Source organism: Aulonocara stuartgranti (assembly GCF_965226115.1).
Source record: "Aulonocara stuartgranti genome assembly, chromosome: 3".
Lineage (NCBI taxonomy): Eukaryota > Metazoa > Chordata > Actinopteri > Cichliformes > Cichlidae > Aulonocara > Aulonocara stuartgranti.
The window spans coordinates 56696564-56837592 of NC_138941.1; the positions used below are offsets into that span (position 1 = coordinate 56696564).

The 141029-nt window shown below is 41.3% G+C and overlaps 12 protein-coding genes and 1 long non-coding RNA gene across 40 annotated transcripts in view; 4 read left to right on the forward strand and 9 right to left on the reverse strand.

Moving 5' to 3' along the window:
• The first annotated feature begins 6611 nt into the window (after positions 1 to 6611).
• On the forward strand, positions 6612 to 10595 carry LOC309701683 (butyrophilin subfamily 1 member A1-like). Its single transcript, XM_082525836.1, has 7 exons — positions 6612 to 6673; positions 7364 to 7537; positions 7660 to 7759; positions 8094 to 8432; positions 8670 to 8951; positions 9066 to 9179; positions 9533 to 10595. The coding sequence occupies exons 3-7, from the start codon at positions 7669 to 7671 to the stop codon at positions 9751 to 9753; spliced, it is 1047 nt and encodes a 348-aa protein (XP_082381962.1). The 5' UTR covers positions 6612 to 6673; positions 7364 to 7537; positions 7660 to 7668; the 3' UTR covers positions 9754 to 10595.
• Positions 10596 to 10822: 227 nt separating this feature from the next.
• LOC309703431 (butyrophilin subfamily 1 member A1-like) lies at positions 10823 to 17677 on the forward strand. Of its 6 annotated transcripts, none has more exons than XM_082528235.1 (6): positions 10823 to 11237; positions 13050 to 13115; positions 13547 to 13639; positions 14923 to 15204; positions 15320 to 15433; positions 16293 to 17677. In XM_082528235.1, the coding sequence occupies exons 3-6, from the start codon at positions 13561 to 13563 to the stop codon at positions 16517 to 16519; spliced, it is 702 nt and encodes a 233-aa protein (XP_082384361.1). In that variant the 5' UTR covers positions 10823 to 11237; positions 13050 to 13115; positions 13547 to 13560; the 3' UTR covers positions 16520 to 17677. The 6 variants fall into 6 exon arrangements, with proteins under 6 accessions (XP_082384361.1, XP_082384365.1, XP_082384362.1 ...); XM_082528239.1 differs by having other exon boundaries at positions 13547 to 13611; XM_082528236.1 differs by having other exon boundaries at positions 13053 to 13115.
• Positions 17678 to 20121: 2444 nt separating this feature from the next.
• Positions 20122 to 24399, reverse strand: LOC309704037 (myelin-oligodendrocyte glycoprotein-like). Of its 3 annotated transcripts, XR_014276124.1 has the most exons (6): positions 24220 to 24399; positions 22559 to 22936; positions 22385 to 22477; positions 22195 to 22287; positions 21875 to 22112; positions 20122 to 21218 (listed from the first exon to the last, which is right to left on the reverse strand). XR_014276124.1 is itself a non-coding variant. In XM_082528990.1 (5 exons), coding segments are annotated over exons 1-5 (663 nt in total). In that variant the 5' UTR covers positions 24320 to 24399; the 3' UTR covers positions 20122 to 22110. The 3 variants fall into 3 exon arrangements, 2 of the variants coding, with proteins under 2 accessions (XP_082385116.1, XP_082385115.1); XM_082528990.1 differs by having other exon boundaries at positions 20122 to 22112; positions 22195 to 22284; XM_082528989.1 differs by having other exon boundaries at positions 20122 to 22112.
• Positions 24400 to 25542: 1143 nt separating this feature from the next.
• On the reverse strand, positions 25543 to 33455 carry LOC309701832 (uncharacterized protein). Of its 2 annotated transcripts, none has more exons than XM_082526105.1 (6): positions 32661 to 33455; positions 31446 to 31805; positions 27263 to 27640; positions 27045 to 27128; positions 26845 to 26951; positions 25543 to 26766 (listed from the first exon to the last, which is right to left on the reverse strand). In XM_082526105.1, the coding sequence occupies exons 1-6, from the start codon at positions 32821 to 32823 to the stop codon at positions 26728 to 26730; spliced, it is 1131 nt and encodes a 376-aa protein (XP_082382231.1). In that variant the 5' UTR covers positions 32824 to 33455; the 3' UTR covers positions 25543 to 26727. The 2 variants fall into 2 exon arrangements, with proteins under 2 accessions (XP_082382231.1, XP_082382232.1); XM_082526106.1 differs by having other exon boundaries at positions 26845 to 26954; positions 32661 to 32755.
• A 13810-nt stretch (positions 33456 to 47265) lies between these two features.
• LOC309701866 (myelin-oligodendrocyte glycoprotein-like) lies at positions 47266 to 54593 on the reverse strand. 2 transcript variants are annotated; one of them, XM_082526180.1, is made up of 5 exons: positions 54363 to 54593; positions 50181 to 50558; positions 49963 to 50046; positions 49762 to 49868; positions 47266 to 49683 (listed from the first exon to the last, which is right to left on the reverse strand). In XM_082526180.1, exons 1-5 carry the CDS (start codon positions 54451 to 54453, stop codon positions 49645 to 49647), a joined length of 699 nt encoding a protein of 232 aa, XP_082382306.1. In that variant the 5' UTR covers positions 54454 to 54593; the 3' UTR covers positions 47266 to 49644. The 2 variants fall into 2 exon arrangements, with proteins under 2 accessions (XP_082382306.1, XP_082382305.1); XM_082526179.1 differs by having other exon boundaries at positions 49762 to 49871.
• A 697-nt stretch (positions 54594 to 55290) lies between these two features.
• On the reverse strand, positions 55291 to 90612 carry LOC309701845 (myelin-oligodendrocyte glycoprotein-like). 8 transcript variants are annotated; one of them, XM_082526138.1, is made up of 5 exons: positions 89845 to 90585; positions 56304 to 56681; positions 56120 to 56212; positions 55919 to 56019; positions 55291 to 55844 (listed from the first exon to the last, which is right to left on the reverse strand). In XM_082526138.1, exons 1-5 carry the CDS (start codon positions 89939 to 89941, stop codon positions 55806 to 55808), a joined length of 708 nt encoding a protein of 235 aa, XP_082382264.1. In that variant the 5' UTR covers positions 89942 to 90585; the 3' UTR covers positions 55291 to 55805. The 8 variants fall into 8 exon arrangements, with proteins under 8 accessions (XP_082382264.1, XP_082382259.1, XP_082382261.1 ...); XM_082526139.1 differs by lacking the exons at positions 55291 to 55844; positions 55919 to 56019; positions 56120 to 56212; positions 56304 to 56681; positions 89845 to 90585 and adding exons at positions 82469 to 82486; positions 82633 to 82730; positions 82821 to 82898; positions 83010 to 83387; positions 85361 to 85589; XM_082526137.1 differs by lacking the exons at positions 55291 to 55844; positions 55919 to 56019; positions 56120 to 56212; positions 56304 to 56681 and adding exons at positions 87127 to 87992; positions 88071 to 88180; positions 88271 to 88348; positions 88460 to 88837 and having other exon boundaries at positions 89845 to 90612.
• On the reverse strand, positions 77723 to 82598 carry LOC309701851 (uncharacterized protein). Of its 2 annotated transcripts, none has more exons than XM_082526152.1 (6): positions 81067 to 82598; positions 79673 to 79741; positions 78424 to 78801; positions 78240 to 78332; positions 78049 to 78147; positions 77723 to 77970 (listed from the first exon to the last, which is right to left on the reverse strand). In XM_082526152.1, the coding sequence occupies exons 1-6, from the start codon at positions 81191 to 81193 to the stop codon at positions 77936 to 77938; spliced, it is 801 nt and encodes a 266-aa protein (XP_082382278.1). In that variant the 5' UTR covers positions 81194 to 82598; the 3' UTR covers positions 77723 to 77935. The 2 variants fall into 2 exon arrangements, with proteins under 2 accessions (XP_082382278.1, XP_082382277.1); XM_082526151.1 differs by having other exon boundaries at positions 78049 to 78150.
• A 13389-nt stretch (positions 90613 to 104001) lies between the features above and the next one.
• The window catches only part of LOC309701865 (uncharacterized protein), a 51930-nt gene continuing 14902 nt past the window's right edge, over positions 104002 to 141029 (reverse strand). Inside the window, exons 1-8 of one of the 9 annotated variants that reach the window (XR_014275271.1) lie at positions 108645 to 108756; positions 107563 to 107673; positions 107264 to 107394; positions 106250 to 106609; positions 105561 to 105638; positions 105370 to 105473; positions 105024 to 105173; positions 104002 to 104886 (exon numbers count right to left, since the gene is read on the reverse strand). Coding sequence is in view for 1 of the 9 variants with exons in the window: in XM_082526178.1 (XP_082382304.1) it covers positions 105246 to 105293; positions 105370 to 105473; positions 105561 to 105638; positions 106250 to 106609; positions 107264 to 107330 (657 nt within the window). In the remaining 8 variants the exon portion in view is untranslated. The other 8 variants (XR_014275272.1, XR_014275273.1, XR_014275274.1 and 5 more) reach the window with 8 other exon arrangements.
• Positions 111235 to 113286, forward strand: LOC309703310 (uncharacterized protein). The gene is made up of 4 exons (XM_082528095.1): positions 111235 to 111792; positions 111934 to 112185; positions 112754 to 112843; positions 113016 to 113286. Exons 1-4 carry the CDS (start codon positions 111663 to 111665, stop codon positions 113273 to 113275), a joined length of 732 nt encoding a protein of 243 aa, XP_082384221.1. The 5' UTR covers positions 111235 to 111662; the 3' UTR covers positions 113276 to 113286.
• LOC309703309 (uncharacterized protein) lies at positions 114099 to 116590 on the reverse strand (the record flags this gene model as incomplete). Its single annotated transcript, XM_082528094.1, has 2 exons — positions 116070 to 116590; positions 114099 to 114996 (listed from the first exon to the last, which is right to left on the reverse strand). The coding sequence occupies exons 1-2, from the start codon at positions 116429 to 116431 to the stop codon at positions 114099 to 114101; spliced, it is 1260 nt and encodes a 419-aa protein (XP_082384220.1). The 5' UTR covers positions 116432 to 116590.
• Positions 120410 to 125327, reverse strand: LOC309698899 (myelin-oligodendrocyte glycoprotein-like). Its single transcript, XM_082521649.1, has 5 exons — positions 124947 to 125327; positions 122148 to 122525; positions 121955 to 122032; positions 121764 to 121867; positions 120410 to 121673 (listed from the first exon to the last, which is right to left on the reverse strand). The coding sequence occupies exons 1-5, from the start codon at positions 125041 to 125043 to the stop codon at positions 121626 to 121628; spliced, it is 705 nt and encodes a 234-aa protein (XP_082377775.1). The 5' UTR covers positions 125044 to 125327; the 3' UTR covers positions 120410 to 121625.
• The window catches only part of LOC309701858 (myelin-oligodendrocyte glycoprotein-like), a 15403-nt gene continuing 8349 nt past the window's right edge, over positions 133976 to 141029 (reverse strand). Inside the window, exons 1-5 of one of the 3 annotated variants that reach the window (XM_082526169.1) lie at positions 138502 to 138962; positions 135709 to 136086; positions 135518 to 135595; positions 135327 to 135430; positions 133976 to 135236 (exon numbers count right to left, since the gene is read on the reverse strand). In XM_082526169.1, coding sequence (XP_082382295.1) covers positions 135189 to 135236; positions 135327 to 135430; positions 135518 to 135595; positions 135709 to 136086; positions 138502 to 138598 — 705 coding nt within the window. In that variant the 5' untranslated portion in view covers positions 138599 to 138962 and the 3' untranslated portion in view covers positions 133976 to 135188. Of the gene's footprint in view, positions 135237 to 135326; positions 135431 to 135517; positions 135596 to 135708; positions 136087 to 138501; positions 138963 to 141029 lie in introns of those variants that run through there. The other 2 variants (XM_082526168.1, XM_082526167.1) reach the window with 2 other exon arrangements.
• The window catches only part of LOC309701900, a 19528-nt gene continuing 12481 nt past the window's right edge, over positions 133983 to 141029 (forward strand). Inside the window, exon 1 of the long non-coding RNA XR_014275294.1 lies at positions 133983 to 134390. This is a non-coding gene — a long non-coding RNA (uncharacterized lncRNA). The remainder of the gene's footprint in view (positions 134391 to 141029) is intronic.

The following is a 141029-nucleotide window of genomic DNA, read 5'->3' on the forward strand; positions in this document are numbered from 1 at the left end:
AAGCCTGCCGCGACTGGAGAGGTGGAGGCCCGAATGAGGCCGGCAGCCAGGGATTCCGTGATGTACTTGTCCATAGCGTCTCGTTCTGGAAGTGAGATGCTATATAGCCGACTGGTGGGTAAAGGAGCTCCCGGGAGCAGTTCGATAGCACAGTCATAGGGTCTATGCGGAGGGAGTGACTGGGCGCAGGCCTTTTGAAACACCTCAGCTAGGTCGTGATAAACAGAGGGCACATTAGTTAAATCAGCTGATTCCAATAGCCCAGAAGAGGGCGTTTCAACGCTTGGAGGCGAGGCTGCTTTAAGGCAGGTCATGTGGCAGTCCTCCCCCCACCCAGTGACACGCCCCTTCAGCCAATCTATGTGAGGGTCGTGCTGTTGTAGCCAAGGATGGCCGAGAACTAGTGGAGTGCGAGTTGCTTTAAACACCAAAAAACAGATTTCTTCAGAATGATTGCCAGAGAGGGTGAGCTCGACAGGCTCCGTCACCAGAGTGATGTCTGGAAGGCGTTGACCTGACAATGCCGTAACACGTAATGCATGAGGCAGGGGCTCCAATAGTAACCCAAGTTGCCGGGCTAACTGACAGTCAATAAAGTTTTGTTCCGCCCCAGAGTCGATTAACACCGATAGGGAGCGGCTCTTAGAGTGAATGGAAAGCGTGGCCGGTAGTGTTAAACGGGGAGGAGCTTCTTCCTGGCTCAGCTCGCCCACCAGTACTCCTACCATCACTGGCGGGCGCGCCCTTTTGCCCGCGAAGGGCAGGTAGCCACAACATGTCCCCTGTGACCACAATAGAGGCACTCACCGGCGGTAATCCGGCGCTGACGCTCCGCCGCGGTGAGATGGGAGCCGCCCAGCTGCATGGGTTCCTCTCCGTCCCCGCTCTCGTGAGTCCGGGAGGGGCCGGCATCCGCCATGGCGCCGGTGCCAGAGATTCCCGCAGCCTCATGGAAGTTGTAGTTCCGCTGCGACCGGCGAGCCCGTAACCGCTCATCCACCTTAATGCACAGGGACATTAGCTCATTAAAGGAGGCAGGGAGATCACGCATGATTAGCTCGTCCCTTAATTCTTCTCTGACATTGTTCAGCAACGTGCTCCGTAGCGCCTCCTGATTCCACCCTGCCTCTTCTGCCAGAATCCAGAAGTCGATAGCGTAATCAGACATGCTTCTCCTACCTTGTTTGAAGTTGAGGAGACGGAGAGCAGCGGCCTCTGCCCCGGTGCCTGGGTTAAACACATTCTTAAACTTGGAGAGAAAGTCAGCGTAGGTGATGACAGGATCAGAGTTTAACACAACCTGGGCCCACTTTAGTGCACGGCCCCTCAGAAGTTGAACGAAATAAGTGATCTTCGCCCCATCGTTGCCATGAAAACGCTGCAGCTCGCGAAACGTCAGAGACACCTGAGCCAAAAATCCGGCGCATTTGTCAGACTCACCCGAGAATGGTTCCGGTGTGGGTAAAGGTCCGTCAGACGGCGTACCGACCCGCGGTGAGCTACCTGACGCTACGGCGGGCGGTGCCGCCTGGGGTGCCGGGCTGGGCGGCTGGGGATTCCCTGGTTGCGCATTTCTCTCCAGCGGTATTAACTGCGCCACTGCCAGGGTCAATGCGGCGACATCCTGCCGTAGCTGCCCGAGCATTTGTTCATGGCGGGCCAGCGCGGCTTCCTGGGCGGCCAGAGCCCGGCCCACGGGGTCCTGTCCTGCTGAGTCCATAATGGCTGGATCGTTCTGTTAGGGGTTCCGAAAGAGACTCAGGCGCAGGCCAGGGTTTCCCTTTAAGCGAAGAACAGTGCGTTTATTCACAGTGAACACAATCACCAAGTGGCTATGTACAATGTGCAGGGGAAACGGGTCCGGGTCGCCAGGGTCCGTGGGAAACAGGGTTAGGGGAAAAGGTGCTCCACACTTTCTGTACAAAAGCTCCTCCTCAGTCACTCCTCTCAGAATCCGGTTCCAAAAACGATGCTGATAGTTCAACGATCCAGCGAAGACTAGTGCAGACTCGCCATCTAAGTAGTGTAGTAATCAGCTGGGATCAGCGGCCGGTGTGGTGATGAGCAGGTGTGTGGGCCAGCAGCGGGAGCCCGCAGTGAGCATCGCCGTGGCGAGAGAGAGAGAGAGTGAGAGAGAGAGGGCGAGAGAGCAAACAAACCACAAACATATTGCCCAATAGAGGATTGACCAGCAGGGCACAGAGCCAGAGGAAATGAAAGACCCTAAAGTGAACACGATGTGTTTCAGTCTGTGGAACAAAGTTAAAAATGATCTAGAAATGTGTCACACACTTCAGAAATGTAGAAGTTTGTATGTGATGAGCCTGTTAACATCCACCAGGACACCAGTGAAATACAGGTACAACTGTGTTTTAGCCACATGTTAAACCAGCAGATGCCTCTGAGCCAGATGTGTGCGTCTGTAATTAAAAGTGTGTATTCTATTTTGTGTGTGTGTGTATATATTTATATGTACAGTATGTTAATACTTTACATTTGCAACAGTAGGCACTGTGTGCTGTATCACAATTTTTTTTTTTTAAATGTTGTTTTATTGTAAACACATTTATTGTATTTTTATTCTAATATGCTGGTTTGGTGCTTCCATGGTGTGGTGGATGATGCGATGCTCTGACACTTTAGAGTTTGATGAATTTGGCCGAAACCGAGTTGTCACTTTAAGAATAATCAATTTCATGTAATAAAATTACAAGAAGCGTTATTTCCTTGTTTTACGTTTACGTCCTCGTTTGTTGTTTTAGAATAGCTACATTCATCCGTGCTTTTTTAAAAGGCATATTTTGATTCATAATTAAAAATTGGTCATTCATTCATGTAATCCCACCAATTAATTCCATGTTGTGTTTTTGAGTTATGTAGTTAATGCTGAAGTCCGCTGTCTAAATTTCGCATTGTTATTTGACTCATATTTACTTTAACACCTTCTGCCATGTTTTGAAATGAACGACATCCTTAAAAAGAAATATTCAAACTACTTTGGGTAAGTATGAGTGTGTGAAAACTAGAATGTTGTTAACGTGTAGGGATCACCCCCAAGACCCTTACTGTCTAACCTGCAGATAAAATTGAGGGGCAGGTAGCAGTAATGGGGTGAATGAGGCTACTGCAGCAGCCACACCCACCAGCCTCTGACTCCAGTTCACCTCCAAAGGCCTTCAGGGCCCTGTTTGTGTGGTGATATGTTGTGAACCTAATGACTAGAGTGTAATTAAAAAAAGAGGAAGCGTGTGAGACATGTTGACATCCTCGTCTCATCAAACAGTCCAAAATGTAAATCTCAGAAGTGAAAATGACACAAAATACGTGGACTGGGCACCATTTAAGAACTTTAAAACATCAGAATCAGAAAGACTTTATTTATCCCCAAGAGGCAATTAACATACAACAGAGCAGATAACCTTGAAGATAAGAACAATAATTCAATTCAATTCAATTTTATTTATATAGCGTCAAATCACAACAAAAGTCGCCTCAAGGCGCTTCATAGATACAGAGAAAAACCCAACAATCATATGACCCCCTATGAGCAAGCACTTTGGCGACAGTGGGAAGGAAAAACTCCCTTTTAACAGGAAGAAACCTCCGGCAGAACCAGGCTCAGGGAGGGGCGGCCATCTGCTGCGACCAGTTGGGGTGAGAGAAGGAAGACAGGATAAAAGACATGCTGTGGAAGAGAGACAGAGGTTAATAACAAATATGATTCAATGCAGAGAGGTCTATTAATACATAGTGAGTGAGAAAGGTGACTGGAAAGGAAAAACTCAATGCATCATGGGAATCCCCCGGCAGCCTACATCTATTGCAGCATAACTAAGGGAGGATTCAGGGTCACCTGGTCCAGCCCTAACTATATGCTTTAGCAAAAAGGAAAGTTTTAAGCCTAATCTTAAAAGTAGAGATAGTGTCTGTCTCCCGAATCCAAACTGGAAGCTGGTTCCACAGAAGAGGGGTCGGAAAACTGAAGGCTCTCCCTCCCATTCTACTTTTAAATACTCTAGGAACAACAAGTAGGCCTGCAGAGCGAGAGCGAAGTGCTCTAATAGGGTGATATGGTACTACAAGGTCATTAAGATAAGATGGGGCCTGATTATTTAAGACCTTGTATGTTAGGAGCAGGATTTTGAATTCAATTCTGGATTTAACAGGAAGCCAATGAAGGGAAGCCAAAACAGGAGAAATATGCTCTCTCTTTCTAGTCCCTGTCAGCACTCTTGCTGCAGCATTTTGGATCAGCTGAAGGCTTTTCAGCGAGTTTTTAGAACATCCTGATAATAATGAATTGCAGTAGTCCAGCCTGGAAGTAATAAAAGCATGAACTAGTTTTTCAGCATCACTCTGAGACAGGATATTTCTAATTTTAGAGATATTGCGCAAATGGAAGAAAGCAGTCTTACATATTTGTTTAATATGTGCGTTGAAGGACATATCCTGGTCAAAAATGACTCCAAGGTTCCTCACAGCGTTACTGGAGGTAACATAAAGGTAATGCCATCCAGAGTAAGAATCTGCTTAGATACCATATTTCTAAGCTTTTCAGGGCCGAGTACAATAAGCTCAGTTTTATCTGAATTAAGAAGCAGAAAGTTAGCGGCCATCCAGGTCTTTATGTTTTTAAGACATTCCTGCAGTTTAACTAATTGGTGTGTGTTATCTGGCTTCATGGACAGATAGAGCTGGGTGTCATCTGCATAGCAGTGAAAATGTCTTCTAATGATACTGCCTAAGGGAAGCATGTATAATGTAAACAGAATTGGTCCTAGCACTGAACCCTGTGGAACTCCATAATTAACCTCAGTGTGTGAAGAGGACTCTCCAGCAATAAGAACAGAATACACAGTTTTAAAATTACAGTTTAAAATTAAAGTGACTGAAAGGTGAATACATAACTGTAAGTAACTAAGAGTGAATAAATTGTCGGTAGTATAAGAAGAGTGTAGAGTAGTTTTTGTTTCTGGTGTGGGAAATGGTCTTATCGGCTGGAGTTAAAAAGCAGAGTGGCCTTGGGGACAAAGGTGGCTCTCCTCCTCTCAGTCCTGCAGGAAATGCAGCAGAAGCGTCACACAGAGGGCAGCCATTGAAACGCGGGGTGAAGAATGTGAGAGGGGTCATAGATGATTTTGGCTGCCTGTCAGCCCGTTGGCTGAAAACCTGTGCCAGAGTTCTGACAGGCAGGCCAATGATATTAGAGCACACTGATGCAGTGTGCTGCAGTCTGTTCCTGTTCTGTAGGCTGAGGGAGTGGAACCAGCAGGTGATGGAGAAGGTCATGATGCTTTCCGGGAAGGCATTGTAAAAAGTCATCATGATGGGTGTGCTGACTCCAAAGGAGTTGAGTTTCCTAAGGAGGTGTAGCCGTTGGTGGCACCTCCTGAGAATCTCCTCTGTGTTGGCAGAGAATTTCAGGAGGTTGTCAAAGATGGTTCCCAGGTATTTGTACTCCTCAACTACCTCCACTGGCTTCCCGTGGATGGTGGTGGTGACTGAATCAGCCAGATCCCTCTGCCTACTGGAGAAGGTCACCACCATCTCTTACCACCATCTCAAACCTGGTGTAGAAAGCGTTGAGGTCGTCAGGGAGGGAGGAGGGGTTCCTGCCCTCCACCTGGATGGTTCTGGGGGTGATGACCACAGTATTCACAGAGGCCATGGTTTTGAGAAACTGCCAGGCTGAGTGGAGGTCCCTTGTGGTGAATTTTTTTTCAACTGTGTTTTTCTAATGTAGTTTAGCAGTTTTTATGGCTCTCTTGAGCTCCTGGTTGACCTCCTTTTTGTCCAGAGCAGAGCCGGTAACATGAGAAAAGCACAAGAAAAAAGCTGAAGTCAGAAAAGGTTAAAAGGTGAAATATTTGACCACTTGTAGTCTTAATCATGTTGAACTGGTCTCTGTAGTGCAATACATAACTATACTACTGCACACTGTGCAACCTAAACTTTACACCTGTTATATTAAAGTTTTCCACACTTCCTAAAAGACACTTCTTGAAGTCTTCTGCCCTTTTGCCTAAACTTTAAACACAAATACTCTACAAAAAAACAAACAAACAACAACCACACAAAAACATTCAAAACTGGTTAAACTCAGAATCACACAGTATCACTCTGACTCTGTTACTTCTGACCTTTAATAACCTATTTATGCCACTGTTACAGGGCGTAAACTCACTTGTCAGTAGTGCACAGATCTTATCTGCAGTCTGGAATTCTGGTCTTATCAGAGCAGCAATAAAGAGTTCATAACATTTCTGAAATTTGCAATATGTGTGTGTGTGTGTCTGTGTGTCTGTGTGTGTGTGTACCACGGCTAAATACTCAAAATGCGGTTTTAGTGTCAGGGTTAGAGTTATCGTTATGGTTATAGTAAGCAGCTAGGGAAAGCATTATGTCAATTAGATGTCCACACAAAAATATGAAAACACAACTTTCTCTGTGTGTGGCTATGCGTGTGTGTTAAATACAATGATATAAAAAGAGAACAAATCTGAGTGCATAACTTTGTAATGATTAATGATTCAGGAACCTTTGTACAAATGTATGAGTCAATCCAGGCTTGAGCAGCAAAACCTATAATTGTTCAAAGTCCAACAACAATACTTAGAAGAAGCAGGAGACACAGAGGCTGCTATTCCAGTGCTTTGAAAAACATTTGTTCGAGGTAGGATTTCTTATTTTCTGTATCATCACATCCCTGCCACAGACCAACAATATAATCGGCTTTTCCTTCTTGGAAGTTTTATCAGAGAATCAGTTTCAGTGTGACAGAAAGTGGTTTGAGCATTTCGCTCAAGATCACATTCATGAATTTCCACTGTTGTCTAATGCCACTTAGCTTGCGTGAGTAAACACCCACCACTAGAGTTGTATGAAGACTACGGGTGAAGTCAGTGAGTGTTTGGAGAGAGACTCCAGTTTTTACCAGGTTTTGAATTTCGCACCATTTTGTAGAATTGACCTCAATGGATTAGTCTGTACCATTTTGTGTCCACATTGTTAGACTTTGTTGAAGAGTTGTTGACTCTCCTTCTGAGAAACTGCAGTGAGAGACAGTTGTTGCTCAGTATTGCTCTGTTAGACCCAAACAGACAAAAGAAAATCTGAAAAGCATAAAAACTTACAAAAATCTGAACAATCTCATTTAACCAAATGAGTGTAAATAAGCCAATCCTCAAATCCAATCAGCCATGAAAACCCAGAAGTACACGTAGAGGCGTAGGAGCTGTCACCTGTACTTTCTGATATTTTAAAGGGTTTAGAAAAAGCTACGTTACAAAACACATTGTTGTCTTGGTTTCTTTGACAGAGAAAATAGTAACAGGAAGCTTGCTTTTCTTTTTAATTTTCACAGTAATGAGCAATGCTCTTCAGGAGCTCAGTTTGATCTTCACACACACCCTCAGCTTTCTCTGCTGCTGTGGGAACAGGAAGCAGGTGAAGAAGAGCACCAGAGAGAAAATCTGTAGAGAAAGTCTTTGAACAAAGAAGAAATTATTTCCAGTGTCTCCAAAAGTGTTTCTTTGAGGTATTTTTTTTTTCTAATTTGAGCTTTCATATTTAAGACTGTAATGTTTAATGTTTCAGAGGATTGTGCTGGTGCTTCCTGTAAGACAGAGATAAAGAGCATTTGTTTTTGTTAATTTTCAGAGGTGAATCATGGCTCTTTATCAGATTTCTGGACTTTTTACACTTCGACTCTCATCCTTCATTAATGCTGCCCTGTCTCTAACTCTTCTCTTCTGCAGAGGTAAGTTTAGAGGCATAACACACCATTACAGGCTGAAAACACATGTTCATCTTCAGATTATGAAAGAGTCGAGCCCTGGTCATGTACACAGAGAGACTCTTTACACAATAAAAAACACAGAAAAATGGGACCAAATTACTAACATAATGGTACAAATGTAATTTATTTGCATTGTTGTTGCTCTTTGTGTCATTTACTCTCTGAGTTTAAATAAAGAACAGACTCTTTTAGACTTCATCTGTGCAGAGATCCACCCATGTCTGAGGTGTTGCTTCAATCAGCCTTTCATCTGAATCCTACAGGAGTAAATCAAATCTGATGTGTTTCTTTGCAGGTTATTCTCAGGAAGCTCCAACAAAGCAAATAGTGGCTCTGCTGGGTGATGATGTTGTTTTACCCTGTTTCCTGACAACTCCTGTGGATGTATCACAGCTGCAGCTGGAGTGGGCAAGAACTGACCTGACACCAGGATTTATCTACATGTGGGACAAAAATAAAGAAAATGTGGAGTTGAAAGAGCCGTCGTACGCTGGAAGAACCTCACTGTCTTTTGATAAACTGAAGCATGGAGACGTCTCACTGACTCTCTCCAAAGTACAGCTGTCTGATGAAGGACCGTACAGATGTTTCATTCCACAACTGGGTCAAATGTCATATGTTCATCTTATTGTTGGTAAGATTATTTTATTTAACTTTATTATGACTAATTCCTACTGTCAAAGTTTATTAGCACAAAATAATCTTTTAAAAGTTTTCTGGAATATGTGACATTATTTGTCTTTTCCAGTGTAAATAAATAATTCAAAGTTACGATATTGATAATCTCACACACAGTTAGTAGATATCCAAATGTTCTCTTGTAAATTGAGTGCAGCAGATTACTGTGATTTCTCTCGTCTCCCTTCCTCAGGGTCAGCATCTACACCCGTCATGAAGGTGATGTCAAATGTCAGCAGCAGGGTGGTGTTACAGTGTGAGTCTGCAGGCTGGTATCCAGAGCCTGAGCTGCTGTGGTTGGACGGTGATGGAAACCTCCTCTCTGCTGGACCTACAGAGACCCTCAGAGGTCCTGATGACCTCTATACTGTCAGCAGCAGAGTGACTGTGGAGAAGAGACACAGCAACAACATCACCTGCAGAGTCCAACAGAGGAACACTAACCAGAGCAGAGAGACACACATACATGTTCCAGGTAATAATGACTCACAGTCAGAAACTATGTCATTATTTCACCCTCATCATGTGCAGTTTGAACCAAATCAGAGCTAGTTTTACAAAAATAACTTTTATTTCTTTATGTTTTAAGGCTCTGCTGTCAGGAAGGAACCATCGGCCACTTTCATCATCGTGATCGTTGGCCTGCTGTGGATTTGTACCATTGTCACTGTTGTGTGGAATTTCATACCATCAAAAAAACCTGGTGCGTCACACGTTTGTTTCCCCTCTCATTAATAATCAGACAATGTTTTTTGACACTGTGGATTTATGATACTCAGCTGAAATAACTAAGCAGAGCGTCACCTTTGTTCCACTCTATAAAAGTCTTTGATAACAACCAAACACATTCAATTCAATTTTATTTATACAGCACCAAATTACAACAACAGTCACCTCAAGGTGCTTTATATTGTAAAGTAGACCCTACAATAATACATACAGAGAAAAACACAACAGTCATATGACCCCTATGAGCAAATGCTTTGGTGACAGTGGGGAGGAAAAACTCCCCTTTAATAGGAAGAATCCTCCTTATTTTGTCATTTCTGTGTGCAGACCCCAAAGAGATTGAAACTGAGAAGAAAACAACAAAACAAAAATGCACCAGAGCTCCTGCTGACAACACCGAGATCATAGCAATAAAAGCAGTGCCGCCATCAGAACAGCTGGAAGACGACACATCTGCTGCTGAGGAGATCAAAGAAGACGAGAAGGAAAAGAAACAGAAGAAACAGAAGTACAGAATAAGTGGTTCAAAGAAAAAAGCTCAAATTTGATGACCGTTTGTCTTAAAAACAGAACTTTAGCTCTCATGCTGCATCCAATGTTTCGAGGAGCTGACGCCATAACGTGCATGACGTGAGACACAGAAGACTCCAAACATGTTTGACACTCTGTTTCTGTGCTCACCGTCACTTCATCATCACATGACGGAAAACATCAAACTTGTGATGTGTTCAGGAGTTTTCATCTATGAGGGAACTGCAGTGACGTCACAGAAAAAACTAAAAACCCTGCAGTTTGTTTCGCAGCACTTCCAGACTCACACACTGCATCGTGTGGTAAAGGCTTTACCCACTGGAGGGAACCACAGATCTGACTGTTGTGATAAAGCAGAGTGCACGTCAGCCTGTGGGTCACTTTTAAAGAGGAAGTTCAGAAATGTAAAATGAGTCATGTGACCTTCCTTATGCGTTTGCTTCTTTGAGTCTGTCAGCTACCTCCGCATTATCTGGAGGATGTTAGGAAGTTAATGATTGTTGCGACTCAACAGACGGACGTGCTTTCAGCTTTTCTAGTGTGTTATTTTCCTCATGTGTGTCATTGCCTTCAGTTTACATCCATGTTTATCGACCATCCAGTTTCATGTTGTGCTTTGTGCTGCACAACTGATGAAGTTCAGAATCACATTTATTTAAGTTTGTGCACAAACCAGTGTCACAGCTTATAACCGAGGTGTGAGGGGTCGGCAGCAAGCTTCCACTTTCCACTGCAGAAAGACTTCAGATTGTTTGGAAGTGACCTTACAACCTTTCTCAGAGTGAAGAGCAACAGCCTGGCTTTGATTAGATTCATGTAGTGTCTTTGAAAAGTGTACAACATAATGAAATGAAGTTTAGCATCTAATCCAAAGTGTAAACTATGTGTGTAGATGTATTTGTATATACAATATACACACACACACACACACCAATTACAAGATGTACAGTATTTGCATGCAATATTAAAATACGCGGTGTGTATGATGTCCATGTGTACAGGGCTTTAGTTTTGCAGTTTTACTTTCAGTTCAGCAGAATGTTCAGCTGGATCTAAAACTCTGGTGTGATTACAGCGAGGGCGATCAGAGTGTGACGCACGCTGGGTCACTCTCACAGGTAACAGACTCACAGTGTAAGACAGAGACGGCGATCACTGGATTTGATGGTTTTATTATCAGACACAAAACACACTGATCAGTAAGTGTGTCATCTGTGAGATTTGTGACCTGCAGCAGTCTCTGTTAGTAACGCTTCACAGTTTGTGTAATCTGAAGCCAGACTGTGCAGTTAAGACAAGTAAAAACTTGTTTCATTCAGAATCTGATGCCAACTTACCAGAGCATCCAGTTTGACCACAGCAGAGCCCAAAGACGATGACGTGCTGCCTTTCTGCTGGTTTTTTATCTCTGCTGAGCTCCAGCAAACTCTCATAACGACTTTATAACGACCGATTTACTGTAAAACTCAGGACAACAGGAGTTACAGTCTGCACCACTGCGGTAAGCCTTTTTTAATATATAATAATGTGTCTGTGTGTCTCTGTTTCGCTGTAGAGTTCCTGGTGAGTGTGATGGTGCACGTCCAGCTTTAGCAGACCGATGAACAGGTGAACACAGCGGACATGTTTCAGCATTAGCAGCATCATAAACAAACATGTTCTAAAAACGATATTTAAATATGAATTATGGTCTTAACAACAAATTTTGTCTTATGAAGTCAGACTTTCTGTCCGCATTACTTTGATTTTTACTAGAAGTAATTTGTCAAAAAGACACAAAACACAGAACTGTTTCTTTTTCCAGATATTTTTCTTTTATTAGCGTTCTGAATAACACACAAACCCACCCTATAAAACCACCCTGTTGCTTTACAGAGCGTCCTGGGGTGGAGTCAGATTCCCACGCTTACGTTGTTATTTTTGCTCGTCTTGGTTCAAATTGTTTCCACTGATTGAAGGTGGATCAGGTTTGTTTATTTGACCTAAAATCATGCAAAGAAATCACATTATACAGAGTACACACTTGCCTGTGTCGGACTGTGACGTCATTGTTAACACGAGCCACGATCCATGATCCGAGCTCATGAGGTCGTCATTAAATTAAAAGCAACTCTAACTATGCACATCTTACATTTACATTTGTTAAAGTTACACTTACACTCTGTGGTCTCGCTTCATGTTGTGTCAGTGTGATATTGTGGTAACACCTAAGTGGACATTAAATGTTTCCATATGTAGGCTTACTGATACAAGATGCAAACCGGTGTCCCTCTGTGCTCACGTGCAATATGAGCACAGACTGTTTTACATTTGTTTGTTTTTTATTATCATTATTAATGTGAGATTAATCAGCTCTGTCTGTTTGATAGTCCACCGTTCACAGGTTTCAAGATGCGTTATCTTCAAACTTTGCCACAATAAACTAGGCCTTCAGGGTCATGAGTAGCTAGGCTGGCTAAACATTTAAACCTTGACCTTTATTGTTCTTGCACCCAAAGTCAAAGTTAACCTTGGAAAATTATTTCAAGAAACCATCTTGAGTAATATATCATATGAAAAGGCGTGGAGAGAGCCATACGACACACTTTTTAGTTTTTTCAATTTGATGCCCTACAACATCCCAGTGACACCATAACAGGCTGATGTCTGCCTTTCACTCTCTGGGTGGAGGTCTGTGATGAAAACAGAAGCATTAGGGCAAGTGGTGAAAGACAGATGCTAATGTGTTCTATGGCAAAGAATAAAAGCATGAAAGATGTGTGTCTAAGTTAATTTGATCCATTTATTAATTAATTTAAGCAGTCACCTCAACGCACTTTATATTGTGAGGTATAGACTCTACAATAATACAGAGAAACCCCGGCGAGCCACTATGAGCAAGCACTTGGTGACAGGGAGAAGAAGAAAACCTGTTGTAGAAGCAGACTCAGGGAGGGACGACCAATCATATATGACATATTTTAGTCATATTTCGATGACTAAAGAAAGACATAAAATATGTTCTCATCAGTCCATGTTGAACTTTATTTTGAACTTATATTCATATGAAGATAAGTTCATATTGAATCAAAAATAAAACAGGGTTTGTGCATCATGTAACCTCTGAGACTGTGGGGTTTCAGGCCCAGTGTTGATGTCTAAGCGAGGGTCTGAAACCTTTCCATTGCTGGAAACATGTCACAGTTCTGATTATAATATTTACAGACAGTTTCAGCCTCCGTTCTGCGGCAGATTGCAGTTAAGTGTTGAGAGAGAGGAATGAAAATTAACACCTAAGTGGACAAGTTCAAGTATCTCAACGTTCTATTTATAGCAGTGCAGTGAGAGTGGATCGACAGACTGGTGCAGCGTCTGCAGAGATGTGGCCTGAGAGAAAACTGTAAGCTGTTGGTTTACTGGTCGGTCAACATTCCTAACCTCACCCAGGAGTGACATTTCAGAAACAAACAACTTTAAAATGTGTTTGAGCGCTCACTTAGAGAAAGTTCAGACACGTGTTGTTGTGTTTACTTCAATCATTTTGTTTGAACTGACAAAAAAATTTCCCAAATCTCTGATGAATAATTTTGATCATATCTTTTCATTAAATGCAGTAATGATGATCTTTTGAATGACCTTTATTTTGTTTTGTTTTTTATAAAGACTGAACATCACTCATTAAAAAATAGAAAACAAATTTAGAATGGACGTAAAAGGGAAGTTTTTTTTTCTAGAAATAACTATATTACCGAATCAGTTTCACAATATCAGACCGTTAGCATGCTTCACTGAGAGCTGAAGAGAGTAAAAGCCTTTTGTTTTGACTTTCAGATAAGAAGCGAAGGATGTCTCTTCAGGAGATCTTCTGGAGACCGTCAGCTGTCACTTCTGTTTTGGTGCTTCTAACACTTCTCTTCTGCAGAGGTAAACCTCTGATGTTCCTGTACACTATCTCAGACACTTGGTTGTGCTCATTCCCAGCTTGTACCTTACCTCATGTTGCTATGTGTCAGATAGTCTCTGGGACACCTTGGGGCAGCCTGTAGCTCTGGTCCTGTTGGCTGTGGTAGAGTCTTAGCTCTATGGATCTGATCTTAGGGCCTCTTCTTGTGCTGCCATGATCAGAGCCTCTGTACAGTCCTGTAAGGTGGTCTTTTCCAACCACTGGTAGGATTTCTTGATACCAGCCATTTCCTCAATCGGTCGATGGTACATCCCATGCAGGTGTTTGGTCGTCCATGACAGTTTCTGTCCTGTTCCTCCTCATTGTCCTCTTCAGCTAGCTGATGGAGTCTTGAAGCAGCTGATCTCAGGGGGGCTTTTTCCTGATGTATTCATGGATTGTTCGTGTTTAATCCTGGATTGTGGTTCTGCCACATGAATTCTCACCATTTCTCTGTTGCTCATAGAGCATCAGGATGCTGGACTTTGGGTGGAATCCTGCACGCATAATAATCTGTATCTGTCTTTACATCAGTCACACATATCTTCTCATGTGATGATTTTGTTACTGCAACTGAGTATCTTATGACTGTTATGAAATAGTATGTATAAAACATGTCAGGTCCTGATGCTGTCCAGCTCTTCATTCTGGAGACTCATTGTTAGTTGTCTGCATTTCTGATGTTGACTGACTCTCTGTGGTCTACTCTTAGGTCCACCACCCACTTGCTGTTAGTGTTGTGTGATGTGCCCTTCTCCCAGATGTTCTTGCAGACCTTGTTCTAGTCTTCTCTTGAAGCTGAGAGTACACCTTGGACTAATATTTGGAGAGCAGCCTATTTACTCTCCAGGCCTCTGCTTCTCTGGCATATCTCTTCAGCCTCAAACGAGTGAACAGACCTGTGAGCAGTTGTTTGGCACTTTTTAGAATCTCAGTCATGAACATCTTGCTCTTCATCATATCATCCAGGACCCGTCTTATAAAGCTCTACGGAGTGGAGAAGTTTCAATGTGTGAGACAAAAACTGGCTTTTTTTGCATATGAACCCTAAAAGATCAATTCTGCTGGAGGCGTAACACAAGGTAACAATGGTAATATTTTTATTTTAAAAAATTTATTTTACTAATTATAGAAGCATCTAGAGACATCAAACTCTTTTTTACTGTGAAGAATGAGGTGAAATTAAAGAAAAAGCTTTGAAAAAGGTCTATCCAATTACCCTGCATGCAATGGCTCAGTGGTTTCTCTCGTCTCCCTTCCTCAGGGTCAGTCTCTACACCCGTCATAAAGGTGATGTCAAATGTCAGCAGCAGGGTGGTGTTACAGTGTGAGTCTGCAGGCCGGTATCCAGAGCCTGAGCTGCTGTGGTTGGACGGTGATGGAAACCTCCTCTCTGCTGGACCTACAGAGACCCTCAGAGGTCCTGATGACCTCTATACTGTCAGCAGCAGAGTGACTGTGGAGAAGAGACACAGCAACAACATCACCTGCAGAGTCCAACAGAGGAACACCAACCAGAGCAGAGAGACACACATACATGTTCCAGGTATGACTCACATTCAGAAACAAACTATTTTATTATTTCACCCTCATCATGTGCAGTTTGAACCAAATCAGAGCTAATTTTACAGGAATATTCTTCTATTTCTTTATGTTTTAAGGCTCTGCTGTCAGGAAGGAACCATCGGCCACTTTCATCATCGTGATCATTGGCCTGCTGTACGTTGGCACTGCTATCGCTTTCGTTTGGAATTTCATGCTATCAAAAAAACCTGGTGCGTCACACGTTTGTTTCCCTTCTCTATATTTTCTGGAGTATGAAAGGCTGAATTTCTGAGACTAAATTGAGCACAGTGTCAGCTTTGTTTCCCTTTATAGGAGTCTGAATATGTTCGTTCATGGACAGTAATGCTGCTCTGGACTTTGGAAATTAACAAGTGATCATTTCAGCATTATCTTACCTGAATGAATATTTTATTCTCACACTGCTCAGTTTCCAGTTTATGATTGCTCAGTATTTTTACACTGTGGTTCAGGGATGAATGTAACATTACAGGATCTTGCAAAGAAAAGCGTCTGGACTTCTTTAAGGCCCCACCTTGCATGATAAGGTGGGGCCAGGTTTCACAATGAACTCACCCAAAACTCTGGCTGATTGGAGCCCACACCCAGTTTCACACCTTGGCTCAGGCGATTAGAGGATCATCAGGGGGTCCTTTTGTCCCTCTGTGGGGGGAAACTCCCACTAGGTTTATATCTGGGACTCTCCACCATTTGACCTTAGAACTGAAGAAGCTTCTCGGATGAGAGGTGAAACGTCTTCAAGTAACTTAAAGAAGTCCAGACGCTTTTCTTTGCAAGCTCCTTTGACTACGATGACCTGGATGACTGAGAACCTTCACAGACATTACAGGATCTTAACCAGCAGGAGGGACCAGAGGGAGTGTCAGTGGGGTTAAACAGGAATATAAATCAACAAACGCATGATAATTGCTCTCACTAATGCGTATTTTTATTTTAATGTTCCCACACAGTTACAGGTATTTTATGGTCACATAAAAATTACAATAGGAAAGCTGTATTCAAACACACAAACACATGTATATGTATGACACTTTTCCTTTCTGTGTTTAGACACCAAGGTGAATGAAACTGAGCTGAAAACAATGAAACAAAAACGCAGCAGAGCTCGTGGTGACGACACCGAGAACAAAGAAATAAAAGAAGAGCCGCCATCAGAACAGCTGGAAGACGACACATCTGCTGTTGACATGAGTGAGGTGATCAAAGAGGGCGAGGAAAACCAGGAAACAGAGACTCAGAGTACGGCACAGTCAGCCTTAACCAGCAGTGAAAACTAAAGAACAAGAAGCTCTCTGAGAGCACAAACCTCAGGCAGCTCGCTGTTTGTGCAGTGCTTACTTTTAAGCAAGAATAGTGTATTTTTATATAACATTACACTGGAGTAGGATAATAAGTATGTGAAAATAAATGGACATTAATGACTTGAACTTATTATGTAATATTGTACTGCATTATATTTATAACTAACTCATTCATTCTCCTGACAATACTTTAAAGATTTAACACATTTTGGGGTCAACGTGAAAGAAAGACAGATGGGAAATGTAAAAGTGAGGTCAGAGGTCAAAACTGACATCCTATTTTAAATGTACTTTCTATATGTTAACGATACACACATACACACCACACTTGTAAGAATCATAAAGTTTAACTCTTTTTTGTTAGTTTTCCATCAGTAAACCATCAAACATGACCCCACTCTGAATCCCTGAAAGTTTTATCAGAAGTCATTCAAACTTTTCCAGCTCTGGTGTTTACAGATGCAATGACCCACAGAGACGATCAGATGATAGAAAAGTCCAAACTCATGATGTTTTTAATTGCGTTTCACTTTCAGTTACTTTTTTGTTTTTGATTATCTGCTGACAATTCATTTCACTTTTCTTTATGCAGCATCAAATCACATCAGCAGTTAACTTCCAGGTTAACACATTACATTGTGTGTTCCCACTAGAGGGAGCTACATAGCAATCTGCTGCTATGACACCAGGATAAAGCAGGTTGTGTTTACAGCACAGCAAAGAGCCAGAGGACATGAAAAGATGTTCAGAAATATAAAATGTGGAACTTCCTGTTGATGTGACCTTCCTCTTGTGCATTTGGTTTTGTGGTTCTTCTTTGGGCGTCGACTGTATCTCTGTCAAAGCTGCTGGATGGTTAGAGGGTCGTGATTGTTGATTTGTTGATGCCAACACAATCAGATGATCCCAAAGACACCAGTGTGTGTTTTTAAATGAGTCAGTGTGGAGTAAAGTTCCTTTACTGTTTAATGGTACAGTGTGCCACACATGTTTTCATCTGTTTTTTCTAATGTGTGTCATTGCCTCCTGTTTAAAGCCACATTTATGGGCCATCCAGGCACTATGTGTTTGTTTTTGTGTTGTTTCTCTTGGTTTTGTAAATGATTTCTGTTTTTGTAAATAAAGTTTCTAAGTTACTCCCTTATCCTGCCTCCACAGTCGAGCTGTGACAGTATTTATGTCTGACTAAATACACCCACTGAACAGAGAGTACATACGCTGTCCATTCTGAGGGTTACATAACAGGACATACAAAAAATAAAAAAGCTCTTAAATTTTTTTTATATAAAACCTCAAATAAACAAAAGCACATATTATGCCCTGTTGTTGTTTACTTAATAGAAAATAAGTCAAACTACAGAAGCAGTCCTGCAAAAAACTGAGCACAGACTCTTATTCAGTACCACACATAGCAGGATTAACTTGATGTAATAGTTTTGGTATGACTTTATGGGTCATCTTTACATCCTGACATGCAAGTATTTGTTCATGCACAGCTCTCTGAAGGTCCCACAACAGTATTTGAGTCAGGCTGAGGTTTGGACTGACCGGCTCATTGCTGCACTTTGGTTCTTTTCACTTTCAGTGGTGTAGATTTGCTGCTGTGCTTGGGATCACTTTCCCTGATGATCCAGTTTCAGCCAAGCTTTAATATAATACTTTGGTGTACAGAGAAGTTGATGTTGAACTCAATAGCTGTGAGGTGCCTGAATCATCACGCCTCCAACACCGGGCTGTCAGCTGTGACGAAGCATGAAGTGAGCTTTGTAAATGTTGTCCTGGTACGTTTATGGGCTCAGTCTCATTTAAGGTCAAACTAAATGAAACATGGAGTCAGTTTCTAAAGCCCTAAAGAACAGGGTCAGAGATTAAATTTGATCCACTGTGACAGAAAGTTTTGTATTTATAGCAACCCATGAAAACATCACAGGCTGTGTCTCACACTAAACACAGTCTTTAATGAATACACACTGCAGAATCAGGTTGCATGGGAAAAGCACCACTCTCTGGGTAATGATAGTTTATAGCAGATATAAGCTGTAATTCTTAGTAATCATACAAGGTTTTTCTACAGAGGCCTGTGGGAAGAGACATTTGCTGCAAGCAAGGAAGCAGAATCGACTCCACATGGAAGCAGTTGCTACAGTACTGTTCAAAAGTTCTGAGTCACCCTTCATTTTTTTATATTTTGGAGAAAAGTAAGAAATTTGGGCCACTTTTATTTCCTTTAAGTGGTTTCACGAATTGTTCTCCGGGCTTTTTGAAGAATATTTTCCTTGGGGGAGGCCAATCCATGACTCATATTCAATTGTCAGCACCAGTCAGATGATTTCCAGGTGGTCTAACATTGTGGATCCAAATCTGATGGTACTTCTCTGTCTCCAACACCACCGGCTGAAATGCAGTTTCAAACCATGGCAGAGCCTCCACCGTGTTTCACAGATAACTGCAGACACTCCATGCATATTGACAATGATTTAAACCAAACATTTCAAGTTTGGTGTCATCACTCCACAAGATGTATTGAATCTGTTTTTGTCCAGTTCTTGTGTCATTTGTCATGCTTCAGCCTGTTTCCCTACCTAATGGCTTCTTGACAGCCACCTTTCCACTGAGACCATATCTGATGAGGGCTTCAGGAAACAGTAGCTGGATCAACAGACAGTTGCGTCTCAGGTCCTATTTCAGCTCAGTCTGCTGTAGATATTTTTTTAGGCCTGTCACTACTTCTTTCATCCTCCACTTGGCCAGTTTCTTCCAACTCGGCTGGGTGTGGAGTGTTTCCTTTTTAGGCATAAACTGCACAACCCACCTACACATGTCAAGTTTTAGGCTAATAGTCCCTTTGAGACTCACCCTGTTTGTACAAAAATATTATTTTATGTCTGTCAAACTGACTAATTGAGGTTTTGTAATGAAAGAAAACATTAGTTTAGAACAGAAACAACACAGACATGTTGTCTCTTGACTCTGGGGAGGACATGGGAGGAGTGGAGGCTGCTGGTCCTTTCAGACTTTCTGACTTGGCTCTGTGATGCTCTTTTTTTTTTTTCCTTATTTTCTCTTTCCCTTCCCTTAGCCTTGATCTCCTCCTTGCTTTGTGCGGACCTGTGTGGTACAGTCCTGGGGTCCTGCCTTCGAGTCCACTCCCCTGTCCCTTTGCCTGGCTCTCTGGTGCTCAGGTGAACACCATGATTGTCATGTGCCAACGGGGGTGTGCTGTGGCACACAAGTCTGGTGTCCCTCTTGGGTTTCAGGTCTGCTTGTCCCTCAGCTTGTGCAGTTGCTATGGGCCCCTCTCTTTGGGTGCCCGTGGAGTATCGGTGTTTAAGCTCTGCTGATTCAGGTGATATTGATGGGAGTGGAGAGGTCCTCACAGCACAGTTTATCACTCTGAGTGCTCTTGTTTTTGCTGGATAAATGTTTGGTTCCTCAGTCTCGTCATGCTGCATTTTTCTAGTCTTTTAGGGTTGTGGGCATTATCAATGTCATGTATGAAAGATACACAACAGAACAGAAATACAAAGAACACAAACAACTTTAATTTGGAACAACAGCAGAAAGAGTCAGCTCTGAGATTAAACAGGAACATTCTTTGAAATAAATTAAACAGCACAAACGTGGCAATAATTAAATAATAATATAATACTTTTTTTTGCCTAAGTTTCACAGAAGGCAGCAGAAATAAACAGCACAAACAACAAACAGCATAAATATGGAGCTGCACTGTCTACATGTTGGCGGATCCAGAACGTCAAATGAATATCTGCAGTTTCAAGTTTCAGTTCATGGCCGTTCACACCCTAAAGGGTGGGTCTGAGGGTAACCATGAATAAAAGGAGTAGTGAGACCAAGTTTGATTTAGATCCATGATCACTGAGCTATTTTTAATTAAAATTTTAATTCCAATGTATAATCTATTAATAGAGTCTCCATAAATTATGTTTTTGGTACTTCAGAGGTCTTTGGTGTCCTTCCAGTCTTCAATGTCTCCAACATGTTTTTCGACTCAGTTTCTACTTCAGTCCTTCCACATGATGTGTGACTGAACTGTTCCCACTGAAAATGTCTTTCCAAGGCTGTGGGTTGGAAATATCCAGTAAACTGTGACCAATAAACCAGCATGTTCATTTCAGTTCAACACAGTGAAAACCATGAAGGACTTTCCCACTTAACCTCCTAAGACCCGAACTCTTCCACGGCATGCATTTTTAATTTCTCTTTGATATTTGGGCTGATTGGGACCCGATGAATGTAAAAACAAAGAATTACCAGATTTTTTCTTTACCTGATTTTTGTTTCTAAGAAAAATGAGAGCCACATACGAGCATATTTATTTAAAATTTCAATAGAACAGTAGCAGTATAATGTCCTCATAAGTGAATATCAGGCCCTTGTAAAGAAAAATTGAGTATTTTGTTCAAAATAACCCAAAATGTGATGTTCACATATGTGGACGCCAGGTCCTAGATTAAATTTGTCCACTGGAGGTCATTCAGAAGCTTACTGAAAGATTCAAGGTGACCTTGACCAGCAAGATGTACAATTTAAATAAATGAGAACATTAAACCTGACAGTAATAAATAATGCTCTTTATCCTGCTAAGTGTTGATCTCCAGACTGAACTTCAGGTCTCTAATGAAGTCCAAGCAGTCCTCCAGTGTTTGACAGAGAGCTACAAGTGAAAAAAGAAAGTACAAAGAGGGTGAAAGAGATGGACCAAAGAACAAAACTGCAACGACACGATAGAGTCACATTCAAACTAGCCTCTAGTATCTCATCCAGATCACCACACCCTGAACCCACTGCTCCACCCCTCCCCTGCAGCTGAGCCACAAACCACACCACAACTACAAAGAGGCGAAGCTTGGACATCTCTGCTGGCACATCCTCCTTTGAGCCTTTGAACTCAAAAGTTAAAAGTTGCAATAAATATTCAACTAGTGTACAATTATAGAGGATGAACACATCCATAGAAATTGAAACTGTTTTTGTAGCTGGCTATGAAGACGTGGATTTCTGCTGGCTTTTAACATGACAGTCTGTGAGGGCTGACTTGAGTAGATGAACTGCAGTTTGGGGCATTTTCACCCCTGCTTGGCATTAGCTCAGTGTACATGTTGGTTTTTAAACAATCATTAGGGTTAGATCGAAATAATGTTTCTGACAAGGAATGGAAAATAATTTAACCATTGGTTTTAGACTGGCTACTTCACTGCATCTGAATCCAATTTAAAGAATAACTACATGTGGCTTGTTTCATATATTTACTGTTTAGATATCCAGATTTTGCACGCTGTGTTTTTTCTGATACAACACTTGAGTCTTCACCTGAGGTCGAAGTTTAAATCAGACTCCATTTATAGAAGTGACCTTATGATGGGTCTCAGTGCTGCTGGGCCAAGTGTCTTCCTGTGGCTGCTGGTTTGAACCTCCAACCTGACTATCAGGATCCAGCAGAGCCAGAAAAGGTAAATCTCCAATGCTCTCAGGTCCATTAACACCAACCCTCCTTTGAACTCCTGGAATTGTTATGGTTGGTTTGGGTCACTTTGTCGCCTTGATGCTTCTGTTGAAAGAAGTTGAATAATAAGTCAGTCTGATGGCAGAAGAAGCAACAACATGTTTGTGTTTGTTTGTTTCTGATATACATTTTATTTGACGGCGAGAGAAATACGCAGTCACAGCCACAACCGACACAAAGGCAGTAACTACGACAGCCAGAAAGACCCTGGACCGACCTGCTGATATATAAAAAAGAAAAAAAATGAACAAGGTCACCACACAAAACATCTCACCCAAACAAAAACAATGCAGAGAAAATGTGGGTTGTTATCTCACTATTTCTTGGAGACATCTCACGAGGATCTGGAGTTTGGAAGTTTCTAGGATACACGGGACTCTCTGTCATAGAGGTCTTAGCGTACTTTGGATCTAAAATATAGTCATGATCTGTTCACATGAAGGTTTGGAAATGAGTTGAAAACAAAAACGTACCAAAACAAATCTTCTCACCGACTACAAGTTCAACAACAGCAGCTTTCACTCTGCTCTGCAGCTTGGGGATGAAACATCTGTATCTGCCGTTGTCTTCCTCCGACACGTTCAGGATCTTCAGTGAAATGTTCCCATGTTTCATGTCGTCCATGAACAGCTCCGTCCTCCTGAAGTACGAGGCCATCTTCATGTCGGGGACCTCCTGCCTGTCCCTGTACAGGTGAACGTACTCCACTCGGCTCAGCCGGTCCGACGGGTCGGGCTTCAGGTCGGGTTTGGACCACTCCACCGTCAGACCCTGGACATCGAACATGGGCTCCAGGTGACACGGCAGGATGACATCATCACCCGGAGCGGCGATGATTGGAAGATTTGAACCGATCACCAGAACCTCACCTGGAAATATGGAAAATTTAACGTCTTGAACTCCACAGACCCCTGTAGAGTTACACACTGACGATATAAACGCTAACAACAGTTGGCTCTGCCACTTTATACTGTAAAGTGAAAACTCTACAGTGATCCGGAGAAATCAAAAGAACCTCTAAGAAAAAGCACTTGGTAATAAAAAAAAAGAACTTTATTTTAACAGGAAGATGCCTCTGACAGAACCAGGCTCAGGGAGGTGCAGCCTCATAAAGAGCATAAAGATGTCTACTGAATTATGTTTAACTGTGTCATGGTCACCTTTTTGTTTTTACTGCTGAACAACTCATGTTAGCATCCTGACATTAGCGAGTCTCACCACTGGACTGCCTTCGTTAATGTGTGATTTTAACCTCAGCAAATAACCTGTTATTATAGGAGTCTGTGCAGTAAATACAGACACTCTGTGATGTTGCTCATTCATTTAACTCTTTTAAATAACAGCTGTCAACTGTGACTGAAGACACAGTGTCAGCTGTTAAATGACTGTGTAGAAAAGTAGTTTGCGGTTCCAGCCTCGTAAACTTTTATTTTAAACTGATGACAGTTGCTGCCTCTGGGAGAAATATAAACTTCACACTTAAACTGTTGAGTCATGTGGAGCCTAAATGATGTGACACTGAAATATTGAAGAAAATAAGTCACACACATCTCTGAGACCAGCCAACAAACTGAACGAGTATCTCTGAGCAGCTACAGATTCATCTGAGATGAGACACGTGCACATTCATCTTAGTCAGTATTTTTTGAAGCTTTTAGCTCTGCTTGAATGTGTGAGGGAGTTTTCTTGGTTTCTTCAGATTCAATACTTGGAGTCCTTTATAATACATAAATGCACATGTTCTAAAGCTAAACTTTCTTTCTAAAAAGACAATTACTTACTTTTGTGCTTTTATGACTTTTGTATGTTTTAAATGTTGCTATTAAGTTGGAAAGAAGGTCTCTATCACAGATAGCTGTAAATTCCTTAGATATCAGGACACAAAGACACGACACATTTTCAGATGATCATCGGTTTTTAATCTTTGATTGTTTGAAGTTTATTGACATTAAACCTCCATAAAAGTACCAAACTTGACAGAAAAACTTTGCTCATCATGAATGCAGAAGTTACCTGTCATCACCTTCAGTGACGCCACAGTAAGAAGTAGTGGCTCTACTGAATCTGGCAATCTGGCCCAAACAGCTATTATGTTATGACATCTTTCTTAAAGTTATTTGTTGTGCAACGTTTAATTAAGATCATTATTTACCTTGAACAGGAGTCCTGACGATGAAAGCCGAGCACAGGATTAAAGTCCAGAGTGGAAAAGGGAAAAAAGAGTCCTCAAAGTGCGATTTGTAGACACACATGATGAGAGCAAGCTCAGACAGTCTGTGGCTGAGAGAAGCAAATCTTCTTCTTCTTCTTCTTCTGTACAGCTGCAGTCAGGTCTGCCTCCTACTAATAAACGATGCAGCCCCTCCTTACCGCTCATGTGAACATCCAGGCTGTGAATGGGGAGGTTTCAATCACAGTGTTCATGCCGTAAATCTTTTAGCTGTCACAGTCTGACTCTTCCTCATTTTATAACTCGAGTGGCTTTTAATTAGTCTCGTGTTTCTAAAACCGCGTGTTTAGTTGGGTTTGATTTTTCTTTGGGATTAAAAGAATCTTCAGCTTCTTACTGATTGAATAATTAGAAACCTTCAGATATATCAAGGAATGTTCAGGGCCAGCTGTAGACACGAAAACTGGCGCCTGATATCCGTCATGGCCACCTCGTAGCTCAGGGCCTGCAAAACAAGCTTCGCCCCACAAGATTTAACTGGATAGAAAGATGAACATTCTCATATAAAACTCTGTGAAGTGCCAGGAGGCTTACTCTCTTTTGGGAAGCCGACCACAGCTCCAGGCTAGATCCAAGCTAAATTTGAGGTTGAATTTATGAAAGTAAATTCTTACTGTTCCATTTGAACTAATATATGAGTCACATTATGACTGAGGGAGATGAGTGTAAAACACTGAGTTCATTATTTTCTCAGTTCAGTTCAGTTCAATGTTTTTTATATAGCACCAAATCACAACAACACTCGCCTGAAGGTGCTAAACATTATCAGCTAAAGATCTTAAAATAATGAGTCATGTGGAATAAAAACCCACGTGAAACAAGAAACTATTCTTCCCAGACTGTCTCGCCCAAGCATTAATCCTCCCTCGCACATTTTCTCATCCATTATTCTGTAATGTTGCCTAAAGTTTAGTAAAATTATAATGCATGGGAAAAACAGGAGTTGTGTCACTCTTGTGAGCAATCATATTTTACTGTAAGTCTTATTAGTAATATGAGTGTTTTCCCCATAGAGGCTGTGAGGGAAGCAGGGAGGGTCACAGATTGTCTTTAAACTGCATGCAAAGCGAGGAAAACTAGCTCGCCACAGAGCGAGAAACTGTACAGGACATGTAAATACCAAAAAACAAAGCTTCAGATGATGGTTCTGCTTCAAATGGTGTAAAAAAGCACGTGTGAGACCAATGATTTTAAAATAGATATTCACAGAGAATTGAATATGAGTACACACACACAGTCACTGTATTCATATAAAAAATAACTTTATTTAAATCCATCCGAGAATGAACTTTATATAAAATCTTCAAAACTGTGAACAGTCCCAGTATCCATCTGTACACAACAGAACAGATGCACAAAGAACACAAAGACACACAACTTTAATCACAACATGTCTGCTCTACTCTTCTATAAGCGCTGATATTTTGTTGCATTTCCATGAGAAACAAGGAGAATGGGAGCTAGCTGTGTCGTTTACCAGAGGTAGATCAAATGTACATGACGAAATTATCACTGATAACTGCAACAAAAATTTAAATCAGAATCTGTTTGTATCTTTATTTTGTAACTTAAAATGAAAAAATATAGACACTTCTAGTTTTCCTTACATAAACCGGAGCTCTGTATCAGCTTAAGAAATGCATTGACTCTGTCGTAGAGATCTGCCCACCAGCCAATTTCAAGCTAAATTTAATAAATTAGTTTAAAAACAAAGTCTTGTGTGAAAATCAGTTACATGATGTCATCCAGGACAGCCTTTGTAAGTAAACACTTTCTCCACATCAGTGTCACGATAACCGACCTGTTTTGATTCAGACTTGCATTAAACTGATTTGGTAAACATGAAGAAACAAAAAGTCCTGAATGTGGTTTCCAAACTTTATGGTTACATCAAATCCTGTTGATGTTTTTACAATCTTCTGCATCTCCAAGATCCACACTGATAGAAAAATCTTTTTCCAACACACTGAGCTGGAAATGTCCAATAAAACTTTCTAAATAAAGCAGCAAATCGATTTCAGGGAGGACTTCCTCTTTTAATTTGTCCATCACTAGTAGCTTTTAGGAAGAATTACTTTGTCCTTAACTAGTAAGGTGTAAAACTTTAATAAGTTAGAATTTTAAGTCTTCAAGTTAATACAAATCCATAAAAATAAATATGATCTTCATCCTTCTACATCTTGAGCAGAGGAGGTTTTCTTCAGTCTTGCATTAAAGGGACTAGAAAGTCCTTAAATGTTCTTTTTCTTTGAAAATGAGCTCGATAAATAAAATCCACTGCCTTTATGATGACCTCAGTGCTGCTTGGCCCGAGTGTCTGCCAGTGGCTGCTGGTTTAAATTTCCCACTTGACTGTGAAGATCCAGGAAAGATAAATCTCAAATGGTCTCGGCTCCATTAACACCAACGTTCGCAAGGCACCTGGAATAGTTATACTTGGCTTTGGGTCGTTTTGCCTTCTGAAAGCTTCTGTTGAAAGAAATTGAATAATGAGTCAGTCTAACAGGAAGCAACAACATGTTTGTGTTTTATTTGTTTCTTACTTACATTTAATTTCTGATGAAGGCAGCGAGAGAAACACGCAGAAAAAGCGACGACAACCAGAACCGACATGAAGGTGATGACAACGGCGACCACAGAGACCCTGGATCGACCTGCTGACGTAGACGAGAAATAAACAAGGTTACCACAAATGGACAAAAAAATGTCACCCAAACACAAGTGACAGAGAAAATTTGACTTCTCACCGTTTGCTGGAGTCGCGTCCTGAGGATCTGGAGTTTGGAAGTGCAATGGCGTCTCCGTCGTGGAGGTTTTAGCAAAATTTGGATCTAAAAAGACCATAAACACTAGAGTTATAATAAGCTGATAAAATGAGACTGAAAGTTTGGAAATGAGTTAAAATAATACACAAAGCATGATTCCAAGTCTGAAAGTTCAGTTTGGATTGAACAAATCTTCTGACCGACTACAAGTTCAACAACAGCAGCTTTCAATCTGCTCCGCAGCTTGGGGATGAAACATCTGTATCTGCCGTTGTCTTCCTCCGACACGTTCAGGATCTTCAGTGAAATGTTCCCGTGTTTCATGTCGTCCATGAACAGCTCCGTCCTCCTGAAGTACGAGGCCATCTTCATGTCGGGAACCTCCTGCCTGTCCCTGTACAGGTGAACATACTCCACTCGGCTCAGACGGTCCGACGGGTTGGGCTTCAGGTCGGGTTTGGACCACTCCACCGTCATACCCTGGACATCGAACATGGGCTCCAGGTGACACGGCAGGATGACATCATCACCCGGAGCAGCGATGATTGGAAGATTTGACCCAATCACCAGAACCTCACCTGGAAATATGGAAAATTAAACCTCCCGAATTCCCACAGACCCCTGTAGAGTTACACCGTGAAGACCTGAAGATCATTAACAGCCCCATGAGTCTTTGTGCTGTTACCGCAGAAGTGTTTCTGGGACCAAATTAAACGAAACAACTACTCCTCAGTATATTTGGTAAAAAGAACTGTTTAATCCTTCAGTTTAAATGAAGTAGTGACATATCTGTGAAGGTTTTCAGCCATCCAGATTATCGTAGTCTCAAGCCCTTGCGTTAAAGGCTGCCAGAATTATTTTTCCCGTTTTATGTTCATGCAGATGCTTTAACTCTTATTTGAAACACCTGGAACATCCTGGTCACACTGTGGCACTTTGGCTCTTAATAAACCATGTTGGTAGGGTGGAGAAGACCTCTTCGAAGAACCAAAACCATTCCTACTGTCTTCAACTCAAGCGTTTATGTAAGGAACGTTTGGATTCGGGGAATAAACAAAGTCATGTTATTTTTGTTATGTAACATGCAATTTGGTTTTTTTTTTAAATATGTGATTTTTTTTTTTATAAAGAGAGAATGCTGATTTCTGTTGGACTGAAATATCTCATCGTCTTGGTTGGATTACCATCTAATATTTATGTCCCACCCCCAAGGATGAACTGTTGCCTGTAACTTTGTAATGAGATTAAATCTGCCTTTTAAACAGTAAATATTTTAATTTCATTAATGTATCACTTTCATTGGATTATACTTGGATTGAGCTTTATTTAAATGTTCATTATGTCTGTGTAAGTTGTCAGTCATCCATGTTCACATATTGGACAGAGAGGACAGATGGTTTGAAAGAGGAGTGAAAGACGCCATCTATGTCCACTGTGAGCGACTGTCTTTGAACAGAGGCGGTGGTTTACGACACCAACTGTCTGCCATCTATAATCCAGTTTTGAGATCCTCCCCAGACACCTTAACGCCCACTCACATCTTGCACCAGTCGATTTCAATGGATCACATGATAGGATGAGGCAAGGTCTCACAGCGGTTTCACCCGAAACATCTGGTGATAATTGTTTTGAAGGAAGGAGGGTTCAGGGCTTAAGCAATCAGCATCATGGGCTCATCCGGTTAGAATAAGAATAAGCAGCCATCTAATTCAGAATTATTCTCAGGGTTCTCCTTTTATTCTCAAATAAATAAGGCAAAGAAGGAAGGAAACAAAGACACACATGGACTGCCACAGCTCAGCTGCCGCCCCGTGTGGAAGTGAAGAAAGAGTGAGCCAAAAGTGAATGCAGTCCTTATATAATGTGTGACATATAATGTGTGACAGGTGAGTGCAATCGAGGACAAGCACCACACCCAATCAAAGGTGAGAGAACTAAACAAGGTGCATCTGGTGAAGTGAGTGGGTGTGCTGGGATTTGCCAAAGGGTGGGTCTCTACAACAGCCGCCCCCATATTTTCTAGAGAGAAATATGTTGATATGGTCAGGATCGATCTTCGTCAGGAAGCGGGGGCAGGGGGATCAGACAGGAGACAGGGCGGATATAGGTTTTATCCTGTACTAAGACCTCCACAGTTCTGATGCGGTCATCTGAGCTTTTCAGCAAGCGTGTCACTCTCCCTACAGGCCAAAGGGCACGTGGAAGGTGTGAATCCATAATCATGACAACAGAGTTCTATGTGAGATCTGGGTTCTCCTTCTGCCATTTGGGTCTTCTTTGGAGGGATAGTAGATAGTCTTTTATGAAGTGCCGCCAGAAGTGATCTGCCAATATTTGTGCATGTCGCCATCGTCGTCGACCTAGGAGGTCAGAATCAGAATAGGATACTAAGGGAAGTGACGAATCATGTCGGCCCATAAGGAGAAGGTTTGGGGTTATGGGGTCAATATCCGCAATGTCTGAGGATACATAGCCTAGGGGTTTTGAGTTAAGAATGCCTTCAACCTCAATTAGGACTGTTCTTAAGACCTCTTCAGTGAACATTTGGGCACCAATGGTTCTCTTCAGAGCATTCTTCACAGAACGTATCTCCCTCTCCCAGGCTCCACCGAAATGGGGTGCATGCGGGGGATTGAATTTGAAATGGATTCTTTTAGTCATCAGGACCGGCTGTAGAGTCGGAGCAAGGTTGTTAAAGGCTGCCCGTAGTTCCTTATCTCCTCCTTTGAAGTTAGTTCCTTGATCACATATGATTTCCAGGGGTGTTCCTCGTCGAGAAATGAATCGTTGGAGGGCCATGAGGAATGAGTCGGTATCCATGCTGTTTAGGAGGTCAAGATGTATGCACCGAGTGGTGAGACATTTGAATATTATTCCCCACCTTTTCTCCGATCTGCGGCCGGTCTTGACCTTGTATGGTCCAAAGCAGTCTATTCTTGTGGAGTAGAAAGGTGGTTTGAATAACCTAAGACGAGCAGCAGGCAAGTCTAACATTTTTGGAATGATGGGCTGTGCTCTCCATTTCTGACATGCAGCGCAGCTATACTGATGCCTGCGTACTGCTTCCCTTCCTCTGAGAATCCAGAATTTCCGACGTAGTTCAGCAAAAAGTCTTTCTGAACCAGCATGATGCAGTTTGTCATTATAATTTTTGTATGATCAGTTTGGTCACTGGATGAGCAGGATCAAGTACTATTGGGTGAATGACATTCAATTCCAAGTCTGGGCTTTGCCGTAATTGGCCTCCTACATGGATAAGTTCAGAATTCTTGCACAGCACTGGTGACAAACACAATAGACGGCTGTCGGATGAAAGGGGTTTGTCTGACTGCAAATGGGCCAAATCTTCACCGAAACTGTCCAGTTGTGCCTGACGAAGGATTTCTTGTTCTGCTGCAGAAGGAATGTTACCCTTTTGGTTGGAGAGTGAACGAGCCGTGAAATCCAATAGCTCTTGATAGGTTCTGAAGCTGGGTGTGTATGTATGGGAGGGTATACTGACAATACCAAAGAAGTAGGCTTTCTTTAACTCAGTCTGATCATCATCCGGATGGAGATCTGTAACTGTGGGCCAGTTATTCGAAGGTGCATGCAGAAACGAGGGACCCTCGGTCCACCTGTTTGGGCTAAGGAACTCTTTCAGGGATTTACCTCTCGTAACATCATCAGCAGGATTTGTGGCTGAATTGATGTATCTCCAGTCTTGGCTGTTTGTGAGGTTTTGAATTTCTGAGATTCTGGCTCCTACGAATACCTTGAAACGACAGGAATCTGACTGAAGCCAGTGAAGTACAGTTGTTCCATCCAGGATCCAGGAGATTTTTATTTTTTTTCTCCCCCCCTTTCTCACTGTCCCTCTCCCCTTCTGTTTTTCCTTTCCTTCCTCTTTCTTTCTCCCTTTCCTATCCCTCACTCATGTCTGTCCCGTCTGTAACATCTGAAAATAAAATATAATAAATAATAAAAACAAAGATCGATCAAATGGACCAATACGGCAATGCCACGATGATCCATTTGGCAAAGTAAATCCATTGGGTATCCTTGTTGGTCTTCAGACAACAATTCTGATGGCTAAAGAACCAAATGGGACAGGCCAAAAAAAAAAAAAAAAAAAAAAGACAAACGCCGTAGAGTTCAAAGAAACCATTTAAAAAATATATAATAATAATAATAATAATAATAAAGATAATAAAGCATTCACACTAATTACCATCAGATTCGAGCACATGATAACGAGTCAATGTACACAAAGAACAAAGAAATATAACCCCTGGTACAGCTGTAAAACGAAACCAATAATCTTCTGTTTATTTGGTGTAACATTTACATATACATTCTTATCTCAAGTTCATTGATCACATGTGTATAAATGAATTGTCTTACCAGAGACGGTGAGTCTGCAGCTGTTGTAGCCGCGACCATAACCTGTGTCCACCTCACACAGGTACAGACCCGAGTCCTCAGTCCTGAGTCTGGACAGCTGGAGTCTGATTCGTCCTTCTCTGAGGCCGTCTTTGTCACTCTGGACTCGTCCTGAAAACTTTTTGTCCTGATCCTCTGAGAACTCGACACCATCAAAAAGATGATAAAAAGTCCAGGATTTATGGCCATTATTCAGGATACAGAAGACCTTCAGTGATGAGAGGGACGTGTCTGGTTTGGTGGTGAACGTCCACTCCAGTGTGATGTTGTGGTTCTCCTCTGCCTGATAGGAGCTCTGTGTCACATCCACTACAAATGATCCTGTTGAGGAGACAGAGAGGAGCAGACACACTCACAACTTTATACAACATCAGAACTTTTTTTTCCTGACATGCTCCTGTCCATATTGTACATTACTGACATACATGTGAAATTTCAAACTAATTGAAAATCTTATTGTTTGCTGAGGATACAAACTTGGTTTGACTATAATAAATCAACATTGAAACTGAGTACAAACAAAATTGATAATATTTGGGAATCCCACATATTTGACCAATAGAAAATAAATATATATATATACATAAATACATATACACACACATGTACACACGCACGCACACACATACACACACACACAGTATTGTCCCATTAGACTTCCTTGAATTATATATTGTGTAAGTGTGGGGAAACACATACATTCTGCAAAGAAGAGCAATAAGGATAATAAGTAAAACCACTTCAAGAGAACCAGCAAATCCACTTTTCCTCAAATGTAATATTCTTAAATTTAAAGACTTGGTTGACGTCAGAACTGCACAATGTACAAAGCAGCAAATAAATCTTTGTCCCACAACATTCAGAACTTGTTCCAAATAAGACCAAATACTCATGACCTGGTAGGAATGCTTATGTTAAGCAAGACAGTAGCAAGGACTACATTAAAATATCCCAGCATTAAATTTGGTCTGCGAAATAAACCGTGCAGCTTGTGAATACAAAGCTGTGGAAGTAGTGAGCTGCATTTTATTGCTTTCAATTCTTTGTAGGAAAATGTGAAATGGATGCAGTGGTTTATTGAAATGTGTGCTAACATTCATGGAAATACAGTAAATAAGGTAAACACAGAGTCTGTGCTAATCCAATGAACTAGAACGTAATAGAAACGTTATTTACCTTTAACAAAATCCAAGTGAAGAATTGAAGTCCACAGTGGGACCACAAGGAAAGGCATGAAATCCATGATCCAGATCTTCTTCTTCATTTTCACATTCAGGCTGCAGACAAAAATATAACTGTTACGTCTCAACACACAGACATGCTGCATGTTCAGCAGCATGTCAGCCGCTACGATACTGACCAACTACTAATGTTAGCTGGTGGCTGCGAGCAACAACACCAACAACCAACAGAAATCTACTAAGTTCAAGAGTGAGGGGAATCCTGAGCAACACCTAAAAATCTCTAAAACGATTGAAAACTAAACTGAAATCAGAAAAATACAACACAGTGAGCAGCATGCAGAGATAATTTACAGGAACATGCTTTAGAAATCCCCACAAACCATCATAAATCTGTTTTTATTTATTCTGAACAGGAAAGTGTGGTCAAATCTGGCAAAATCAGACAAAAATCAAATGTTGCTGGATTAAAAAAAACTAAGTTTTTCTTTTCTAAATGAAATTCTGTGTAAGAAACTGACTGAACCTCTGTTACCTGGAAACATCATCACGGTTTTCCAGCAGAGAAGATTTTACCAACTGTGTTTGCAGGAGCAGCTGACGTCTTCATCTCTGATAAACAGCACATTAGTGGGAAAAGCTTAAACAAATGGTTGGAATTCAGTTGAATCCAGTGACGTCTGTATAGATATTTATCTCTAGGACAGAAAAGTCTGACCCCTCAGACTTCATTCAAAAATGTGGGTGTTTGATGGAGAGTTGCGGTTAGTGAGAGTTTGGAGACCGTTTGGAGGTTTATGAGAGTGAAGAGAGAAAGTCAGGAGAGAATGGAGCCAGCTAAGAAGAGGAGGATGTCCTCCCCTGTGTGGGAACATCTTGATCTTATTCCTCCCAACAAGGTATGTAAATTTCTACAGAAGATGTATTTTCATGATACTGATGGTGCAATACAATTTGTGTTAAGCTGTCTTGACTTTTGTACAAGGTGAAGTGTTTGCTATGTGCCAGGGAGCTGGGATATAACAACAACACCTCATCCATGCTTAGGCACTACAGAGCTTTGCATGAGAATAAGGGGAACAGCGATTGTGGAGCAAGACCAGGTGAGCCATCAAATGAAATGATAATATAGCATGCTGTAATGTTACTAAATGATATAACAATATTATACAACTGTAATAAGTTACGTGTGTGATATTTATATTTGTGCTTTGTCTTTATTGTCTTTCCTCAGGAGAACAATCTCAAATAGATGAAGACCTGGTCAGCATGGTGATGGAGGACTCCCAGCCATTTAGCATTGTGGAGGACAAAGGATTCAAAAGATTTGTTAAATCATTAAATCTTAGCTATGTTCTCCCCACTAAAAGGTCATAAAAGCAGTGAAAATTTAGTTTTTACAGAATAAAATGTGAACAGGCAGGACTGAGGCCTCAGTGTGTAGCTGTCCATACCTCAACGTTACAAAAGCACAACCACTGTCCACACCCAACCACACCTCACCTCACAGTAAATGATCATTTTCCATACTGCCAGTATAAATATACACAGTATACTGCCATCACTACAATATACATGTTTTACACACTCCTTTTGTTGTTGACATTTACAGGCTGTGTGCAAAAGGCCACACTCTTCAAATTCATGCCAACTAATATTTTTACGTCCAGTAGGTGTCCTGCTAGAGCAAATGAAGCTTCAAGAAGCTTTGCACTGGGGTGAACCAATTGGATGAAAAGCTTCAGTGCTTCATGAAGCTTCATCTGCCAATCACTAGCAGAGACTGACGGGGCGACTCGGACTTCCTCCGCTCCTAAACGCGACTGCTGAGTGGCTGTCAGGGAGACGATCTTATTAAGACGTCATGCGTAATTTTGGGGCGTGTCATTGGTCGCCATGAGGACACAACAAAAACATTCCGAGATCTCTTTTGGTTTATCCAGTTGCTAAAGTCCCACACCTCCTGTTTGTGGCTCTGGGACTGAGGTTTACTGGGTTTGTGCCCCGTGTCATGAAACAGTATGACTGAAGCTGTGTTGTAATCACCAGTGACATAGTAGCGTGTAGTGTAGTCTAAGAGAGTTAGAAAACAGCTTAATGAATTTCCTCAAAATTGATGTGGACAAATACCGCAACTCCATTGTTACTCCAGGTCCCAAATCGCTGCACAGTGCATGCCTCAGCAAAAGAAAATAATCCCAAGATGGAGAATTGAATGTGCAGTTGTATCACACACTGTTGATGACGACTGTGCGCTGTTATCTTTGTACCAGTTGCCAGAGTAAAGAGGGAACCCAGGTAATGTTCCCTCTAATTTTTCATGTATCTGAGCGAATACACAAACTCCCTGAGCGATCCCTTGGACCACTATGAGCAACAGCAGACGTGTGCACTGTGGTCACGCCAGCATCAAATCCATCCAAGTTAAATGGTTTATTGAAATAATCAAATTACAGCATTTACATTTATGTTAGACTACTTTTAATTAACTGCTTTAGCCCACTTACAATGAAAATTAAAAAAAATCTTGTTCATGACCTGTGTAGTATGTTAACACTGTTGGAAGTAAAAATAACTTGAACTCCAATTTTGAAAACACGTGTTTAAAAAAAAACTTATTAAAAAAAACAAAAACAAAAAACTGTCATATGCTGTAGGAGTGTCTGAAACTGCAGTTCACTGAACAAAAGTTCAGTGAACTTTTGTGCTGTCGCTCCCGCGTCGACCTTCTTCTCAGTTTTGGACTCATGCTCATGAGTTTTGCATTTGGGTCCTTGTCTGCCTGCACAGAGCTAGTTCATGATAGAATCAGTGCAAAAAGGGCATAAACACAAAGCGCGGACCTGCCAAAACATCAGAATCAGTGAGATGTCGCCTTTCTCACCCGACGGCACGGACACGATCAGGGCTGAAAGCCAACAGCTTTCCAAAACTGAGTCCAGAAATATACAAAAACAGTTCAAAACAAAAAAATGCTGGAGTCCAAGGAGGCAGTGTCCATAGAGATCAGAAGGTCGACGTGGGAGCGACAGCACAAAAGTTCACAGTTCAGCTGTTCCTGGGTGGAAGACGGCGGTGACTCCACATCTCGTTGGCATTCAGATAAAGAGCTTTGTAGTCTTAAAAACTCAATGCACTAAAGCACTAAAACATCTTTGTGTAATAAACTTCATATTAAACCTTTGGGGTCCAGGGTCCAAAACAAAATATCCATCAAGGGCACAGGAGCACAGGGAACAGTCCAAAACCAAATGTCCACCAACAAGACAGGAGCTCAAGGAACAGTTCATTATACGCTATTATAAGTTCAGGGGGTTGGCCCCCGGGGGCCGATGGCTCAATAGCTCATAATTGGTCTTCTGTAAATATATTGAAGGTCTTCACCCTCTCCACCAGAATCCCGCTGATGTATAATTGGGGATCCTGGTGAAGAGCGTGTACAAGAGTGGACTGAGCACACAGCCTTGGGGAGTCACTGTGCTCACTATCTTTGTACCTGATGTCATTGTACCAACTCTGACTGACTGAGGTCTGCCTGTAAGGAAGTCAAGTCAAGTCAAGAAAGCCTACAGTGGCTTGCAAAAGTATTCGGCCCCCTTTAACTTTTCCACATTTTGTCACATTACAGCCACAAACATGAATCAATTTTATTGGAATTCCACATGAAAGACCAACACAAAGTGGTGCACACGTGAGAAGTGGAACAAAAATCATACATGATTCCAAACATTTTTTACAAATAAATAACTGCAAAGTGGGGTGTGCATAATTATTCAGCCCCCTGAGTCAATACTTTGAAGAACCACCTTTTGCTGCAATTACAGCTGCCAGTCTTTTGGGGTATGTCTCTACCAGCTTTGCACATCTAGAGACTGAAATCCTTGCCCATTCTCATCAGAAGCTGAAGTTCATTCAGTAAACAGATGTGACAGAACAGCTGGATGTCTGTCAGTAATCAGCAGCTGATGTGAAACGTGAAGAAAAAAAAAACTTAAATAATAAATAAAATAAAAAAATGAAATAATACAGACAGCATGAACATCTCTTCACTTTGTTATGAATACACTGTTACCATAAAACAATCTACAGCACAAAATATAAACCATTTAGAAATCATAATAAAAATCAAAGTTGGTGGAAGCAGGTCTTGATTTAGGAGATTGCTGCCATCTACTGGCTGATCTGCAGTTATGCTGTTTGATGAGACCCCTGAAGTTCTCAGAACATTTTATGTGCTGTCCAGTATCTGCTGCACCACCCATGGGAAGTATTTCAAGCATCAGTGACTTCAAAGTTTGTCTCCTTCAGTCTCACAGAAACATAAAGGATCAACTAATTTAATTACTTTATATTAACAAGGTTAAATATATTGCATAGTTTAGAATATAACATATATTTAAACACTGTAGTGCAAAAAAACATATTCACCAATAGGGCTGCCACAATTAGTCGACTATTAAAAATGTCGACAACTAATTTAATTTGTCATTTGAAGCTTTGTAAAATCCTGAAAGACACAGGAATAAGTAGTAGGATTTAAGAGTGTAATAACCAACTGAAACAGAAGAGGGCAGCACTGCATGCCAGCTTTTAAATCCCAAAGAAGAAGAAGAAGCAGCGTCCGGTTTCATACCTGTGTCCAAATTTAGCGGCCTGGGTCAGACCCAGGGTCCCTGACAGAGACAATCTGAAAATTTCATTAAAAGCTTAATAATAGTGATGGCCTGCTTGAAGCTGAAGCTCCGGTGCGTGTGTCAAAAAAATCAACACACTGCTTCAGAAGCACTGTATCGAAGCTTGATTCGCTTGGCCAGAGTCACGTGATCAGTGACGTCCGAAGCTTCATTTAGAACCTAACTGCTTCGGTATCTGATTCAATGGTTTATAAGGAAGCGAATCATTCGTGGGATTTGTGGTGTTTTGATGGTGACAGATAGCGAACCACTGATCATTCTACTGAGAGATTTTGAGCCAGCGAGGAATAGAGGAGGTTCTGTTGTGTGGGAGTATTTTGAGTTGATTTTTGTCAATCGGGTGGGTTTTCCAGCTTTGTGTTCTGGCCGTTTGCTTTTGTTTTGTGCGTGTTTATTATATCTGAAAACGGGAAAAAGGTAAAATGTCAAAAATCTGCTTCCATAATATAAATATCATTAAATAACTTTAGAAAACTTCCATTTGACTGTTTACATGTAATGTTGTAAAAAAAAATATTTTATTGTTTAATTAATCTGAAAATGTTAGTCTGCCAAATGTGCAGCAACTGAATGTATTTATTCTCTTTAGCTGATAGTTGGTGGGGCCCAGGTAGACTGTATAACTGCATCTCTACCAGTTTCTCTGCACTCCAGCCTCCTCTGTGCCATGTGAAGGGATGTCCCTTAATGCAGGAGAAATTATCTCCACGAAAAGCAACAGGTTCGGCCATCGCACACTAGAACAAATTCGCCTCTTAAATAAAAATGAAAAAAGGTTACCTTAAATGCATCATGTTTTTAATTTGCAAGTTCATAAGCATTTTGATAAGCATCCTGAAACATTGCATAAACAAGCATAAGCAGAAACATTGTTTCAGTGACAAGATATAGGCGGCAATCACTTTTTGGCAGGCTTAAAATGGCATATTATGGGTATTAATGATCCTTTAAAAGTTATTCAGGATTTCTTAGAGACTGTTTGGGATATGATGTGCCACATATCATCCTTTTGGATGATACCCAACAAGTTTGAAGCCGAAATATTGTTTCAGTGACAAGTTATAGGCCACAATCACTTTTTGGTAGCGCTACAATGCCATGTTCTCAGTCGTTATTCTGCACAAACAAGAAAGAGTCATGGTGATACTGGCACAATAGGTCTTTATTGTTTTAACTACTATTCGACAGTCTTATAACAAATATGAACAACGAGAGTAGACATACTAAACCTGTGGGCATTAATTATTCCATCGTGATGCGTGTAGTCATTCGTGAATGCGATACACACTGAAAGCAACCTTCTGATAAGCGTCATAATTCGGTTACAAGAAACGTTAAAGCTCCATAAATGCATACCTTTGCCTAATAACAAAGGCATAAATGTGTTTGGGTTTTTCCCCCCCACGTTATATCAGTTGCACGGAAGTAGCTGGCAACGCAAGTAATCCGGGCGCTGCAGCTTTAAGCAGCTGCGCGCGCTCCCGCGGACGGCAATCAGTTTCTGGCAGACAATCACTTTTTGGCACAACACCGGGAACGAGCTCACAAAGAGCACGCGCATTTTTAGCGGTCCGGAGCTGTAGGAGAAACACAAGTTAACTCAGAGACACAGACTGATGCGACAAAACCAGTAAGAAGGTGTACAGCGTACACTGTAGTGTGTAGCACACAGGAGTATTAGCTTATTACGTACACGTTGGTAAGCTGTCTTGTTGCAACTGACGAACTGAAACAAACGAGCGTGCTGTGTGTGCAACAGCGCGACAAACATTACCTGTCCTTTTATTAACTGCACATGTAGTGCTGGTCACAGCTGCTGGCTACCTGTGTAAGGCTGTCATGGGTCTGTAGCTCTGTCACCGTTTTAGGGAACATATTTAGTTTTAAAGTAAGTTTCCGGGCTTTTCCTGCCTTTCTGGAGGGATTATATTTCACTAAAAAACGATGTAATATGCATGTCCACATAATTATGCATTATTATAATTATAATATATTAAAAACACACGCTGTATTTTAAAGAACATACATTAAGAAGCAGATTATATTAGATTTATATTTTAAATAAGACAAAATTTGGATTTTACAGCAGTAAAATGATTGTATCTCTACAGTTTAAACATGTAATAAGCTTTGCCCTGCACAGAGTGGATAGTGAAACAAATGGAATCATCATAAATACATTATTTCATATTTATTACTTCCCCCTCCTCTTTGCTTTATTATTGTAGCTCTAGTAATAAATAACAATGTAAGGATTCTGGATCAGCACCATGATGCCCATAGTATATACAGTATTCTGAAGGTCTAAAATGTCACTGTGTGTGCATGTGTGTGTTTTATTTAGATGGATTTTTAAAAAAAATATTACTCAGGATATAACATTGTGCAGACATGGCTGGTAAGGACATGAGGAGGAAACAGCAGGAGCTGTGTGAGGCTACTAAAGGCAGTGCTATAACATTTTTCTGTCATCATTTTATTACAGATTAAGTGCTGGAGTTGTTAGGTGTGGATAATTAGATTATAGTTTATTGCAATAGCAAGTTGTGCCTTGTTCTCACATAGACAGCAAGTGGAGATGATATATGAAATGATGGGATGGAAGGAAGAAGAGAAGCAAAGAGTGATTCACAGGCAGAGCCTAAATTATTTCTCACAGTTTTTTGTTGCCTTATGGTTCCAAGCGCTGTCACCAATCTTTGCATTTTGTTATTATCTCATGACACTTGTTTAATCAGCTACCATCTCTCCTATGGACTTTTTAATGTCTACAGTCTCAGATCAACACAGCCCTGCCCTCCAGCACTATCAGCAGCAACATTGTACCCATCAGGTAAAGCATCGGCTACGTTTGCTTTGCCTTGTTGCCCATATTAGATTCTTGATGAATGTGTGTTGTTGTTATTCAGCCTGGTTCAATGTGCCCCTTTTTAACTTTGAGCACCCGCCCCTTTAAACCTCTCTGCACAGCCCTGCCACACGGCAAAGGAAAATTGATAATAGTTAATTTGGCTGATTTGATTCATAAAATGTTATTAAACTGCAGCTCAGAGTAACGTTTAAAATATCCGCTTACCCTGAACCAGAGTCCACACGCTGAAAGCCGAGCACAGGATAGAAGTCCACAGGAACGAAGAGTCCTCAAAGAACGAGTTGTACACAGACATGGTGGATAAAGTACACAGTCTGAATGAACGAATGAAGGCTCCTCTCGATTGTGTTTCTGCCTCCTGCTCCCGAATATTCTCTCTGGCTACGTTCACACTGCAGGTCTTAATGCTCAATTCCGATTTTTTGATCAAATCCGATTTTTTTGTCTCCTCGTTCACACTACAAATAAAATGCGACAGCAAACGCGCTCTAGTGTGAACGCTCAAAGCGGCCCGCATGCGCAAAAGAAGACGTCACACACAACGCGCTCTGTTTAGACCAAGAACAAACAGTATTGTTTGACTGATGGCCGTTAATATAAAGACTTCGGACTTTACGTTTCCCAATTTTTGCTTTAAGTTATTTTGTTATTTACATAATAATGTAAATAACCTAATAATGATCCTTATTGCTGTTTAAGAGAGGAGCGGTGCTTCAAAGGATAGCTGCAGATTTCTGTCAGAATCTGTAGATTATACAGTACAAATAAAATGTTTACGTTGTCTTCCCAACAGTTTCACTGACATCTACACTGGATGGCTAGGAAGCGTTCGCGATGTCTTCTCGGGCGCTGATAATTGGCTTCAGTCTTGTGTCGGTGACGTAAAAGGCGGATTTAATGCGACTTGACCGTTCAAACAGCAGTCGCTTTCTAAAGCATCGGATATGTATCGGATTCAGTACCACATACGAAAGTGACCCAGATCGGATTTGAAAATATCGGATTTGCGCCGTTCACACTGTCATAGCATGATCGGATATGGGTCGCATAGGGTCAAAAAAATCGGATTTGATGCGCTTTCGCCTGCAGTGTGAACGTAGCCTTTGACACATTTTCTCTCCGCCGGTTGCTCAAATACTCTCAGTGTGTTTTGGAAATATGGGCGGATCTAAACTCCACCCCTCTCTGTGTTGATTGGCTTAAAATGACATAGCCAATACGCTTTTCCGGGTTAACTGGTATGCTTGGTGTTTCCTTGGCAATATTTGTTTACAGTTCTAGATTTTTCTTTTCTTTTTTTTTTTTTTAAATTGCGGTCAGCGATTTGTCATGTGATTTTTGTTTTCAGAAAAACATCTTTGTCATGACAGAGTGAATTGTTGTTAAATGTCACCTGACAACGAATGATTATAATAAAACAGTAAAAAAAGAAAAAAAAGTACATGTATATATAAGTATATATCAAAAGGAGGGATTTTCCAGACCAAAAAGGCTAGGCAGCGCCTGTATCACCTACGACAACTGAGGAAGTTCAGGGTCTCTCCAAAGATCCTCAGGCTTTTCTATACAGGAGCTGCTGCACATTCACCCAGTGTATATATATATATATAATGTTCTTCCTCTACACCCCCCCCCCCCCCATCATAATTGCCAAAAAATTAAATATGATTACAACATATACAACTTAATATCAATAAAATATGAAAAAAGAAACCACAATACAAATCAAACATTCCTTCTCTGCCAAGATGAACTACCTGATTATGTAAAACAAAGGAGGGCTCCATAAGAGGCTACAGGTTAATCGTTTTAAAACAACTAACTATTAATGTGAATCTTCTGCAACCCAGCCAAGCATTTGATCATCATACTGGATAATTATTCATTCATTCATTATTTTTTAATTTATTCATTTTAATCCTGTCATTATTTACTTGTTTAGCTTCATTCTCCACCTGATATCCACTGTGATGAGATTAAGCTGAGCTCAGGGCTATACAAGAATAATAAGTATCTAGACTTTGCTTCATTCGTTCGGTTTAAAGTGTAAATATTTATTGGTTGTTGTTTGGGATTACAAGTTTTTTAAATTTGAAACATATATTATTAATGTATGTATTCCAGTCCACTTAAATTTTTTTAATTAATAATTTTTGTAAATTGATTCGATTTCATTTAACGTTAAAAATAGAAATATATATTTACACACATACACTAGGTCACAGCACATTAGAGCCGCCCTGATTGGACGAAAATCACGTGATTCAGGTTTGAGCCTGAAACAAGATGGCGGCTCATTCCAAACTCGGTAAATTTCACAGCAACGACTGCGCGAAACGAGTCTCTGAAAACATTTCATGCGACAAACCGGATGTTTAGTTAATGTATACGTCATTATTTCAGATAACCAGATGTTGGTTTTCCCCGAATCGCCACAGTTATCGCGTCACCGGAAGTGTTGCTAAGCACGTGTGTAAACAGAACAAACATGGTTACTGTTTACATTGTGATAAACTCAGGGTTCTGCTTCGTGTGGCTTCAGTATCGGCCTTAAACCTTCACACACAGACATGACACTCACAGTTATAGACTGTTCGGTGGATCAAAATAAAATCACGAAAATAAACCGCTCGTTAGAGGAGAAGTTACCCGAGAATCATCACATTTAATATATTATTATGTAATGTCAAAGTAATTCGCTGAAAGCTGTCATCGCTTATAATACCACACGGCAAAGGAAAATTGATAATAGTTAATTTGGCTGATTTGATTCATAAAATGTTATTAAACTGCAGCTCAGAGTAACGTTTAAAATATCCGCTTACCCTGAACCAGAGTCCACACGCTGAAAGCCGAGCACAGGATAGAAGTCCACAGGAACGAAGAGTCCTCAAAGAACGAGTTGTACACAGACATGGTGGATAAAGTACACAGTCTGAATGAATGAATGAATGAATGAATGAAGGCTCCTCTCGACTGTGTTTCTGCCTCCTGCTCCCGAATATTCTCTCTGACACATTTTCTCTCCGCCGGTTGCTCAAATACTCTCAGTGTGTTTTGGAAATATGGGCGGATCTAAACTCCACCCCTCTCTGTGTTGATTGGCTTAAAATGACATAGCCAATACGCTTTTCCGGGTTAACTGGTATGCTTGGTGTTTCCTTGGCAATATTTGTTTACAGTTCTAGATTTTTCTTTTCTTTTTTTTTTTTTTAAATTGCGGTCAGCGATTTGTCATGTGATTTTTGTTTTCAGAAAAACATCTTTGTCATGACAGAGTGAATTGTTGTTAAATGTCACCTGACAACGAATGATTATAATAAAACAGTAAAAAAAGAAAAAAAAGTACATGTATATATAAGTATATATCAAAAGGAGGGATTTTCCAGACCAAAAAGGCTAGGCAGCGCCTGTATCACCTACGACAACTGAGGAAGTTCAGGGTCTCTCCAAAGATCCTCAGGCTTTTCTATACAGGAGCTGCTGCACATTCACCCAGTGTATATATATATATATATATATATATATATATATATATATATATATATATATATATATATATATATAATGTTCTTCCTCTACACCCCCCCCCCCCATCATAATTGCCAAAAAATTAAATATGATTACAACATATACAACTTAATATCAATAAAATATGAAAAAAGAAACCACAATACAAATCAAACATTCCTTCTCTGCCAAGATGAACTACCTGATTATGTAAAACAAAGGAGGGCTCCATAAGAGGCTACAGGTTAATCGTTTTAAAACAACTAACTATTAATGTGAATCTTCTGCAACCCAGCCAAGCATTTGATCATCATACTGGATAATTATTCATTCATTCATTATTTTTTAATTTATTCATTTTAATCCTGTCATTATTTACTTGTTTAGCTTCATTCTCCACCTGATATCCACTGTGATGAGATTAAGCTGAGCTCAGGGCTATACAAGAATAATAAGTATCTAGACTTTGCTTCATTCGTTCGGTTTAAAGTGTAAATATTTATTGGTTGTTGTTTGGGATTACAAGTTTTTTAAATTTGAAACATATATTATTAATGTATGTATTCCAGTCCACTTAAATTTTTTTAATTAATAATTTTTGTAAATTGATTCGATTTCATTTAACGTTAAAAATAGAAATATATATTTACACACATACACTAGGTCACAGCACATTAGAGCCGCCCTGATTGGACGAAAATCACGTGATTCAGGTTTGAGCCTGAAACAAGATGGCGGCTCATTCCAAACTCGGTAAATTTCACAGCAACGACTGCGCGAAACGAGTCTCTGAAAACATTTCATGCGACAAACCGGATGTTTAGTTAATGTATACGTCATTATTTCAGATAACCAGATGTTGGTTTTCCCCGAATCGCCACAGTTATCGCGTCACCGGAAGTGTTGCTAAGCACGTGTGTAAACAGAACAAACATGGTTACTGTTTACATTGTGATAAACTCAGGGTTCTGCTTCGTGTGGCTTCAGTATCGGCCTTAAACCTTCACACACAGACATGACACTCACAGTTATAGACTGTTCGGTGGATCAAAATAAAATCACGAAAATAAACCGCTCGTTAGAGGAGAAGTTACCCGAGAATCATCACATTTAATATATTATTATGTAATGTCAAAGTAATTCGCTGAAAGCTGTCATCGCTTATAATACCACACGGCAAAGGAAAATTGATAATAGTTAATTTGGCTGATTTGATTCATAAAATGTTATTAAACTGCAGCTCAGAGTAACGTTTAAAATATCCGCTTACCCTGAACCAGAGTCCACACGCTGAAAGCCGAGCACAGGATAGAAGTCCACAGGAACGAAGAGTCCTCAAAGAACGAGTTGTACACAGACATGGTGGATAAAGTACACAGTCTGAATGAATGAATGAATGAATGAATGAAGGCTCCTCTCGACTGTGTTTCTGCCTCCTGCTCCCGAATATTCTCTCTGACACATTTTCTCTCCGCCGGTTGCTCAAATACTCTCAGTGTGTTTTGGAAATATGGGCGGATCTAAACTCCACCCCTCTCTGTGTTGATTGGCTTAAAATGACATAGCCAATACGCTTTTCCGGGTTAACTGGTATGCTTGGTGTTTCCTTGGCAATATTTGTTTACAGTTCTAGATTTTTCTTTTCTTTTTTTAAATTGCCATTTGTCATGTGATTTTTGTTTTCAGAAAAACATCTTTGTCATGACAGATTGAATTGTTGTTAAATGTCACCTGACAACGAATGATTTTGTATATATTAAAACAGTAAAAAAAATAAATAAAGTACATGTATATATAAGTATATATCAAAAGGAGGGATGTCACAACAATGAATCACTGGTTTACAAAGAGATAACAAATGTCTTGTTGCATTTCTTGTTTGGTTTGCGTAACTATTACTATGTGGAGGTAGAAAACGCAAAGTGTTTCTACAGACAAAAGCAAAACAGTGAATTCAAACAAAATAAGAAATTGGGGAAAATTAACAAACAATTAAAACAACACATATTTTGTAGTAAATACCAAGTAAAGGCTTGAAAAAACGTTTTATCACACCATCCGTTTTTTGAGGGAAAGAAAACAAACAAACAAACAAACAAAAGAATCTGCTGGCTGTAAATTGCTAATGCTACCCAGTCATATAAGTGTTAAGGCCAATATGTGACCCGCCTCCCACTGTGACACAAACTTCAATACAAGAGCAGTGAATTTAGGCCAAATGTGTATTTTTATTACAAACTAACCACAGCCTGTCCAGCTTAATTCAGTTTTTATACAAATAAATACGTTTACGTAAATATGTAACTGTTTTATGCACCGTACAAACAGTATAAATAGTTCCTGTTATTACTGTGCCCAACCTGCAGTATGTTCCCCAACCACCAGGGGGAGCTGGTGGAGCAGAGCTGAAAATGATTAACAGATTAAATGCCATGCTGAGGCTGTCATTTTTAGCATCTACATGGATGTTAAAATCACCCACAATAATTATTTTATCTGAGCTGAGAACTAAATCAGATATAAAGTCTGAGAAATCAGAGAGAAACTCTGTAAGGCCCAGGTGCACGATAGATGATAACAAGTAAGACTGGTTTCTGAGTTTCAACATCAGCAGCAGTACTCTTGGCAAAGTGTGTAGTTCTTGGGACCAAACCTGTTGCTGCTGGGATGTTGTTCAACGTCACATTCTTTGTGGGGTACCAAAATATGGAGATGGAGAAGTCCATCCCACTGCTGCTTTATCTATCTCCAGTCCAGTGTCATCTTCTGTTTCTTTTCTACCTACCAAAAGTTAACCCACTGATTAAAATGTTATCCAAGTGTGAGTGTGCGAGTTGGAAAAAGACAAGGACAAAAGACAAAGGGGGCGCACACAAGTCAAAACATAAATGAAGAGTTCACAGAGTAGGCCAGAAATGGGACAAGATCTAGGGCCAGTGACAGAGGCCTCTGCCCCGAGATGTGAGGGCTGGCTGGGAGGCTAGCATCGGAGACCCTCAAATGGCTCTACTGGACACCAGCACACCTCAGGCATTATGAACGATGGCGGGACAACTCTCTCGACTCTCAGTCATGTGGAATAAAAACCCACGTGAAACAAGAAACTATTCTTCCCAGACTGTCTCGCCCAAGCATTAATCCTCCCTCGCACATTTTCTCATCCATTATTCTGTAATGTTGCCTAAAGTTAAGTAAAATTATAATGCATGGGAAAAACAGGAGTAGTGTCACTCTTGTGAGCAATCATATTTTACTGTAAGTCTTATTAGTAATATGAGTGTTTTCACCATAGAGGCTGTGAGGGAAGCAGGGAGGGTCACAGATTGTCTTTAAACTGCATGCAAAGCGAGGAAAACTAGCTCGCCACAGAGCGAGAAACTGTACAGGACATGTAAATACCAAAAAACAAGGCTTCAGATGATGGTTCTGCTTCAAATGGTGTAAAAAAGCACGTGTGAGACCAATGATTTTAAAATAGATATTCACAGAGAATTGAATATGAGTACACACACACAGTCACTGTATTCATATAAAAAATAACTTTATTTAAATCCATCCGAGAATGAACTTTATATAAAATCTTCAAAACTGTGAACAGTCCCAGTATCCATCTGTACACAACAGAACAGATGCACAAAGAACACAAAGACACACAACTTTAATTCAGTGCAGCAGCAGTGGCTCTTTCAGTCTGTGAAACACACAAGACAACAGTGGTAATGAAATATGACCAGTTTGATGAGGCGTGCAACACTTTTAATTAGAACTGGAACATTTGTACAAAGTTTCTACACAAAAGCAAAAGAAAATGAAAGTCAAGCCTTAACGACAAATGAGCTGAAATAAATGTAAGGTGCAGTTAATAAAGTGCTAAAGCAGGGAACGAAAAACACAAATTAAAATAAGCAAAAATAATAAAAGGCAGATAAAGGCCTTTTTTTGTAAATATTCACCTACCCAGCAAACATTTTGATGTTGAATAACTTGTTTTTTGTTTTTTATCCTGGTTAGAAAAAAATGTTCCAAACTTAAATTTGAACTAAGTTGTAGACATTACAGACATCATTTTGATCTACTCTTTAACATCGCCTAGATAAGGGGAGTCAAACATAAGGCCCAGGGTCCAGAATCGGCCCAACAAAGACTCCATTCTGACCTGTTCCAGTCTGTTCCTTAAGATCAAAGTTGGCTGTATGTGGCCCTCGATCTAAAATGCACATCCGTGGCCTGGATGTTGTTGCTTTCTACGATAAGAAATTTTGTGTCCTAAAATTGTGTTCTACTCTTCCTTAATCAATTATAACAAAACAAAATATACAAAAAGAAAAAATTGGTCCAATGAAGCCTAAAACATGAATTGAACACACAAACTTCTGAGTTGACTGAAACAATCGTACTATGGTCAGTTTTGACCTGAGAGAGGCTCTCAGGATGTTTGCTGGGTATGTTTGAGCTTATAATGCAGAGCGCAGGTACATGGAGCTACATTGTGACTCTTAATACAAAATAACCGCTATAAACTATAAAAGCAGCAATAAACAACAAACAGCACAAACAACATCTTGGTGCCCTGCCTGCAGGCGTTTGGTGTTCAGGGAGTGGTTATTAGACTGGTCAGTGAAGGATCTGTCTGAGGTCATCAGTTAAAGAGGAATGAAATAACAGCTAGGCATTAGTCTCTCAGTCATCGTTAATTTTGAAAGTAAATTTTGATGTAGTTTTAGTCATTTCCAGTAAGCAGCTAAATCTTTGAGTCTAAAGTTGACTGTCTAACATATAAAGTGCTGCTTGTGTGAGAGTTGCCCCACACGGTTCACAAAGCGTCTGCTTTTCCTTGGCATCAACGTGTCCACATGTCTGCTCTACTCTTCTATAAGCGCTGATATTTTGTTGCATTTCCATGAGAAACAAGGAGAATGGGAGCTAGCTGTGTCGTTTACCAGAGGTAGGTCAAATGTACATGACGAAATTATCACTGATAACTGCAACAAAAATTTAAATCAGAATCTGTTTGTATCTTTATTTTGTAACTTAAAATGAAAAAATATAGACACTTCTAGTTTTCCTTACATAAACCGGAGCTCTGTATCAGCTTAAGAAATGCATTGACTCTGTCGTAGAGATCTGCCCACCAGCCAATTTCAAGCTAAATTTGATAAATTAGTTTAAAAACATAAAGTCTCATGTGAAAATCAGTTACATGATGTCATCCAGGACAGCCTTTGTAAGTAAACACTTTCTCCACATCAGTGTCACGATAACCGACCTGTTTTGATTCAGACTTGCATTAAACTGATTTGGTAAACATGAAGAAACAAAAAGTCCTGAATGTGGTTTCCAAACTTTATGGTTACATCAAATCCTGTTGATGTTTTTACAATCTTCTGCATCTCCAAGATCCACACTGATAGAAAAATCTTTTTCCAACACACTGAGCTGGAAATGTCCAATAAAACTTTATAAATAAAGCAGCAAATCGATTTCAGGGAGGACTTCCTCTTTTAATTTGTCCATCACTAGTAGCTTTTAGGAAGAATTACTTTGTCCTTAACCAGTAAGGTGTAAAACTTTAATAAGTTAGAATTTTAAGTCTTCAAGTTAATACAAATCCATAAAAATAAATATGATCTTCATCCTTCTACATCTTGAGCAGAGGAGGTTTTCTTCAGTCTTGCATTAAAGGGACTAGAAAGTCCTTAAATCCTTAAATGTTCTTTTTCTTTGAAAATGAGCTCGATAAATAAAATCCACTGCCTTTATGATGACCTCAGTGCTGCTTGGCCCGAGTGTCTGCCAGTGGCTGCTGGTTTAAATTTCCCACCTGACTGTGAAGATCCAGGAAAGATAAATCTCAAATGGTCTCAGCTCCATTAACACCAACATTAGCAAGGCACCTGGAATAGTTATACTTGGCTTTGGGTCGTTTTGCCTTCTGAAAGCTTCTGTTGAAAGAAATTGAATAATGAGTCAGTCTAACAGGAAGCAACAACATGTTTGTGTTTTATTTGTTTCTTACTTACATTTAATTTCTGATGAAGGCAGCGAGAGAAACATGCAGAAAAAGCGACGACAACCAGAACCGACATGAAGGTGATGACAACGGCGACCACAGAGACCCTGGATCGACCTGCTGACGTAGACGATAAATAAACAAGGTTACCACAAATGGACAAAAAATTTCACCCAAACACAAGTGACACAGAGAAAATTTGACTTCTCACCGTTTGCTGGAGTCACGTCCTGAGGATCTGGAGTTTGGAAGTGCAATGGCGTCTCCGTCGTGGAGGTTTTAGCAAAATTTGGATCTAAAAAGACCATAAACACTAGAGTTATAATAAGCTGATAAAATGAGACTGAAAGTTTGGAAATGAGTTAAAATAATACACAAAGCATGATTCCAAGTCTGAAAGTTCAGTTTGGATTGAACAAATCTTCTCACCGACTACAAGTTCAACAACAGCAGCTTTCACTCTGCTCTGCAGCTTGGGGATGAAACATCTGTATCTGCCGTTGTCTTCCTCCGACACGTTCAGGATCTTCAGTGAAATGTTCCCGTGTTTCATGTCGTCCATGAACAGCTCCGTCCTCCTGAAGTACGAGGCCATCTTCATGTCGGGGACCTCCTGCCTGTCCCTGTACAGGTGAACGTACTCCACTCGGCTCAGCCGGTCCGACGGGTCGGGCTTCAGGTCGGGTTTGGACCACTCCACCGTCATACCCTGGACATTGAACGTAGGCTCCAGGTGACACGGCAGGATGACATCATCACCCGGAGCAGCAATGATTGGAAGATTTGACCCAATCACCAGAACCTCACCTGGAAATATTGAAAATTAAACCTCCCGAATTCCCACAGACCCCTGTAGAGTTACACCGTGAAGACCTGAAGATCATTAACAGCCCCATGAGTCTTTGTGCTGTTACCGCAGAAGTGTTTCTGGGACCAAATTAAATGAAACAACTACTCCTCAGTATATTTGGTAAAAAGAACTCTTTAATCCTTCAGTTTAAATGAAGTAGTGACATATCTGTGAAGGTTTTCAGCCATCCAGATTATCGTAGTCTCAAGCCCTTGCGTTAAAGGCTGCCAGAATTATTTTTCCCGTTTTATGTTCGTGCGGATGCTTTAACTCTTATTTGAAACACCTGGAACATCCTACTCACACTGTGGCACTTTGGCTCTTAATAAACCATGTTGGTAGGGTGGCTCAGCGACTCACAGGACCACCTCGAAGCTGAAATACCTGCGACTTCCTGTCAGTATTTAGACCTGGAGAAGACCTCTTCGAAGAACCAAAACCATTCCTACTGTCTTCAACTCAAGCGTTTATGTAAGGAACGTTTGGATTCGGGGAATAAACAAAGTCATGTCCTTTTTGTTATGTAACATGCACTTTGTTTTTTTTTTTAAATATGTGATTTTTTTTTTATAAAGAGAGAATGCTGATTTCTGTTGGACTGAAATATCTCATCGTCTTGGTTGGATTACCATCTAATATTTATTATTCCACCCCCAAGGATGAACTGTTGCCTGTAACTTTGTAATGAGATTAAATGTGTCAGGCTCAGCTTTGTGTCTTTAATAAAGAGAAACGCTTTGCTGCCTTATAAACAGTAAATATTTTAATTTCATTAATGTATCACTTTCATTGGATTATACTTGGATTGAGCTTTATTTAAATGTTCATTATGTCTGTGTAAGTTGTCAGTCATCCATGTTCACACATTGGACAGAGGACAGATGGTTTGAAAGAGGAGTGAAAGACGCCATCTATGTCCACTGTGAGCGACCATCTTTGAACAGAGGCGGGGGTTTACGACACCAACTCTCTGCCATCTATAATCCAGTTTTGAGATCCTCCCCAGACACCTTAACGCTCACTCACATCTTGCATCAGTCGATTTCAATGGATCACGTGATAGGATGAGGCAAGGTCTCACAGCGGTTTCACCCGAAACATCTGGTGATAATGACCCGCACTCTTTTTCACATCTTGGCTCATGTGATGAGGCACATGATAAATAGTGTGTCAACAACCCTCTTAAGGGAAAACTCCCACTATGGCTTAAAAAACCTGGGACTCCTGAGACAGCTTCATGAAACTTAAAGAAATCCAGTCTCTTTTCTTTCTAAGCGTAAGCTTTTTACTTTTTTTTTTTTTACATTTCTTTGTTGTTTTCTGGGTTTATTTTTCATTTATTTATTCCCCTTTTGAGCTCTTTTGGTATAAAATATAAGGTAAGATTTACATTTTGTATCTTAGCAATAAATGCTCAAAAACGTAAAAGATTTGAAGACTTTTGAGATTAGAATGAATTTTTATCCTTAGTAAAACTATTTTGTTTTTATAAATATATGAAATCCCTCCGTTTAATTCTACAGGGAGGAATAAACAACATATTCATTATACATTGCTTAGTTTTAAATCTGCTTTTTGCCTTTAGAGAAGGCTCTTCACGAGAATTCAAATTCTGATCAATAAAACAATATTTTCCTTTTTTAAGGTTACCTGCTTACATTAAGCAATCTCTAATTACTTAGTGTAAGTTCCCTTTTCACGGTGAGTATAAAAACTGTACAGATATACACTTCTGTAATAGCAGGCACAAACATTCATGGGACTGTGTCTAGATTTATAATTATGTATGATGCAGTTTCTGGTGTTTGTGTGGCAAAAACAATGCAACTATTAAGCTAAAGTGAAGCTATTAAGTGCTGAGGTTTAACCACTCGGTCCTGAAACTGTGCAGTGAAACACAGGACCAAACGTTGTCTCTTCACTGATAATATAAATACTGTCTTATTTTAAGTTGGATTCATTATAAAAATTGCTAAAGTAAGGGTGTATTGTCCATATATAAAACATTCAAAATAAACAGTGTGGTTTAGCTCGCCCTCCTTTCTTGATAGCATTTTTTGCAGGCACTGATCGTTACTTTTTAAATTCAGTGTAACAAATTTCAAAGTGTGGACATGTTACCGCGATGGCTGCTGAAGGTGACTCCTACACTTCTAGAAGACACTGTGTTCTATCAAGGGACATCAGATTAACTGGAAAAAGAAATCCACAACTTACTAAACTGTCCAATCAAACTGGAAAAGGTTTGAACAGAGTTTATAATGCAACCATAGACAAAAACATGAATTGTGAAAAGAAAAATATGAAAAAAAATTAGAATATTAATATTGTTTTTAAAAAATTAAGAATAATAGTTCAAACTCATTGAATTAGTTTTTTCAGGTAATATTTAATTTATCATATCAGGTTGTGAGTGCTGTTATCATGTAGAGTGACCAATATTACCTACAACAGTGATTCATTAGTTGTAACTCTGATAAAGTCAAAGTAATAATAGACAAGACAAAGTCATCAACCCCTTGTTTAGAAACTTAGAGCAAGGACACTTGAATGCTAAATTTCCATTGGGAATATCAAAATCATAATTGCCAAAAAATTAAATATGATTACAACATATACAACTTAATATCAATAAAATATGAAAAAAGAAACCACAATACAAATCAAACATTCCTTCTCTGCCAAGATGAACTACCTGATTATGTAAAACAAAGGAGGGCTCCATAAGAGGCTACAGGTTAATCGTTTTAAAACAACTAACTATTAATGTGAATCTTCTGCAACCCAGCCAAGCATTTGATCATCATACTGGATAATTATTCATTCATTCATTATTTTTTAATTTATTCATTTTAATCCTGTCATTATTTACTTGTTTAGCTTCATTCTCCACCTGATATCCACTGTGATGAGATTAAGCTGAGCTCAGGGCTATACAAGAATAATAAGTATCTAGACTTTGCTTCATTCGTTCGGTTTAAAGTGTAAATATTTATTGGTTGTTGTTTGGGATTACAAGTTTTTTAAATTTGAAACATATATTATTAATGTATGTATTCCAGTCCACTTAAATTTTTTTAATTAATAATTTTTGTAAATTGATTCGATTTCATTTAACGTTAAAAATAGAAATATATATTTACACACATACACTAGGTCACAGCACATTAGAGCCGCCCTGATTGGACGAAAATCACGTGATTCAGGTTTGAGCCTGAAACAAGATGGCGGCTCATTCCAAACTCGGTAAATTTCACAGCAACGACTGCGCGAAACGAGTCTCTGAAAACATTTCATGCGACAAACCGGATGTTTAGTTAATGTATACGTCATTATTTCAGATAACCAGATGTTGGTTTTCCCCGAATCGCCACAGTTATCGCGTCACCGGAAGTGTTGCTAAGCACGTGTGTAAACAGAACAAACATGGTTACTGTTTACATTGTGATAAACTCAGGGTTCTGCTTCGTGTGGCTTCAGTATCGGCCTTAAACCTTCACACACAGACATGACACTCACAGTTAGACTGTTCGGTGGATCAAAATAAAATCACGAAAATAAACCGCTCGTTAGAGGAGAAGTTACCCGAGAATCATCACATTTAATATATTATTATGTAATGTCAAAGTAATTCGCTGAAAGCTGTCATCGCTTATAATACCACACGGCAAAGGAAAATTGATAATAGTTAATTTGGCTGATTTGATTCATAAAATGTTATTAAACTGCAGCTCAGAGTAACGTTTAAAATATCCGCTTACCCTGAACCAGAGTCCACACGCTGAAAGCCGAGCACAGGATAGAAGTCCACAGGAACGAAGAGTCCTCAAAGAACGAGTTGTACACAGACATGGTGGATAAAGTACACAGTCTGAATGAACGAATGAATGAATGAATGAAGGCTCCTCTCGACTGTGTTTCTGCCTCCTGCTCCCGAATATTCTCTCTGACACATTTTCTCTCCGCCGGTTGCTCAAATACTCTGTGTGTTTTGGAAATATGGGCGGATCTAAACTCCACCCCTCTCTGTGTTGATTGGCTTAAAATGACATAGCCAATACGCTTTTCCGGGTTAACTGGTATGCTTGGTGTTTCCTTGGCAATATTTGTTTACAGTTCTAGATTTTTCTTTTCTTTTTTTAAATTGCCATTTGTCATGTGATTTTTGTTTTCAGAAAAACATCTTTGTCATGACAGATTGAATTGTTGTTAAATGTCACCTGACAACGAATGATTTTGTATATATTAAAACAGTAAAAAAAATAAATAAAGTACATGTATATATAAGTATATATCAAAAGGAGGGATGTCACAACAATGAATCACTGGTTTACAAAGAGATAACAAATGTCTTGTTGCATTTCTTGTTTGGTTTGCGTAACTATTACTATGTGGAGGTAGAAAACGCAAAGTGTTTCTACAGACAAAAGCAAAACAGTGAATTCAAACAAAATAAGAAATTGGGGAAAATTAACAAACAATTAAAACAACACATATTTTGTAGTAAATACCAAGTAAAGGCTTGAAAAAACGTTTTATCACACCATCCCTTTTTTGAGGGAAAGAAAACAAACAAACAAAAGAATCTGCTGGCTGTAAATTGCTAATGCTACCCAGTCATATAAGTGTTAAGGCCAATATGTGACCCGCCTCCCACTGTGACACAAACTTCAATACAAGAGCAGTGAATTTAGGCCAAATGTGTATTTTTATTAAAAAACTAACCACAGCCTGTCCAGCTTAATTCAGTTTTTATATAAATAAATACGTTTACATAAATATGTAACTGTTTTATGCACCGTACAAACAGTATAAATAGTTCCTGTTATTACTGTGCCCAACCGGCAGTATGTTCCCCAACCACCAGGGGGAGCTGGTGGAGCAGAGCTGAAAATGAACACTGTGGTCTTTGCATGTGAACTTCCCTCATGTGCAGCAGGTGCTGCCGGCTCTGTTCTCTGTGCAAGAGTCGTACTGCCCTTATTTTCACTGATGAGATGAGCCTGCAGCAGGTCTTGAGCTGATTTATCTTTGACCTGTAAACAGGTCAAAGATAAATCAGCTCACAGGAGCTACAGTATCCAGAGTCGTACGCAGTGAGGAGGTGAAATTATTAACAAGTCTGCTGTGAAGATCCTGTAAAGATAAATTTTAATGCTTCATGAAATATTATCATCAGCCTCTTAAGAAATACAGCAAGACTGTCATAGCTGGCTTTGGGTCCCTTCATCCTCTCGATGTTTCTGTTAAAAGAAGTTAAATAATGAGTCAGTCTGAGGGCACAAGAAGCAACAACATGTTTGTGTTTGGTTCTCACTTTTTGTTTCTGAACCAGGCGATGGGAAAAATATGCTGCAAAAGCAGCAACTGATATTAAGGCCATGAAAGCGACGTCCACAAAGACCCTGGAACGACCTACTGATGTAGAAATGAACAAGGTCAAAACAAACATACAGTTTAGAAAAAAAACTTCACAAAAATAGAAACAATGCAGAGAACAGTTGGAGTGTTTTCTCACCATTTCTCTGAGTCACATCTTGAGGATCAGGAGTTTGGAGGTTTCTAGGAAGCAGCAGCATGTCCATCATCGTGGTTTCAGAGACATTTGGATCTAAAAGAGACACATAGTCAGCGTCTGTTTGTAAAATGAGGCTGAAACTTTGAAAATGGCTAAAAAAAACAAAACATACAAATCTCCTCACCGACTACAAGTTCAACAACAGCAGCTTTCACTCTGCTCTGCAGCTTGGGGATGAAACATCTGTATCTGCCGTTGTCTTCCTCCGACACGTTCAGGATCTTCAGTGAAATGTTCCCGTGTTTCATGTCGTCCATGAACAGCTCCGTCCTCCTGAAGTACGAGGCCATCTTCATGTCGGGGACCTCCTGCCTGTCCCTGTACAGGTGAACGTACTCCACGCGGCTCAGCCGGTCCGACGGGTCGGGCTTCAGGTCGGGTTTGGACCACTCCACCGTCAGACCCTGGACATCGAACGTGGGCTCCAGGTGACACGGCAGGATGACATCATCACCTGGCGCGGCGATGATTGGAAGATTTGAACCAATCACCAGAACCTCACCTGGAAACAGATGGAAAATTAAAAAGTTAAACCCTTTGAACTCCCACAGACCCTCATGACTAGAAATGTGTTTCTATAAAACATTTCTAGTCACACTGAACATTTTAGGTACAAGTCAGATTTTTGAGGCGCGCACACACACACACACACACACAAACCTGATAATCTGTTTAAAGGAAATGCAGACGAGGCTCAGTTTACTAATGTTCACAACTCAGAGACGTTCAGCTGATTATCAGATGAGACAAAGAAAAACAAAAGGCACTGAAAGCAACGACATGGAGTATTTTGTGCTAATTAATCAGATTCAGATTTCTGATTGAGTCATCATGACTTCTTTTCATTGCTTCGTGTCACAGTGACAGTCTTTGAACTACCCAGAGTTTAAGAAGATCATGAGATGAAGCTGCAGCATGTTGATAACTGGATCAGCAGGACGTGGTCTTACAGCAAACCAACAAAACAGCAGAAGATCTGCCTTCTGTCAGTTTTTCACAATGACTCATAATGTGGAGGATGTGTTTCTGTAACTATATAACGAACCCTACATACACGTGCTGCTCAGCAATAATTGCCTGTGATCTGCAGACACATGAAGTCTAGAAACTAGACTCAGCTGCTTATTTCCAAGATGGATCCACATATTTGGTCTGACTCAGATTTTGACACCGGACGCCTTTCCTGCAGACACATCAGTTAAAACTGTATGGATGGATGAGATTAGAGAGCAGAAGTTCCTGTGAGTCACTCACACATGGCATTGCTAGCTGCTGAATCATGACCAGAGTATCTGATTAGTTTGGTTAGTCTTATAAGATGAGTTATTAAAGTCAAAGCTCCTCGTTTGATTTATTATCAAATCAGCTTGTTCAGCTTGAACCAGACTGTAGAGCATGTTTCACTTACAGTCAGAGCTCTCTTACTTTAGTACACTAAAGCTGTGTTGTTCTACTTCATGCTAGGCTCAGTGACTCTGCCTCAGATAACCTGTAACAGAGCAGTGATTAAAAAAAAAAAACAATAACTGAGTGTTAATAAAACCTTCAGTGCTCCACCCAAACCTTTAAACCCAACTCTAATCATCTGTTTTTACTCCACCCTTCACATCCTCCTCATACACCCTCTAAATGAAGTCGTTTCCACTCAGTGATGATAGAACACCAGCTCAGTACAATACAGACTTCATCCTGTGTGTTAGTCAGAAACAAAAACGCTCTATTATATTTTTTAAACATAATTTTTTTTTTTTTTTTAATTCTGCTGCATTAACAGAAGCAGCAGTCTGACAAGTTCACACTCACACAGTCCACCTGCTATATTAACGGGGGGAAGCCGCAAATCACAGGGGCGAACCTGAATCATCTCGTTTAAACTTCTTTCCGTGTCAGTAAGTCACTGATAACTGTCTTTGCTCACAGCGACACAGAGAAGAAACCACAGCTGTGAGCTGACAGTAACGTTTACCTCGAACTGGAGTCCACACGCTGAAAGCCGAGCACAGGATAAAAGTCCACAGCGAGGCAGAGAGCGGGCTGTACACAGACATCGCAGATAGAGCACGGACTGAGTCAGTCAGGTCTGTGTTTCTGCCTCCTGCTCAGTCAAAGCGAGACTGGCTTTAAATTCCCGCATCACTCGTCTGTGATTGGTTGAATACAGCAACAGCTGACTTGCTCCGCTGCTGAACATATTTCTGTCCTTCACAGTGTTTGCGCGATTTAACAGGTGGTCAGGCTAACTGGTGATATTCGTTTATATATGAATGAATAAATAAATAAATCTTACAATTCATCGTGTCTATCAGTAAACTCACTGCGCTCATGATCGCAGATAAACATGTTTTTGACTCTAGCAATTTAATGCCAGAATTTTTAAATCAGGAACTTGTAACGTTGGGTTGTGTTGTGTGGTTGAGAAGAGGCGGCAAAACACCTAGCAGGCTAGGCGGAAGGATACACACCCACACTGGTATCAGTAATCCACGGTGGTTCTTTAATACGCATTCTTCAGCAACCGTATAAAAGCCCGGCTGAACGGCTGCGGCTCAACAACAAAATGCCCAGCGTTCATACAACCCAAGCGTTGCAAACAAAACAAAAAAAAAGGGTCTGGAAAAGAAAACATAAGTCCGTCCCTCGTTAAGCACGAGCGTGAAGGCACGTGTCCTCATAATCCCAGAGCGAGAGAGCGAGAGAGCAGTGGCACACACTGATGACACCATCAACCTTCGACTTGGGTGTCTTAAAGGGACACCACACCATAACGGCTGTTACATATTCCCCCCCGGTTAAACACAGCAAAGGTACAGTTCAAACTTAACCAGCCTCCATACATGGTCAGCAGGATAAGACGTCAAAACCAAAATAGGGGAATGTACAGTCCAAAATTGACAAACTGGCATACATGACAGTGTCCCACATGGTGAATGCCGATTCAAATAAATGTCAAAGAAAGAAAATAAACTTAGGATAGCCAGGACAATGACAGAATGAAATTCCCTCTTATTGGTACATTGCGTTTCCACCGTTTTCCCAAAAATTGCAACAGCAAGCATGAACATATCACCACAACATGAAAACAGTGCCAACATGAATCGTAGAAAACTCAAACAACGGTCCTGTGACAACAGTAGACCACATGAAACACATCAGAAAGCAAACAAGGTCACTTTATGTCAAATCTGTCAGTATGAAAAGGGTTGGTCCACCTATTGACCGACCAGTCAGCGGTGACCCTAGGAACTCGTCTTGGTCTGAGGTCATAAGAACCTCTAACAGCACACCCATCGGCAGCAGGAGGTGAACTGTTAACCTCTGTCTCCAGAGCAACATCAGCAGTCTCTTGGAAAGAGTTCTGGTCCATGACAAGCGGGGCAGCGTCAGCACAGTCAAAGTCAGTCTCAGCAGGGGCGTTGCTAAAGACCGCGGGAGTTGCGTCAACCGCGTCACAGTCAATGCGGCCCGGGACTGAAAGAGCAGGAGGCAAACTGCTGTCCGGGACACTGAGATCCAAAGCTGCTGTAGCATTTAGCTTCGCACGCTGGCTAGACAAAGCTGAGTCCCAGGTATGGAATGGTTGCATGTTCGCAACATGAAAAACTCCCACTCTCTCCCCAGTGTCCACTGTGGTGAGAGAGTAATTCACATCCGACATCCTCTTGGAGATGCGGTAGGGACCCGTGTAAAGCGGGGCCAACTTAGCAGAGAAGTTGGACGATGCATCTGATTTTGGGTGTGACTTTACCCTGACGAGGTCCCCAACTTCATAAGAAACCGTGCGACGTCTCAGATCATAGTAGCGCTTTTGCCTTTCATGACTCTCTCCGAGCACCAAGCGAGCATGTTCGTGAGCATCCCGAAGCGAAGCTCTCAGGTTATCTGAGTGGGATGTTTCCGGGTCGCTCAGTCCCTCCCAGGAGGGTTGAGTGACAAGGTCCAAGGGCGTGTCCAACTCTCGCCCATACAGCATCATGGACGGGCTCAGGCCTGTGCTCTCGTGAGGCGCAGTGCGCAGTGCAAAACAGATCTGGGGAAGATACTTGTCCCAAGAGGTGTGTTTATCCCCAACATAGGCTCGAATGGCCGTTTTCAAAGTGCGATTTACACGCTCAGTTGCATTCGTTTGAGGATGGTATGCAGTTGTTAGTCTGTGTTCGGTCCCAAGAGTCAACAAAACATGCTCAAAGAGTTCACTGACGAAAGGCGTTCCCCTATCAGAAATAAGGTGGGAGGGAGAACCATGTCGGGCAAAAATGTCAGTAATGAACTTGTTCGCAGCAACTTGAGCAGTGGCTTCTCTCACAGCACTCACCTCGACCCATTTTGAGAAATAGTCCACAAAAACAAGGATATAAGCATTCCCTCTTTGTGTGCGGGGCAGCGGGCCAACATAGTCCACCCCTGCGTACTCCCATGGTCTTTGTGGCTGGATAGGGACCATAAGGCCTGCTGTTTTTCTTTGACTCGGCTTAGTGGTTTGACACGAACAACATGAGACCACATACTTTTTCACGTCAGAGTTCATGTGTGGCCAGAAGAATCTGAGACGCAAGCGTGCCAGCGTTTTTGCAATGCCCAGGTGTCCAGCTGTGGGATGATCGTGGTAATATTTGAGCAGATAACCACGGAGGGCAGTAGGAGCAAACAGTTTAAGCTGCTTGAGTGGGTGGAGACCACACTTTGTCTTTGGGTTGAGGAAATAGAGGAGACTGTCATGGACAACGTACTGTTCCAGATCTTGATTATTCTCATCCGTTTGTTGGTCAGTTTCCAGTTGATTGAGCAACGGGCCTGTGACCGGGTCCTCAAGCTGCAGCTGACGAACATGCAGGCGGTCCGAAACAATCACAGAAGGTAGAGCACGAAGGTCCATGCTCCCAATCACGGCATAGGGAGGGAGAAGATCAATGGGGGCATCCACATCAGGTAGAGGATTACGGGAAAGGGCATCGGGCACCTTATTACGTTCTCCAGGTTTGTGGATGATGCTGAAGTCAAAGTCTTGAAGGCGCAGAGACCACCGAGCAAGCCTGCCAGAGGGATTCGGTCGAGACATCAACCACTTGAGGCTGCTGTGGTCGGTGTAAATGGTTACGTGCAAGCCTTCGACATAGGGTCGGAAATGTTCCAAGGCCCAGATCACGGCCAGACACTCCTTCTCTGGAGTTGAGTAGGGCTTTTCCGATTTGTGCATAGCCCGGCTAGCAAATGCTACAGCAACGTCTTTGTCATCCTCATCTTTTTGCATTAATGCTGCCCCAAGACCAGCATCGCATGCATCAGTGTGAATGAAGAATGGACGCGAAAAATCTGGGAACCTGAGGACCGGCGCTGAGGTTATTGAATGTTTCAGAAAGTCCACAGCTCCTGGCACTTGTCATCCCAGTGAAACTGCACGTCCTTTTTAGTGAGGGCGAAGAGTGGCTCTGCATGGCGGGCATAGTCCTGCACAAAGCGGCGATAGTAGCCAGTCAGGCCAAGGAACTGTCGCACCTGCTTTGTTGTGGTCGGCACTCTGAAGTCAGTCACAGCTCTCACCTTGTCAGGGTCAGGATGAATGCCAGCCGGCGTAACCCGATAACCAAGGAAGGTGAGTTCTGAAAGGCAGAATTGGCATTTGCTCAGCTTTAAAGAGAGGCCAGCGGACTGAAGCCTACCAAGGACCTCTTTTAAGTCAAGCAGGTGTTGCTCAAAGGTCGGTGATGCGACAACAATGTCATCTAGATACACCGCGCAGGACTTATAAATCAGGCCAGCTAGAACATTGTTCATAAGCCGCTGAAAAGTCGCAGGGGCGTTACAATTCAATTCAATTCAATTCAATTTTATTTATATAGCGCCAAATCACAACAAAAGTCGCCTCAAGGCGCTTCATAGATACAGAGAAAAACCCAACAATCATATGACCCCCTGTGAGCAAGCACTTTGGCGACAGTGGGAAGGAAAAACTCCCTTTTAACAGGAAGAAACCTCCGGCAGAACCAGGCTCAGGGAGGGGCGGCCATCTGCTGCGACCGGTTGGGGTGAGAGAAGGAAGACAGGATAAAGACATGCTGTGGAAGAGAGACAGAGGTTAATAACAGATATGATTCAATGCAGAGAGGTCTATTAATACATAGTGAGTGAGAAAGGTGACTGGAAAGGAAAAACTCAATGCATCATGGGAATCCCCCGGCAGCCTACATCTATTGCAGCATAACAAAGGGAGGATTCAGGGTCACCTGGTCCAGCCCTAACTATATGCTTTAGAAAAAAGGAAAGTTTTAAGCCTAATCTTAAAAGTAGAGATAGTGTCTGTCTCCCGAATCCAAACTGGAAGCTGGTTCCACAGAAGAGGGGCCTGAAAACTGAAGGCTCTCCCTCCCATTCTACTTTTAAATACTCTAGGAACAACAAGTAGGCCTGCAGAGCGAGAGCGGAGCGCTCTAATAGGGTGATATGGTACTACAAGGTCATTAAGATAAGATGGGGCCTGATTATTTAAGACCTTGTATGTGAGGAGCAGGATTTTGAATTCAATTCTGGATTTAACAGGAAGCCAATGAAGGGAAGCCAAAACAGGAGAAATATGCTCTCTCTTTCTAGTCCCTGTCAGGACTCTTGCTGCAGCATTTTGGATTAGCTGAAGGCTTTTCAGTGAGTTTTTTGGACATCCTGATAATAATGAATTACAGTAGTCCAGCCTGGAAGTAATAAATGCATGAACTAGTTTTTCAGCGTCACTCTGAGACAGGATATTTCTAATTTTAGAGATGTTGCGCAAATGGAAGAAAGCAGTCTTACATATTTGTTTAATATGTGCGTTGAAGGACATGTCCTGGTCAAAAATGACTCCAAGGTTCCTCACCGCGTTACTGGAGGCCAAGGTAATGCCATCCAGAGTAAGAATCTGATTAGATACCATATTTCTAAGATTTTCAGGGCCGAGTACAATAACCTCAGTTTTATCTGAATTAAGAAGCAGAAAGTTAGCGGCCATCCAGGTCTTTATGTCTTTAAGACATTCCTGCAGTTTAACTAATTGGTGTGTGTTATCTGGCTTCATGGACAGATAGAGCTGGGTGTCATCTGCATAGCAGTGAAAATGTATGCTATGTTTTCTAATGATACTGCCTAAGGGAAGCATGTATAATGTAAACAGAATTGGTCCTAGCACTGAACCCTGTGGAACTCCATAATTAACCTCAGTGTGTGAAGAGGACTCTCCATTTACATGCACAAATTGGAGTCTATTAGATAGATATGATACAAACCACTGCAGCGCAGTACTTGTAATACCTACAGCATGTTCTAATCGCTCTAATAGGATATTATGATCAACAGTATCGAACGCTGCACTGAGGTCTAGCAGGACAAGCACAGAGATGAGTCCACTGTCAGAGGCCATAAGAAGATCATTTGTAACCTTCACTAAAGCTGTTTCTGTGCTGTGCTGAGCTCTGAAACCTGACTGAAACTCTTCAAATAAACCATTCCTCTGCAGATGATCTGTTAGCTGTTTGACAACTACTCTTTCAAGGATTTTTGATATGAAAGGAAGGTTGGAGATTGGCCTATAATTAGCTAAGACTGCTGGGTCTAGAGATGGCTTTTTGAGTAAAGGTTTAACTACAGCCAGCTTGAAGGCCTGTGGTACATAGCCGATTATTAGAGATAGGTTGATCATATTTAAGATCGAAGAATTAATTAATGGCAGGACTTCTTTGAGCAGTTTTGTAGGAATGGGGTCTAAAAGACACGTTGATGGTTTGGAGGAAGTAATTATTGAAGTTAACTCAGAAAGATCAATTGGAGAAAAAGAGTCTAACTTAATATCAATGGTACTAAGAGTAGCTGTAGATAATATTACATCTGTGGGATGATTATTGGTAATTTTTTCTCTAATGATAAAAATTTTATTTGTGAAGAAGTTCATGAAGTCATTACTAGTTAACGTTAAAGGGATGGTTGGCTCAAAAGAGCTCTGACTTTTTGTCAGCCTGGCTACAGTGCTGAAGAGAAACCTAGGGTTGTTCTTATTTTCTTCAATCAGTGATGAATAGTAAGATGTTCTGGCTTTGCGGAGGGCTTTCTTATAAAGCAGCAAACTATTTCTCCAGGCTAAATGATGATCCTCTAGATTTGTGACACGCCATTTCCTCTCCAGATTACGAGTCATCTGCTTTAAGGTACGTGTTTCAGAATTATACCACGGAGTCAGGTACTTCTGATTTGAGGCCTTAGTTTTCACAGGAGCTACAGTATCCAGAGTCGTACGTAGTGAGGAGGTGAAATTATTAACAAGATAATCGACCTCTGTTGGGGTAGCGTTCAGATAGCTGCTTTGCTCTGTGTTGGTACAGGGCATTGGAGATGATAACAGTGGGTGGATTATATTCTTAAACTTAGTTACAGTGCTTTCAGAAAGACATCTACTTTGATAAAGTCTACTCTCCACCGCTGTGTAATCAATTATTGTAAATGTAAATGTTATCAGGAAATGATCAGACAGGAGAGGGTTTTCAGGAAACACTGTTAAATGTTCAGGTTCGATGCCATATGTTAAAACAAGATCTAGAGTGTGATTAAAGTGGTGGGTGGGTTCTTTTACATTTTGAGAGAAACCAATTGAGTCTAATAACAGATTAAATGCCATGTTGAGGCTGTCATTTTTAGCATCTACATGGATGTTAAAATCACCCACAATAATTATTTTATCTGAGCTCAGAACTAAATTAGATATAAAGTCTGAGAAATCAGACAGAAACTCTGTGTAAGGCCCAGGTGGACGATAGATGATAACAAGTAAGACTGGTTTCTGAGTTTCACAGCTGGGGTGGACAATGTTAAGCATCAGGCTTTCAAATGAATTAAAAGTCTGTCTTGGTCTTTCATTAATTAATAGGCTGGTGTGAAAAATTGCTGCCACACCGCCCCCTCGGCCTGTGCTTCGAGATTTCTGGTAGTTAGAATGGCTCGGGGGTGTTGATTCATTTAAACTAACATAATCATCCTGCTGCAACCAGGTTTCTGTAAGGCAGAGTAAATCAATTTGTTGATCAATTATTAAGTCATGTACTAACAGAGACTTGGAGGAGAGAGACCTAATATTTAATAATCCACATTTCACTGTTTTACTCTTTGGTTCAGATGTGGATACTGTATTGTTCTTTCTTTGTGATTGTTTATGTTTAAGTTGTTTGTTGCTGGTTTTTAGTTTGTTTTTTGTCTTTTTGGAAGCTGACACAGTCTCTATGGAGATGGGTTTTTGGGGGGGTAGCAGGAGGAGAGAAGCTGCAGAGAAGCGTGTAAGACTGCAACTCTGCTTCCTGGTCCCAACTCTGGATAGTCATATTTTGGGGGGTTTAATAAATTTGTCCATATTTCTAGAAATGAGAGCTGCTCCATCCAAAGTGGGATGGATGCCGTCTCTCCTAACAAGACCAGGTTTCCTCCAGAAGGTTTGCCAATTATCTATGAAGCCCACATCGTTTCTGGGACACCACTCAGACAGCCAGCAATTTAAGGAGAACATGCGGCTAAACATGTCACTCCTGGTCTGATTGGGGAGGGGACCAGAGAAAACTACAGAGTCCGACATTGTTTTGGCAAAGTTGCACACCGATTCAATATTGATTTTAGTGACCTCCGATTGGCGTAACCGGGTGTCATTACTGCCGACGTGAATTATGATTTTACTGAATTTACGTTTACCCTTAGCCAGCAGTTTTAAATTTCCTTCAATGTCGCCTGCTCTGGCCCCTGGAAGACAATTGACTATGGTTGCCGGTGTCTCTAGCTTCACATGTCTGAGAACAGAATCGCCAATTACCAGAGTTTGACCCCCGGCGGGTGTGTCGCCGAGTGGGGAAAAACGGTTAGACACATGAACGGGTTGGTGGTGTACCTGGGGCTTCTGTTTAGGACTATGCTTCCTCCTCACCGTGACCCAGCCGCCCTGATTCCCCAGCTGCTTGGGACCTGCCGGGGAACAGCTAGCGGGGCCTACGCTATTTTCGGCTGCACCAGCTACAGGGGCCTGGCTAGCTGCGGGTGAATGAAGGGTGCGAAGCCGAGTCTCCAATTCAGTAATCCTGGCCTCCAGAGCTGCAAATATGCTACATTTGTTACAGATATCATTACTGCTAAAGGAGGCCGAGGAGTAACTAAACATCTGACACAATGAGCAAGAAAGTGCAGGAGGGACAGGTGAAGTAGCCATGGTGCTAATGAGTCGGCTACGAGCTAAGCTAGGCTAGCGAGACAGTACAGAGACAGTGAGTGAATACTTTGGCTATAAATTAGGTAGTGAGTACACAGAAAGTGTGCTTCGGAGGAAGCACGTGAAGATTATACTATGAAAGAAGAATGTATTTAAAAGTTGTTAATTAAATCGCTAAGCAAATAAGCTACTCAGAAACACCACTGTGTTTGAGCAGGAACAGGAAGTGATACTCTACCACAGAGCGAGCGAACACCAAGTGACAGCGCCACCTGTACACAGGCCGAAAGGAAGGACTCTGAACTGAAACAGGCCACAGTGCGTGATAAAAGCAGTCTTTGGTTTAGCTTCTTCAGCAATGGGGACCTGCCAGTAACCTCGAGCGAGGTCTAGTGTTGTGAGAAACTTCCCTCTCGACAGAAAGTCCAGTGATTCATCCACTCGCGGGAGTGGGTAAGAATCCTTCACGGTCAGCTGATTCAGACCACGGAAGTCAACACAGAACCGTGGTTCGCGGGGGGGTTTGTTCACAATGACCACGGGGGCTGCCCATGGTCCTGATGCAGGTTCGATGATGTTATCCTGTAGCATTTTTCCCACTTGCTCTTCTATGATTTGCTTTTTAGCTGGTGAGGTGCGGTATGGTGGCAAGTTAACAGGCTTTGCATCCCCAGTTACAATGACATGTTCTGCCAGAGAAGTGCGACCAAGGTGGCCATCAAACAGGTCACCAAAACTATTTAATAACTCCAACAGTTCTTCCCGTTCCTCAGAATCCAAGTTAGCTTCTCCAGCCTTATCATGGAGCTGCGGGGTGTTCTGCAGGGTCATAGTTCCACACTCAAGATCAGCTTCCACAAAGCCATTTTCAAAGAGTTCATCAAGACATGGGGGATTATCATCCATAATTACAGTTCTTGTTGGGACATGTATTGTCAGTGAAGTGCGAGTCATGAAGTCCATCCCAAGAACAAAGGGGGATGACAGGTCCTGCACTATCACAAACCGCTGATAGACTCGCTTGCCCATAAATCCAATGGTCAGCCAGGTTATTCCTAATGGACTGCAGTTGGTGCCATTGGCCAGTCTTATTGGGGGAGAATCCCACGGATTCTCTAATGACTGGTTTCGGTGTCTCTTAGATAACAGGTCTGCATTTACTGCTGAAAGAGATGCTCCTGTATCTAGTGTGGCATCCAGAGCCGCCCCATTAAAGTTCACTTTAACTCTGAGAGGGGTGTTCCACGATGCTTGCGAAGTTCCATCTTCAACGTGATTGAGCACTGGTGGCACACTTTGATTTGACAAAGGCGATGAGGGCTGAGTTATTGGTTGGGGGGAGGGTTGCCCCTGTGAAACACTCTCCCCCCCCTGAAGTTTCCCGGCCTCCTGCCCGTTGCTCTCGTCTCCCTGACCCCGCCAGTTTCATCTGGATCCGCAGGCTGAGTTACTGGATGTTGGTCAGGAGACAGCGTTTGGGGAAGCTCCGGAGCCATCCTGGGAGAGTGTCGAGCTCCCTGAAAATCAGTGGAACAGTTAGGGCACGAACGAGAGGTAACACCAGGCATGGCACATTTGAAACAGCGGGGTCCTCCCTCAGCTCTGTTTTTCGGCTGAGCTCGGGAGGGCCGTGAAAGGTTAGTGCCAAGAACAGAATGCAGCTCGTGGGCACGCAGCACTAGATCAATTACTGACTTTACAGGCGTTCCGTACAGCGCTACTCTGTACTTCTCCACTGCGTGTTTACAGATGAGCTCAATTTGCTCCAGTTCAGATGGTGGGTTCCTCAGTCTCCTAAATTCACTGAGCATGTGGGCAACAAACGTTGGCAGAGGTTCTTCGGGGTGCTGGAAACAGTCCAGGATGCCTCTCAAAATCTGCTCCTGGTTGTCAGCAGGCAAGAAGACGGTTCTGAAAAGTTCACAAAACTTAGCCCATGTAGATACGTGAGGAATGAGCACATTAGACCACTTTCTTGGTTCCTTAGCTAGGAAGTGTGGCAGCTCTCTGAGGATTTGGGCGTCTGTTAGGTCTAAGGAGGTTTTATAAGCAGCAACAGACTGCAGCCATTCTTCTGGGTGAAGGCTGCCGTCATTAGCGAACACCTTGGGCTCCAATTTAGCTTGGTGCAATGCCGCAGCAAGGACTCTGGTTGTATTAATTAGCTCCAGTGAATCTGAGTGAGATTGTGACAAGGCTCTGGCGGGCTGCGTGGGGCCAGGTGTTGAGATAGATTGCTGCGTTTCCCTGGTTGGCAGGCCTGGCACATATGGGGTAGAGGAGGCCTGAGGAAAAGGGTGAGTAATCTGGGCAGCTGGCACTTTTGGGACTGGTCGTTTTTGTTGAGTCCACTGCTCCAGAATATTCCTCTGGAGGTCCAAAGAGTCATGAAGACACTGCTGAAGCATATCAACCTCTGCTTGCAGACTTTGCACTTTATGCCCAAGGTCAGCAGTACTATGTCTGGCAGTAAGTCGGTTGGGGTGTAATATAAAGTCTATATCATCACACATGTCATTCAAGTCAGGATGAGTAGCCATAATACACACTTATCAAAGACCCAAATCTATACAAGGTAGCAGTTAAGCAGAAATCAACTTCAGTTCTGGTCACACAAAAATATATGAAACGTGAATTCTGAAGTTTAGCTACACAGCTGACTTTGAAACGTGGAAGTAGAAGGAGTAAACACCCCGGATCAAAAGCATTTAGGTGTAAAATAGATCCAAACTTACGAGTAGCTGTGTATGAGTAACACCTTTTCAAGTCAAATGCACTTAAAACAGCATCTCAATAAGAACAGTTAAGCCACTGAGAATCAATAGTAAATCAGTTTGAAATATGGGCAGCGTTTTTTTTTTTTTTTTAAATATACACTCACAACATCAGTTCGGCGATTTTCCAGAGGACTCCAAACTTGTCCAGTCCTGACACGGCATAGAGGTTTGTCCCGTGAAAAAGTTCCCACTTGCAGAGACCGTACGAACGAAGCAAAGTCTGCAGCGTGAGCTCAGCTGGTGAGGAAGAAAAATCCGGTGCTCTTCACTTCGCGCATACATGCACTTCAGAAACTATGAAGAAGCGGCATCCGTCTCGCGTTCAAGTAGCGTGAATCCACGTTAATCCAAAAATGTCGCAGTAAAGGCGTTCAGCAGATGACGATAATACATCCCGAAAACAGCGCTGCGGCGGCTTCACTCGTTGCCGTGGAAACACACCTCCGTGATCCGGCGAATCGGACGTCCGCGTCGAGGCCAGCCTGGTCTGTTTCCGCGAAGTATGGCAGGCTACTACTAGCTCTACTTTGCCGCTATGTACCTTTCAGTGTATCAATCATCCGCTGCTCGAAGATACTGCATACTGAGGTCCAAGAGAAGATGTTCGGGCGCCATTTTGTAACGTTGGGTTGTGTTGTGTGGTTGAGAAGAGGCGGCAAAACACCTAGCAGGCTAGGCGGAAGGATACACACCCACACTGGTATCAGTAATCCACGGTGGTTCTTTAATACGCATTCTTCAGCAACCGTATAAAAGCCCGGCTGAACGGCTGCGGCTCAACAACAAAATGCCCAGCGTTCATACAACCCAAGCGTTGCAAACAAAACAAAAAAAAGGGTCTGGAAAAGAAAACATAAGTCCGTCCCTCGTTAAGCACGAGCGTGAAGGCACGTGTCCTCATAATCCCAGAGCGAGAGAGCGAGAGAGCAGTGGCACACACTGATGACACCATCAACCTTCGACTTGGGTGTCTTAAAGGGACACCACACCATAACGGCTGTTACATATTCCCCCCCGGTTAAACACAGCAAAGGTACAGTTCAAACTTAACCAGCCTCCATACATGGTCAGCAGGATAAGACGTCAAAACCAAAATAGGGGAATGTACAGTCCAAAATTGACAAACTGGCATACATGACAGTGTCCCACATGGTGAATGCCGATTCAAATAAATGTCAAAGAAAGAAAATAAACTTAGGATAGCCAGGACAATGACAGAATGAAATTCCCTCTTATTGGTACATTGCGTTTCCACCGTTTTCCCAAAAATTGCAACAGCAAGCATGAACATATCACCACAACATGAAAACAGTGCCAACATGAATCGTAGAAAACTCAAACAACGGTCCTGTGACAACAGTAGACCACATGAAACACATCAGAAAGCAAACAAGGTCACTTTATGTCAAATCTGTCAGTATGAAAAGGGTTGGTCCACCTATTGACCGACCAGTCAGCGGTGACCCTAGGAACTCGTCTTGGTCTGAGGTCATAAGAACCTCTAACAGCACACCCATCGGCAGCAGGAGGTGAACTGTTAACCTCTGTCTCCAGAGCAACATCAGCAGTCTCTTGGAAAGAGTTCTGGTCCATGACAAGCGGGGCAGCGTCAGCACAGTCAAAGTCAGTCTCAGCAGGGGCGTTGCTAAAGACCGCGGGAGTTGCGTCAACCGCGTCACAGTCAATGCGGCCCGGGACTGAAAGAGCAGGAGGCAAACTGCTGTCCGGGACACTGAGATCCAAAGCTGCTGTAGCATTTAGCTTCGCACGCTGGCTAGACAAAGCTGAGTCCCAGGTATGGAATGGTTGCATGTTCGCAACATGAAAAACTCCCACTCTCTCCCCAGTGTCCACTGTGGTGAGAGAGTATTTCTGTCCTTCACAGTGTTTGCGCGATTTAACAGGTGGTCAGGCTAACTGGTGATATTCGTTTATATATGAATGAATAAATAAATAAATCTTACAATTCATCGTGTCTATCAGTAAACTCACTGCGCTCATGATCGCAGATAAACATGTTTTTGACTCTAGCAATTTAATGCCAGAATTTTTAAATCAGGAACTTGTAACGTTGGGTTGTGTTGTGTGGTTGAGAAGAGGCGGCAAAACACCTAGCAGGCTAGGCGGAAGCAGTGGCGTGTCTAGAAAATTTTTGTTGGGGGGGCCAGGTAGGGGCACAGATTTGGAGAAGGGTGGCAGATTTAATTGGCAGATAATGTTTTAAAAAAAAATTCTACCAACCCTTAACCATAATTCAATAATCCTATAAACCTAATAACCAAATGCACTTTTAACTCTTATTAGAATGAGATTTTAACCACTACGGTGCAAAGTTTTTAGATACTGCGTTGATAAAGTACAAGAGATACAATCAGTGCTTTGTCAGTGTTTACTCAGCATTCAAGGACAGCAATATTTGCATAGTATTTTTACTGACATATACTGCACATATGTTTTGGGCAAAAACATTTTTGAATATTAAAATACGAACATTTGTAGCAAACAATTGACAAATTAGCCAGTTCCAATGTAAAACTTTCTCTGCCTGTTAAAAAAAGAAGATAATCTTCTCACAAACTGGTGTTTGATTTTGAAACAGGAAAAAAGTGGAGAAACAACTGAAAAGACTAATATTTGAATAAAACCTGAAAGCAAGTAAATACTTTCTATGCTGCCTTATGGTAAACTTTGGTAATATTGATAAAGAACAACACTGGCTGATGATGAAATACATTCAGCTGGCATGGTGACACTGCCAGTATAACCTGCAGGGCTGGACTGGGACAGAAAATCGGGCATTTTGACTACAGACCGACCCACCAGGTATTAAAGCCATAAAGCCTTTGAATGAAAACAAACCCTGTTGTGACAGTGATGTACAGTCTTTTTGGTATATGTATGATTTCTATACATTTTACGTCAGATAAAAACTTTGGTTGTAAGATTTAGATAATTATTTAATAAAAACTAGGTATTTTAAATGAGAATAAGAAAGAAAAGTATTTCTTTGTGCCCCCTTTCCCTGTTAATGCCCTACCTGGCCCCCTGGCAAAACTTTGCTAGACCCGCCCCTGCACAGTTACCAGCTGTCAGCTACATAAAAAAGGATCCTGGTGGGTGGTCTTCACGTTTCCCTCTCACCAGATATCCAAACCGACATCATGACCAGCAGCTTTACAGCTGTGGCTCCAGCAAACATCAGCTGATACTAGAAATTAATATTAAATAAATTCTAACAACAGCCGATCAAGCTTAAACGTGCTGCTGTTGTTTAGCGCGACATCTGCTGGTTTCGTCTTTCTGGCGCAAAGTGGGCGATAAACAAACAAGAGAGAAAAGCCGATCAGCTGATCATCGATCAGTTTCATGATTGAAGTAGCAACAGGAGAGGCAGGATGAGAGAAGAGGCAGCTGTGCAGCGTAAAGACAGAATAAATCCAGCTTTGTGTCTTTTTCCATTCTAGCTGAAGTTCGGGACAAACGTCTCTTCTCAGCTCAATACGAAACGTATAATATTTTCTCTGATTGAGGGACCATTCCATTTTTTTAAGGAGCCGTTGGCAACTCTACTAACCTTATGAATAAAATAAAGTTCACTATCAGTAACATCATAGCAACCGAACAGCTGTATAAAAACTCCAAGCTGGCTAGAACGCAGTATGAGTTATTGCAACTGACAGTAAAAAGTCAGCACAACAAAAATAAACTCCACCTAAACTTAGTTCATATCTGACCCACATAGACTGCAGGTCATAACTTCTTACCTGAAGTTCAGTTCACCTGACACTCGGACTGGCGGCTGCTTCGGGTCTCTCCTCCTGCCTCCCCTTCCCTCATCCACCTGCTGCCTCTGTGGAAGCCCCGCCATAGCCACCACCAAACAACGGAGTTATTTCTACACATCGACCTGCATCTGGCCAATCCACCACCTCTCATTGTTCATGCCGTTACAAAAAAAAATAAAAAATAAGTCAAATAAGCCCGATGGCCAGTCCAGCTATGTTAACCTGCAACCAAATCTGCAGCTCCATACAGCAATGTTACGACTTAGATTACATCTTATAACTCATAACTCTTATGTTAGCTCCCCTCTGTAGCATACTGTCTGAAATATTCCACGGCTGCAATAATTCTTTAAGTGTTATTTTTTCCTTGGTATTCTAATTTCGCCGAAGTTTACTAAACTCAACAAACTTAATATTACTTACCGGGACATTTATTCTGTCCTCATTTTCTTTCACCGAAAAATTGTTTCCTGCAGTGCCTCTTTCGTGCTTGGCTCTCCTACCTTTGCTAACGTGATGCACATAGCGCAGAAGCGATGCTGCATTCACTTACACTCGGATATCTGAGCGTCACCGTGAAAACATAATCGGACATTTGATATTTGATTGAATTTTATTGTTTTGCCTTTGGGGTGGCACCTGGGGTGGCCAGTCTGGTTGGGGGGGTGGCCTGTGCCCCCCCAGGCCACCCCGCTGGACACGCCATTGGGCGGAAGGATACACACCCACACTGGTATCAGTAATCCACGGTGGTTCTTTAATACGCATTCTTCAGCAACCGTATAAAAGCCCGGCTGAACGGCTGCGGCTCAACAACAAAATGCCCAGCGTTCATACAACCCAAGCGTTGCAAACAAAACAAAAAAAAAGGGTCTGGAAAAGAAAACATAAGTCCGTCCCTCGTTAAGCACGAGCGTGAAGGCACGTGTCCTCATAATCCCAGAGCGAGAGAGCGAGAGAGCAGTGGCACACACTGATGACACCATCAACCCTCGACTTGGGTGTCTTAAAGGGACACCACACCATAACGGCTGTTACAAACTCCAAACGTGAAACATCCAGAAACATCTGGAAACACCTGGAGCCTTGACCCGTTAACGGTCGTTATCAAACAACATGATCACCAGATCAGTTGTTCTTTGTTGTTAACAATAATTACTCATTGCTATAGAAAAGCTCGGACCACGGAAATATTAGAAAAAAACATGATCTATAACAAACAATAATATTTAACTGTAACTTGATGAAGGGGAAAAAATAAAGTTTCCAAAGTCTTCAAAAACTCCCATAAATCCCCGCGGTTAACCCCGTGATTATTTTTAGATTCAGCTGGCAGATAAAACAGGTGTTTGTCACAAGCTTCATGACTTTGATGACTCAGAACATTGATGCTAACTCATGCTGCAGGAGAAGACAAAGCGAACAAAATAAAACCATAAAACTAAAATATTGCTGTGCCTCTTATGATACTGAAAGACAAAATACTGCTGTATTTGCTTTGGTCATCTGTTTGTCTGCCATGATTGTTCTCTCAGCGCTCTGACCCCTCTGAAAATACTGTGTTGATTATATTTTATTTATTTATTTTTACTATGATTTAATCTTTAATCTCACTGTCTTTGGATTCATTTTGAATCAGCTGAAAGTCCCTCTGAACGTCTCCGCTGATGTGTTGATCCTTCTTCTGTGAAATGATTTAAATCATCTGAATATGCGATGTGTTTCACTGCGCTATGGTTAGCTAAAAAAAACTTTAACAGATCCTGATATGAAGTCAGATCTCAGCATTTCTTTTTATCGGTGTAACGTTGTGAGTGTGCAGACAGGCTCTGGATTTACCCACACCTACGTGTCTAGACACAAGCAAATTTGAAGGGATGTTATTTGTAAGTCACTGATTCTTAAAGTAAAAGTTACTTTTTTACTTCTATTTTTTTATTATTTTTTTTACTTTAAGACTGTTTTGGTGGAGGAATTAACAACAACTCCCATGATGCATTGCATCAACGTATCCATCTGAGACCCTGTGTGGGTCTACTATGTGAACACTTAACACGGATTCACGAACAAATCAGCTAAGTTCAAGATGTCACTGCGGATCGTCTGTAGCCTGAATAACGATCATTAACTCTCAACTCTTCATGGTCTTCATGATGGTGACGATGAAGAGTTCTGAGCAACGCTGTGTGATCCTCGAACTTTTGGTATCGACTCAATACTGATTAACTACAGTATTGCCAACACCAGTACCAATACTTTCAAATTATAAAGTCAGCTTCCTCAAAGTTGAAAAACGGACTCAAGGCATTCTTGACTTTTACTGCATTTAATGGACACAAGTGGCACCAACCATGCCATTTGAACTGTGCAAACAACATAGAGTGATCAGTTTTCACAATAAGTTGTTATCATAGAGAATAAACAATAAAGCATATTATTCAACAACATAAAAAACATTCACAATTTGACCTTTACAATGACCAACATAAACTTGACAGTTCTGTCACAAACAAACATCTAATTTTTCTACTAACATATAAAACACAAATTGCAAACCTCATTGGCCGCATGAACTTGAAGGGGTTAATGAAAACACATCTCGCAGTGCACACTCTTTCCCCATAGCCGGGAAACTTCTTTGCATGCGTCTACATAGCTCTACCACCAACTGAGAAAGGAAAGCATGCTGCTCTCTACCGAGTGTGACGTGTAAATGAAAATATTGTCAACCTCAAACAACAGACTGAACATTGGTTCCACCCTGGAAACATTCTGTAAAACCTTTAAATGTCTGTTGTTAAACCAAAAATGTATACATTAAATATGATTTATTAAAAAGAAAGTACTTTAATGTATTTATTGTAACTTACACCCATGAAATTACCATAAACTGCATAACTGCTGCTGACGGCAGTCACAAGGGGAGAGCAGTGTGTCATCATCTATGTGCCAACAACACCGACACGAGGATATCATATCGTGCGTCTGAGATGAACCATCAGCAGTTCTGAACACATTTTAATGATCACTAAATCACTGTGACTTGTACTTTCTGTATAAATATGCTTTTTTTTCTGAGTGTAGTCTTTTGGTTGTTTTTTTCAACCGTCTCCCTGTGTGTGTATTTGTGTCCATGCTCCCAGATGTTTTGGGTTGCCAGATCGTGATCCTGCAAGTGTTCCTGCGCTGGAGGAAGCCACACCTGCCACTCGTCATCAGCGCCTTATTTAAGAGTGTGGCTGAGCTCCAGTCGGTGCCGATTCTTCCTTCTGACTTGTCAGTACAGCCGCGGTCTGCTATTTTAGAAATCCCTCGCTAAAGTAAGGATCGTCTAGTCATCAATGTGTTTTGTCTTCACTAGGTATTGGTAGGAGTTTGCTGTTTTCACTATTCACTTTTTATAGACACTTGCACTGTGTGGATCAGGGAGGAAGCGCCACGCCACCCCAGTGCCTGGAACTTGTAAATAGTGATTCATTGTGCACTTTATAAATAAATTCACTGTTCACCACAAGAGTCGTGCATTTGGGTGCTACTTCTCGCCTGCAACTCCATCGTCTGCCACCACAGTCTCTGACAAATTCAGTGACATACAGGACTGAGGACTCGAGTCTGCACCTGTGTTAAGTGGAACAAAACAAAAACAGTCCTGGAGATGGCTATAAGAGTTATTATAGTTTTGCATTTTCTGACAATTTTTAGATTTTATTTTAGTTAACTAAAATGTCACTCTTTGTTTTTTTTATATGTAGTTTTAGTTTTTATTTTAGAGGGTTAAGACTGTTTTTGTATGAGGCCCTGAAAGCTAGTTTGTGATAAGGAGCAAGACGAGGACTACCAGACCTGGCAAATTAAATCCAGGTAGCTCCTCACGTGCATGTTTCCCATCAAACTGTCAGAAACATGAGACTAATGAAAACTTTAATACATGACATTAATTGAGACATAAAGGAGTAAGAGTGTGTGTATGTGTGTAAAGCAGTAAGAGATGACTGCATCAGACTGAGCTAAGAATAATAAAACTCTGTAGAGCATTTTAATATCTGTGAAACACAAAATAATTCACAAAAATACAAACTTTCATCTAATCAAACAGTTTGAAAACTTCATAAAATGCAAACAGGAAACAACACACAGAAATGATAAATAAATAAATAAATATATATGAGGCACGGAATAATTTATTTATAACACACTTTAAAAACAAAGTTTACAAAGAGCAGGAAGGAGGTGATTTTAAACATTAAAGACAAATAAAAGAAACACGTTAAAGTTCATAAAAAATAAAAATAAGTAGAACAAATGTCAAGACAAACATTTAAAAATCAAAGACATCATCTCTCCATCTATGGTCAAGTGCATGCTTCACATCAGCGAGGTTAACTGTGAATTTCTATACCAAATAAAAGCTTTTTTAAGTTGACCCCAGAGAAAGATGGTAAGCTGCCCAGTTAGTCAGAAATATACTATAGTGTAAAATTAAATAATCAGCTCAAGTTTTATATAGTCAGTTATTTACAAATAAATACCTGTTATTCATCCATGACTCCTACATAATGTTTGTGCAATCAAAGTAAACATCTGTCAGATTATTATCACATATTTACTGCTTTGCAAACTTCATAAAGTACAAACAAACAAAGAAAACAAAACGAACACATACAAAATAGAAAACTTTTTTTTTTAAGTAAATACTTTCCTCAGCAGAGCTTCGTGCTCTCATTCTATTTATGATAATAATAACGTACATGTAACGTCTTTCATTTATTTACTGTGTAGATACTGTGTAGCATTCACTCTGTGTTTTATCTGATAGTTGTTAAACACTTTTGTAAAAGTGACCTTGTGATGATCTCAGTGCTGCTGGACTGAAGTGTCTTCCTGTGGCTGCTTGTTTGAATCCCCAACCAAATTGTCAGGATCCAGAAAAGATAAACCAACGCTCTCCACTCCATTAACACCAACAATCCTTTGTGCAAAGCACTAGTAATTGTTATGACTTTGGATCCCCTGGTCCCCCGAATGCTTCTATTAAAATAAGTTTAATAATGAGTCAGTCTGACGGCACAAGAAGCAAAAACATGTTTGTGTTTGTTTCTGACGTACCTTTTGTGTGATGGCGAGAGAAATAAGCAGCAAGTGCAGCGACTACAAGTAAAGAAACAGTGATGATGATGGAGATCAGCACAGCGACCCTGGACCGACCTGCTGAGGTGAAAAAAGGTCACCACAAATGGACCAAAAACGTCACCAAAACAGAAATGATGCAGAGATAAATCTGGATTTTTTTTCCTCACTGTTTCTCTGAGTCGTGTCCTCAGGATCTGGAGTTTGGACGTTTCTGGGATGCAGTGGTGTCTCTGTCAATGAGATTTTCCCGTAGTTTGGGTCTAAAAGACACAAAAAAAACATAAGAGTCATAAATTGTTAATAAAAATTTGAGTTTGGAACCACAAACATCGCCAAAACAAATCTTCTCACCGACTACAAGTTCAACAACAGCAGCTTTCACTCTGCTCTGCAGCTTGGGGATGAAACATCTGTATCTGCCGTTGTCTTCCTCCGACACGTTCAGGATCTTCAGTGAAATGTTCCCGTGTTTCATGTCGTCCATGAACAGCTCCGTCCTCCTGAAGTACGAGGCCATCTTCATGTCGGGGACCTCCTGCCTGTCCCTGTACAGGTGAACGTACTCCACTCGGCTCAGACGGTCCGACGGGTCGGGCTTCAGGTCGGGTTTGGACCACTCCACCGTCAGACCCTGGACATCGAACATGGGCGCCAGGTGACACGGCAGGATGACATCACCACCCGGAGCAGCGATGATTGGAAGATTTGAACCAATCACCACAACCTCACCTGGAAACAGATGGAAAATTAATTCTCCTGAACTCCTGCAGAACTTCCACAGATCTTCAGTGTATAACTCTGTAAAGTGACACACACACAAACACTTGAAGATCTTGAACAGCCAAATGAGTGTTTCTGCTGTTATTCCAGAAATGTTTCTTACTGAGATCAAATTATTTAAAGAAAGAAGTCCTCCTCAGTCTATTGGTAAACAGGACAGGGATCTCAATATCAGGATGCAAATTTACAGCAGAATAAATTAAGCTGAATGCATCCGGTTTAAATGGAGGCATATCTGTGCTGGTTCAGACACACGCAGTGTCAGGGATTCAAAGTTTTGATCATGGGAAACAGTCTGGTCCGTAACTGCTTTAATCTAAACCTGAACAGCTTCCTCTGTGAGTAATCTCTGTAATTAAGTGAAATCATCATGAGATCATCAGACAGACAGTAAAATGCTGGGTTCCTGTGGGTACCTGCTGATCCAGAACAAGGAAATTACAGTAACCAGACACAGGAAGACAAAAAAAAAAACAAAAAAAAAAAACCTTAATCCACAGAGACTTTTAACCAAATTCTTCTGAATTAGGTTGTTAAAGCCAAAACTAGCTCATCTGTGGAAAACCATGATGGACGCATATGTCGGCTAAAAATATTGGAACATAGTGTAAATTCATCCCCTTACCACAATGTATGATGTGGTTTCTGGTGTTTGTGTGGAAACAACAACGCAAATATTCAGTATATTAGGTTTGTGTGACGTTGGTTTAATTCAGTCCTCGTTTGCTGACATTATTTTTCCCCCCCCGTAAGGCCATGATTTCTTAAACAAATTCAATGTAATTTAAGTGAATTAAGTTCTACAGTGTGGAGACGTTACCAAGTTGGCTGCTGAAGACTTCTGGACTTCTAGAAAGACTTCCTGTACCATCACGGGACGTCGGAATAACTGGAAAAAGAAATTCACAACTTCAGAAGAGATCATGAGAAGATAGAGAAGATTTTATTATACAAGCAGCTGACATCATACACAAAAACATGAAGCCTGAACATGAATATATTTAAAAACAAACAAACAAAAACATATAAACATATGGAAATTAATTAATATAATCTTTTTTTTTCCTTATATTCGGTAATGTTTTATTAAATTGTGATGTTTAATGCTTTCTATATAGATTAGTTAGAAATATTCACAAAATAATTCCTTGACCCTGATAACAGGTCAGATAAAATAATAATAATAATAATAATAATAATAATAATAATAATAATAATAATAAAGAAACCATACACAAAAGTCCCTATATAATTGAATTTATTTTATGTCTAGTCACCAGTGATTAACTAACTGGATGTGTGGTGGGGTTTTCCCAGAAATGACTCAATGATGGAATTAAATCAAGACTGAAAAGAGCAGAGTCATGATTACCAAACAATAAATGAGCTTATGACATGTGTAAATTTACAACTCAGTAGAATATTCTTAGAAAGATCAAATGTGTGTACCACACAAATTAAGCACCCCTTCCAAGGTGAACATATCTGTTCAGAACAAAGCAGGAGATCCATAAAAAGGTACAAGTTAATCTAGATTTTCTTCTATGTTCTTATTTTGTACGGTAGGTTCAGGGAGTTTACCTCATAAAACAGTGGAGTAGGACAGTAACTTAAAATCTAACGCAGAATGGAAACTTTAAACTGAAAGCCTGACTAAAAATATTTACAAGAATAAGTGAAACATATGTAAAATCAAGACTTTCACGTGACTGAATTTAATTGGACAAATCAGTCACGTGATCAGGCCTTACAACTGCGCCGAAATGGCGGCTCATTTCAAACTGTGTCATTACGTGATATCAGAGATTATATTTAATGTTTTCTAGCGAGTTTCCACACCGGACATGTTACCTTATTTCGTTCTTGTTGCTAGGCAGCAATGTGGCGCACGCGTTTTGTTTACGCTGTGAGAAACAGGTGTGGCGCGTCTGACGTAAATAGGCGTGTCGAACCTTTACACATCTTTAGAATGCTCAGTGGATCATCGCCTTTATCCGACCTACATAACACTCTTATCAACGCTCAAATGGGAAGAAACCGCTTCATACAGGGCAGAACCTGCCTGATAATCACCACAATTTAACATTATTTTACGTCTCAAAAGTAATTAACTGATGTCATTACTCACAGTGACACAACAAAGTTGAACTGCTAAAAGGGAACTCGGCTTGTTTATTTCTTGAAAATGTGAATGAAATGTAGCTGTGAGTTTACCTTGAACGGGAGTCCAGACGAGCAAAGCTGAGCACAGGATGAAAGTCCACAGTGAGGATGAGTCTCCACCCAGCGAGCTGTACACAGACATGGCTCGTATATTCTTTGAATGAATAACCCGAATCATCGTGGACCGTTCAAGTAGGCTACTTCTTTAGCCCCGCCCATCTCTCTCTCTCTCTTTTCCTTAGTCATTTGACTAGAAACATCTGGAAACACCTGGAGAAAACACGACCAGCCAACACAGTCATGAGCTGGAACACCCTTTCACCCAGTTATGTAGGTCTTACTAAATAAAAGTCCATCACTGAGCTATAAACAAGTGTTGTTCTCCATCACTTTGAACTGCAGACATATTTACACAATAAATATACCCCCTGCCTATGGAAGGAGGCCATACCTAGAGAGAAACCTTTAAATTTCCTTTAACGCTTTGATCTGTATCGGATGCTGTAAAAAAAAACTGAACATATTTAAACACAAAACAGTCTTGGTGTTTGGGGATGATTTGTTTCAGTCTAGTTAGCAATGATCAGGGGGGATTTTAACCCTTTAATTTGTCCATCGGAGACGCTTTAAGGTCTCACTGAAGATTTAAGTTCTCTTTAAATACTCAGGTATAACATTTAAATAAGTTCACACAGTGAGACTAAATAAATGTTAAAAGTCCGCTTGTTCACTGTAGCTGTTTTATACTATGTTACCCATGATGCACCTCGGTATCTGTACTTCCGGTTGGGAACGTGTTCAGCGCAGTTCAGGACAGATGAGAGGTGTGTCGGAGGAGTAACGTATTTACTTGCATTCCTGTGTGAGTTAATATTGTGTGCGTGCTTACCATATGACCACACACACACCCATATACACACTCACACCCCCTTTACCTGCATGTGAATACTGTAATGCCTCCCTACCAACGCTGTACATCCTGTTGGTGTCATCTGCCACCTCCTTAGTAAAGTTATTTGAACTACATCACTGTGGAGTACCATTCCTTCTGACCGAGGACGACTCAGTTGAAGCGTGATCGGCAATCAGTGCAAACATACATTACAATAAATATTCATTAAACATGCTGAGGAGTGTTTCTTCTCCAGGCTGAACTTCACAGTTTTGTATTGAAGGAGGAAATCCATCAGTTTCACTGCTTGATGTTTCCAAGCAGATCCTCTAGAGTCTGACAGCAGCAACTCTGACTGAAGACGTCTGTAAGAAATATTTCCTGTTTACATCCTCTGATCTTCCACTCTCTGTTTTCTTGTTCTACACTTTCTTTATGTGAAAATGAGCTCGATAAACTGGACATGGTCTTGAGCTGGGGTCAAAGTTCAAATTAGGCTCACTTCCTGTTATAGAAGATGATCTTGGTGCTGTTGGGCCCGAGTGTCTCCCGGTGGCTGTTGGTTTGAATCCAACCTGACTGAAGATCCAGTAAAAATAAAAAGTGTTTTTCTCATTTGCCTCTGGCTGTTTCTGATTTTAAAAAAACAGTTGAAAAGATTTTTTTTTTTAATCCAATTAAGTCTGATGGCAAGAATCGACATTATTTGTTTGTTTGTTTCTTACTTTTAATTTCTAAAAAAATGCACTAATAGAATTATGCAAAGAAAGCAGCGACAGCAGCAACGGACATGAAGGCGATGACAATGATGACCACAGAGACCCTGGTGATGTCAACAAAGGAAAAAAGGTAAATGCACAAAAATGTCACCCAAACAGAAATAATGAGGAGAAGAACTGGATTGTTATCTCACCGTTTCTTAGAGTTTTGTCCTGATGATCTTGCGTTTGGAGCGACGTCTCTGTCGTTGAGGTTTTAACGTGGTTTGGCTCTAAAAGTCACGAAAAAAATAAATAAAATAAAACTGAAGGTTTGTAATGGTACAGAAAAAACACACAAAACTGTTGGGAACCACAAACATGACCGAAACAAATCTTCTGACCGACTACAAGTTCAACAACAGCAACTTTCACTCTGCTCTGCAGCTTGGGGATGAAACATCTGTATCTGCCGTTGTCTTCCTCCGACACGTTCAGGATCTTCAGTGAAATGTTCCCGTGTTTCATGTCGTCCATGAACAGCTCCGTCCTCCTGAAGTACGAGGCCATCTTCATGTCGGGGACCTCCTTCCTGTCCCTGTACAGGTGAACGTACTCCACTCGGCTCAGCCGGTCCGACGGGTCGGGCTTCAGGTCGGGTTTGGACCACTCCACCGTCAGACCCTGGACATCGAACATGGGCTCCAGGTGACACGGCAGGATGACATCATCACCCGGAGCAGCAACGATTGGAAGATTTGAACCAATCACCACAACCTCACCTGGAAACAGGCAGAAAATGAATTCTCCTGAACTCCTACAGAATTTCCACAGATCCTCAGATCGTCAGTGTATAACTCTATAAAGTTACACACTGAAGACCTGAACATCATGAACAGCCCCATGAGTCTTTGTGGTGTTACTGCAGAGGTGTTTCTGGGACTAAATTATTGAATGAAACAAGTCCTCCTCAATGTTTCCAAAACCAACAGAGAACTCATGGGAGATTTGTTTCACCCTAAAGCCTTGTTTAGTTCTAATAAGTGATGCCGAGTCAGTGGAATTAAGGAGCCTGGGACCTGGTAAGAGTTCACATGGGCTGAGGTTGTGTATAAACCTCAGGTCATGTGTCCATAAGGACCCATATGATCACAGGGTGATAGTGACATTGCACATCATAGGTCACAACACCACTGAAGGTTCAATATGTGGGACTCTGTCAGCTTTTATATGTGAAGAAACTGGAATACAAGGTCAATAAAGTCAGGTTCTGCCATTTCTATCTTTGAAAGACTTCAAGAAAATAAATTTCTCTGGCCCATAACACTCACTATACGTTTGAGAGATTTCAGACATAACCAATGAGTATTTCTTAGTTTTAGTGATTCCTCTTTAGAGAGACGGCCCTTTAGGGATTAACCATGCAAATAAACAGGTCGAGTTTCTGAGTTCTGTCAATTTCGTTGAACTTCTATTCTTTATCACCTCTTCAAAAACAAAAGCATCCATCAAGTTTTTGAAGGAAGCCACAAGTAACAAAACTGGTTTAACACATGAAAAACGTTGGATTACCTTCTTCAAAACTGTTCAACACTGCGGCTTTAATTTCATTAATTTGTTAATCAAATGCTCATGATAACCCTCCCAGGCCAGAGACATGTCAACCGTTAGACATGACAAGGAAAGGCAAAGGTTTTTTGTTTGTTTCAGCTCCAGTTTAAACAGAATCACCTTTGTCTTCTTCCATTTCTTCAGTCTTTGGGGTACTAAGAGTTACAAGACGAGATGAAGAAACAGCAAGAAGCAGAGAGCGTTTAAAAGTACAAAACAGAGCTGTTTTCACATTTAACTCATAACCTGTCTTTGTGGAGGATGTGTAGCACAGCAGGGTAGAAGCCTAACCGATTAACACAAATGGATGTCTTGGTATATCAGGCAATAACTGATTATTGGTGGTTATTCAAACATGATCTACATGGCAGATAAACAACAAAGTCACCAAAATCACCAGAGCTGCTTATATTTGGAAAGTCCAAATGTCATCTAAGCATTTAAAACAAATGAGTTGTTATTAAATGTCACAACGTCCTTTTCTTCAGTCACATCAATTCTGAGCTGATTAACTGATGAAATACTTTACAACAATTCTCCGTGACTCACTGACTGACTCATGGGACGGATACGTATTGAAGCCCGTTTGCAATAAAAAAAATCAAACAAACAAAAAAACAACCCAAAAATCAAGTATCTAAAATCGAAATTTCGAGTTACTTTTCTCAACATTTCGAGAAAATAACTCGAGTTATAGATCCTTTTTTTCCTTAGTGGTGGTAACGGGCTTCCATAGATATGGGATGGGTGGATGGATATGGCCAGATGCGGCGTCTAAGTCTCTCTTTTTTTTCAGCGGACGGTTTTAACGTTTACCGGGAGATCTCCACACCTGTCAGATGTTGGTGCCAAACAGCTAAGTATAGCACGTGTCTTCTATTACACTTTAATCACGCGCGGCCCTGCAGTATTAACAGAGACACCACGTTCACACTCACACTTTCAGCCTGTTCAGTGTTGTCCGTTATAATTAATCCTCTGTGAGCGCTTAAACGGGGTAAAGCCGCTCATCGCAAAGGAGAGCCTGCTTAAATCATCTCGTTGAAACTTCTTTCCGTGTCAAAGTAACTCACTGATAACTGTCATCACTCACAGCGACACGGAGAAGAAGAACACACAGCTGTGAGCTGACAGTAACGTTTACCTCCAGCCAGAGTCCACACGCTGAAAGCCGAGCACAGAATAGAAGTCCACAGCGAGGCAGAGAGTGGGCTGTACTCAGACATGGTCCACAGAACACGGAGTCCGTGGATTAATTAATCAAACCTGAGGTTGTCTGTGCTCCTGCCTCGATCTCACTGGATGTGTGTATGAATGACCTGTTAGTCTTCAAATATCCAGATACGGTAACGAGCAATGTTCCCTCTAAGCTGCGCGCGTGCGCAATTGCTCACTGCTGCTGGCACGGTCTCTGCGCACAGAAAATCTGCGTTGCGCAAAAAAATACGTTTAGACGTTTAGCGCAAATCTTGTGTAGTTAGTGTGTAGTGTAGTCAATAGTTTAGTGGTGTGTGTCAGAACAAGGAGGCGACTGCTGAATACTGATTTTCCTTTTTCAATCTATACCGGTACACATACCAGCCAAACAATTTGCGTTATGGAACAGAATGATTTCGGGATTTATATGAAAGGGCCGTAAACCCAGAGTTAGATAAATAACATTGCAACTACCTAAGGAACGGGGTGGACTTTCCCTCCCAAACTTAGAAAGCTATTTTAAAGCAGCACAATTAAGATACTTAATTTATTGGTGTGATCCTTTGTATGAAGCAAAATGGAAATATTTAGATGTGACACAATTAAAATGACCACTACAGACAATATTAGGAGATAAAAAATTATATTTGGAACAGAAAAATAATTTAAACGAATGGACTAAAACTCCTTTAAAGATATGGTTTGATGAATGCAAACGCCTTAAATCAGGAGCTGGAATTAAACTCAGATGGGTCACACAGGCACTGCCTGAGGTTTTAAATGACTATAAAGGAAGTACAACAACACTTGTGGTCTTTTTAGATAGTGTTGACCATCAACTCTGCAAGTGAATTTATTTTACAACTGTCATTTGAACACTGAGATTGGGGAGCTTACTCGAGTCCCTGAAACAGAACACTGGACATGTTTCACATGCGTCATGCTGTCACTGGTGAGTCAATGTGGAAATTAGAGGAAGCACTGCTGTTTTACTACATGTTACTGATCTGAGGGAAGAACTTCAGCATTTTCACGAAAACCACAGTGTTCAGTATAAAAACCTGTGTCACAGTTAATGTAGTGTCATTAAATGTGTCGATTCTGTGTTTGGACGACTTCACAGGAAGTCTGACTAAGTAGAAATGGAAAGTTTCCTTCTTGAAGGAGATGAACTTTGAGCTCTACTGGTCAGATTTACACCAGCATGGATCAAACCCAGTCTGACACACAGCAGAGGAAAAAAAGACTCTGACTGGAGGTTTGATAACATCAGGTGTGTCATCAAACCTGTGACACAAACAGCTTTTCTGCAGGTCAGCCAGCAGATGGCAGCGTTCCCTTAAAGAAAAGCTGCATTTGAACTGCATACACTATGTTGATGATTGACGTCAGGTTTATAAGGTGTAAACAATAAACAAAGTAAAGGCTCCATTAATATAAATATAGGTTCTCATTGTCAAATGTAACCATGTTATGAGGTAAACAGTGACTTAACATCAAATAGAGGCAAAAAAGAAAACAGTGTCTAAACGTGCTTGAACTTTTTACTTTCACACTCATATTTACAGACGATTTCACACATTCACATATATCACTGTAACTTTACACTCACTGCAGTAACAAATACATCCATCCAAAATTCTTAAATATAAATATTCTTATAAATAAATATCTGAGGTAATAAAAAAATAAAATATAATAATAAAAAAACACATCTGTTTAACTGTGAACCAAAGGAGCTCTGTCATGTTACAGAGCAGGAATAAAGAAGAGTTGGACACAAACATCCTCTGATTTTAGCTCCGTAACTGCAGCAGAAACTAGTCAGGAGGATTTCTGTCAGTCTGCACAAAGTTTGTAGCTTTAAATGACAAAAAGAGGAAGTTAAGCTTGAGCTCTGTATCAGGATCAAACTGCTTCTTTAAATAAATACCTAGAAACAGCCTGAACATCGAGTCCTGACCAGCAGGAAGTTTCAATTACATTTAATAAATTAACTGTGGCTTTAAAAATGAAGACCAATAAATATCTGAAGTTTCAATCACCTTGTATAAGGTGCTCACAGTGCTGTCATATAAAACTAGCTTTCATAAATAAACACTTTCAGCATCACAATAAGTGACTCTGTTTAAATTACAGCTGCATTAAACATCATTCACAGCAGGTCATTAACACAGTGCAGTAAAGTAATCAGCTTATAACCTGTTTTTGTAACTTCTGTGTCTCCCACACAGTTTTCAGATGAGGGTTTATTTCCATCTTTCCACCTGAGCTGTGTCACAAACGTTCATGGAAATTTCCTTTAATGCTGTGAAATCCTTCCAGTCCTGCTGTTTGGGAATAATTCACTTCAGTCCAGAACAGTGATGATGATCATTTCTTTTACAACATTTTCTTTGTTGAGCTCGATAAATAAACTGGACGAGGCTCGAGTCTTCAGCTGGGGTCAAAGTTCAAAGTGTGTTCTTTGCTAAACCAGCGTAGAAAAGCAGCATAGAAGAACCAGTCCATTTATTCCTTTGAGCAAGCAGCTAGACTGGTAGTGGTTGTTTTTCTGTCTCATCATCCTCTGGATGCTTCTGTTGAAAAAGGTAGAATAATGAGTCAGTCTGACGACACAAGAAGCAACAACATGTTTGTGTTTGTTTGTTTCTTACTTTTAGTGTCTGGTGAAAAATGTGTCTGGAGAAATATGCAGCAAAACCAGCGAGAGCCAAAACTAATAATAAGGTGACGACAACGATGACCACAGCGACCCTGGATCGAGCTGCTGATGTAGAAAAGACAAGAAGGTCACCACAAATACACAAAACCCCAAACAGGGATGATGCAGAGAAGAGTTGGACTGTTTTCTCACCATTTGTTGGAGTCGTGTCCTGAGGATCTGGAGTTTGCAGCGGCGTCTCTGTCGTTGAGGTTTTAGCAAAGTTTGAATCTAAAAGACAAAACAGTCAAAATCTGTTATTAAAATTAGGCTGAAAGTTTGTATTGGGGACAAAAACAACTTTGAGTTTGGAACCACAAACATCAACAAAAATCTCCTCACCGACTACAAGTTCAACAACAGCAGCTTTCACTCTGCTCTGCAGCTTGGGGATGAAACATCTGTATCTGCCGTTGTCTTCCTCCGACACGTTCAGGATCTTCAGTGAAATGTTCCCGTGTTTCATGTCGTCCATGAACAGCTCTGTCCTCCTGAAGTACGAGGCCATCTTCATGTCGGGGACCTCCTTCCTGTCCCTGTACAGGTGAACGTACTCCACTCGGCTCAGCCGGTCCGACGGGTCGGGCTTCAGGTCGGGTTTGGACCACTCCACCGTCAGACCCTGGACATCGAACATGGGCGCCAGGTGACACGGCAGGATGACATCATCACCCGGAGCAGCGATGATTGGAAGATTTGAACCAATCACCACAACCTCACCTGGAAACAGACGGAAAATTAAGCCTCCTGAACTGCCACCACTAGACTGAAGACCTGAAAATCAGTAACAGCCCCATCAGTCTCTGTGCTGTTACTTTAGTGTCTCTTAATATACACTACAAAATTTCAGCCATAACCAGTGTGCAGTTGTTGTCAGTGATGGCTGTTTGTTGTTCTGTTACAGACTGACTGAGCCTCGTATGTTCTGTCTGTGGTACTGAAATTCTAACATTTTTAAGTTTTACATAAACAACTTGATTTAATTTGACATCTTTTATTTCATTACTATCATACAGAGCGACTGCTTTGTGTTTACACTGATTCATGCTGATCTTTTGATAATTTGAAACTGATTTGAAACTGATTATTTAACTGCTCCAAATAAAGAAAAATAAGATAAGTTCGGGTTTAATAACCAACTAATTTCATTTATTAAAAATTTTAAACTACAAATCCAGAGGAAACTACAAAACACGCACAGACACCTGATTGGACAAACGAGCCACGTGGGCAGTCAGACGTAATTCCTGATGGGGTCATGATGGCGGGTTGTCAAGCTAATGTGTTTTTATAGAAAACACATTAGCTTGTGGAAACACGTGTAGTCAGCAGCAGCATGTGCGGACTGAATCTGCATCACTCCGGATCAATAAACAGGGTTTTAGTTTCGGCTCACCGGACGTTGTGTTTTGTAACTCTGCTCTTTCTCTCCTCTGACAAACACACGGCTCTCTTAAACCTAACATGCTCGCAGACTGCTCGGTGAATCACCGCCATCGTGTCCGTTATAAACAAACCTCACACAGTCAGAACCTGCCTGACAATCTTCTCGTTTTAAGCTTCTTCCGGTTTTAAAGTAACTCACTGACAGCTGTCACACTGTTAGTGACGGACAACACAGCACAGCTGATAACAGTCATTTCAGCTTATTCACATCCGCCAGTTTTTCATTAAAATTCACTGTAATCTGCACTAACACGCAGCTAAAGCTGGACACGTCGGCTTACCTTGTACGGGAGACCAGACGGACAAAGCCGAGCACAGGAGAAAAGTCCGGAGTGAGAAAAAGTTAGAGTCCTTAAAGTAGAAGTTGTTCAGAGACATGATCGATGATTAAAAGTTCCGTTTTCTGACTGAAGCGCGTTTTTTGGAAAGCTGCAGTCCGATCAGTCCCTGCCTGCTTCGAGCGAATTGAATGAATGAGTTGCGAGGCTCACTCGCTGTTTAAAAATAACTCTAAGTCTCCGCCTACGGAGCGGTGTAACTGAGCCCTAGATGGTTATGAAGTCCCGTGATGTGATTACGCAGGGGAAACCCCACAGTGAAACCTGTCGGTCGCGCTTTGTCGCATCACCGAAATTACTCTGTACTTGGATCATTTCTATAGAAACTCCGAGTCTCAGTTTGTAACTAGTCTGCTCAGTCTCACTTTCTGTTCAGTTTGAAGCCTCAGACATTGTAATGTGTCTCACTGAGCAAAAATAAAAACAAGCCGACCTGTCAGGTGAAGTAAGCGAGTCTGAACTTTCATAATAGAAAAACAAAAACGTGCTGTGTCATTAATGACTCAGCAGTATGTAGCACAGCATCCACAGACTAACTTGGATATATGACTGTTTTAATCAATCCAATAATCTGTTAGATACAGAAGGTGAGTTTGATCATTTCTCTGTGAGATCAAAGCTGCAGCAAAGATTCAACGCTGTTTACAATGTTGTGATGATGTAACATCCTCCACCTGCCAGTATAAATGCTCAGACATGTCAGTGCAGAGAACAATGGAAGCTCTGCTGGTTAAACTGGTGCTGGCAGCACTGCACTGCTCCTTATATGCTATTAGTTAATACAGATATTGTACAGCTTTCACATCACTGCTAATAATAACCATAATTATAGTTATAATAATATATCTGTATTTACAAATTACAGACTAAAGAGGAGTAATAATATATAAATGATGAATTAAGCACATTTTAATCTATGCTTAATAGTGTGGCATTAATATATAAAGTGCTCCCATTATTTTTAATATATCTAAAATAAAATCAGGACTCGTACTTCTGAGTTTCTCTGACATTAATTAAATGGATGAATTCTCAATAACAACATTGATTAGCTCCACAGAAGCTCCAACAATACGAACATCCTGACTTCCTTGACTGGAAGCAGATGACGTGTGCTAGCAACAGCAAAACTCAATAGGAATGAAGTCTCACTCTCACTTCCTCTTCCAGCACATGCGTTTAGCACAGAATGGGCGTAGCTCTGCTGAGAACTAATCTCACTGCAGGCGGCCTGGACAATCCTGGCTTATTATAGAGAAATCAACTTCAGTGGGTTTTTACTGTAACACATGCACTGGTTTACCTGTCTGTGACATTTGCCTTCTATACAACAATAAGTGATAATAATCAAAAGAAATAAAACTAGCAGTGAAACCAATGAAAATTAAATGTTTTTAAACAATAAAAACAAAGTTGAAATAAGAAAATTTGCTCTGGAAATAAAAACTCTGAAATACAGGAAACTAATTCAGAAAAAAAATCTCCAAAATTTGATTCTGTTCATCTGGACGTAGCGCTACGTTTTACCTTCCTGGATGATTGAGGATGCATCAAGACCAGAAAAAAATTGTTTTATTATAACTTATTATAACTTTGTCCTGAAGCGGAGCGACAGCGCTGCATCTGCTAGACTGTAAATCCTGCTTAAGACAACACGTTTGTATAAAATGTAAGTAAACGTGTCTCTTATCAGTTCAGCAGTTTTTTCTAACAGGAACTTCTCTGATTTAAAACCAACAGACGTGATTTAAAAGAGGCAGTCAGCTTACATCTGAAACCACTGAGTCAAAGTTTGGTTTATTGGTGGAAGTTTGACAAAAAGCCTCATAACTTATGATGAAACTATGATTCCTATAAGTGTGACGCGTATTATGATCATACAGAACGCACTGTAAAATGATTAAAAATTTTATGTCTCATTTGACCTCTGACCTCTCCTTCAAGCTCAATAGACTGATCTGAAGGTCTCTTCAGTATTTAATATTGAATAATGTTACATTTTCTGGTTTTACTGTCCAGTAAAGAAACATTGGGGAAAAGAAACAACGATAAAAATCAGCTGTGTTTTATATATATTTTTTAATTTAAATTAATAATACATGTTATTTGACTTTCAGTTATGTTTTCACTGAGCTGAATACGCCTGTAGTGCATTTAAATATCCCTGAAACACAAAGAATTTAGAAAAACTACAAACACAGAACTTTCATTCAGTGAAACAACAAACAGGCATTAACAACATACAGCAATGACAATGAAACACAAGTGATGTAATGAATCACTGACGGCACAACAAAGTTTATACAGACAAGCAAAAGAAAGTGAACGATGAGTCAGTCTGATTGCACAAGCAGCAACATACTTACTCTTACTTTTAGAGTGAAAGAAATGTGCAGAAAACCAGCGACAGCCGAAACAGATGATAAGATAACGACGACCACAGAGACCCTGCATCGATGTGCTGATGTGGAAAATAAGTTCAGCACAAACACACAAAAACCCAAAAGGAAATGATGCAGAGAAAAGTTGGACTGTTTTCTTAATGTCTTCTTAACTGTGCACTGCTGTGGATGCTGTTTGCTGTAACAATGACATGATGTGTGAGTCTGTAGTTTTGGTTATAGTGAACCTGCCTCCTGTTTATGAGATATTTGTAGCAGAAGTCAGAGGGAATAAAAAAGGGGAAAAAAAGCGTATTTGCCATGAGGTATAAATATAATCTTTATGCCGGATCAGTGTGTGAGTACTGGGCTAAAGTGAGGATGACGATCAGTTTGAGAAGAATCAGTCGTAATGTTCAGCATGTTTCCAACAACGGATCTGTTTCATCAGTGGACTGATTCTTATTTAACAGACTCCTGGAGACTCAGAGCACTTTATACAACATTCATCCAGTCACACATAAACTTCTTCTATACTCGAGTGCTTTTATCTTTCTAACATTCTCACTCTGATGGATGCATCAGGGTTAGTGTCTTGCAGGATATTTAGGACATTTATTTTAGCAGTATAAATGATTCTTTATGGCAGCTCAGTATGTGAGTAATGGGCTAAAGTGAGGATGACGTCACTTTTTGCAGCAAATAAAGTTTTCTGCTGAAAGTGGAACAAACGAGCAGACAGAGCTGGAAACTGCTCCGGTTTCAGTTTCTCCTTGTTGGCACAGAGGAGGCTTTTATTGAGGTATTTTAAAGAGTTTACAGCACAGTGTGCAGCTCGCTCTCTCTCTGCTGATGAGAGTGAATGGAGCTCACCCACCTGTCTCTGTCTTTCTTACTTTCTCACATCTCTCTGCCATTCAAAACAGGTATTTATATTTTATTTATATATTTGCATAATATCCGATTGATTATTTGATTTCACTTTTGATACCAGTGTTAAAGGGATTGTCTAATCCACATTGTTCTTTACAATCCACAGCACCAATAATAATGGCCTCTTTCTATCCTTCTATCTAACATTCTCCCTCTGATGGCTGCATCAGGGTTAGTGTTTTGCTCAAGGATATTTGGCATGCAGATTTAAGGAGCCAAGGATCAAATCACCACCCTTTCATTTTGGTAGAGGACCTGCTCTACAGCCACCTCATATGGAGAACACAGAGGAACTTGGAATTTGAATATCCAGGAAAGGTCATAGTTTTGCATTGCTCATTTTCACATTTTGTTTGCTGACCTCGGCTCTCTGTTCTTAAACTGGAGTGTTTTAAAGTAAAGTGAACATCTTCACTGACAACAAACCTGCTGTAACTAGAAATGGCATCTCCATTTTTAAATAATCAAAAATGAAAAACACTGGCACATAAAAACATGACAACAACACCTGGATCAATACTGTGAGATTATTACACTGTCGTACGTTACATCATACCTCTAATCAAAGAATTGTTGAATCATTATACGGCTGATTAAAGATTGTGAAATCATTATGTAGTTTAAGTTGCATTATACTCCTGATTTAGAAGAAGGTGAAGATTGTTAGATTTATTCACCTGATTTGTACATTATTATTATTATTATTATTACATTATTACATCATACTGCTGATTTATAAAGAGAATACTGTTTGCAGGGAATCATGGCCTTGCTTTTCTGATTGTAGAAGCGTCTCCCTCACATTAGCCAGGAGCAGAAAAACAGGGAGCCGAGGTTGTAACTTAGACTCACTGAGAGATAGAAAGAATGTGGATGTTTAGGTTTTATGACTGGGTGGGGATCATTACCGTGACGGGACATTACCGCCACACAGAAAGTGAAACCTCGCACTTTGCTGTAAAGCAACGACCCAGAAAAACAGTTCAGTCTGGAACTGGTCATGAACTCATGATCTCAGGTCAGGCGATAGCTCTCAGTGGATCTGTCACTGGGAGTGTCAGTTGTTTCTTCTGCTGGGAGAACCATGTAAACAAACACAGATAACACTTTTATGATGGGTGTTGGTTTTCGAGATCTGTGACCCAGATTCATTGTTTGCTTTACTTCCAGCAGCACTTTCATGATTCCTTCTGACTTATTACTGAAACACACTTATGTGAATTTACACAGATAGGTCCAGCTGTTGTGTAACACGTGAACTGTTCTGTATTGCAGATAAAGTGAACCCTGCTGTCTCGTACACTGACATTACCGTCACACAGGAAGTGAAACCTCGTACTTTCAGAGGTAAGAACATAAAAACTCACTCAGATACTCACAGTTCTCTCTTTGATCGCAGGCTTTCCTTATTTCCTTGATGACATCATCATTGTTTATAAATAGGAGTTACCTGGTGATGTAACGGGAGTTTCAGGGCGGTGTTTGCATCCTTTCATACTTTTACTCTCACTATCACAGGAAGACAGTCTCAGTCCCATCAATGACTTTATTTGGATTGTTATTGGCACAGACACTGACTCTCTAACCCTGCTGTTATCTCAGAGGGCTGTGCTACCCTGGATCACCACCAAGTCATTGGTTCAGGTATGTGGACAACACCTGGGTGACAATCAAATCTCAGGACGTACCACAATTCACAGCAACTAGCTGGACGAACACATCAGATACACCAGGGAGGATATGAATGCAGGTTGCCCTTCTTAGACTGTGAAATTTCCACCAGTAATGGGGGACATTTAAAAGCTGATGTGCCAGGTTTCCCCAACATTATAAAGCGTTTACAAGAAACCTGCAGTCAGCTGGGAACGAAGAAATCACTTGGATTAATGACAAAATGTTTCTCACACTGAAAACGTTCAGATGAACAAAATCAACGTTTAGGGATCGACTCACTTTTCTATTCAACGTTCAAGACTCAAACAGACACGTTTTGTTGTAACATTTGACTTGATTAACAAAAGACAGAAAGAAAGTTTCGTCATATCCTGATTCTGTTTCAGGCTCGGTCCGATCAGAACTGTGTTTCAGGAAAAGCAGCTGATAAACATCGCGATTCACTCAGAAATATAACATGGTTAATCGTTAAAATAGAAAAGCAACTCTGGTTAAAATCTGCAGGGTCATGGTTTCACTCACTCACCTCCTCCAACCGCAGCGTGTCACATGTCAGTATTGTGTACCGAGAAAAAAGGAAGCTCTGCTCATTAGAATGATTTTTATACATTTACAATAAAAACCAGGGCTCGTTCCTCTGTGTTTCTGTGCCGTGAATCAAACACACGATGTCCCCACTACAACAACACAGAGTAACGAACGAACTTCTGCGACCGTCAGAACAAGCTGCAAACACACGCTCAAGTAATCGCAGATGACCATAACATTACTGCAGACACATTAAGGAGAAGAGATAAGAGATAAGCAGAAGCGAATGGATGGATGGATGTGTTGATCATACTTATTGATAGTCTATAATAAGTAAGTAAGTAAGTAAAATTTTATTTATTGTCCAGGTGGGAGAGGTGAAGCACAGTGGAAATGTCATCCTCGGTCAACCTGTTCGGCCGGTATGCAAACTGCAGCGGATCCAGTGAGCGGGGGAGGTTGCTCTTCACATGTGCCGTGACAAGTCTCTCAAAGCACTTCATAATGATGGGGGTCAGGGCGATGGGTTGGTAGTCGTTCAGGCAGGATACTGAGGATGCACTGGGATGATGGTGGTGGACTTGAAACACGCTGGGGCGATCACCTGGCTCAGCAATGAGTTGAAAATGTCTGTGAAGACATCACTCAGCTGATCAGAGCAGTTTCTCAGTACGCGACCTGGGATGTTGTCTGGTCCAGCAGCTTTCCGTGGGTTGACCTTGATGAAAGCTCTTCTCACATCGGCTGCAGGCAGAGAAATGGTCTGGTTGGTGGTGGGGGGCATGTCTTTCTTTGCTTGTGTGTTGTTCAGTCAATCAAACCATGTGTAGAACTTGGTTTGAGTGTGAACTGCACTGAAGGAGATGACGTTGAAGAACAAGATTAAGATCTGAATATTTGTTGTTTTTTTTCCTATTGAGGCCTGTGAGAAGCAGGATAATTAATTAAAATGATAGGACCTAATGAAGTTAAAGCGAGTATCAGAAGGTGATTTAAGTGAAAATAGCAAAGTTGTAGGTGGTAAATGGGCTTCTTATTGAGTTGAAGCCTTTATGTTCATGGCCTGAGTGATTTCATGGCCTGAGTGACACACCAATTTGTGACCACTCAGCGCTTATAAATCAGACAGGGGCGAGGTGGAGGTCAGCTGGAGGTTAAAATGCTTCTACTGTCACACACACAGTTGTCAAATCAGCCATTCAGCAGTGTCGACCTGTCTCACCATCAAACATGTTTGAGGGAGCAGAGAGAGTTTTATCTCCGACTTTATCTCACAGGAAATTTCAACACTTGAGCGTTGGCTGGTGTTTTGCATCTAAGTCAAATACATGAGAGGACTTCAGAGGACGACTGAGCGGCCAACATACACTTAGAAATGTTCATGCTAATCGTAAGGATAAGGCCTTTACTCAGCTTTCAGCTGTGCTCTAACGCAGCTGGTGGGTTGTTTTTTTTTAACCTTTTTTTGAGAAGTAACACATCTCAATGCACCACCGCCTCCAGAGCGCTGGCATCCACCTGAGGGTTGAGTGCTGCATGAAATCAAGAGCAGCGAGCACGGGAGCTCTGCAGAGGAGAACTTTGGCAGTGGTGTTTGAGTATTTGATAGCAGCCACAGCTAACAGCTTGTCAAGAGATGCATTCTAAGACACTTCTTCAGCTGAGAATCAGAGTGGAGAAACACACAGTTTTACTTGTATACAAGGGCAGCACAGAGCACTCGCACTGAGAGACTGCCCTGGTCTTTATTTATAGATCAGTGGGTGTTTGTTCCCTACATTGGAATGTGGAGGTGTATGTGTGTGTGTGTGTGTGTGTGTGTGTGTGTGTGTGTCAAAGTGTGACCCCATAAACGACTTCCCTTAACCTGCTGGTCTGGAAAATCCAACACTTCATCTATATGTAAAAAAGGGGCTTTAGACTAAATGTCATGGTCCTGGGCCATGTTGGCCCAGTATTCTTAGTTTTCTTGTATGTTTGTATTTTGTTCCTTATTTAGGCCATGTTTTCTGAGTTGCCCTGTTGTGTTGTTCCCTAAGTGTTTTCCCTTCGTGGCTTTTACCCCCTGTGTGCCCCTCTGTGTATCTGTGAGCCCTCGTCTCTCCTTATGTTTTATTCCATGTTTCCCCTGCCCGTTATGTCTAAGTTCTCCCCGTGCTCTCCCTCCCCCCTGTGTGCCCTCTGTGTATTTATGAGCCCTCGTCTCCCTTTGTGGTTGTTCCATGTTTCCCCAGCCCGTTATGTCTGTGTTTTCCCCGTGCTCTCTCTCCTCCTGTCTGAACCTCTGTACTTCCTGTTTGACTCTGCCCGTCTCCCGTCAGTGTTATGTTCAACCCGCCCTGTCTCGTTATGGTTATCTGTGTCAGCTGTGTTCCCCGTGTGTTCCCACTTTCCTCGTTAACCCTCTGTGTATTTCTGTCTGCGTCTCCCTCTGTTCGGCGTCGCGTTCTCCCTCATGTTGTGTGTGTTCCTCCCTGTGTCTCTTGGCGAGCTTTGTATTTAGTTTTGGGTCCTCCTCCTGCCTGCCACACAGCGATCCATGACACTAAAAGTGATATAGCTACGTTAATCCTACCGTAAAACAATAAGACAAGGTATGACCTTTCCCATGCTCCTAGGATGTGGGGGTGAACGCCAGAACACTCTGGAATGTTACAGACCTCCTAGGATGAGACATTCTTTCAATGCCACCAACTATATACTTCTAAACACAAATGATTACATGCAGCATTCTACCATATGCAAACTTATACCATTAAAAGATTATACTGACTACTAAGTACAATTTTCCATTGACATAGCTGAAGCTGGATAAAAACTGGACAACTTTAGCTTTCACTGCTACACAAAAGGATCATGTTTTAAACAAACTGCAATGCTAGCTCAAATTTCATCTGACCGTTTGTGTTAAAGTTTAAAGTCCACAACGGTCAGTGCAGGGAAGCAAAGCAGACTTTAAACTGAAGCGTGATAGGAAAATGTATTCAAACTTTCCGGTGAACAGAGCTCTTTAAAGCCTCAAGTTGTTCTGATTTGATGCTGTGAAAAGAAAACTGAAATAAATTTAGATGTGCCAAATAATCACATGTAAAATGCTAAAAGCACATCAACAACAACTGTTAATATGTTCACACATTAGATGGACTGTACAGTTGATTTAGTCTGTCAGCAATAATACACCAAGGGGTCATTTTGTACTGTGGAACTGCTGCGTAAACACAGTGCCTGCTTTGATCTTTCATTGTACTCGTAACAACAGAAAAACAGATGGACCATCTGGTGCGTGGACGGTTGGTGAAATTTAATCTTGAGTTCATTTAGACAAAACTGCTTCTTTGGAGCCTCCTGTTTGCAGCATAGTAGCTGAGTTTCCTTTAAATCAGCAGAATGTTCTTCTGGAAAATGTTTAAATTAGTGCTGTCAGTGTTCATCACGTTCATCGCGTTAATACGACGTTAACGGCATATCCACATTAACATGGCCAACCCGACGTGATTAAAATTTTTTTAACATGCTCAACCCATCTGATTAGTGAGATGCTTGGCTACAAGTTGAACAGCCACAAGGGGCAGTACCCTCCATGGAGAAGGAGGCTAGAGGACAAGATCAAAGTAGCACGGAGGGAGGTTAGCCAACTAACGGAGTTGCAGAAAGATGCGACAAAGAAGGTGCATAAGAAATACAGCAAACTGTTCATGCCTGAGGCCTTGGAAACTGCCAAGCAAAGACTCACAGCCTTGGCCAGCCGCTTGAGGAGGTACACCAGAGAGATAGAAGGCAGGAGAATAAACCAGCTGTTCTCCACAGAACCAGCAAAGGTGTACTCTCAGTGGCAAGGGAACAATAAGAGAACAGCACCACCAAGGCTGGAGACGGAGCAATACTGGAAGGGCATATGGGAGAAGGACGCAACCCATAACGGCAATGCTCAGTGGCTAGTGGATCTGAGGGCAGACCACAGCAACCTCCCTGAACAGGGTCCAGTAACCATCACAGTGGCAGATATCCAAGAAAGGGTCTCCAGTATGAAGAGTTGGACAGCACCAGGGCCCGACATGGTTCACGCCTACTGGCTAAAGAAGCTGACTGCACTCCACGAGCGCCTGGCAGCACAAATGAACCAGCTGCTAGTTAACGAGAGACACCCGGAATGGCTAACCGAAGGTCGGACGGTCCTGATCCCCAAGGACCCCAAGAAGGGACCGGTCCCCTCCAACTACCGACCAATAACCTGCCTCAGTACTACATGGAAGCTCCTGTCAGGCATCATATCGGCTAAGATGAACAGGCACATGGGTCAATACATGAGCGGGACACAGAAAGGAATTGGCAAAAATACCAGAGGCGCAAAACACCAGCTACTGGTAGACAGAACAGTCAGCCGAGACTGCAAGACCAGACTGACCAACCTGTGCACTGCCTGGATTGATTACAAGAAGGCCTATGACTCAATGCCCCACAGCTGGATACTGGAATGCTTAGAATTCTACAAGATCAATGGGACCCTAAGAGCCTTCATCAGGAACTCAATGGGGATGTGGCGTACAACACTAGAGGCCAACTCCAAGCCCATAGCACAAGTCACCATCAAGTGCGGGATCTACCAAGGAGATGCTCTGTCCCCACTGCTGTTCTGCATAGGCCTGAACCCCCTCAGTGAGATCATTAACAAGACTGGCTACGGATACCGACTATGGAACGGAGCAGTTGTCAGCCACCTCCTGTACATGGATGACATCAAGCTGTATGCCAAGAGTGAACGAGACATCGATTCACTGATCCACACTACCAGGCTATACAGCAATGACATTGGAATGTCGTTCGGACTGGAGAAGTGTAGTCGGATGGTAACAAAGAGAGGGAAGGTAGTCAGAACTGAGGGGATTGAACTACCAGAAGGCAACATTGCAGACATAGAGGACAGTTACAAGTACCTGGGGATCCCGCAGGCGAATGGGAACCATGAAGAGGCCGCTAGAAAGGCTGCAACCACCAAGTACCTGCAGAGGGTCAGGCAAGTCCTGAGGAGTCAGCTGAATGGTAAGAACAAGATCCGGGCCATCAACACGTACGCCCTGCCCGTGATCAGGTACCCTGCTGGGGTAATAGGCTGGCCAAAGGAGGAGATAGAAGCCACTGACATAAAGACAAGAAAGCTCCTTACCATGCATGGAGGGTTTCACCCCAAGTCCAGCACCCTGAGGCTGTACGCTAAGCGGAAGGAAGGGGGCCGGGGACTGGTGAGTGTCAGCACCACAGTCCAGGATGAGACAAGGAACATCCAAGAATACATTGGGAAGATGGCCCCAACTGACCGAGTGCTCAGTGAATACCTCAGGCAGCAGAAACCCAAGAAAGAGGAGGGAGACGAGGAACCATCATGGAAGGACAGGCCCCTGCACGGTATGTACCACCGGCAGATAGAGGAGGTGGCTGATATCCAGAAATCCTACCAGTGGCTGGACAAAGCTGGACTGAAAGACAGCACAGAGGCACTAATCATGGCAGCACAGGAACAAGCTCTGAGCACAAGATCCATAGAGGCTGGGGTCTATCACACCAGGCAAGACCCCAGGTGCAGGCTGTGTAAAGATGCCCCTGAGACAATCCAGCACATAACAGCAGGGTGCAAGATGCTAGCAGGCAAGGCATACATGGAACGCCATAACCAAGTGGCTGGCATAGTGTACAGGAACATCTGTGCCAAGTATAACCTGGAAGTCCCGAGGTCAAAATGGGAGATGCCCCCGAGGGTGGTGGAGAATGACCGAGCTAAGATCCTGTGGGACTTCCAGATAGACGGACAAAATGGTGGTGGCTAACCAACCGGACATAGTGGTGGTAGACAAACAGAAGAAGACGGCCGTAGTGATCGATGTAGCGGTTCCGAATGACAGCAATATCAGGAAGAAGGAACACGAGAAGCTGGAGAAATACCAAGGGCTCAGAGAAGAGCTCGAGAGGATGTGGAGGGTGAAGGTAACGGTGGTCCCCGTGGTAATCGGAGCACTAGGTGCGGTGACTCCCAAGCTAGGCGAGTGGCTCCAGCAGATCCCGGGAACAACATCGGAAATCTCTGTCCAGAAGAGCGCAGTCCTGGGAACAGCTAAGATACTGCGCAGGACCCTCAAGTTCCCAGGCCTCTGGTAGAGGACCCGAGCTTGAAGGATAAACCGCCCGCAGGGGCGTGCTGGGTGTTTTATATATACAGTGGGCCAAAAAAGTATTTAGTCAGCCACTGATTGTGCAAGTTCCCCCACCTAAAATGATGACAGAGGTACACTTCAACTGTGAGAGACAAAATGTGAAAAAAAAAAATCCATGAATCCACATGGTAGGATTTGTAAAGAATTTATTCGTAAATCAGGGTGGAAAATAAGTATTTGGTCAATAACAAAAATACAACTCAATACTTTGTAACATAACCTTTGTTGGCAATAACAGAGGTCAAATGTTTACTATAGGTCTTTACCAGGTTTGCACACACAGTAGCTGGTATTTTGGCCCATTCCTCCATGCAGATCTTCTCGAGAGCAGTGATGTTTTGGGGCTGTCGCCGAGCAACACGGACTTTCAACTCCCGCCACAGCTTTTCTATGGGGTTGAGGTCTAGAGACTGGCTAGGCCACTCCAGGACTTTCAAATGCTTCTTACGGAGCCACTCCTTTGTTGCCCGGGCGGTGTGTTTTGGATCATTGTCATGTTGGAAGACCCAGCCTCGTTTCATCTTCAAAGTTCTCACTGATGGAAGGAGGTTTTGGCTCAAAATCTCACGATACATGGCCCCATTCATTCTGTCCTTAACACGGATCAGTCGTCCTGTCCCCTTGACAGAAAAACAGCCCCATAGCATGATGTTTCCACCCCCATGCTTCACAGTAGGTATGGTGTTCTTGGGATGCAACTCAGAATTCTTCTTCCTCCAAACACGACGAGTTGAGTTTATACCAAAAAGTTCTACTTTGGTTTCATCTGACCACATGACATTCTCCCAATCCTCTGCTGTATCATCCATGTGCTCTCTGGCAAACTTCAGACGGGCCTGGACATGCACTGGCTTCAGCAGCGGAACACGTCTGGCACTGCGGGATTTGATTCCCTGCCGTTGTAGTGTGTTACTGATGGTGACCTTTGTTACTTTGGTCCCAGCTCTCTGCAGGTCATTCACCAGGTCCCCCCGTGTGGTTCTGGGATCTTTGCTCACCGTTCTCATGATCATTTTGACCCCACGGGATGAGATCTTGCGTGGAGCCCCAGATCGAGGGAGATTATCAGTGGTCTTGTATGTCTTCCATTTTCTGATGATTGCTCCCACAGTTGATTTTTTCACACCAAGCTGCTTGCCTATTGTAGATTCACTCTTCCCAGTCTGGTGCAGGTCTACAATACTTTTCTTGGTGTCCTTCGAAAGCTCTTTGGTCTTGGCCATGGCGGCGTTTGGAGTCTGACTGTTTGAGGCTGTGGACAGGTGTCTTTTATACAGATGATGAGTTCAAACAGGTGCCATTTATACAGGTAACGAGTGGGGGACAGAAAAGCTTCTTACAGAAGACGTTACAGGTCTGTGAGAGCCAGAGATTTTCCATGTTTGAGGTGACCAAATACTTATTTTCCACCCTAATTTACGAATAAATTCTTTACAAATCCTACCATGTGAATTCATGGATTTTTTTTTCACATTCTGTCTCTCACAGTTGAAGTGTACCTCTGGTGCAAATTACTGACCTCTGTCATCATTTTAAGTGGGGGAACTTGCACAATCGGTGGCTGACTAAATACTTTTTTGCCCCACTGTATATATAAATATATAAATAAAGCTGTATAATACCAGTAGGTCAGCTCTAATAGTAATTTGGTATGGCTTCGCGGGCCAAATGTAATTAGGCTAAATAAAGTTACTGTTGTAGGCCAAACACTGTCATTAGTTTCATGTTGTTCTTTGTACAGTTGTAAATCACCTGAATGGTTTCAGAGGTGGAACATTTACTCTCTGCAGATTGTTTTATTTTGAAAAAAATGATTCTCTGTGCTTTTCCTGTGGCCTACTCATCTTGATCCTGCAACGTCTGTTTCAGAGCTCAGCAGAGAAGATTCAGAATCACACTTTGGCACATTCAAGCAGCGCCTTTAAATATTATCTGAGCCTAAATATAACACAGCAGGTTTATTGCTGGAGAGTCTAGTTCAAAAGTCATGAACAAACTGTGTCACGCAATAACTATCTGCATTCTTCACTTGGAGACACTATTGTGCCGTAGGTTCTGAAACAATAGGAGTTCTTTATGAGACTAGTTCATTCCTTTTCATGAGCAATCAGAGGGAACGCCTTCCTTATTCAGCAAGGAAAGTAAACGCTGAACAAACAGCGACAGAGCTCGTTCCTCTGGTCTTAGTAGATCTGTGCTCTCTTCCAGTCTAATCTTTCTGGAGTCAAAAAGGAATAAGACGACCACACTGGGACCACAAATGTGTCACTATACAACTCAAATGTCCCAAAAAAGAAAGAATCGCAGGACAAACATGCAGCCTACCTGTGGCGTACATAACATAGCCCTATGATGATTTAAATATATTTGATCAAATGTGAAAAACATTCACTTATAATTTATTCTATGACCATGTAAAACCATTACAGCAGTTAAACTCTGTCTTCACTGCTGTCTTATAACTATCATTCATAATAATCAGTATTAATTAAGCATTAACAGTTAGAACACAAAACAAAAGTGGCAGCTCAGGTGGATCACATGAGCTTTGATTTCAGTCTTACTGCCCACTCAAAGTGTTTCTAACCACAAATCAGATTTTGTCTTCATGCAACACTTTAATCTGAGCACTTTAGTTTCCTCACAATTTAGAATAACTAATGAACTCAAGAAGCACGTTTCTCAACCAGCAACCTTTTTGCTGTGAGGCAACAGTACTAACCACTAACACACATGGACCATCATGCTGACCATTTACTGTTTAGTAAAGAACATTTTGGGGAAAGAAACAACAGTAAGATGAGCTCTCTTATTGTATTAAAATGAATATCCATATGCATATTACTTCAGCTGAATACGCCTGTAGTGCATTTAAATATCCCTGAAACACAACACATGTTCAAAAAATTCAAACACAGAACTTTCATTCAGTGCCACAACAAAAAGAGTTTGACTGCAAAAGAAACAGAAAATAAATAAAAACAATAAATGAATAAAATACAATAGTAATAAAACACAAGTTATGTAATGAGATCACTGATGGCACAACAAAGTTTATACAGACGAGCAAAAGCAAAAAAAGGCAACTTCACACATCAAAGACGAACAAAACAATAAATCAGTCTGACAGCACAACATGTCCGTGTTTGTCTGCGTCAGACTTGCTTTGAGTTCCTGATGAAGGCGTTGAGAAAAATATGCAGCAAGAGCAGCGACAACCGAGGTGGAAATTATCAGGAACAGGTTGACCCTGGACAGACCTGCTGATGTAAAATTTAAAAAAATAAAATAAAACCCACACACACACACACACACACACACACACACACACAACCCAAGATTACCACAAAAACTCATACAAACATAAACGATGCAGAGACAAGTTGGACTGGTTTCTCACCGATTCTTGTGCTGTTGCAGTTTGGAGGGTTCAGCTGCATCTCAGAGCTGCAAAGTTTTAGTGTAGATTAAATTTTAGAAGAGTCAATATGATGATCTCAGCTGGGCCTGACTGTCTCCCTGTGGTTGCAGGTTTGAACTCCCAACCTGACTGAAGATCCAGCAAAGATAAAAGAAAAAACCCCCAGTTTCATTAACACCAATGTTCCTTTGAGCAAGGCAGCTAGACAGGTAGTGGTTGTTTTTGTGTCTCATCATCCTCTGGATGCTTCTGTTGAAAGAAGGAGCATAATGAGTCAGTCTGACGGCACAAGAAGCAACAACATGTTTGTTTCTTTCTTTCTTACAGTTCGATTCTGATGTTGGCAGGAAAAATGTACAGCAAGACCAGCAACAGCTATAACGATTATAAAAGCGATGACAGTGACGACCACAGGAACCCTGGATCGACCTGCGGAAATAGAAAAACAAAAACAACAAGGTCACCACAAAAACCCAAACAGGAATGATGCAGAGTAAAGTTGGACTGTTTTCTCACCATTTGCTGGAGTCGTGTCCTGATGATCTGGAGTTTGAAGCGACGTCTCTATCGTCGAGGTTTTAGCAAAGTTTGGATCTAGAAAACCACAAAAATCAGTCGAGACATAATCAGTTGATAAAAATATAAGACGTAAGAAACAGAGTGGTGAAATGTCTTTAAATAAACTGAATGTCATTTAAAGTCAATAAAAAGGTTAACAGGACAACATGAATTTATTTTTAAATTATCGTCACATTGTAAGCAGTTCACACAGTGATGGCACAAACTTGCAGTCACACAACAACACGCTGCTCTTTTTCTTACAGATCAAACAGATCTTTGAGTCTTTGTACAGTTTGTTTACTGAAGATCCAAATAAACTCAAACTTGTGCCCAACTATTGTTTAATCATCAAAGACAAACACTGTAGAGTTGAAAGAAACCATTAAATGCCCCAAATTACCATCGCATTCAAGCACATGAAGATGAGTGGATGTAAACATCTGAACACAATATGTGGGTGCAAAGAAATTTAACCCTCAGTACAGCTGTGGAAACTATCAAAGAGACAAAACTCTTCTTTTTGTTAGATTGTTAACAAAAAGAAGGCAAGTGTTTGACACAATGTTAGATTTATAAATATATTCTTATCTCAGGTTCCAGACTAAGATCACAGTGATCACATGTGTATAAATGAATCGTCTTACCAGAGACGGTGACTCTGCAGCTGTTGTAGCCGCGGCCATAACCTGTGTCCACCTCACACAGGTACAGACCCGAGTCCTCAGTCCTGAGTCTGGACAGCTGGAGTCTGATTCGTCCTTCTCTGAGGGCGTCTTTGTCACTCTGGACTCGTCCTGAAAACTTTTTGTCCTGATCCTCTGAGAACTCGACACCATAATAAAGATGATAAAAAGTCCAGTATTTATGGCCATTATTCAGGATACAGAAGACCTTCAGTGCTGAGATGGACGTGTCTGGTTTGGTGGTGAACGTCCACTCCAGTGTGATGTTGTGGTTCTCCTCTGCCTGATAGGAGCTCTGTGTCACATCCACTACAAATGATCCTGTTGAGGAGACAGAGAGGAGCAGACACACTCACAACTTTATACAACATCAGAAATTTCCAACATTTTGTGTCCAACGCACTAAATACATCCTCCTGCTTGGCAGCAACATCTTACAACATCCAGTGATCCACTGTCTCTCCTCTGCACACGTCTAAACCATCTCAGGTTTGCCTCTCTAACTGCATCTTCAAACCTGAGCCGTCCCTCAGACTCATTTCTGATCTTTCCATTCTGATCACATCAAATGAAAATCTGAGCTTCTTCAGCTCTGCCTCCTGTTTCTTGTCAGCAACACCATCTCCAAACCATAAATCATAGGTTTTAACATTGGATTTGCATTTACTTCTTATACAGCACTTTTGTACTCGAACATTCACACTTTGATGGATGCATCGGAGAGCAACTCAAGGTTAATATCGTGTCCAAGAATATCTGGCATATTTTGCAGATTCTACTTCCGATTGATCGAGGACCTGCTCTACCTCCTGAGCAGCCCACCTGGAGAGCACAGAGGAACTTGGAATTTTAATATCCAGCTAAGTTTCATAATTTTCCATTGCTTGTCTCTGCATTTTGTTTGCTGATCGCTGCTCTCCTGAAGGAGTTTCTACCTGTTAAAATGGAGTTTTTCCTTCCGAAAACCATATTTACCTTTAACTGAACCCAAGTGGAGGATGAGAGTCGATAGTGGGACCACGAAGAAAGGCATGAAATCCATGATCACATCTTGTTAACAGTCTGTGAAGATCAAAAGCTGCTTCTTCCTCATTTTCACATTCAGGCTGCAGACGGAAAAAATAAATAAACAAAAACTGTTACGTTTCAAGACACAGACATGCTTCAAATTACATTACACTTTTATTTAACTGTATATTTGACTATTTTTGGGATAAAAAAAAATAAACAAAATAAAATAAAAACAGGTCCCCGACATGAAGATGGCCTCGTACTTCAGGAGGACGGAGCTGTTCATGGACGACATGAAACACGGGAACATTTCACTGAAGATCCTGAACGTGTCGGAGGAAGACAACGGCAGATACAGATGTTTCATCCCCAAGCTGCAGAGCAGAATGAAAGCTGCTGTTGTTGAACTTGTAGTCTGCAGAGGTATGAAAATGCGCAGGAAAATCTGACGTGTATGGCAAACTTCACCGACGATATTTAGGGAGGAATAAACACACATCAGCCTTCGGCCATTTTGATGAACGCATACGCCCCCTAGAGCGCGCTAACTTTATTAACAGCCACACAAATGGAAACCACACATCAAACATAAATGAACCATTTGCCTGTCTCCATAATTGAGCATTTTCTCTTCTTATGTCAACATAGTCGGTGAGAAGATTTGTTTTGTTGATGTTTGTGGTTCCAAACTCAAAGTTGTTTTTGTCCCCAATACAAACTTTCAGCCTAATTTTAATAACAGATTTTGACTGTTTTGTCTTTTAGATTCAAACTTTGCTAAAACCTCAACAACAGAGACGCCGCTGCAAACTCCAGATCCTCAGGACACGACTCCAACAAATGGTGAGAAAACAGTCCAACTCTTCTCTGCATCATCCCTGTTTGGGGTTTTGTGTATTTGTGGTGACCTTCTTGTCTTTGAGATCAGATCGACCTAGGGTCGCTGTGATCGTCACTGCCAATGCCTAATTATCAGTTAAAAGCTTGTACGTTTAGTAAAGCAATCACTTTACAAAAACACAACATTCGGTGAGCTGTAGTAACTGTCTTTCTCTCCTCTGACAAACACACGACTTATAACCGCGTCGTAGACCTGCTCGGTGAATCACCGCCATCGTGTCCGTTATAAACAAACCTCACACTGTCAGGCAGGTTCTGACAATCTTCTTGTTTTAAGCTTCTTCCGGTTTTAAAGTAACTCACTGACAGCTGTCACACTGTTAGTGACGGACAACACAGCACAGCTGATAACAGTCATTTCAGCTTATTCACATCCGCCAGTTTTTCATTAAAATTCACTGTAATCTGCACTAACACGCAGCTAAAGCTGGACACGTCGGCTTACCTTGTACAGGAGTCCAGACGGACAAAGCCGAGCACAGGAGAAAAGTCCAGAGTGAGAAAAAGTTAGAGTCCTTAAAGTAGAAGTTGTTCAGAGACATGATCGATGATTAAAAGTTCCGTTTTCTGACTGAAGCGCGTTTTTTGGAAAGCTGCAGTCCGATCAGTCCCTGCCTGCTTCGAGCGAATTGAATGAATGAGTTGCGAGGCTCACTCGCTGTTTAAAAATAACTCTAAGTCTCCGCCTACGGAGCGGTGTAACTGAGCCGGTGAACCTGCCTCCTGTTTATGAGATATTTGTAGCAGAAGTCAGAGGGAATAAAAAAGGGGGAAAAAAGCGTATTTGCCATGAGGTATAAATATAATCTTTATGCCGGATCAGTGTGTGAGTACTGGGCTAAAGTGAGGATGACGATCAGTTTGAGAAGAATCAGTCGTAATGTTCAGCATGTTTCCAACAATGGATCTGTTTCATCAGTGGACTGATTCTTATTTAACAGACTCCTGGAGACTCAGAGCACTTTATACAACATTCATCCAGTCACACATAAACTTCTTCTATACTCGAGTGGTTTTATCTTTCTAACATTCTCACTCTGATGGATGCATCAGGGTTAGTGTCTTGCAGGATATTTAGGACATTTATTTTAGCAGTATAAATGATTCTTTATGGCAGCTCAGTATGTGAGTAATGGGCTAAAGTGAGGATGACGTCACTTTTTGCAGCAAATAAAGTTTTCTGCTGAAAGTGGAACAAACGAGCAGACAGAGCTGGAAACTGCTCCGGTTTCAGTTTCTCCTTGTTGGCACAGAGGAGGCTTTTATTGAGGTATTTTAAAGAGTTTACAGCACAGTGTGCAGCTCGCTCTCTCTCTGCTGATGAGAGTGAATGGAGCTCACCCACCTGTCTCTGTCTTTCTTACTTTCTCACATCTCTCTGCCATTCAAAACAGGTATTTATATTTTATTTATATATTTGCATAATATCCGATTGATTATTTGATTTCACTTTTGATACCAGTGTTAAAGGGATTGTCTAATCCACATTGTTCTTTACAATCCACAGCACCAATAATAATGGCCTCTTTCTATCCTTCTATCTAACATTCTCCCTCTGATGGCTGCATCAGGGTTAGTGTTTTGCTCAAGGATATTTGGCATGCAGATTTAAGGAGCCAAGGATCAAATCACCACCCTTTCATTTTGGTAGAGGACCTGCTCTACAGCCACCTCATATGGAGAACACAGAGGAACTTGGAATTTGAATATCCAGGAAAGGTCATAGGTCATGCATTGCTCATTTTCACATTTTGTTTGCTGACCTCGGCTCTCTGTTCTTAAACTGGAGTGTTTTAAAGGAAAGTGAACATCTTCACTGACAACAAACCTGCTGTAACTAGAAATGGCATCTCCATTTTTAAATAATCAAAAATGAAAAACACTGGCACATAAAAACATGACAACAACACCTGGATCAATACTGTGAGATTATTACACTGTCGTACGTTACATCATACCTCTAATCAAAGAATTGTTGAATCATTATACGGCTGATTAAAGATTGTGAAATCATTATGTAGTTTAAGTTGCATTATACTCCTGATTTAGAAGAAGGTGAAGATTGTTAGATTTATTCACCTGATTTGTACATTATTATTATTATTATTACATTATTACATCATACTGCTGATTTATAAAGAGAATACTGTTTGCAGGGAATCATGGCCTTGCTTTTCTGATTGTAGAAGCGTCTCCCTCACATTAGCCAGGAGCAGAAAAACAGGGAGCCGAGGTTGTAACTTAGACTCACTGAGAGATAGAAAGAATGTGGATGTTTAGGTTTTATGACTGGGTGGGGACCATTACCTGACCTGAGATCATGACTTCATGACCAGTTCCAGACTGAACTGTTTCACTTCCTGTGTGGCGGTAATGTCCCGTTACCGCCACACAGGAAGTGAAACCTCGCACTTTGCTGTAAAGCAACGACCCAGAAAAACAGTTCAGTCTGGAACTGGTCATGAACTCATGATCTCAGGTCAGGCGATAGCTCTCAGTGGATCTGTCACTGGGAGTGTCAGTTGTTTCTTCTGCTGGGAGAACCATGTAAACAAACACAGATAACACTTTTATGATGGGTGTTGGTTTTCGAGATCTGTGACCCAGATTCATTGTTTGCTTTACTTCCAGCAGCACTTTCATGATTCCTTCTGACTTATTACTGAAACACACTTATGTGAATTTACACAGATAGGTCCAGCTGTTGTGTAACACGTGAACTGTTCTGTATTGCAGATAAAGTGAACCCTGCTGTCTCGTACACTGACATTACCGTCACACAGGAAGTGAAACCTCGTACTTTCAGAGGTAAGAACATAAAAACTCACTCAGATACTCACAGTTCTCTCTTTGATCGCAGGCTTTCCTTATTTCCTTGATGACATCATCATTGTTTATAAATAGGAGTTACCTGGTGATGTAACGGGAGTTTCAGGGCAGTGTTTGCTCTTCATACTTTCACTCTCACTATCACAGGAAGACAGTCTCAGTCCCATCAATGACTTTATTTGGATTGTTATTGGCACAGACACTGACTCTCTAACGGTGTGTTCACACCGAACGCGATGGACGCGAATAGAGCGTCAGGTTTACATGTAAAGTCAATGGAAAGGCGCGATGACGCGCGATTGCGGGTCCCGCGAAAATTCGGAAGCAGATTTGCGTCGCGAAAACGCCAAAACGCGTGAAACGCGCGTCAGTGTAGCGCGTCAGGCGCGTTTGACGCGCGAAACGCGCGTCAGTGTAGCGCGTCAGGCGCGTTTGACGCGCGAATAAAACCACGCGCGTGAGTTTTTGTGTTGCACTTTGTGCATACGCGCGTTTCGCGTCTACCGCTCGAGTTGGAAAAATCTGAACTCCAGCGTCAAATCGCGCCGCGACAACCAATCAGGAGCCTGGTGACGTGGCTGTTACCTAGGTCAAAGGGGCAGATCCAGCCAAAGCCCTTCATTCTTCATTCAGTATGGAGGAAAAGCTGATCAGCGCCGTGGCTAACCACCCCGAGCTATATGATGCCAGCTCCTATTTCTACCGAGACAGGAATAAAAAGGACCTAGCTTGGAGACACATAAGTGAGGAGATCGGGCAACCTGGTAAGTTCATTCCTTCTTCTTTTTAATTTTCAGACTGACCCGATGAAGCCGTGCAAAAGCTAGCAAGCGCGCCTACTGTCCCGCGATTTTCCCACTGTTGTACAAATACCTTTCCGCTAACCAGATAATGCGTTTATTCAGAGGACATCTGCAGGAGAAAGTGGAAGAGCCTCAGGGACACATATAATAAGGAGAAGAGGTCAGAGAAGGAGAAGAGGAGTGGGTCTGCAGCAGGATCGGGGAGGAGATGGAAGTTCTTCGCGGTCATGGGGTTTCTGGACCCCTTCCTCACCCCGCGGGAGACCAGCGGTAATATGGTGCGGACCGTGGAGAACTTCTCCCCCGAGGACCAGGGACAGCCCGAAGAGGCAGCAGGGGAGTGTCAGTCAGAAGGTATGTTTACAATTAATTAATGTAGGCAGTTAATTTATGCGTGTTGTCATACAGGAATATATTTTGTTTATTAATAAACAGTATAAAGTAGTCCCGCTGTTCATCCGTCACTGCCTCGCCTTTTCGCTGATTTTTTTTATTGCACCGTACAGCTTTCAACGATGCGCATTGCATTCTGCAGCCCAAATGACAAATCTCCTCCGTGTCGTGTCTCCTGCGCTTGCCAAACTTATCATGTTTGGTTTTGATAACCATCACTTCAAATAGAAAAAAACAGCACAAAAACACTCATAACTATGACCCTCATTCGGAAATAGACACCTGCACCGGGAGCGAAAAAGGCGCACGAAAGTGGCGCCGCAGACGGAGAAAAAGCGCTGCATAATACTTTTACGTTTTAAAATCGACAAAGGTTTGCACTTTGAGAATCAACTTGTGAGAACTGTGACTACTGTTCATGTGCTGCAATAAATGGGAGACCACTGTATATAATAATAAGTATATAATAATATAATATTCTCTATGACTATTGTCTTCAACCTGTTAACATTTAATATTGTCTTGATAGAGTCAAGTTATCATGCAGCAGAGTCCTCCCCTGTTGCTTCTCCTGACTCCCCAGTCCCTGGTCCCTCCACTCCTGCTGCTGCACCCACAGGTATGAACATCAAGCACTGATAGCTTTTTACTTGCTTGGATTCCCTTGTGATCACCTTTACTAAATATCTACAACCAATCTGTTCATATCCTGTTTTTTTTTCAATTTTGAAAATGACAATCTAGTAGCAGCCTTCTCATTTCTTTGTGGTGTTTTGTTCTGTTTTTTACAGGCCCACAGAGGAGGAGAGCTCGAAGGCGGTCGAGGGAAGGGTCCCAGGATGGTCCATCGGCGGTGGAGCTGGCTATCCTGGAGTCCCTAAAGAGGCCACGCCCGTCTGCAACAGAGTATTTCCTCCTCGGCCTTGTTCCTGCTCTGGAGAGCATGCCGCCTCAGACACGAGAATTCGTGAAATTCCAAATTCATAAATTAGTTTTTGACAACAGCACAGCTGTGCTAAATTTGGAAACATTGGACCCTAATGATCAGTAGTTTTCTGATGAGGCAGCAGCTCTCCAGGGCAGAAACAATGTTCTTATTCTTCTCCTCCTTCTCCCCTGAGGCTCTTCCACTCCAAGCTGGGTCCTTTTTATTCCTGTCTCTCTGTAAATAGTTAAATTTCATATATTTATGTTGAATCTTTTTATTACTGAATTTATATATTTTATCAAATAAACATTTATAATGACAAATGTCTCTGTTCTACTACACAGCAAATATTGGCACCCGACTTGACACAAGTAGAATTTATTTCATATTATACTAATGACAAAATATACTGATACAGTGGGATGCAAAAGTTTGGGCAACCTTGTTAATAGCCATCATTGTCCTGTACAAATCGTTATTTGTCACAATTTAAATTGTCAGTTAAATACATCATATAGGAGACACACACAGTGATATTTGAGAAGTGAAATGCAGTTCACTGGATTTACAGAAAGTGTGCAATAACTTTACACTAAATAAAGCAGGTGCATATATTGGCAACACATAAAAAGAGAAATAACATAAATATTTAGTGTATATCAATGTGTGTGTCTCCTATATGATATATGTAATTGACATTTTTTACTGTAACCGATTCATACAGGAAAATAATGACTATTAATAAGGTTGCTCAAACTTTTGCATCACACTGGTTATAGGAACATAGTGAAGACAAGTTACTTAAGAGAATAAAGAGAGGTTAGGTTATTTTGGAGTAGAGATCCATTTATTAAGAAAATTTTAAAAAGACAGGAACACTCTTTAGAGGTTTGTGGGTGGCTCTTAAAAGAGCCGTTGTGGGGAAGTCACTCAGACTTCAAACAGGCTACTCCTTTGGTTGCCAAGACACAGCTCCCTCTGCCGAGAAGTGGGCCATGAACTTCTCCCTCACCAGGACAGCCTCTCTGGAGGAGTTGTTTGCTGCTACACGACCCAGGCCTTGCAACGGCTCCACCACAGCAGGTGCCACACCCCTCACAGCAGGTGCCCCTCTCTCGTCCACACAGCGCAGAAAATTGTGGAGAACACACGTTGCCTTCACACACTTCTCCGCAATTTCAGGACGGAGCTCCATGGCACGCCGATACAACCTCCACTGTGAGGAGAGGATACCGAAGGCACTCTCCACTATCATCCTGGCCCTGGAAAGGCGATAGTTAAAGATCCTCTTCTCTAAAGGGAGGAGGCGTCCAGGGAAAGGTCTCATGAGCTCACGCCGCAGCGGGAACGCTTCATCAGCCACAAAGACATGGGGCTGGGCTCCACGGTGTTCTCCACCAGGTAGAGGCTGGTCAGGAGGCAGATGGAGAGTCCCAGCCCGAAGAGCCTGACCAAAGGTGGAGTTGGCCAGAATACCACCGTCGCTGGTCCTCCCGTACCCCCCAACATCAATGACACGGAAGCGATGCTCTGCATCCACAACCGCAAGGAGAACAATGGAGAAAGTTCCCTTGTAGTTGTGGAACATGGATCCTGAGTTGGGGGGTGCCTTCGTCTGGACGTGCTTCCCATCCAGAGCTCCACAACAGAGGGGGAAGTTCCAGCGCTCCTGGAATCCCTCTGCGATGGACCGCCAGTCTTCAGTTGAAGGCACAGCCATGAAATCGTCCACTAGACAGTCCCAGATGGCCGTCGCTACCTGGGGGATGATCTGGCTCACCGTGGACACACCGACTCGAAAACTGAACGCGATGGTCCTGAAGGAGTCCCCGGTGGCAAGGAACCTGGACAAAATTGTTTAAAATGTGTATTATGTGTACTGCAGTTACAAAATACATTATTGAAATTCCAAAATTACAAATTCCAAAACATAAATCTTACATAAAACATTTTGTAATTATAAGGATAATTACATGATATATATTTGATATAATCTAAAACAGTCTGCAGTGATTATATACAAATATTCAACTATCCCAGAAATTAAACCAGGTATAAATAAACAAAAGGAGTGTGTATCACTACAAAGATTAACCCACAGTGGTCCTAATACCAGTTTGATATCAGCAAACACCGAGAGCATACCTATGACACCACAGCCATGCTATCATTCAACCACTGATAACAGCATAAATCGAATTAAATCGGGACTTGATGAGACCATCTGAGTATCACTAGAAATATTATAAACAGTACCAGTTTGCTATCGGTAAACACCGAGAGCATTCACTGTTAGCATAGCACATCCATGTTAGCAGTGTATACACGATACACTGCTAACATGGATGTGCTATGCCATCAGTAAACGCCGACAGCATTCACTGTTAGCATAGCACATCCATGTTAGCAGTGTATAAACGATAGTTTATACACGCCGACAGCATTCACTGTTATAGCACATCCATGTTAGCAGTGTATACACGATACACTGCTAACATGGATGTGCTATGCCATCAGTAAACGCCGACAGCATTCACTGTTAGCATAGCACATCCATGTTAGCAGTGTATAAACGATAGTTTATACACGCCGACAGCATTCACTGTTATAGCACATCCATGTTAGCAGTGTAGATGTGCTATGCCATCAGTAAACGCCGACAGCATTCACTGTTAGCATAGCACATCCATGTTAGCAGTGTATAAACGATAGTTTATACACGCCGACAGCATTCACTGTTATAGCACATCCATGTTAGCAGTGTACTGCTAACATGGATGTGCTATGCCATCAGTAAACGCCGACAGCATTCACTGTTAGCATAGCACATCCATGTTAGCAGTGTATAAATGGATGGTTTAGCATATATTAGCACAGGTATCAATAAAGGACTACCGTATTGACCACTTTTACTAACCTCAGGCAGACGGACAGGCGCTCTGCAGGTGGGATTGAGCGCCTGTAATTGGTGTCTAGGCGGGCGATTCTGGGACCGACGCGGGAAAGCAGGTCCTCAAACTGGCCGGGTGACAGACGATGATATCGCTGGAATCTGCCGTCATCCAGGCGCAGCTCCTGGAGCAAATGGTGAAACTCACCAAACTGCTCACGCGCCTGGAGGACTTGATGGACCCAGGTACGGCGAGGACGTCTTTTACGCTGCTGCTCTGCTCTCCACAGTACATAGAGAAGGGAGACTCTCTCTTGAAGCGCTAGCTCGATAGCTGCCATCTTGCAAAACCAGGTCTGGCACAACTCCCTCCCACATTCCTCCCACATTTCCGGTTCACGCGCGTCACGCGCGTCAAAATATCATATTTTGACGCGCGATGGATTTTTCTTGGACACGCGTTGAGACGCGAATGTACACGCGTCAAATTAGGGGCGTTTGGGGCGTTTTATTCGCGTCCATCGCGTTCGGTGTGAACACACCGTAACCCTGCTGTTATCTCAGAGGGCTGTGCTACCCTGGATCACCACCAAGTCATTGGTTCAGGTATGTGGACGACACCTGGGTGACAATCAAATCTCAGGACGTACCACAATTCACAGCAACTAGCTGGACGAACACATCAGATACACCAGGGAGGATATGAATGCAGGTTGCCCTTCTTAGACTGTGAAATTTCCACCAGTAATGGGGGCTGATGTGCCAGGTTTCCCCAACATTATAAAGCGTTTACAAGAAACCTGCAGTCAGCTGGGAACGAAGAAATCACTTGGATTAGTGACAAAATGTTTCTCACACTGAAAACGTTCAGATGAACAAAATCAACGTTTAGGGATCGACTCACTTTTCTATTCAACGTTCAAGACTCAAACAGACACGTTTTGTTGTAACGTTTGACTTGATTAACAAAAGACAGAAAGAAAGTTTCGTCATATCCTGATTCTGTTTCAGGCTCGGTCCGATCAGAACTGTGTTTCAGGAAAAGCAGCTGATAAACATCGCGATTCACTCAGAAATATAACATGGTTAATCGTTAAAATAGAAAAGCAACTCTGGTTAAAATCTGCAGGGTCATGGTTTCACTCACTCACCTCCTCCAACCGCAGCGTGTCACATGTCAGTATTGTGTGCAGAGAAAAAAGAAAGCTCTGCTCATTAAAATGATTTTTATACATTTACAATAAAAACCAGGGCTCGTTCCTCTGTGTTTCTGTGCCGTGAATCAAACACACGATGTCCCCACTACAACAACACAGAGTAACGAACGAACTTCTGCGACCGTCAGAACAAGCTGCAAACACGCGCTCGAGTAATCGCAGATGACCATAACATTACTGCAGACACATTAAGGTCACGTGTAACAAAACTATTTGCAATCCGTGTATTTTAACGTAATTTACTGACCTTTTCTTTGGACGCTTTGACGCGGAGATCCATTTTCTCAAAGAGCAACCAGGAAGTAAACAGCTCTGGTGACACATAAATCTCCCCGTATTATAATATTAAAGTATTTACTGAAAAATGCTTTAAAAATCACTCAGGAACATTTTAAAATTTCATACATAAAACTATTGTTTACTGTTACTTGTGTGGGTTTAAATGAGTTAAACACAAAGTGTAAAGACATAAATATTGATGACTACTGTCGTATAGCCGAGAGACAGAGTGAGAGAGAGAGCGCCCCTGGTTTCAAGAGGGAAAGTAAAAGAGGCAGAAATGTTCGGCTTTGACTCCGGTCTGCTCTCTTTTTCTACTTTAAACCGAAAATGTCGTTTAAAACCACAACAACACACTGAGGATCTCTCTGCGCGGGTTAGGTCGGGCCCTCATTGGCTATTTCTAAAACACCTGTTAAAACTCTTTTTTTTCTTTAGCTTTATTTATTTGTTTGTTATTAACATTGTTGTTGTTGTTATCGAATGACTGTGCGGTTTTTGAGGGATTTGTGTACCACTTGTGTTTTTATTGATAGTGTAGTATAATAAGTTGTGTTGTTTGGAGTTTGCAGAGCTTCACTGTGTCACAGAACAGCATTATCAAGATGGCCTGGCCTGTATTTATATAGCGCCTTACTAGTCCCTAAGGACCCCAAAGCGCTTTACATATCCAGTCATCCACCCATTCACGCACACATTCACACACTGGTGATGGCAAGCTACATTGTAGCCACAGCCACCCTGGGGCGCACTGACAGAGGCGAGGCTGCCGGACACTGGCGCCACCGGGCCCTCTGACCACCACCAGTAGGCAACGGGTGAAGTGTCTTGCCCAAGGACACAACGACCAAGACTGTCCAAGCCGGGGCTCGAACCGGCAACCTTCCGATTACAAGGCCCAAATTTGTCAATAGTGCCACTGCGAGACGGTTTTGAGCCTCACGTTGCCCATCATTAATAAGAGAAGGGGAACAGAAAAGTTCACCAGGAGCAAAGAACCAAGAACAGAAATGCCAAATACTTTTTTTAAAAAGCCCAACATGAAAACCACAGACACACAACTAACACTTTTCTGTGTTTTCTATCACCTGGTTTTACTTCTGCTCCCCCCACACACACACAGTCTTCATTACAGTGTTATACACACTTTGAACAGCGGCTGTACTGAGAGCAGAGCTCACTGCAGACAGTCCGGACGTCCCCACAACAAGAAAACTTCTAGAAGATTAAACTAAACCTAAAGCCAAACATAACAAAACGTTTTAAACTTTAAAATTAACTGAAACTATTTTGTAAACTTGAAAAACTCAAATAAAATCAGAAGATTTTCAAGATTCATTTAGTTTCCCTGGTTTCACCCACAATGCTGGATCTAACACCCAGCTCAGAAGACTCAAACTTTAAATAGTTTGCTTTTTTAATGGGCTTTTTTGTCAAATTTTAGGCTAAAAGAATGAAACTTAGAGAATGTTTTCTCCTGTTAAAAGTCTACAAAGGTAAACGTGAATAAAAAGGAGAAATGGAACAAGATCCTGATCATCCCCTGAAGCAGCGCCCTCTGCTGTTACGGGTCGTAAGTGCTGGAAGTGAAAGTCAGGCTGGGATTTTTTTGCAGCTTGAGCTGTGGGCTGTTTTGAGACGCAGAGCTAAAAATCAAAAGTGGGGAATGTGGGGGTCTTCCCACCTGGGTTGAAACCAAATGAGTGGAGAAAGGGGCATGTAGACCAGAGGGGAGGGAATCCCCCTCATTCCCAAAATGTGATGCTATCACATGACTGAATGTGACTGTCCCAGATCACTCAGGCTGACCTAATGTGCCCCCACGTGGGCGATCGTGACTCAAGAGTTGGCAGGTCATCTTGTAATCGGAAGGTTGCCTGTTCGAGCCTCGCCTCTCAGTCTCGGTCTTTGTGTCCTTGGGCAAGACACTTCACCCATTGCCTACTCCAGAGGGCCCGGTGGTGCCAGTGTCCGGCAGCCTCGCCTCTGTCAGTGCGCCCGAGGGTGGCTGTGGCTACAATGTTGCCATCATCAGTGTGTGAATGTGTGGATGACTGAATGTGTAAAGTGCTTTGGGGTCCTTAGGGACCAAGTAAAGCGCTATACAAACACAGGTCTCTGCTTTTGTGAGCACATGATATGACAGTGAATGTGCCATAATAAGACCTGCAGGTCTGAAGCTAATAATTAACTTAATTATCATAGAAATAAAATGTACTCGCTGAAACATACATGTAGGTCATGTGTTGTTTGTGATCTTTCATGAATATTCACACGTTTGTTTTATTCAAAGTGTTTACAATCTCTGTGAACTTCCACAAACAGGATTAAAGCAAAGTTTGAAGATTAAGATCACTTCATCCCACACGTTACATTTCTCACCCAGTTATCAGCTCTACTTCAGTAAAACGTGACTCTCATCAGCTCAGTCACAAATGAACACACTTTAACACGACACACTGCTTCTCTTTATGATTACAACATACAGCACATTGTCTATCAGTCTTGCAAAGTGGGATCACTGTTAATGGCCTTGTGAACGTCGCTGTTGACAGATCATTTCTTCTGCCTCTAAGTTTTTTTATACTTTTCAGATATGTGCCAACATCTGAAGAAGAGCTTTGAATGGCCTTCATGAATAATTATAACTTGATTTATAGAGAACCCAGAGTTACAAAGTGCTTCATAGTTCAAATTAAAGCCTCACATTGAAGATTAATGTGTTAAGAACATAGACACAGTCACATGATCAGTCACATGATCAGTCACCAACAGACACCAAATGAGTTTTCAGCAGTGCTGTTAAACAAATCAGTGAAATGAGAGTGAGTGTGATGAAGAGCTGAAGAAGAAACAGACAGCAGACAGTGATGACGAACTGTTGCTCATTTATTTGATTTCGTCATCATGTTCACAGAATACTGATGTTATTCAAGAACATGGAACAACAACAGTAAACTCAGTGAATCATTTTAATTTCTATGAAACAAAACAGTCACATTTTTAAACAGTTCATTTGGTTCAACTGTTTGAAAACATCATCAAATGCAAACAGGAAACGACACATGACGACAATAAATAAATAACTTATATAAAACAATTAAATTAATTAATAGGACGAGGTATTAGTCGTAAAAACAAGAAAACACACAAATTGTAACAAAATGTCAAGAAGAGGCTTGAAAATCCAAGAATCCAAGAAACTCTTTCAGTTCAGTATTTAAATGTTTTTATTCTTGTGATGAAGTTTAAGCTTGTTTCATCACACAAACACTGACTTTGACTTAAAGGCAGCAAAAGCAGCAATAAACACATTTGTGTTTAAACATTTCACACCTGTAAACTGAGGACGGTCACAAATCAGACTATAAGGTTACAGTCTGAACATCGAATCCCAACCAGCAGGAAGTTTCACAGTAAATGTAATAAATTAGTTGTAGCTTTAAAAATCTAGAGTATAAATCAGCTTTTTTTCTGTTTATAAAGTGCAGCAGTTACTTAAAGTGTTCAGCTTCCGTTTCTCTGAGACATTAAAGTTAACAGACAACTAACAAACAAGGTTTGCATAAAACACGAGTGCTTAATGTGAGCTCCATGAATCCTGTTCCTGGTACTTCAAACTCTACTGGTGATTTTCCAAAACAGTTTTAATTTTCATTTTAATTTGTCCATCAGAGACACTTTGAGGTCTCACTAAAAGATTTAAGTGCACCTTAACCAGTGAGGTAAAGACTAAATAACTTAGATTAAACACGCTGACAGTGAGGCAGAGGAGTGTTTCTTCTCCAGCCTTAACTTCACAGTTTTGTACTGAAGGAGGAAATCCATCAGTTTCACTGCTTGATGTTTCCAAGCAGATACTCCAGAGTCTGACAGCAGCAACTCTGACTGAAGACGTCTGTAAGAAATATTTCCTGTTTAGATCCTCTGATCTTCCACTCTGGATTTTCTTGTACGTCACTTTGTTTATGTGAAAATGAGCTTGATAAATAAACCGGACGAGGCCCCAATCTGAATGAAGATCCAGCACAGATAAATCTCTGCTGCTCTCAGCTCCATTAACACCGACACTCCTTTGAGCAAGCAGCTAGACTGGTAGTGGTTCTGTTTCTGTCTCATCATCCTCTGGATGCTTCTGTTGAAAGAAGGAGAATAATGAGTCAGTCTGACGGTACAAGAAGCAACAACATGTTTGTGTTTGTTTCTTTGTTTCTTTCTTACTTACAGTTCGATTCTGATGATGGCAGCAAAAATATACAATAAGACCAGCAACAGCTACAGCCGATATAAAAGCGATGAGAAGAACCACAGCGACGCTGGATCGACCTGCTGATGTAGAAAAGACAAGAAGGTCACCACAAATACACAAAACCCCAAACAGGGATGATGCAGAGAAGAGTTGGACTGTGTTCTCACCATTTGTTGGAGTCGTGTCCTGAGGATCTGGAGTTTGCAGCGGCGTCTCTGTCGTTGAGGTTTTAGCAAAGTTTGAATCTAAAAGACAAAACAGTCAAAATCTGTTATTAAAATTAGGCTGAAAGTTTGTATTGAGAAAAAAAAACAACTTTGAGTTTGGAACCACAAACATCGCCACAACAAATCTTCTCACCGACTACAAGTTCAACAACAGCAGCTTTCACTCTGCTCTGCAGCTTGGGGATGAAACATCTGTATCTGCCGTTGTCTTCCTCCGACACGTTCAGGATCTTCAGTGAAATGTTCCCGTGTTTCATGTCGTCCATGAACAGCTCCGTCCTCCTGAAGTACGAGGCCATCTTCATGTCGGGGACCTCCTTCCTGTCCCTGTACAGGTGAACGTACTCCACTCGGCTCAGCCGGTCCGACGGGTCGGGCTTCAGGTCGGGTTTGGACCACTCCACCGTCAGACCCTGGACATCGAACGTGGGCTCCAGGTGACACGGCAGGATGACATCATCACCCGGAGCAGCGATGATTGGAAGATTTGAACCAATCACCAGAACCTCACCTGGAAACAGACGGAAAATTAAACCTCCTGAACTCCTACAGAACATCCACAGACCCCTGTCGAGTTACACACCAAAGACCTGGAGATCATGAACAGCCCCACTGGCCTCTGTGCTGTTATGTAAGTCTTTCTTAATATACGCAACAAAATTTCAGACATGTGCTGTTTGTTGTTCTGTTACAGGCTAACTGACCCTCGTGTGTACAGTCTGTGGTCCTGAATTTCTAACATTTTATTTCAAAAACAATATTACAAATGGGGATTAAGAATAACCCAATCATTTATAATACAATAAGGGTCTGGGGGGAAATGTGTAAAAGGTTGGGTAGAGAAGATTGCACTTCATTCTTGACTCCTTTACTGAGAAGCAAAGATTTTGTTCCAGGAATGTCTCGCAGTATGTTCGATAAGTGGCAGAAAAAGGGATTAAGGGTAATTGGTGATTTGTATCAAAACATCACACTGATGAACTTTGAGCAATTGCAGTCAAATTTTAATATTCCTAGAGACCAGTTTTTTGGCTTTCTCCAGGTTCGTAACTTCGTTCATTCTAGAATTCCACAGTCTTCAGAAATAGTTATATATGATGATATTGAGACATTTCTTATTAAGCGAAAAGACAGAACTCATTTTATCTCAGCCTTTAACTCTCTCCTATCTACTCTCAGTAGCAACAGATTGAGCGCTATTCATAAATGGGAGAGAGATCTTAATAATCAATATACCGAAGAGGAGTGGAAAGGAGCCATTAACATGAGTAGTTCCACTTTTACTTGCAAGAAACCCAATACAAAAATCATACATCGCCTTTATATAGCTCCTAATGTCTTGCATAAGATTGCACCTCATATTTCCCATTTTTGTAGTAAATGTCAAAAAGAAACTGGCACTTTTTTTCATTACTTTTGGGAATGTAAATTAATCAAAAGATTTTGGAGCTTCATTTCTCAAGAACTAAGTAATATTTTTAACAACCTGATTCAAAGGGACCCCGGGTATTTTCTTCTTGGCCTATCCTCAAAAGAAGTAACATTGAATTACTTGCAGCGCAAATTATGTGACAAACTATTGCTGGTAGCTAGGAAATGTATTCTCATTAATTGGGTTAAGGATAAACCTCCCTCTGTGACTTTGTGGTACAGAGAATTATTTAAAGTTATTCCTCACGAAAGAACTGCTGCTATTTTAGGAGGAAATGAGGGTCTCTTTCTCAATGTTTGGTCCCCTTTGCTTTCTTATTTGCCAAATGATTTGTCCCAACTGCTGAGGGGGGGTGGTTGCGATTAAGATGTTCTCAGTTAAATAGGAAGTAAGCGTAAAGGACAACAATTCACTCTTGGAGTTTATCTTTTTCTCTTTCTAAATCTCTGGCTAATTGAGTGAAAATGTTGTTTTTTCTCTCTCTCCTCTTTACCCCATATGTGAATTTGTACAGGTATGTAATGACTTTAATATATTCCCTTTGGGGTTTTTTTCTTTTCTTTCTGCTTTGTTATGTTTTATGCTTTTCTTGATAATGAATAAAACTGTTTAAAGTGAACATTTTATTTCACTATAATAAAACTTTATCAAGCAATAACGTGTTTATTAAAGTTTAACAACACAAACTGATTGATCAGCCTGATGCTCATCCAAGTTCTAAGAAACAACACAAGTATTTATTCATAATAATAGTTCGTGTGACTCATCCTCAGTAAGTTTTACACTAAAAGTAAACACGCTGATTTAAGTCAACCATCACACAGTCTGCTGTTTTCACTGATTCATGTTTCCCTTCTAATTATTTACTTGTTAAGACTGACTGTTTAACCTCGCTGCGAGTTCAGATTTAATAACCAACTAATTTCATTTATTAAAAATTTTAAACTACAAATCCAGAGTAAACTACAAAACACGCACAGACACCTGATTGGACGAACGAGCCACGTCGGCAGTCAGACGTAATTCCTGATGGGGTCATGATTGTCAAGCTAATGTGTTTTTATAGAAAAGACATTAGCTTGTGGAAACACGTGTAGTCAGCAGCAGCATGTGCGGACTGAATCTGCATCACTCCGGATCAATAAACAGTGTTTTAGTTTCGGCTCACCGGACGTTGTGTTTTGTAACTCTGCTCTTTCTCTCCTCTGACAAACACACGGCTCTCATAAACCTAACATGCCCACAGACTGCTCGGTGAATCACCGCCATCGTGTCCGTTATAAACAAACCTCACACAGTCAGAACCTGCCTGACAATCTTCTCGTTTTAAGCTTCTTCCGGTTTTAAAGTAACTCACTGACAGCTGTCACACTGTTAGTGACGGACAACACAGCACAGCTGATAACAGTCATTTCAGCTTATTCACATCCGCCAGTATGTGATTAAAATTCACTGTAATCTGCACTAACACGCAGCTAGAAGCTGGACACGTCGGCTTACCTTGTACGGGAGTCCAGACGGACAAAGCCGAGCACAGGAGAAAAGTCCGGAGTGAGAAAAAGGAAGAGTCCTTAAAGTAGAAGTTGTTCAGAGACATGATCGATGATTAAAAGTTCCGTTTTCTGACTGAAGCGAGTTTTTTTTTTTTTTGGAAATCTGTCGTCTGATCAGTCCCTGCCTGCTTCGCTCTGAATGAATGAGCCGTGAGGATCTCCCTTTTTATATACGTAACAGTCTCCGCCTACTGCAATCTGGGTGGGGTTAACTGAGCCCTGGAGTGTTATGAAGTCCCATGACCTGACGACGTTAACGGAAATCTCACTGTGACGTTTGCGTGCCGGTCGCGCTTTAACGCATCACAAAAGTTACTGTATTTGGATCATTTCTATAGAAACTCCGAGTCTCAGTTTGTAACTAGTCTGCTCCGTCTCACTTTCTGTTCAGTTTGAAGCCTCAGACATTATAATGTGTCTCACTGATAACAAATAAAAACAAGCCGACCTGCCAGGTGAAGTAAGCGACTCTGAACTTTCATAATAGAAAAACATGAAAGTCATGTTGACACAACGTGTCGTGTCATTAATGATTCAGCAGTATGTAGCACAGCATCCAGAGACTAACTTGGAAATATGACTGTTTAATCAATCTAATAATCTGTTAGATACAGAAGGTGAGTTTGATCATTTCTCTGTGAGATCAAAGCTGCAGCAAAGATTCAACACTGTTTACAATGTTGTGATGATGTAACATCCTCCACCTGCCAGTATAAATGCTCAGACATGTCAGTGCAGAGAACAATGGAAGCTCTGCTGGTTAAACTGGTGCTGGCAGCACTGCACTGCTCCTTATAGTCAATACAGATATTTTATTTGTATACACCATGTATTACATCACTGCTAATAACAACCATAATCAGAGTCATAATAATATATGTATTTATTAATAACATACCAAAGAGGAGTAATAATATATAAATGACGAATTAACCACGTTTTAAATACCTTATTTATGCTTAATAGTGTGGCTTTAATATATAAGTGCTACCATTATGTTTAATATATCTAAAAGAAAATCAGGACTCGTACTTCTGAGTTTCTGTGACATTAATTAAATGGATGAATTCTCAATAACAACATTGATTAGCTCCACAGAAGCTCCAACAACACGAACATCCTGTTTCTGCAGCTGTTTACAGTCTGTGCTTCACTGGAAGCAGATGATGTATTAATGGCAGCAAAGTTTGAGGGGAATACACTCTCACTCTCACTTCTTCTTACAGCACACGTGTTTCCCACAGACTGCATGTAGCAACCACTACTTTTGGCCACTGTCTCTACTGGGAACTAATCTCACCGCAGGCGGCCTGGATAATCCAAGACAATTAGAGTGAAATAAACCTCAGTGGGTTTTTACTGTAACACATGCACTGGTTTACCTAAATCTTGTCTCTGACATTTGCGCTCTATGCAACACTAAATGATAATAATTAAAAGAAATACAACTAGACTGAAACCAAGAAAAATTAAACGTTTTTAAGCAATAAAAACTAAGTTGAAATAAGAAAATTTGCTCTGGAAATAAAAAACTTATTCAGAGAAAACTTTGTTTTATTAACTTTTCCCTGGAGCAGAGCTGACAGCGCTGCGTCAGCTGGACTGTAAATCCCGCTTAAGACAACACGTGACATCAGTTTGTATAAAATAGGTAAACGTGCTTCATCTCTCATTAGTTCAGCAGCTTTTTCTAACAGGAACTTCTCTGATTTAAAACCAACAGACGTGATTTACAGGAGGAAGCAGATGTTGTTGGTTTATTGGTGGAAGTTTGACAAAAAGCCTCATAACTTCTGATGAAACCGTGACTCTTACAAGTATGACATGTACAGTATGAACGCTCTGTAAAATTATTTAAAATATTATGTCTCATTTGACCTCTGACCTCTTCTTCAAGGTCAGACTGATCTGAAGGTCCCTTCAGTATTTAATGTTGAATAATGTTACATTTTTAGATCACTTTAAGAAATTCTGTCATTAAAAAAAGTGCAGTTTTGGCTCCTCTTTGATCACATGTGACAATCTGAGCTCAGGCCAACTGCTCACTTACTGAGATCAGCAGTCAGATTATGAAGTATGAATATTTATAGATGTTATGTTTTTATGAATCTCCTGATACTCTGGTTCATGTTTTAAAGGAAAAAAAAGAACACAAAACAAAAATGGCAGCTCAGGTGGATCACATGATCTCTGCTCTGATTTCAGTCTTACTGCCACTCAAAGTGTTTCTAACCACAAGTCAGATTTTTATCTCCATGCTGCACTTTAATCTGAGCACTTCAAGCACTTTAGTTTCCTCACATCCAGTTTAGAATAACTGATGAACCTAATAAGGACGTCTTCAAAGAGGCAGTCACTCAGCAGAGTCACTCTGCTGAGTGACCTCTGAACCTAGAAGAACCTTAACTGTACACTGCCAAGAAACTGATGGCATGCAGATTTGAGGAGCCAAGGATCAAACCACCAACTTCGTGTGCGTGTGTGCGTGTGCGTGTGTGTGTGTGTGTGTGTATATTTTACAACAACAGTTGTCAGGCACTTTATTGTAAAGCATCGACCCAGAAAAACAGTTCAGTCTGAAACTGGTCATGAACTCATGATCTCAGGTCAGGCGATAACTCTCAGTGGATCTGTCACTGGGAGTGTCAGTCATTCCACACGACCTCTCACACGCTTTTATAAACATCTTTTACATAACATCTGATGTCATCAGAGGGATTCCCTCCTGCTTCACTACGCAGGGAGAACCATGTAAACAAACACAGGAAACACTTTTATGATGGGTGTTGGTTGTTGGGTGCAACATCCACCAACCAACACCTGGTCGAGATCTGTGACCCAGATTCATTATTTGCTTTGTTTCCAGCAGCAGTTTTATGATTCTTTATGACTTTTTACTGAAACACACTTATGTGGATTTACACAGATGAGAACATTAAGAAGATAAAAACTCACTCAGATACTCACAGTTTGTCTTTTAAAGCTCAGCAGAGAAGATTCAGATTCACACATTTTGTGCCATTTAAGTGGAGCCTTTAAATGTTATCCGAGTCTAAATATAACACAGCAGGTTTATTACTAGAGAGTTCAGGAGTCATGAAAAACTGTGTTGCGCTGGGAGACACTCTATTGTGACGTAGTTTCTGACACATTATGAGTTATTTATAACTCTGTTATTTGTGGTTCATTCCTTTTCGTCACCAAAAGGAATGAAGAGGGAACTCCTTCCTTGTTTACCAAACAAAGTAAACACTGAATGAACAACGACAGAGCTCGTTCCTCTGCTCTTAGATCTGTGCTCTCTTCCGGTCGATTTTTTCCTCGCTACCTTCATATTTTTTCTTTTTAAACCTTAAGTGTCAAAAGAATCCTGTTCACTTATTTTCAGCAGTGTGTTTACTTTATTACTGGAACAGTTTTCTGGATTTACATCTTTGAATCCAGCTGTTGTGTGAACACATGAAAATTTGCAGATAAAGTGAACACAGCTGGAAACTGTGAGGAAACAGAACAATAATACAACTAACTATAACTACACTGTAACACATATTTTAATCATGAATGGCTCCTAAACATGTTAGCAATGAATAAGTTGATCATAAAATTATTTAGGTCAGGTGATAACTGTGAAATTGTCACTGGGAGTGGGACTGATACAGCCTCAGTGTGTTAATGATAAAGGTGAGAGGTCATCTTGTTTCGTCAGGTTGAAGGACGCCTCTCCTGCTGCAGCCAAGCAGTGAGAGGTTTAGGTGCAAACACTGATGGATTAGTTATTACTGACCCACAGTTGTTTTAGATTTAGCAGCTTAAATCAAGCTGATGTTGAACAAATGAAATGTTCCAAGCTGAAGTGAAAGTATTAGAAAATACTAAAGAAAAATAAAAACTGCAGAGAGAGAGAGAGAGAAGCAGTTCAGTCTGAAACTGGTCATACACTCATGACCTATCGCCTGACCTGTCCCTGGCTGTGTCAGTCATTCCACATGACCTCTCACACGCTTTCATAAACATCTCTCATGTCTGATGTCATCAGAGGGATTCCCTCAGAGGGAGAGCCATGTAAACAAATACTGGTAACACTTTTATGATGAGTGTTGCTGGTCGACACAAACACGAGCTTAAAGTCAAAAAGTCAAACACCACTTGTGTGAAGAGTGATCTATACTGGTTACAGTGGTTAAAATACTGATCGTGGCCCCTCACATAAAGAGGAATCCTCTACAGCTCCCGGAGTAAATCAGCTGGGTCGGTACAGAGGTAACAAAGAACCAGCACCACACACGGGCAGGGGATCACTCTGGCCCGGCCGCGTGGGCACAAATATAAACAACAGTCCACAAATAAACTAAATAAAACAAGGCAAAGTGAAAGAAAATGAGACCAATAAAAATAAAACCAACTGGGAGAAGACAGCAGGGTCCAAAACCAGCGGCTGCTACAGGAGTTTCTATAGTTCAATTAGGCTGGAACACAAACTGCTGAGGAGAGGTTTATAGCAGCAGACAGAGCCTGAAAAACGCATTTAGCACTTAACCTCCTCTGGTTAGCAGTCAGGATGCTTACCTCAGGACTGAAGTCGCTATACTGAATCTGCTTAAATACAGCAACTACCTCTCTCCACGACAGCTGGAGTCAAAAAGGAATAAGGCGGCCACGCTGGGGCCACAAATGTGTCACTATACAACTCAAATGTCCCAAAAAAGAAAGAATCGCAGGACAAACGTGCAGCCTACCTGTGGCTGTGGCGTAGCCCGACCAAGACCACCCGGTTTATCCTGATGATATATCCGCTCGCAATGCTGCTTGCAGGAGCAAGGGAGGAATGAACGGGAGGAAACCTGCGAGGCAGTGCAGGCGCCACGCTGCAATTAGTGTACATGTGACAAACAGAGAGCGAGAGCAATAGGGCGAGTGAGTAGCCCATCTGGCGACACTGAGCTCTCACAGCATAAACACTGTAAACTCACTCAGTCATTTCCTTATTTCCTTGATGACATCATCATTGTTTATAAATAGGAGTTACCTGGTGATGTAACGGGAGTTTCAGGGCGGTGTTTGCATGCTTTCATACTTTCACTCTCACTATCACAGGAAGACAGTCTCAGTCTCATCAATGACTTTATTTGGATTGTTATTGGCACAGACACTGACTCTCTAACCCTGCTGTTATCTCAGAGGGCGGTGCTATCCTACCCTGGATCACCACCAAGTCATTGGTTCAGGTATGTGGACGACACCTGGGTGACAATCAAATCTCATATTTAAAACCATCATCCTCTGGAGCATAAACTGGGTGTCTTGAAGACGCTACAACACAGAGCAAACAGCATCCCCACGGATGAGGTGCCCTCAACCTTATAAGGTGTTTACAAGAAACCTGCAGTCAGCTGAGACTGAAGAAGTCACGTGGATCAGTGACGAAATGTTTCTCCCACTGAAAACATTCAGATGAACAAAATAAACTTTTAGGGATCGTCTCGCTTTTCTTCGAGACTCAAACAAACATATTGTTGTAATTTTTCGCACTGATAACAAAAGAGAGACAGAAAGTTTGATCACATCCTGATTCTGCTTCAGGTGAAACGAGGCTGAGCTGCTCGCTCCGTGTCTGAAGGATTTTAGCGTCTCTGACTAAAATCTGCAGGGTCATGGTTTCACCCACTCACCTCCTCCACCCGCAGCGTGTCACATGTCAGTATTGTGTGCAGAGAAAAAAGAAAGCTCTGCTCATTAAAATGATTTTTATACATTTACAATAAAAACCAGGGCTCGTTCCTCTGTGTTTCTGTGCCGTGAATCAAACACACGATGTCCCCACTACAACAACACAGAGTAACGACCGAACTTCTGCGACCGTCAGAACAAGCTGCAAACACGCGCTCGAGTAATCGCAGATGACCATAACATTACTGCAGACACATTAAGGTCACGTGTAACAAAACTATTTGCAATCCGTGTATTTTAACGTAATTTACTGACCTTTTCTTTGGACGCTTTGACGCGGAGATCCATTTTCTCAAAGAGCAACCAGGAAGTAAACAGCTCTGGTGACACATACGTCACTCTCATGTGACACATAAATCTCCCCGTATTATAATATTAAAGTATTTACTGAAAAATGCTTTAAAAATCACTCAGGAACATTTTAAAATTTCATACATAAAACTATTGTTTACTGTTACTTGTGTGGGTTTAAATGAGTTAAACACAAAGTGTAAAGACATAAATATTGATGACTACTGTCGTATAGCCGAGAGACAGAGTGAGAGAGAGAGCGCCCCTGGTTTCAAGAGGGAAAGTAAAAGAGGCAGAAATGTTCGGCTTTGACTCCGGTCTGCTCTCTTTTTCTACTTTAAACCGAAAATGTCGTTTAAAACCACAACAACACACTGAGGATCTCTCTGCGCGGGTTAGGTCGGGCCCTCATTGGCTATTTCTAAAACACCTGTTAAAACTCTTTTTTTTCTTTAGCTTTATTTATTTGTTTGTTATTAATATTGTTGTTGTTGTTATCGAATGACTGTGCGGTTTTTGAGGGATTTGTGTACCACTTGTGTTTTTATTGATAGTGTAGTATAATAAGTTGTGTTGTTTGGAGTTTGCAGAGCTTCACTGTGTCACAGAACAGCATTATCAAGATGGCCTGGCCTGTATTTTATATAGCGCCTTACTAGTCCCTAAGGACCCCAAAGCGCTTTACATATCCAGTCATCCACCCATTCACGCACACATTCACACACTGGTGATGGCAAGCTACATTGTAGCCACAGCCACCCTGGGGCGCACTGACAGAGGCGAGGCTGCCGGACACTGGCGCCACCGGGCCCTCTGACCACCACCAGTAGGCAACGGGTGAAGTGTCTTGCCCAAGGACACAACGACCAAGACTGTCCAAGCCGGGGCTCGAACCGGCAACCTTCCGATTACAAGGCCCAAATTTGTCAATAGTGCCACTGCGAGACGGTTTTGAGCCTCACGTTGCCCATCATTAATAAGAGAAGGGGAACAGAAAAGTTCACCAGGAGCAAAGAACCAAGAACAGAAATGCCAAATACTTTTTTAAAAAAGCCCAACATGAAAACCACAGACACACAACTAACACTTTTCTGTGTTTTCTATCACCTGGTTTTACTTCTGCTCCCCCCCCACACACACAGTCTTCATTACAGTGTTATACACACTTTGAACAGCGGCTGTACTGAGAGCAGAGCTCACTGCAGACAGTCCGGACGTCCCCACAACAAGAAAACTTCTAGAAGATTAAACTAAACCTAAAGCCAAACATAACAAAACGTTTTAAACTTTAAAATTAACTGAAACTATTTTGTAAACTTGAAAAACTCAAATAAAATCAGAAGATTTTCAAGATTCATTTAGTTTCCCTGGTTTCACCCACAATGCTGGATCTAACACCCAGCTCAGAAGACTCAAACTTTAAATAGTTTGCTTTTTTAATGGGCTTTTTTGTCAAATTTTAGGCTAAAAGAATGAAACTTAGAGAATGTTTTCTCCTGTTAAAAGTCTACAAAGGTAAACGTGAATAAAAAGGAGAAATGGAACAAGATCCTGATCATCCCCTGAAGCAGCGCCCTCTGCTGTTACGGGTCGTAAGTGCTGGAAGTGAAAGTCAGGCTGGGATTTTTTTGCAGCTTGAGCTGTGGGCTGTTTTGAGACGCAGAGCTAAAAATCAAAAGTGGGGAATGTGGGGGTCTTCCCACCTGGGTTGAAACCAAATGAGTGGAGAAAGGGGCATGTAGACCAGAGGGGAGGGAATCCCCCTCATTCCCAAAATGTGATGCTATCACATGACTGAATGTGACTGTCCCAGATCACTCAGGCTGACCTAATGTGCCCCCACGTGGGCGATCGTGACTCAAGAGTTGGCAGGTCATCTTGTAATCGGAAGGTTGCCTGTTCGAGCCTCGCCTCTCAGTCTCGGTCTTTGTGTCCTTGGGCAAGACACTTCACCCATTGCCTACTCCAGAGGGCCCGGTGGTGCCAGTGTCCGGCAGCCTCGCCTCTGTCAGTGCGCCCGAGGGTGGCTGTGGCTACAATGTTGCCATCATCAGTGTGTGAATGTGTGGATGACTGAATGTGTAAAGTGCTTTGGGGTCCTTAGGGACCAAGTAAAGCGCTATACAAACACAGGTCTCTGCTTTTGTGAGCACATGATATGACAGTGAATGTGCCATAATAAGACCTGCAGGTCTGAAGCTAATAATTAACTTAATTATCATAGAAATAAAATGTACTCGCTGAAACATACATGTAGGTCATGTGTTGTTTGTGATCTTTCATGAATATTCACACGTTTGTTTTATTCAAAGTGTTTACAATCTCTGTGAACTTCCACAAACAGGATTAAAGCAAAGTTTGAAGATTAAGATCACTTCATCCCACACGTTACATTTCTCACCCAGTTATCAGCTCTACTTCAGTAAAACGTGACTCTCATCAGCTCAGTCACAAATGAACACACTTTAACACGACATCAACACACTGCTTCTCTTTATGATTACAACATACAGCACATTGTCTATCAGTCTTGCAAAGTGGGATCACTGTTAATGGCCTTGTGAACGTCGCTGTTGACAGATCATTTCTTCTGCCTCTAAGTTTTTTATACTTTTCAGATATGTGCCAACATCTGAAGAAGAGCTTTGAATGGCCTTCATGAATAATTATAACTTGTTTAAATTATTAAATAATAATAATAATAATAATAATAATAATTAAATAAATTTATAGAGAACCCAGAGTTACAAAGTGCTTCATAGTTCAAATTAAAGCCTCACATTGAAGATTAATGTGTTAAGAACATAGACACAGTCACATGATCAGTCACATGATCAGTCACATGATCAGTCACCAACAGACACCAAATGAGTTTTCAGCAGTGCTGTTAAACAAATCAGTGAAATGAGAGTGAGTGTGATGAAGAGCTGAAGAAGAAACAGACAGCAGACACAGTGATGACGAACTGTTGCTCATTTATTTGATTTCGTCATCATGTTCACAGAATACTGACGTTATTCAAGAACATGGAACAACAACAGTAAACTCAGTGGGTCATTTTAATTTCTATGAAACAAAACAGTCAAGTTTTTAAACAGTTCATTTGGTTCAACTGTTTGAAAACATCATCAAATGCAAACAGGAAACGACACATGACGACAATAAATAAATAACTTATATAAAACAATTAAATTAATAGGACGGGGTATTAGTCGTAAAAACAAGAAAACACACAAATTGTAACAAAATGTCAAGAAGAGGCTTGAAAATCAAAGAATCCAAGAAACTCTTTCAGTTCAGTATTTAAATGTTTTTATTCTCGTGATGAAGTTTAAGCTTGTTTCATCACACAAACACTGACTTTGACTTAAAGGCAGCAAAAGCAGCAATAAACACATTTGTGTTTAAACATTTCACACCTGTAAACTGAGGACGGTCACAAATCAGACTATAAGGTTACAGTCTGAACATCGAATCCCAACCAGCAGGAAGTTTCACAGTAAATGTAATAAATTAGTTGTAGCTTTAAAAATCTAGAGTATAAATCAGCTTTTTTTCTGTTTATAAAGTGCAGCAGTTACTTAAAGTGTTCAGCTTCAGTTTCTCTGAGACATTAAAGTTAACAGACAACTAACAAACAAGGTTTGCATAAAACACGAGTGCTTAATGTGAGCTCCATGAATCCTGTTCCTGGTACTTCAAACTCTACTGGTGATTTTCCAAAACAGTTTTAATTTTCATTTTAATTTGTCCATCAGAGACACTTTGAGGTCTCACTAAAAGATTTAAGTGCACCTTAACCAGTGAGGTAAAGACTAAATAACTTAGATTAAACACGCTGACAGTGAGGCAGAGGAGTGTTTCTTCTCCAGGCTGAACTTCACAGTTTTGTACTGAAGGAGGAAATCCATCAGTTTCACTGCTTGATGTTTCCAAGCAGATCCTCCAGAGTCTGACAGCAGCAACTCTGACTGAAGACGTCTGTAAGAAATATTTCCTGTTTAGATCCTCTGATCTTCCACTCTGGCTTTTCTTGTACGTCACTTTCTTTATGTGAAAATGAGCTTGATAAATAAACCGGACGAGGCCCCAATCTGACTGAAGATCCAGCACAGATAAATCTCTGCTGCTCTCAGCTCCATTAACACCGACACTCCTTTGAGCAAGGCAGCTAGACTGGTAGTGGTTCTGTTTCTGTCTCATCATCCTCTGGATGCTTCTGTTGAAAGAAGGAGAATAATGAGTCAGTCTGACGGTACAAGAAGCAACAACATGTTTGTGTTTGTTTCTTTGTTTCTTTCTTACTTACAGTTCGATTCTGATGATGGCAGCAAAAATATACAATAAGACCAGCAACAGCTACAGCCGATATAAAAGCGATGAGAAGAACCACAGCGACGCTGGATCGACCTGCTGATGTAGAAAAGACAAGAAGGTCACCACAAATACACAAAACCCCAAACAGGGATGATGCAGAGAAGAGTTGGACTGTGTTCTCACCATTTGTTGGAGTCGTGTCCTGAGGATCTGGAGTTTGCAGCGGCGTCTCTGTCGTTGAGGTTTTAGCAAAGTTTGAATCTAAAAGACAAAACAGTCAAAATCTGTTATTAAAATTAGGCTGAAAGTTTGTATTGTGGACAAAACAACTTTGAGTTTGGAACCACAAACATCAACAAAACAAATCTTCTCACCGACTACAAGTTCAACAACAGCAGCTTTCACTCTGCTCTGCAGCTTGGGGATGAAACATCTGTATCTGCCGTTGTCTTCCTCCGACACGTTCAGGATCTTCAGTGAAATGTTCCCGTGTTTCATGTCGTCCATGAACAGCTCCGTCCTCCTGAAGTACGAGGCCATCTTCATGTCGGGGACCTCCTTCCTGTCCCTGTACAGGTGAACGTACTCCACTCGGCTCAGCCGGTCCGACGGGTCGGGCTTCAGGTCGGGTTTGGACCACTCCACCGTCAGACCCTGGACATCGAACGTGGGCTCCAGGTGACACGGCAGGATGACATCATCACCAGGAGCAGCGATGATTGGAAGATTTGAACCAATCACCAGAACCTTACCTGGAAACAGATGGAAAATTAAACCTCCTGAACTCCTACAGAACATCCACAGACCCCTGTCGAGTTACACACCAAAGACCTGGAGATCATGAACAGCCCCACTGGCCTCTGTGCTGTTACTTAAGTCTTTCTTAATATACGCAACAAAATTTCAGACATGTGCTGTTTGTTGTTCTGTTACAGGCTAACTGACCCTTGTGTGTACAGTCTGTGGTCCTGAATTTCTAACATTTTATTTCAAAAACAATATTACAAATGGGGATTAAGAATAACCCAATCATTTATAATACAATAAGGGTCTGGGGGGAAATGTGTAAAAGGTTGGGTAGAGAAGATTGCACTTCATTCTTCACTCCTTTACTGAGAAGCAAAGATTTTGTTCCAGGAATGTCTCGCAGTATGTTCGATAAGTGGCAGAAAAAGGGATTAAGGGTAATTGGTGATTTGTATCAAAACAACACACTGATGAACTTTGAGCAATTGCAGTCAAATTTTAATATTCCTAGAGACCAGTTTTTTGGCTTTCTCCAGGTTCGTAACTTCGTTCATTCTAGAATTCCACAGTCTTCAGAAATAGTTAAATATGATGTTATTGAGACATTTCTTATTAAGCGAAAAGACAGAACTCATTTTATCTCAGCCTTTAACTCTCTCCTATCTACTCTCAGTAGCAACAGATTGAGCGCTATTCATAAATGGGAGAGAGATCTTAATAATCAATATAACGAAGAGGAGTGGAAAGGAGCCATTAACATGGGTAATTCCACTTTTACTTGCAAGAAACCCAATACAAAAATCATACATCGCCTTTATATAGCTCCTAATGTCTTGCATAAGATTGCACCTCATATTTCCCATCTTTGTAGTAAATGTCAAAAAGAAACTGGCACTTTTTTTCATTACTTTTGGGAATGTAAATTAATCAAAAGATTTTGGAGCTTCATTTCTCAAGAACTAAGTAATATTTTTAACAACCTGATTCAAAGGGACCCCGGGTATTTTCTTCTTGGCCTATCCTCAAAAGAAGTAACATTGAATTACTTGCAGCGCAAATTATGTGACAAACTATTGCTGGTAGCTAGGAAATGTATTCTCATTAATTGGGTTAAGGATAAACCTCCCTCTGTGACTTTGTGGTACAGAGAATTATTTAAAGTTATTCCTCACGAAAGAACTGCTGCTATTTTAGGAGGAAATGAGGGTCTCTTTCTCAATGTTTGGTCCCCTTTGCTTTCTTATTTGCCAAATGATTTGTCCCAACTGCTGAGGGGGGTTGGTTGCGATTAAGATGTTCTCAGTTAAATGGGAAGTAAGAGTAAAGGACAACAATTCACTCTTGGAGTTTATCTTTTTCTCTTTCTAAATCTGTGGCTAATTGAGTGAAAATGTTATTTTTTCCTCTCTCCTCTTTACCCCATATGTGAATTTGTACAGGTATATAATGACTTTAATATATTCCCTTTGGGGTTTCTTTCTTTTTTGTCTGCTTTGTTATGTTTTATGCTTTTCTTGATAATGAATAAAAACTGTTTAAAGTGAACATTTTATTTCACTATAATAAAACTTTATCAAGCAATAACGTGTTTATTAAAGTTTAACAATACAAACTGATTGATCAGCCTGATGCTCATCCAAGTTCTAAGAAACAACACAAGTATTTATTCATAATAATAGTTCATGTGACTCATCCTCAGTAAGTTTTACTGTATCAAGCTGATTTAAGTCAACCATCACACAGTCTGCTGTTTTCACTGATTCATGTTTCCCTTCTAATTATTTACTTGTTAAGACTGACTGTTTAACCTCGCTGCGAGTTCAGATTTAATAACCAACTAATTTCATTTATTAAAAAATTTTAAACTACAAATCCAGAGTAAACTACAAAACACGCACAGACACCTGATTGGACGAACGAGCCACGTCGGCAGTCAGACGTAATTCCTGATGGGGTCATGATTGTCAAGCTAATGTGTTTTTATAGAAAACACATTAGCTTGTGGAAACACGTGTAGTCAGCAGCAGCATGTGCGGACTGAATCTGCATCACTCCGGATCAATAAACAGGGTTTTAGTTTCGGCTCACCGGACGTTGTGTTTTGTAACTCTGCTCTTTCTCTCCTCTGACAAACACACGGCTCTCATAAACCTGACATGCCCACAGACTGCTCGGTGAATCACCGCCATCGTGTCCGTTATAAACAAACCTCACACTGTCAGGCAGGTTCTGACTATCTTCTTGTTTTAAGCTTCTTCCGGTTTTAAAGTAACTCACTGACAGCTGTCACACTGTTAGTGACGGACAACACAGCACAGCTGATAACAGTCATTTCAGCTTATTCACATCCGCCAGTATGTGATTAAAATTCACTGTAATCTGCACTAACACGCAGCTAGAAGCTGGACACGTCGGCTTACCTTGTACAGGAGTCCAGACGGACAAAGCCGAGCACAGGAGAAAAGTCCGGAGTGAGAAAAAGGAAGAGTCCTTAAAGTAGAAGTTGTTCAGAGACATGATCGATGATTAAAAATTCCGTTTTCTGACTGAAGCGAGTTTTTTTTTTTTGGAAATCTGTAGTCTGATCAGTCCCTGCCTGCTTCGCTCTGAATGAATGAATGAGCCGTGAGGATCTCCCTTTTTAGATAACAGTCTCCGCCTCCTGCAATCTGGGTGGGGTTAACTGAGCCCTGGAGTGTTGCTCTTGTTATGAAGTCCCATGACGTGACGACGTTAACGGAAATCTCAATGTGACGTTTGCGTGCCGGTCGCGCTTTAACGCATCACAAAAATTACTCTGTACTTGGATCATTTCTATAGAAACTCCGAGTCTCAGTTTGTAACTAGTCTGCTCCGTCTCACTTTCTGTTCAGTTTGAAGCCTCAGACATTATAATGTGTCTCACTGATAACAAATAAAAACAAGCCGACCTGTCAGGTAAAGTAAGCGACTCTGAACTTTCATAATAGAAAAAACATGAAAGTCATGTTGACACAACGTGTCGTGTCATTAATGACTCAGCAGTATGTAGCACAGCATCCAGAGACTAACTTGGAAATATGACTATTTAATCAATCCAATAATCTGTTAGATACAGAAGGTGAGTTTGATCATTTCTCTGTGAGATCAAAGCTGCAGCAAAGATTCAACACTGTTTACAATGTTGTGATGATGTAACATCCTCCACCTGCCAGTATAAATGCTCAGACATGTCAGTGCAGAGAACAATGGAAGCTCTGCTGGTTAAACTGGTGCTGGCAGCACTGCACTGCTCCTTATAGTCAATACAGATATTTTATTTGTATACACCATGTATTACATCACTGCTAATAACAACCATAATCAGAGTCATAATAATATATTTATTAATAACATACCAAAGACGAGTAATAATATATAAATGACGAATTAACCACGTTTTAAATACCTTATTTATGCTTAATAGTGTGGCATTAATATAAAGTGCTACCATTATGTTTAATATATCTAAAAGAAAATCAGGACTCGTACTTCTGGGGTTTTGTGACATTAATTAAATGGATGAATTCTCAATAACAACATTGATTAGCTCCACAGAAGCTCCAACAACACAAACATCCTGTTTCTGCAGCTGTTTGTGCTTCACTGGAAGCAGATGATGTATTAATGGCAGCAAAGTTTGAGTTTTACTCTCACTTCTTCTTACAGCACACGTGTTTCCCACAGACTGCATGTAGCAACCACTACTTTTGGCCACTGTCTCTACTGGGAACTAATCTCACCGCAGTCGGCCTGGACAATCCAAGACTATTAGAGTGAAATAAACCTCAGTGGGTTTTTACTGTAACACATGCACTGGTTTACCTAAATCTTGTCTCTGACATTTGCGCTCTATGCAACACTAAATGATAATAATTAAAAGAAATACAACTAGACTGAAACCAAGAAAAATTAAACGTTTTTAAGCAATAAAAACTAAGTTGAAATAAGAAAATTTGCTCTGGAAATAAAAAAACTTATTCAGAGAAAACTTTGTTTTATTAACTTTTCGCTGGAGCAGAGCTGACAGCGCTGCGTCAGCTGGACTGTAAATCCCGCTTAAGACAACACGTGACATCAGTTTGTATAAAATAGGTAAACGTGCTTCATCTCTCATCACTTCAGCAGCTTTTTCTAACAGGAACTTCTCTGATTTAAAACCAACAGACGTGATTTACAGGAGGAAGCAGATGTTGTTGGTTTATTGGTGGAAGTTTGACAAAAAGCCTCATAACTTCTGATGAAACTGTGACTCTTACAAGTATGACATGTACAGTATGAACGCTCTGTAAAATGATTTAAAATATTATGTCTCATTTGACCTCTGACCTCTTCTTCAAGGTCAGACTGATCTGAAGGTCCCTTCAGTATTTAATGTTGAATAATGTTACATTTTTAGATCACTTTAAGAAATTCTGTCATTAAAAAAGTGCAGTTTTGGCTCCTCTTTGATCACATGTGACAATCTGAGCTCAGGCCAACTGCTCACTTACTGAGATCAGCAGTCAGATTATGAAGTATGAATATTTATAGATGTTATGTTTTTATGAATCTCCTGATACTCTGGTTCATGTTTTAAAGGAAAAAAAAGAACACAAAACAAAAATGGCAGCTCAGGTGGATCACATGATCTCTGCTCTGATTTCAGTCTTACTGCCACTCAAAGTGTTTCTAACCACAAGTCAGATTTTTATCTCCATGCTGCACTTTAATCTGAGCACTTCAAGCACTTTAGTTTCCTCACATCCAGTTTAGAATAACTGATGAACCTAATAAGGACGTCTTCAAAGAGGCAGTCACTCAGCAGAGTCACTCTGCTGAGTGACCTCTGAACCTAGAAGAACCTTAACTGTACACTGCCAAGAAACTGATGGCATGCAGATTTGAGGAGCCAAGGATCAAACCACCAACTTCGTGTGTGTGTGTGTGT

Excerpts from the sequence above, each read along its gene's own strand:
- LOC309701832 (XM_082526105.1), bottom strand. The coding sequence starts at position 32,823 with ATGCTGCTGAACATGCAGCATGTCTGTGTGTTGAGACGTAACAGTTAT. Across the intron at positions 31,806-32,660 it reads TCACTTGGATTTTGTTAAAG|GATCATTTGTAGTGGATGTG; the intron begins GTAAATAACGTT and ends TCTCCTCAACAG. Across the intron at positions 26,952-27,044 it reads GGACGCGACTCCAGCAAACG|GTCGATCCAGGGTCTCTGTG; the intron begins GTGAGAAGTCAA and ends CTACGTCAGCAG.
- LOC309704037 (XM_082528989.1), bottom strand. The coding sequence starts at position 24,319 with ATGTGTGTCTACAAATCGCACTTTGAGGACTCTTTTTTCCCTTTTCCA. Across the intron at positions 22,478-22,558 it reads TGTTGTTGAACTTGTAGTCG|ATCCAAAGTACGCTAAGACC; the intron begins GTGAGAAGATTT and ends ACTATATTTTAG. Across the intron at positions 22,288-22,384 it reads TGAGATGTCTCCAAGAAATA|CAGGTCGGTCCAGGGTCTTT; the intron begins GTGAGATAACAA and ends TTTATATATCAG.
- LOC309703431 (XM_082528235.1), top strand. The coding sequence starts at position 13,561 with ATGTCTCTTCAGGAGATCTTCTGGAGACCGTCAGCTGTCACTTCTGTT. Across the intron at positions 13,640-14,922 it reads AACACTTCTCTTCTGCAGAG|GGTCAGTCTCTACACCCGTC; the intron begins GTAAACCTCTGA and ends TCCCTTCCTCAG. Across the intron at positions 15,434-16,292 it reads CATGCTATCAAAAAAACCTG|ACACCAAGGTGAATGAAACT; the intron begins GTGCGTCACACG and ends TTCTGTGTTTAG.
- LOC309701866 (XM_082526179.1), bottom strand. The coding sequence starts at position 54,453 with ATGTCTGTGTACAACTCGTTCTTTGAGGACTCTTCGTTCCTGTGGACT. Across the intron at positions 50,559-54,362 it reads CGTGTGGACTCTGGTTCAGG|GTGAGGTTCTGGTGATTGGG; the intron begins GTAAGCGGATAT and ends CAATATTTCCAG. Across the intron at positions 49,684-49,761 it reads GCCTTCATCAGAAATTAAAT|AAGCTTTCAGAAGGCAAAAC; the intron begins GTAAGTAAGAAA and ends TTCTTTCAACAG.
- LOC309698899 (XM_082521649.1), bottom strand. The coding sequence starts at position 125,043 with ATGTCTCTGAACAACTTCTACTTTAAGGACTCTTCCTTTTTCTCACTC. Across the intron at positions 121,868-121,954 it reads GGACACGACTCCAACAAATG|CAGGTCGATCCAGCGTCGCT; the intron begins GTGAGAACACAG and ends TTTCTACATCAG. Across the intron at positions 121,674-121,763 it reads GCCATCATCAGAATCGAACT|AAGCATCCAGAGGATGATGA; the intron begins GTAAGTAAGAAA and ends TTCTTTCAACAG.
- LOC309701845 (XM_082526133.1), bottom strand. The coding sequence starts at position 89,941 with ATGTCTCTGAACAACTTCTACTTTAAGGACTCTAACTTTTTCTCACTC. Across the intron at positions 56,213-56,303 it reads TGTTGTTGAACTTGTAGTCG|ATCCAAATGTCTCTGAAACC; the intron begins GTGAGGAGATTT and ends TGTCTCTTTTAG. Across the intron at positions 56,020-56,119 it reads AGATGTGACTCAGAGAAATG|TAGGTCGTTCCAGGGTCTTT; the intron begins GTGAGAAAACAC and ends TTTCTACATCAG.
- LOC309701851 (XM_082526151.1), bottom strand. The coding sequence starts at position 81,193 with ATGATTCGGGTTATTCATTCAAAGAATATACGAGCCATGTCTGTGTAC. Across the intron at positions 78,333-78,423 it reads TGTTGTTGAACTTGTAGTCG|ACCCAAACTACGGGAAAATC; the intron begins GTGAGAAGATTT and ends TGTGTCTTTTAG. Across the intron at positions 77,971-78,048 it reads CTCTCGCCATCACACAAAAG|AAGCATTCGGGGGACCAGGG; the intron begins GTACGTCAGAAA and ends TTATTTTAATAG.
- LOC309701683 (XM_082525836.1), top strand. The coding sequence starts at position 7,669 with ATGGCTCTTTATCAGATTTCTGGACTTTTTACACTTCGACTCTCATCC. Across the intron at positions 8,433-8,669 it reads ATATGTTCATCTTATTGTTG|GGTCAGCATCTACACCCGTC; the intron begins GTAAGATTATTT and ends TCCCTTCCTCAG. Across the intron at positions 8,952-9,065 it reads GACACACATACATGTTCCAG|GCTCTGCTGTCAGGAAGGAA; the intron begins GTAATAATGACT and ends TTATGTTTTAAG.
- LOC309703310 (XM_082528095.1), top strand. The coding sequence starts at position 111,663 with ATGGAGGAAAAGCTGATCAGCGCCGTGGCTAACCACCCCGAGCTATAT. Across the intron at positions 112,186-112,753 it reads AGGGGAGTGTCAGTCAGAAG|AGTCAAGTTATCATGCAGCA; the intron begins GTATGTTTACAA and ends TTGTCTTGATAG. Across the intron at positions 112,844-113,015 it reads TCCTGCTGCTGCACCCACAG|GCCCACAGAGGAGGAGAGCT; the intron begins GTATGAACATCA and ends TGTTTTTTACAG.